The 139699-nt window shown below is 42.8% G+C and overlaps 13 protein-coding genes and 1 long non-coding RNA gene across 17 annotated transcripts in view; 10 read left to right on the forward strand and 4 right to left on the reverse strand.

The window, feature by feature from the left end:
* Positions 1 to 2865: 2865 nt before the first annotated feature.
* il21r.1 (interleukin 21 receptor, tandem duplicate 1) lies at positions 2866 to 14405 on the forward strand. The gene is made up of 10 exons (XM_069715011.1): positions 2866 to 2961; positions 4557 to 4718; positions 5056 to 5168; positions 5348 to 5456; positions 6287 to 6474; positions 6790 to 6923; positions 7016 to 7214; positions 7329 to 7413; positions 9412 to 9505; positions 13081 to 14405. The coding sequence occupies exons 3-10, from the start codon at positions 5111 to 5113 to the stop codon at positions 13774 to 13776; spliced, it is 1563 nt and encodes a 520-aa protein (XP_069571112.1). The 5' UTR covers positions 2866 to 2961; positions 4557 to 4718; positions 5056 to 5110; the 3' UTR covers positions 13777 to 14405.
* A 1949-nt stretch (positions 14406 to 16354) lies between these two features.
* On the forward strand, positions 16355 to 23617 carry LOC138630567 (interleukin-21 receptor-like). Its single transcript, XM_069714999.1, has 9 exons — positions 16355 to 16451; positions 16569 to 16654; positions 18157 to 18280; positions 19733 to 19905; positions 20623 to 20774; positions 20863 to 21040; positions 21590 to 21698; positions 21773 to 21857; positions 22436 to 23617. The coding sequence occupies exons 2-9, from the start codon at positions 16579 to 16581 to the stop codon at positions 22922 to 22924; spliced, it is 1386 nt and encodes a 461-aa protein (XP_069571100.1). The 5' UTR covers positions 16355 to 16451; positions 16569 to 16578; the 3' UTR covers positions 22925 to 23617.
* A 1218-nt stretch (positions 23618 to 24835) lies between these two features.
* LOC138630578 (uncharacterized) lies at positions 24836 to 27843 on the forward strand. The gene is made up of 4 exons (XM_069715012.1): positions 24836 to 25187; positions 25914 to 26165; positions 26398 to 26488; positions 26962 to 27843. The coding sequence occupies exons 1-4, from the start codon at positions 24836 to 24838 to the stop codon at positions 27353 to 27355; spliced, it is 1089 nt and encodes a 362-aa protein (XP_069571113.1). The 3' UTR covers positions 27356 to 27843.
* A 1422-nt stretch (positions 27844 to 29265) lies between these two features.
* Positions 29266 to 37581, reverse strand: LOC138630629 (uncharacterized). Its single transcript, XR_011311653.1, has 4 exons — positions 37365 to 37581; positions 36672 to 36762; positions 32375 to 32437; positions 29266 to 31570 (listed from the first exon to the last, which is right to left on the reverse strand). It is a non-coding gene; the product is annotated as an uncharacterized lncRNA (long non-coding RNA).
* On the forward strand, positions 33433 to 35443 carry rpz (rapunzel). The gene has a single exon (XM_069715092.1). It carries the CDS (start codon positions 33447 to 33449, stop codon positions 34125 to 34127), a length of 681 nt encoding a protein of 226 aa, XP_069571193.1. The 5' UTR covers positions 33433 to 33446; the 3' UTR covers positions 34128 to 35443.
* A 36-nt stretch (positions 37582 to 37617) lies between the features above and the next one.
* Positions 37618 to 42356, forward strand: LOC138630627 (protein rapunzel-like). Its single transcript, XM_069715090.1, has 3 exons — positions 37618 to 37802; positions 39063 to 39559; positions 39643 to 42356. The coding sequence occupies exons 2-3, from the start codon at positions 39066 to 39068 to the stop codon at positions 40331 to 40333; spliced, it is 1185 nt and encodes a 394-aa protein (XP_069571191.1). The 5' UTR covers positions 37618 to 37802; positions 39063 to 39065; the 3' UTR covers positions 40334 to 42356.
* Positions 42357 to 54205: 11849 nt separating this feature from the next.
* rpz5 (rapunzel 5) lies at positions 54206 to 57134 on the forward strand. Its single transcript, XM_069715006.1, has one exon. The coding sequence runs from the start codon at positions 54705 to 54707 to the stop codon at positions 55884 to 55886; it is 1182 nt and encodes a 393-aa protein (XP_069571107.1). The 5' UTR covers positions 54206 to 54704; the 3' UTR covers positions 55887 to 57134.
* A 226-nt stretch (positions 57135 to 57360) lies between these two features.
* Positions 57361 to 62936, forward strand: rpz4 (rapunzel 4). 3 transcript variants are annotated; one of them, XM_069715014.1, is made up of 3 exons: positions 57374 to 57433; positions 60465 to 60534; positions 60619 to 62936. In XM_069715014.1, the coding sequence occupies exon 3, from the start codon at positions 60651 to 60653 to the stop codon at positions 61818 to 61820; it is 1170 nt and encodes a 389-aa protein (XP_069571115.1). In that variant the 5' UTR covers positions 57374 to 57433; positions 60465 to 60534; positions 60619 to 60650; the 3' UTR covers positions 61821 to 62936. The 3 variants fall into 3 exon arrangements, with proteins under 3 accessions (XP_069571114.1, XP_069571115.1, XP_069571116.1); XM_069715013.1 differs by lacking the exon at positions 60465 to 60534 and having other exon boundaries at positions 57361 to 57433; positions 60601 to 62936; XM_069715015.1 differs by lacking the exon at positions 60465 to 60534.
* Positions 62937 to 76647: 13711 nt separating this feature from the next.
* On the reverse strand, positions 76648 to 80104 carry LOC138630582 (tetraspanin-13-like). Its single transcript, XM_069715018.1, has 6 exons — positions 79932 to 80104; positions 78483 to 78650; positions 78323 to 78403; positions 77708 to 77821; positions 77503 to 77622; positions 76648 to 77417 (listed from the first exon to the last, which is right to left on the reverse strand). The coding sequence occupies exons 1-6, from the start codon at positions 79992 to 79994 to the stop codon at positions 77343 to 77345; spliced, it is 621 nt and encodes a 206-aa protein (XP_069571119.1). The 5' UTR covers positions 79995 to 80104; the 3' UTR covers positions 76648 to 77342.
* Positions 80105 to 81665: 1561 nt separating this feature from the next.
* LOC138630570 (CD209 antigen-like protein E) lies at positions 81666 to 85661 on the forward strand. The gene is made up of 7 exons (XM_069715003.1): positions 81666 to 81822; positions 82140 to 82220; positions 82303 to 82401; positions 82486 to 82671; positions 82915 to 83060; positions 84121 to 84242; positions 85435 to 85661. The coding sequence occupies exons 1-7, from the start codon at positions 81744 to 81746 to the stop codon at positions 85580 to 85582; spliced, it is 861 nt and encodes a 286-aa protein (XP_069571104.1). The 5' UTR covers positions 81666 to 81743; the 3' UTR covers positions 85583 to 85661.
* A 620-nt stretch (positions 85662 to 86281) lies between these two features.
* LOC138630569 (C-type lectin domain family 12 member B-like) lies at positions 86282 to 90116 on the forward strand. Its single transcript, XM_069715001.1, has 7 exons — positions 86282 to 86362; positions 86960 to 87025; positions 87729 to 87833; positions 88229 to 88420; positions 88847 to 89001; positions 89094 to 89212; positions 89596 to 90116. Exons 1-7 carry the CDS (start codon positions 86302 to 86304, stop codon positions 89741 to 89743), a joined length of 846 nt encoding a protein of 281 aa, XP_069571102.1. The 5' UTR covers positions 86282 to 86301; the 3' UTR covers positions 89744 to 90116.
* A 1692-nt stretch (positions 90117 to 91808) lies between these two features.
* On the reverse strand, positions 91809 to 92382 carry nanos2 (nanos homolog 2). The gene has a single exon (XM_069715019.1). It carries the CDS (start codon positions 92367 to 92369, stop codon positions 91899 to 91901), a length of 471 nt encoding a protein of 156 aa, XP_069571120.1. The 5' UTR covers positions 92370 to 92382; the 3' UTR covers positions 91809 to 91898.
* Positions 92383 to 93577: 1195 nt separating this feature from the next.
* On the reverse strand, positions 93578 to 99724 carry gpatch4 (G patch domain containing 4). Its single transcript, XM_069715017.1, has 8 exons — positions 99620 to 99724; positions 98005 to 98083; positions 97835 to 97908; positions 97642 to 97734; positions 95824 to 95940; positions 95488 to 95603; positions 94693 to 94743; positions 93578 to 94565 (listed from the first exon to the last, which is right to left on the reverse strand). The coding sequence occupies exons 2-8, from the start codon at positions 98081 to 98083 to the stop codon at positions 93944 to 93946; spliced, it is 1152 nt and encodes a 383-aa protein (XP_069571118.1). The 5' UTR covers positions 99620 to 99724; the 3' UTR covers positions 93578 to 93943.
* Positions 99725 to 101940: 2216 nt separating this feature from the next.
* The window catches only part of pear1 (platelet endothelial aggregation receptor 1), a 40863-nt gene continuing 3104 nt past the window's right edge, over positions 101941 to 139699 (forward strand). The window contains exons 1-22 of one of the 2 annotated variants that reach the window (XM_069715054.1): positions 101941 to 102150; positions 120513 to 120623; positions 122138 to 122239; positions 122348 to 122448; positions 124202 to 124294; positions 128280 to 128526; positions 130458 to 130560; positions 130776 to 130912; positions 131355 to 131567; positions 132047 to 132221; positions 132299 to 132419; positions 132539 to 132702; positions 133344 to 133446; positions 134536 to 134688; positions 134780 to 134911; positions 135083 to 135214; positions 135334 to 135453; positions 135555 to 135773; positions 136110 to 136219; positions 136308 to 136434; positions 137781 to 137843; positions 139379 to 139576. In XM_069715054.1, the coding sequence (XP_069571155.1) occupies positions 120517 to 120623; positions 122138 to 122239; positions 122348 to 122448; positions 124202 to 124294; positions 128280 to 128526; positions 130458 to 130560; positions 130776 to 130912; positions 131355 to 131567; positions 132047 to 132221; positions 132299 to 132419; positions 132539 to 132702; positions 133344 to 133446; positions 134536 to 134688; positions 134780 to 134911; positions 135083 to 135214; positions 135334 to 135453; positions 135555 to 135773; positions 136110 to 136219; positions 136308 to 136434; positions 137781 to 137843; positions 139379 to 139576 (2920 nt within the window). In that variant the 5' untranslated portion in view covers positions 101941 to 102150; positions 120513 to 120516. Of the gene's footprint in view, positions 102151 to 120467; positions 120624 to 122137; positions 122240 to 122347; positions 122449 to 124201; positions 124295 to 128279; positions 128527 to 130457; positions 130561 to 130775; positions 130913 to 131354; positions 131568 to 132046; positions 132222 to 132298; positions 132420 to 132538; positions 132703 to 133343; positions 133447 to 134535; positions 134689 to 134779; positions 134912 to 135082; positions 135215 to 135333; positions 135454 to 135554; positions 135774 to 136109; positions 136220 to 136307; positions 136435 to 137780; positions 137844 to 139378; positions 139577 to 139699 lie in introns of those variants that run through there. The other variant, XM_069715053.1, reaches the window with a different exon arrangement.

Below are 139699 nucleotides of genomic sequence, written 5' to 3' on the forward strand. Positions count from 1 at the left end.
CACCACCACCACCACCACCTCCCCCTCGCTGCCCCTTCCCTCCCCTTATTCACTCAGACATGGACAAGCACACGCACAGCTGCAAGTATCTAACCCACAACAAACCAAACACCTTCCCCCCCAACACACACACACACACACATCACTTCTTCACCCCCATCACCGCCACATCCGAACATGTAGCAGCACCACCAGCGCTTCTGCCACCCTCACGGTTACAGACACCTCCACCACTTTGCTTCAGCGTGCGGGTCACTTCACAGAACAACTCGACGAGAGCCTGCAGCCCTCGAGAGGGATAAAAAAAACCTTCTCAACCTGAGGAGAGCTGCTGCAGCCACCTCCACTGGAAAGAGCAACACACACACACACACACACACACACACACACACCGTGCCCCCTGGAACAACCTCCCAGATACGACAAAACTAAGGTCACAAAAGCATGCCGGAGCTGTTTCTGAACTATTTATGATTTGTATTTGTTCTGTTTTCTTGTTGCAGCTGACAATAAGCTGTTTCTGTCTTCTATTTGACATTTCTTCCGTTTTTTCTTCTTCTTTGTTTGTGCATATTTATTGAGTCTGTAAATTGCGGAGTGCTGTGAAATCTTCTTGAAGGGCGATTAGTTCGGTTTGACCTCATTTAAAGGATAAAATAAGACCAATAAACATGACGGTTTATAGAGAAATAATTGGGACGTAGTTTTCTTTTAAATCTGTTGCATTCGAATAAACGTCTGACTTTAAGTGCTGCTCTTTGAACTTTTTCTTATTACTCATCAGAGTTAAGTAAAGGAAAGATGATTGGTATCCTGTTATCAAAGCGACATTTTTGCCCACCATTATACTCTTATGACACTTATTCACCGTAATAAATAAGCTGTGAGTCACTGGAACAGGAACAGAAAAGGACTGATTCACTGCAGAATAAAAACACAACAGACACTAATGCAACAAAAGGAACATAAAGATGTCGAAATGCATTTGACTTTACAAGAAGAAAAACTCTCTATACTGCCATCCAGTGGAGGGAGTTGAGTACTGCGCCCTGCAGTGAAGTCTCACTAAACTAAAATAAAACATGACCTTTCAGGCTGTTTAGGTGAAATGTATATGAAATATTTACAGATACTATATTCAGTATTTTAGTTTTATTAGTCGGCTAAAAATAAAACATTACTTTTGTATAAATGGCGCATGTATGAATTAAATAGCAACATATTATCTGCAGGTTTTTGAAAGTGAAACTTCAGATTTTTGTGGAGTTTCTATATTAATTTTAGATAACACCATTTTCTGAAAACACAAAGCTAACAGTGGTTTTATGATAGTTTTATTATGATGAATTCTTGATTAAACTATGAACTCTCTTCTGTATTTAACCGCTGAGAGTTCTGGGAGAGGAGGTGGACATGGTTGAGGAGTACAAGTACCTGGGTGTGTCCATCGACAACAGACTGAAATGGAAGACCAACATCAACGCTGTCTACAAGAAGGTGATGAGTCGACTCTTTTTTCTGAGGAAACTTCGATCCTTCAATGTGTGCAGCATGATGCTGGAGATGTTTTACCAGTCTGTTGTGGCCAGTGCTTTGTACTTCGCTGGGGTCTGCTGGGGGAGCAGCATTGGAGCCGGAGACACCAACAAACTCAACAAGCTGGTTAAGAAGGCCGGCTCCATCATCGGCTACAAACTAGATAGTCTGGAAAAGGTGGTGGAGAGGAGGACGCTGATCAAACTATTGTCCATCTTGGATAATCCTGTCCACCCTCTCAACCACCTGCTGCAGGGACAGCGGAGGACGTTCTCTAAAAGACTCCTCCAGCTCCGCTGTCACAAGGACAGATACAGGAGATCATTCCTGATACAGGAGATCATTCCTGCCCACTGCCATAAGACTTTACAATAACTCACCTCTGGCAAAATCCATCACAGTACAAAAACACTGTTGACTGTGTTTCTTGGTTTCTTGCTTGTATATTATATGTATATTATATATATAGATATATACTGTACCGTATGTATATATATATATATATATATATATATATTGACTGTGTTTATTGGTTTGTTGTATATAATATATATAGATATTTAATGTACTGTATATATACTGTATGTACTGTGCATTTTATATTTTATATTTATATTTTTTATTTTATTGCTTTTCTATTATATTATTCTATTCTATTATTATTTTATTCTATTGTTTCTATTATTGCTCCTGTATGTATGCTGTTGTGGCGAAAAAATTTCCCCTCGGGGATTAATAAAGTATATATATACCTACCTACCTACCTTTAGTATCATAAATGTCTTTTGAATGGAGACACACATTTTTATTTTTTATTATTATCCTAGGTGTCTTTTATTCATAGAGCCCAAGCTGGTCTCAGAGTTGTGGAGTTGTTGCTACATGAACTTTTTTGGGATATTTTTCAGGTGGGAATAACAAATAAATATCTAACAAATAAATAAATATATATATATAATTCTAAATTATTAATGAGGTTGATAAAGTACTTTCAGACCTTTATTTATGTACTTAATAGTCCAATGAATGAATCCTGCATACAGTCTGCAGCCTGTGTTCTTGTAGATTAAGTTGCATTACCGCGATCCCACCACATATTGGCGCTGTGGTGTCACAACGACTGTAAACACAGACAAAGCCCACATGAAGAAGAAGCAGTACGTCAGTCGGTGTTGTTACCTGTCGCACGAGACTGGACTTCGTTTACTTTTGATTGTTGGTGAAGAAAGTTCAATTGGTCCGAGAACAGATGTCCTCGTGCTTAAAGGAAAAGATCCGATTCAAACACGTTTCATATTAAATTACATCAGATAATCATTTTTAGAGCGAAGAAGAAGAAAGCAGCCGATTGAAGTCAACTGATTGAACCGAGTCACTCCAGAAGTGAAAACAAAAGGAGCCCAACGTCACCACGGACTTCCCCCGGTGAGCGCGTGCTCGTTTGATATCATGTTTCTATTCCCGTCACTGATAATAAATCTTTGTTGTGTCTGCCGTGAACATCAGCAACATCTGTTCTGATGGATCAACAGTAATACTGATCATCTCTGAGGAGGCCACAACACATCCTGAAGATTCAGTCTGGTCATCTCAAAAACTCTTCTTCAAACCGTATTCATGGTTTTATTATTATATAACTACCAGATTTGTGAAACATCTTCGAGGTCTCATAGTAACACGTTAAGTAACATCTTCCTTTTTTATTACGCTGCTTGAAGTTGAGTTTTTTAAAGAAAGGCTGATATATCGGTCTGAACCGACCGGTTCCTGTTTCTGTTCAGGCACCAACACTTTCTCTTTTTAACTCCCTGCACAGTTCAAAGATTTCATTTCTGCAGTCAAATATGAACGTTAACAACAGTTCTCACACATCTCCATCGCTGAGGTATTTACATCTCTTTCTATTTTCTATTTGCGTTTTCCAAACTTTAAGGGAAACCAAACCGACCGCCTTCATTTTGTCTTCATTCTCTTTACGGCCAAAAGTTTATTTCTGCAGATTCTCACGAGTCGGATTTTCCTCTCAAAACTGAAAATCTGAATTTAACGTCTGCTCTTGTTTTAATTATCTGGAGACAGAAGTGTGTTAAAAGAAGCAGAAATCATCAGTAAATTCTATTAGTTGGTAGAAAACCAAGAGAACCGGTTCATATTGAACCTTTCTACACAGCGCCCTCCGGTGGCCGTGAAGCGACACGGCAGCTGTCGTGGAGTGGTTTTGCTGCGTGTTTCCAACACCTGGATCTTCTGAGGGGCTTTTGTGCACTAAGAAATTTGGTGGTTTCATTTCGGTACATGTTCATAAATAACGCAACAGAAAAAATGAGTGCAAACTTGACCCTCTGACTCACTGCTCTAAAACAAAATTAAAAATACATATTACAGTTGCCTGTATTTAAGAGCAGCTGCAACGCTTTGTGTGTGACTGCAACAACCGGTGACGTTAAAGCTGCTGTCAGCACGCCCGCTGGTGTGAATCCCACGGAGACCGTTACCTGCAGGAAAGTCCATCTCAAGTTGTTGACACCGTTTATGATCCTCCTGCTTCAACTTTGAAATGAAACATGTCGGTTTAAAATAAAACGCGCAACTTAAAAAAAAAGCAGCATTGTTTTAGTTATGGTCTGTGAGCTGTGGGAACGTGACTCATACAGACTCACTGAAAACCCCACGAGCTGCTGCTGCTGTGTTTAAGAGTCTTTTGAAAGGTGTGAAAACCAACTGTGCTATTATCTCTCATCATTTCAGTACCGAAACAAGTCGATATGGTTTTGAGTAAATGTTAACAAGGTGATTTGCAAACAATTACCATATCTTCAGTGAAACGAACTCATTTACGGAGGAAGAAATGGAGGTGAATGTTTAGTTTGAGCTGCTTGAAAGTTAATTCGGCACTTTTTAAAAACAAAATCTATTTTGGTCTTTTTTTTGTTCGAGTCGAGTGACACGAACACTGAATTGTTTACTCAGTTTCCTGTGGACGATGTTTTTTTTCATGTATTTCTGCATATTCATGGCAGTGATGTAGATGTGGTGGGAAGGCACCACCGACTCAAAGCTCACCACTTCCTCCTCATGAAGTTGTTCCGCTCGCAGACGTCAGTGCGTCCGTGTCTCCGCTCGCTCGCGCATCCATTCGCTCGCAGAAGTTTAACTTTAAAGACATTTTACAACAAAATAAGGTAAGAAAGTCGACTTTTTATTTCTGAATGAGAACAGAACATGTTGAGAAAATGGTGCTTTTTGTTTTTTAAAGACATCAGCAGTTTTCAGAGATAAAATATGACTTTTCATTCTTTATGGTACGTTTCTGTGGGTCTTTTATGATTTAATTTTTTTTTAAATAATATTTAATATAACTATAATTATTGCTGCTTACTGCAACTTGGATCGTACGAAGATATTTGAGTCGTCCCCCTTTTTGCCCTAATTTATCATTAAATAAATCATTATTAAATCATCTTTTTTTCCCCCCTGTATACCACAGAAGACATTTATAACGGGTTGGTCTATCTTTAGTTTCAGCTGCCGTGTTTCCTCCTCTGCACGCGGCTGATAGCAGCGGGTCGCCCCCATGGCCCGTGAACCGGCCCTCTTATTGTCTCTGTGGGGCCTCGCGCTCCTTCACGGTGGTGAGTCGGATCCTTCACATTTCTACAAGTAACAAACTTAAGTTGAGCTCTTTTGGTCAAACTCTCCTTGAAAGTGTTTTTTGTATGACCTGGTTTGGTTGTTTGTGGCGCGGGAAGGTTTAGCGAGTGGATCCGACTCCTTCAAGCTGACGGCCTCTTTTTGTTCTTTTCTTCTGCAGCTGCGTGTTTCTGCAACGTCAGCTGTTCCACGGACTACCAGGAGTGGCTGGTCTGCTCGTGCTCGGCCTCGGCGCCGGGGCATCTCGTCCAGCTGGAGGTCGTCTGCTGGTACGTGTCCTGTTAATGAAGACGTTTCAGGACGGCGACGTGTTCTACAGAAACATCACTGCTGTCATTCAGAAAGTTCACCTGTTACACCGTTGATGTTCAACCTGATTAAAACAGCAGCAACAGATCCAACGTCCTCACTTTACATTTTAAGATGTTTGAGAGCTGAAAAATGGAAACCAAGAAGCCACCTGAGGCCGCAGCGACGCTGCTTCAAGACAAAGACCGGACGAAGCTGTTGGATGATTTCAGATCAAACTGTTGAAGAAGAAATCTGAACTTCCGCTGATTCTTATTTCTGATCATTTGATCATTTTCTCTCGTCAGAGATGTTTATTAGAAACTCCATGTGGTTCAGATGTTTGTTGTTCCTATCAGACCGGTAAACAAACTTCATTGAGTCTGACGATGGTGTGATGATGATGATGATGATGAGGAAGATGACGAGGAGGAGGAGGAGGAGGAGGAAGATGATGACGATGAGGAAGATGACAAGGAGGAGGAGGAGGATGATGACGATGATGAGAAAGATGATGATGATGAGGAGGAGGATGATAAGAATGATGACGATGGTGAAGATGAGGAGGAGGATGAAGATGGAGATGATGAGGAAGATGATTAGCATGGTGATGATGATAATGAGGAGGATGAAGATGATGATGGTGATTATGATGAGGATGATGTTGATGATGAGGATGAGGATGATGGTGGTGATGATGATGATGAGCATGAGGATGAGGAAGATGATGAGGATGGTGATGGTGATGGTGATGATGATGATGATGATGATGATGATGTCACTGATCCTAAACACAGTCGGTCTGTTTCAGGGATGAAGGACAGAATGTCTCCGGCCGCTGTGACATCCAACCGCCTCGATCCTGCTCGATGCATCTGGAGGAGCTCTACGACATCGCGTCCATCGGAACCGTCTGCAGGACGACGGCGACCACGGCAACCGTCTGTCCGCCAACTAGCTGCGCGGCCGAGACCTCCCGCTGGGACCTGAGTGATGTGGGTAGGTCGGACTGACGACTATCACTCAACGGGACGTTCTGATCTTCCTCATTTCTTCTGAACAGATAAACGTGAAGAGAAAACGTTATCGGTCATTAAAACGTCGACAGATATTTGATCGGTTTTTATTCTAGCGAGTGGAAGCGTTGTGTTTTCACATATTTTATTCTCCAGATGTTTTCCAACGAGCCCGTTACGGATCATCTTTATGAATTAAAGCAGATTTCTCTGTTGATGTTCGGAAAGTTCAGAAAATAATCTCTCGACCATCGACGTCACTTCGACGATGTTCATCTCTCGGACTTTATTCTCACAGTGAAGCCGCCGCCTCCTTTCAACGTGCGAGTGTCCGACACGGAGGACTTCTACAACATCTCCTGGAAGAACAACAACAGCGAGGACTGCCTGGTGTACCGGCTGCACATCAGAGCGAGCGGAGACTTTCTGAAGGTAACTCAAGAGCCCAAAACTTAACAACTGAAATATAAGATTGTGTCGACGACTCTCACGCAGAGTTGTTGTTTTCATTTCTCTCCCCACAGGACCGGGACCGGGACCGGGACCTGGTTCGATCCCCCGTCGTGACAGAAAAGTACTTTGTGCTGCAGCGTCGGGATCTGCTGCCGCACACCGGCTACGTGGTGGACGTCCAGGCCCGGATGTGTCCCACGTATCACCTGACCGGCCCGTGGAGCGATCGCAGCCCGGCGGTGGAGTGGAGGATGGCGGGACAGGACGACGGTGAGGACAGCGTTTTTATTTATTGATTTTTTTTTTTACACTCATTTGAGGAACAGGAAGCGTTTTGTTTTTTGTTTATTGTTTATTGTTTATTTAACAACGTGGTCTTTCCAGGATTGGATCGGCTGTGGTTGTACGGCGCCCTGACCGGCGCCGGCGTCGTCGCCGCCCTCCTGATGCTCGGTTACAAGAAAAGACCGTGAGTACCTCCAAACAACGGAGTTTCTCTGGTTCGGTGATTTGACCTTCTCACGGGGGCGTGTTCGAATCTTCCCCGAACACGAAACAAACAACAACAAAAACTTTTCTAAAACTGATCGTCCTTCACGTTCGATTATAAAAAAAACAAAAAACAGAGAAAGTTTAAAGTCCTGTCGCGACGCAATAAAACGTGAACGGAAATCACGATTAAAAGTTGAATTTACGCGAATGCTCATTTAGGAGGAGAAAACTTTAAGGTCACGTCGTCTTCCAGTAAAACAATTAGCAAAACCTTCACGCCGCTTCGATCTTGACTCTTTCCTGTCATCGCCTCCCACGTAGAGACAGAAACCGCTGCAGCGAACATGCAGCTCTGCACTCAGCAGCTGACGGTAGGAAGTCCTGCACATCATCTCTAGAAAAAACACTCACCAGAAACAGACGAGGAAAAGAGCCTCACTTTATCTCTTTGTTTGTTTGGTTTATCTCTTATTTGTTTGTGTCTATTTCATACGATGACGTCATCTTCCACCTGTGAGACATAATGGCACCTCGTGGTTTTGGTTCATTGCAGCGAATCTTTCGGTCTGCAGAGTTTCGTCTGCGTTTCATCATTTACGAGTTTATTAGCTTCACAAAAGTCCTTTTACCATCACGACTATTAAATATTCTGGTTTTTTGTTGAAACTCTTTCAGAGACTTTCTGGTGATTTTTTTTTTTTTAAAGGCCGATTAACAGACGGCGGTTTTTATATCCGAGAAGCTGGAACAGCGATTAATAATCTGCTTCAAGGATTTTCAACAAAAACGGACCTTTTTCATGAGGTTGGATTTATCGCAGGTTTTGTGTCATAACTGTTATTTTCTCACCAGCGGGGAAATGTTTCTGTCTCTAATTAAGACCATAAAAACAGAAAAAACAAACAAATAAACAACACAAATAAAATGAATAAAACACAACATGTTTCTCAAATTATCACCAAAACGGAGATTTTTTAAAATCCTTCATCACGTTGGTGGTTTTTGTTTGTTAAATTCAGTTTATTTACTAAACACATTTAAACACAACAACAAGAGCTGCACAACATCAGACAGAATTCAAACGCTTCGGAGAGAATTTAAATAATATAAAAAAATATATCAAAGACAAAAATGTAAATAAGTGATGTTAAGCCAAACAGCACCTGAAGTTATTAATGTCCTAAAAAATAGAGTTAAAATAATTTAAACCATCAATAAAGACAAAATATAACACATAATAAGACAAAACAACATTAACCAAACAATAAGAAATTGGGCCTGATATGGAAATACCATCAAAAATAAATGTTTTAAACTGACGGTTTACGTCCTGATCTGGACGACGAGCCGAAGTTTTGGAACTGTGACTAAAAAAAAAAATTAAAAAAATCAATTTCAGCGCTTATAAACAAGCAATAAAAATGAACATGTTTTTGTTTACTAGAGGTGTTTTATGAAAATCAGTCATATCACTGTTGTTTTATCACTCAGCTGCGTCACACGGCTGATCGGCTCTGGCGTCGCCAGGCAACCGGCAACAGAGTTTATATTTCACAGCTCACTTGGACGAGTGTTCAGGATGTTGGTTCATACACGGGCCGAGTTTCACCGTGGTTTCAGAGACTCCGGCAACTTTAAAGCGTTCCAAGTTTTTAAAGTTTTTCTGATGAAATAAAAGCCACATTTCCAAGGCTGAGAATATAATGTGTTTCTTCAGTTCATTGTGTCGCTCTTCGTACGGGAGGCGTTGACCTTTTGCCCCGAAACGTTGAGAAATGATAATCAAACGCCAACATCTGACTGAGTCACAGTTTCAGCTTCGTTCTGTGTAATAATTCACATTAAAAAAGATTTAGAAAAAAGCCGTTATCTTCCGTCACACAACCTCTTTCTGAACGTATAATATCACTTTTCATTCTCTCCTGTCTCCAGTTTGTTCTTGTTTGGTTTTGTAAATGATTCTCGTCCGTTCCAGGTGTTGGCAGAGGAAGCTGAACGTGATCACGTACATCCCCAAACCAGACTACTTCTTCAAGCCGCTGTACCACAACCACGGAGGCAACTTCAAGGTACGAGCAGGCACCACCACCTGGAGGGGGGGGCTCTGTGTGTGTGTGTGTGTGTGTGTGTGTGTGTGTGTGTGTGTGTGTGTGTGTGTGTGTGTGTGTGTGTGTGTGTGTGTGTGTGTGTGTGTGTGTGTGTGTGTGTGTGTGTGTGTGTGTGTGAGTCTCTGTGTGAGTCTCTGTGTGTGTGTGTGTCTGTGTGTCTGTGTGTGTGTGTGTGTGTGTGTCTGTGTGTCTGTGTGTGTGTGTGTGTGTGTGTGTGTGTGTGTGTGTGTGTGTGTGTGTGTGTGTGTGTGTGTGTGTGTGTGTGTGTGTGTGTGTGTGTGTGTGTGTGTGTGTGTGTGTGTGTGTGTGTGTGTGTGTGTGAGTCTCTGTGTGAGTCTCTGTGTGTGTGTGTGTGTGTGTCTGTGTGTGTGTGTGTGTGTGTGTGTGTGTGTGTGTGTGTGTGTGTGTCTGTGTGTGTGTGTGTGTGTGTGTGTGTGTGTGTGTGTGTGTGTGTGTGTGTGTGTGTGTGTGTGTGTGTGTGTGTGTGTGTGTGTGTGAGTCTCTGTGTGAGTCTCTGTGTGTGTGTGTGTGTGTCTGTGTGTGTGTGTGTGTGTGAGTCTCTGTGTGAGTCTCTGTGTGTGTGTGTGTGTGTGTGTGTGTGTGTGTGTGTGTGTGTGTGTGTGTGTGTGTGTGTGTGTGTGTGTGTGTGTGTGTGTGTGTGTGAGTCTCTGTGTGTGTGTGTGTGTGTGTGTGTGTGTGTGTGTGTGTGTGTGTGTGTGTGTGTGTGTCTGTGTGTGTGTGTGTGTGTGTGTGTGTGTGTGTGTGTGTGTGTGTGTGTGTGTGTGTGAGTCTCTGTGTGAGTCTCTGTGTGTGTGTGTGTGTGTGTGTGTGTGTGTGTGTGTGTGTGTGTGTGTGTGTGTGTGTGTGTGTGTGTGTGTGTGTGTGTGTGTGTGTGTGTGTGTGTGTGTGTGTGTGTGTGTGTGTGTGTGTCTGTGTGTGTAGTTTCCAAAGTAGTCCAGCAGATGTTGCCCTGGAGGGGACTTTCATCAGATCTGGCGCCCGTTCTCTGGGACTTCCCCTCCATGATGAGAATGAGTCAGTGTTCAGGGGCTTCATGTGTCTGACATGATGTGGGAGGATATTATTTCTGTGATCGTCAGACGTGTTCCACCCCAGTGGAAAAGTCCAAATGCCCCCGGAGCTGCCGGTTCAGAGCTAAAAGCACCTTGTTGTTCACCTGTTACACAACGAGAGACTGTTGTGGTTCATCTCCCCGGTGATTATCTTTAGCCTCCATCTTTCATCACCTTTTGTATTTTCCCCTGATGTAAATGATGCTTCCTGTCTTTCGACGGGCTGCTTGTTATTTCTGATCGAATATTCTCCCCTCTGCTTTATGTTTGCTGGTTTTACGTCGATGGCAGACGGAGCACCGGCGACATTTCTAAATAATCTGTGAAAAAAAAAACTGCTGCAAAACACATTTTATTCAAAAACATGCCTTCAAGTTTGAAACTAGTTTGGCCTAAAAACAAAAAGTACATTTAGAACGTCAGAACTTAGTTGTGTTTTTCTCCCAGTGGTCACGTGACGACTCCTCACGTCCATCTGCTGTCCACATCGTCCTCACGTCATCATCACGTCCTCTGAACTTCATGAAGATATTTAATGTCAATCACGTTAGAATATTAATCTAAGATATGGAAAGATACATTTAAAATATCCATATTTTAAAAACAACAACATTAAAACTACACGCAGTAGTCGCAGAGAAATATGGAGAGAAAATATTCTTTCAAACCTGCTGTGAGAATCAGGTTTTTTTTTTACCTCCACGTCTGAGTCAGCTGACAAAAATAAATAAATAAATAAACTGTGTGCAGTTACACTTGTTGCTCAGCAGAGGGCGCTGCGGCAGCAAATATCGTGGGCAGCAAACCATGAAAGGGGAAGTCGGAGGGAGATATAATGAAATAGAAAAAGTTCATCATGGCATTCGGTTTTTTTCTCTCTGAACCTGCAGTCATGTGACAAACTCATGTCAATACTCAATCAAAAAAATAATCCACCAAGTCGTTCATTTTATAAATCTATCATCTTCTAATTCAACACCAGGTGACAAAGTTCTTCAATCTGAAATCACAGCTCGTCAGCTGTATTTTTTTTTTTTAAATCCTTCATCTTCATCTCCCTCGATATCTCTCACAGTCTTCCTCGGAGAATCGCAGCCGTCTCTGAGACGCTGACGAGCGTCGTGCTTCAGGATGTGGTGGCAACTGATCCGAGCTTATCTGGGCATCGGTGCTGTGGGCGGCTGCACACTCGAGCTGCTGCAGAGGAGCGTTGGTGTGGGGAGAGTCGTACATGAACAGTTCAACTGAACTGGAGTTTATTATTACGTGCTCCCCTTTTTCTTTTCTTCTGTTGCGGCGTTCATCTGATAGATTGTTAAAAAAAAAAAAAAAGTCTCGATTGTTCAATCAATTGTTTTGCTGAAGTGTCCAAAATATTCTGTGTAGGTTTGAAATGTGTCATTTTTTGTCTTAGTCTTAGAAGTAATGACCTTTATGTTTCATTTCCCGCATCAGGAGATCATATTGGGTCTGAATCTGGGTATTTAGCAGATAAAGTCCAACGTCGGCGTCCATCAGGATTTCATGTGCACATTCACAGTCGTTTACAGCAGCAGCTAAACTTTGACATCCTGCTGAACATTGTGAAAGACTGATGTTATCAAAATATTTAGGTACTTGCCCGGATGTCTCATCCAAAAATAAGACAAGCAGTTATTAGTGGTTAACGTACAGTAAATAAAGATCAGATAAAGACCTGGTTTCAACCTTCCTGCACTTTTCAGTTTTCAAAATGCAAGAAATAATTTGAGTTTAGACATTTCATTGAGACTCACGGTGCAGTTTTTATGGGTCAGATTTCTTTGGTAAAGAAAGTTTGATAACTTCGTGAAGTATTCAGAGTGTCGTCTCCTGATCAACATCAACACGTGAACGTAACTCAGAAACACCTCGTCGCTTCCTCGCCGTCGACTTTCTGAAGCATTTCGAGAGTCTCTGTTCACCGTTTACAGAGTTGGACTCAAAAATCTGATGCCGATAGAAAACGTCCAGCACTGCATTAAAAACAGCCTCGATTCTGTGGTGGAAATCGCTGCATGGGCTCAGGAACACCTGTTAGAAATATTCTGTTCCTCAAACATTTGAACCCAAGATGTGACGTTTCTCTGCTCCAGTTTCAGGTCCGCGGTTGGAATCACTAATGTTCACGTTACCGGATGTCACGTTAACGTGAGCGACTCAGTGATGATGATGATGATGATGATGAAGAAGAGACGACACTCTGAATACTTCCTGGTGGAGGTCGTTGCGTCCTGCTGCTCCGGGTGCATCGCTGCGCTGCGTTCAAACACACCCGCCCCTGAACTTTTTTTGTATCCACGCTCTCGTGCCCGTATGCTAGCAGCTCGTGTCTCAGCCTCGTCAGAACAGCTGTTTGCACCTGATTCGTTCAGCCAATCGGCCGTCGCCACCTGCGTACGTCCGATACTCCAAAGTTAATGTCTTCCCTTTGCTGTGTTGCAGGAGTGGGTGAAGCCCGCGTTCAGCGAGTACGACTACCTCGAGAGCGTTTCGGCCGCTCCGACGCGGAGCGAGAAGCGTCACGACGTCCTCGGCTACACGGAGGACGGCGACGTCAGACGCGGAGGCCCGTTCCTCCGTCCGCCGCCGTTCTTCCACGACGGCTCGCCGGGCACCGCCCGCTCGGCGGGACACGTCTCCATCCACACCGTCATCCTGTCCGGGGAGGAGTTCGAGGAGGACGCGACGTCGCGGAGCTCCGTCGACGACCTCCGGGGTTGCCGTGACGACAACGGAGAGCGGGCCGCCTACGACGCGGAGGAGCCTCGCGTGTCCCGGATGGAGGTGTCGCCGCGGCACGAAAACCAGATTCACAACGACTTACTGGTGGAAGACGTGAACTTCGAGCCGCGTTTAGTCCAGTTCGACGAACCGGAGAGGATTTCGCTCGACTCGTTCGTGTCCAACGAGCAGTCGGAGGACGGCTACCCTCCCGTGGACTTGGACACCATCGACAGCGGGTTCGGAGAGTGCAGCAGCCCCGGGGCTTCGGACTCCAACACGGCGGAGCGGTTAGACGCGGACTTGTTTCACGAGCACAAAAACTGCAATTCGAACTACGTCAGGCAGTGGATGATCCACAGCACCATTCGGGAGGACTCCGGCAACTTGGAGAGCGAAATCCAGGAGACGCAGTGACGATGTGTTTTAATTCACTGCTGCAGTGGGACGTGTATTTACAACATCGGACGTTATCGCTGGCATTTTCAAAACGGAAGAATCTGGCGGTCCGGTCGTCACGTCGTCTTCTGGATTTCGTCAGTTTTTATGTTTTTATAAGTGCACATTTTAAATCGTCTTTTTCTGTTCTGACACCTTTTAATAAGCGCTTTGCTTTCAAAATAAGAGACATGGGAGATAAAGGAGATGAAGACTGCAGTGTGCTAACGTACGTCTCTTTTTTTAGATGAATAATTCGAATCTTAATTTAATGAATGAAGTTGTGTTTTTGCTCCCTAAACGTACGGATTTATGGACGTGTGATTATTACGATAAAACTCAACAGAAATGCGACGCGGCATCAAAACGCTTTGATTTCTAACTTCTGTAAAATGTGTGTTTTTATTTTCTTTCATCGTTTTGTCACTGAATGTGCAGTTTTATGTTTTCGGGGTCATGCACGCTTCATTAGCTTGTATGTGCAGCAGCATGTTTGCAGTCTTATCAAAATATCTGATAATGTCTGTTTTCCTTTTTGTTTTGTCAGTCACGTCTGCAGCCATCCGCCCTGGTTTGTGCAAAGTCAGTAAAAAATGTGATTATCTGTTCACGAGAGTGATTTTTGTTTTTCTGTGGCTTTGACCTCATTCATGAAGTCAAAGTGCAGCAACATGGCAGACAATCTGCTCTTTTCACTCTGAGTTACATGGAGACGGTTTGTGGAGTATATTTGTTATCTTGGTTTTATGTACTTGACACACAGCCTTGGGAACAACGCAGTCATTTTAATTCACAATTTGATTTGGGAAACTGAAAATACCCAAACTGTCGGGTTTTATGTGAAGTTTGTCAGGTTTTGGTGAAGCCAAGTTTTCCGTTCAGTTGGACTGTCAGACAAAAGTCGGGACTCAGATAATACGGAATGCGATGATTTGCAAATCACGTAAACCCATAATGAATTAAAAAATAGACCAAAGACAACATATCAAATGTTGAAACTGAGAAATGTTATTGTTTTATGAAAAATATATGCTCATTTTGAATTTGATGGCAGCAACACATCTCAAAAATCTGAAAAAAGTTGTGTAATAAAGAAAATAAACTGATCTCATCTATTTGGGTATAAAAAGAGCGTCCTTGAGAGGCAGAGGGAAGATGGGGAGAGGTTCACCACTGCATGGGCAAATAGTGCAACAATTTAAGAATAATGTTCCTCAATGTAAAATTGCAAAAAATGAGTGTATTTCATCATCTGCTGTTCATAATATCATTAAAAGATTCAGAGAATCTGGAGAAATCTCTGAACACAAGGGACAAGGATGGAAACCAATATTGGATGCCCGGCACTGCATTAAAAGCAGACACAAATCTGCAGTGGAAATAAACTGCATGGGCTCAGGAGCACTTGTCTGTAAGCACAGTTCATCGCTGCATTCGCAAATTCTAGTTAAAACTCTAAAGTGCAAAGAAGAAACCAGATAGAAACATGATCCAGAAACACCGCCGCCTTCTCTGGACCGAGATCATTGAAGATGGACTGAGGTGAAGTGGACAACTGTCCGTTGGTCTGATGATTCAAAATTTGAAATCCCTTTTGTAAAATATGGTCGCCGAGTCCTCTTCCTCCGCCGTGTTACCACATCGATTACTGCATCCTCAGCAAAACAGAGGACGGCGTCGTTCCTGTTTTGGTATCCAGAGAAAGTTGAGCTCCGTCTGCTGAAGACTCCGCTCAAGGTTTTCTGTTCACGTGTCGCTTCTCACCGACAAAAAAAATGCAGGTTTCGAATTGAATTCCCTACTTTTATTAATGCACATGCATGTAACTCAGTATTATTCTTTTTATGAATAAATCCATTCAAACAACACCATCGGAGGCTTTTTGCTTCGACATCCGAATGTTTGTTGATTCTCACATCAGCTTTTTATTTATGCACAATATTTTAACCTTTTAGTAAGAAATGAAAGAGACGTGAAATAACGTTGAAACCAATGAGCAGCTTTCCAGTTGTTTTACTGACTTGAGAAAGATGCTTTCAGATGTTTGCTGTCATCGTCGTCCATCTTTTAAATGTTGTATTGTTATTAATAACAGATGTTTGATGGAAACATGGGATGCATTAGTGCACATGGCATGGGTAGCTTGAACATCTGGAAGGAAGCATTAATGCTAAACGATATATATGCAGGTTTTGCAGCAACAAATGCTGGATTTGTAAATCATCGCATTCGGTTTTGCAAAACGTCCCAACTCCAACCGAGTTATACTTGAATTTTGTGACCAATTTTGCATCAAACTCTGATAATTGGTAACAGAGACTGTTGAAAGAGCAACTTTTGGACACGGTCGCCAAAAAAATGAATGTTTCTCTTCCTAAAGCCAACTCTCTGTACCAAATGTTGGAGGAACAGAATCACCTCCAGCTTCATCACTTCATCGTCACGAGGAAAAAAAAGCCCGTCCTCCAAGAACCAAACCAGAAAAAAAAACCAGATGACGTGACTTCCTGTGATGGAGCCGGTGATAAGATGAACCTCAGCTCCACGCCTCATTCACTGCCTTCAGAAACCGACGGCAGCGCAGCCAGCAAGTATCATCCGCCTCCCATCACCTCACTGAGGCTGATGGCTTTTTCTTGTCTCTTCTAAATAATGTAAAACTTAGATTATATTTGTTATTGTTCTATTGACTAAAAAGATATTAAATTCCTGTAAAGTCTTGTATTACAGAATAATAATCAGATTAAAAATGTTTTGCTTCGCATCCACAGATATGAAGTCATGAAGAGCCTCCTGTTTCTGCTCGGCTGCTCCAACATCCTCTCCAGGACCAGCTGCATCACAGGTACCACTCGTGGTGTGTGTGTGTGTGTGTGTGTGTGTGTGTGTGTGTGTGTGTGTGTGTGTGTGTGTGTGTGTGTGTGTGTGTGTGTGTGTGTGTGTGTGTGTGTGTGTGTGTGTGTGTGTGTGTGTGTGTGTGTGTGTGTGTGTGTGTGCGTGTGCGTGTGGACGCAGTTATTGATGGAAGCCCTTTCAATAAGGCAGTTCATACGGTCTATCTCGTCTCATCTTTTTACCACTGAACTGAGGAGTCACACATTCCGTCAGCGACCACAGCGGGAGATTCAGAGGAAATGATGAGCGACTGAAAGTTCGAGTTGTAACTCATCATATCTAGATTCAGTCCGGTGGTGCTTAATTGTGTGTTCAAGAGAAGGTGTTCAATTTTTCCGTTTACTCCACTGGATATCTGACAGCTGGATTTAGACATAAAAAAAACAAACCGTAAAATAACGGAAACTGTCGGCACCTCGACGAGCTGAAACGTACACATTAATGGACCAGTAGCAATCAAATGATGTTATATATTTAATGATTTCTACAACAAGTGGTTCCGACGCAGAGATCTGATTGATCAACTGTACATTCGGAACAAATCATCATGACATCATCACTAGAAATATCACTCCGCTTTCTTAAAGGGAATCTATAAATATAATTGAATTTCATATTACTTGCAATATAATGTAGTTTCTACTTGTTATAGTCTATTAAATGACCCATTTGGTGAAGTCGGGTCTCTTTTGGTCCTTTTTGGTCGCTCCGAGCACCCGTACCGTAACACCACGGATAGCCACGCACTTATAAGCTTTGTTCATCAGATATCTTTGTTCATCAGATATCTTTGTTCATCAGATATCTTTGTTCATCAGATATCTTTGTTCATCAGATATCTTTGTTCATCAGATATCTTTGTTCACCAGATATCTTTGTTCATGATATCTTTGTTCATCAGATATCTTTGTTCATCAGATATCTTTGTTCATCAGATATCTTTGTTCATCAGATATCTTTGTTCATCAGATATCTTTGTTCACCAGATATCTTTGTTCATCAGATATCTTTGTTCATCAGATATCTTTGTTCATCAGATATCTTTGTTCACCAGATATCTTTGTTCATCAGATATCTTTGTTCATCAGATATCTTTGTTCATCAGATATCTTTGTTCACCAGATATCTTTGTTCACCAGATATCTTTGTTCATCAGATATCTTTGCTCACCAGACATCTTTGTTCATCAGATATCTTTGTTCATCAGATATCTGTTCATCAGATATCTTTGTTCATCAGATATCTTTGTTCATCAGATATCTTTGTTCATCAGATATCTTTGTTCCAACCAGACTGAACTAGCTGATCAGTTTAGTGTTTCTTTGTTCTGTATTTATTCAGTTGGAGAATAGAAATCCTCTCCGTTGCTAGGTGGTTGCTAAGGGTCGCTAATAAAAGAGTGTTGCTTTAATATGACGGTAATCGTTTCTTCTTCTTCTTCTTCTTCTTCTTTTGTTTGTGTAGCTGACAAAAAATCCCCCTGTGTGAGTGACTTCTGGTACAACATTACATGTGTGTTGAACATCAGCGATTACCCCGTGGAGCCGACCAGCGCCACCTACAGCCTCAAGTTCACACACAACCAGGAGTAAGAGCACCTTTGTACGGATTTTATATATATGTATGTATATATGTATATTGATATATATATGTATATATATATCAATATACATATATACATACATATATATATATATATATATATATATATATATATATTCGTTGTGTTCTCGTTGTGTTCTCGTTGTGTTCTCGTTGTGTTCTCGTGTTCACGATGTGTTCTCGTTGTGTTCACGTTGTGTTCTCGTGTTCACGTGTTCTCGTTGTGTTCTCGTGGTGTTCTCGTTGTGTTCTCGTTGTGTTCACATTGTGTTCTCGTTGTGTTCTCGTTGTGTTCTCGTTGTGTTCTCGTTGTGTTCTCGTGTTCACGGTGTGTTCTCGTGGTGTTCTCGTGGTGTTCTCGTGGTGTTCTCGTTGTGTTCTCGTGGTGTTCTCGTGGTGTTCTCGTGGTGTTCTCGTTGTGTTCTCGTTGTGTTCTCGTGTTCACGGTGTGTTCACGGTGTTCTCGTTGTGTTCTCGTGGTGTTCATGTTGTGTTCATGTTGTGTTCTCGTTGTGTTCTCGTTGTGTTCTCGTTGTGTTCTCGTTGTGTTCACGTTGTGGTCTCGTTGTGTTCACGTTGTGTTCTCGTTGTGTTCGTTGTGTTCGTTGTGTTCTCGTTGTGTTCACGTTGTGTTCTCGTGGTGTTCTCGTTGTGTTCACGTTGTGTTCTCGTTGTGTTCTCGTTGTGTTCACGTTGTGTTCTCGTTGTGTTCTCGTTGTGTTCTCGTTGTGTTCACGTTGTGTTCTCGTTGTGTTCTCGTTGTGTTCTCGTTGTGTTCACGTTGTGTTCTCGTTGTGTTCTCGTTGTGTTCACGTTGTGTTCTCGTGGTGTTCTCGTTGTGTTCACGTTGTGTTCTCGTTGTGTTCTCGTTGTGTTCACGTTGTGTTCTCGTTGTGTTCTCGTTGTGTTCACGTTGTGTTCTCGTTGTGTTCTCGTTGTGTTCTCGTTGTGTTCACGTTGTGTTCACGTTGTGTTCTCGTTGTGTTCACGTTGTGTTCACGTTGTGTTCTCGTTGTGTTCACGTTGTGTTCTCGTGGTGTTCTCGTTGTGTTCACGTTGTGTTCTCGTTGTGTTCTCGTGGTGTTCTCGTTGTGTTCACGTTGTGTTCTCGTTGTGTTCTCGTTGTGTTCACGTTGTGTTCTCGTTGTGTTCTCGTTGTGTTCTCGTTGTGTTCACGTTGTGTTCTCGTTGTGTTCTCGTTGTGTTCACGTTGTGTTCTCGTTGTGTTCACGTTGTGTTCTCGTTGTGTTCTCGTTGTGTTCTCGTTGTGTTCTCGTGGTGTTCTCGTTGTGTTCACGTTGTGTTCTCGTTGTGTTCTCGTTGTGTTCTCGTTGTGTTCTCGTTGTGTTCTCGTTGTGTTCTCGTTGTGTTCACGTTGTGTTCTCGTTGTGTTCTCGTTGTGTTCACGTTGTGTTCTCGTTGTGTTCTCGTTCCTCAGAAATTCCAGATCGGTTTCCTGTCCGCTCGCGCTGAAGCATCGCAGTTATAGCTGTGACTGTGAAGTCAAAAACAGCCCGGACATTTTTCATAGTCCCGATCATTACAACATTGAACTCTGTGACGAATCTAACTGCCACCTGGTTGAGGAAGGATTTTTTCCAGCAGGCAACAGTAAGTATGAATTTTACTAAAAAATATTGCAATGATGCAAGTTACCAACTAAATAAAATATGTATTCATATTACGGGGCAATTCACTCTTAAAATATAAAACTTTTCGTAAGTGCGATTTCCATTGCAACACACGGGATATGGCTAAGAACTGGAAAACAATCAGTCACACCAGTAGACTATGTAACGTACGCAATGTTTACCACTCCAGGAAGTAGTCCGACCCTTAGCAACCACCCTAGCAACAGAGAGGACTTCTGGTCTCCAACTGAATGAATACAGAACATAGAAACACTAAACTGCTCAGATAGCTCAGTCTAGTTGGAACAAAGATATCTGATGAACAAAGATGTCTGATGAATAAAGCATATAAGTGCGTGACTATCCGTGGTGTTACGGTACGGGTGCTCGGAGCGACCAAAAAGGACCAAAAGAGACCCGACTTCACCAAATGGGTCATTTAATAACTATAACAAGTAGAAACTACATTATATTAATATTATAAGAAATTCAATTATATTTATATATTCTTATCAAGGAGGCGGAGTCATATTTCCAGTGATGATTTGTTCCAAATGTTCAGTTGACCAATCAGATCTCTGCGTTCGGTCTACTTGTTGTATAATAGTTTTTCTTGCATGTGTGTTGATGTTTTTGTGTTTTTTTTGTATTCGAAATATAAATATGATTTAATGAATGTTTTTTTTGTGTCGATTAGTTAAGCTCTCACCGCCGCCTGAACTTGAGGTCCAACCGACAACCGAGACCCTCAACATCACGTTTAAAAGTGCGTACGAAGAGCATCCGTACCTCAAAACTTACCTCAACTACGAGGTCCTCCTCCAAGCATCTGACAACAGCATGAGCAAAGTGAGATCTGATCCGCCGTCGTAACTTCAGTATGCCGTCATCAAATCTAACGAGTTTCATCATCATCATTTTTTTTACTCTTCCCCAGATATGGTTTTTCCCATCTCTCAAGAAGGGCCTGAGGAGGTCCGTGTCGATCGTCAGAGGATCAGAACTCAAATCAAACAGCGAGTTTTGCATCAAAGCGAGATTCATGACGGAGGGATACGAAGGAAACTGGAGTGAATGGAGCGAATCGACGTGCTGGAAAAACAATGCAGGACAAGGTTAAAAAAAGAAGCATTTTTTATCTTTATTACATGGGTTAGAGGTAGAAAAAATAAACAAAAGTAGAGCTTTTAATTCACGCTTTTTATATGCAAATAGCTTATTAAAGTATCAATGCTCAGTGCCCTCCAATTTTTTTTTTGCCCTTCTGCATTTTCTGCAATTTTATTTATGAAGCACCAAATCACAACTCAGGTTATTTCGTGGCACTTTAACACATTAAAGTCATTATAGCAGAACTTTACAATATTATACAGAGAAACCAACAATTCAACAATTCAACAACTCCCACATAAGCTAGGAGGGAAAAAACTCCAACAGTAGCAGGCTCAGAGGTGGGCGGAGCTTCTGCCTCCACCGGTTGGAGGTGAGAGGAGAGCGGAGACAGAAAAGGACAGCATAGAGATCCAAAACATGAGCTGTCGGTGGGGCCGACAATCACAGAGCATAATTAAGTTGTTGTTTATGTTATCTCTGTCGTCATATTACAGACAATCGATCGGCGTCGGCCACCTAACAAGACTCACTGATTCTCTTTATTATTTCAGAATCCGTGTCAGAAGAAGAAAACCCGTTGGTCACCCTGGCCGGGTCTCTGGTCCCGGTGTGTGCGCTCGTCGGAGTCCTGCTGTTTCTCCTCTACAGTCCCGCCGCCAGGTGATTCATCCGGACGCTCGCAAACGATCCGACAGGCGAAACGCGATCTTATCTCTTCCTGTTTGTGTCGACAGGATGAAGATAAAGACTTTGTCGCACACCCCGTCGCCTGCTCCGTTCTTCCAGCCGCTGTTTCAGCAACATAAAGGCAACCTGCAGGTGACGACGACTTTCGGCTTTTCTGCTCCCAGCTTCAATCACATGTACAGAAGCCACTGTGCGGGGATCCCACAGGTCTGGGGAGGTCAGGGGAGGTCAGGGGAGGTCAGGGGAGGTCAAGGAGGTCAAGGGAGGTCAGGGGAGGTCAAGGAAGGTCAGGGGAGGTCAAGGAAGGTCAGGGGAGGTCAGGGGAGGTCAAGGAGGTCAAGGGAGGTCAAAGAAGGTCAGGGAGGTCAGGGGAGGTCAAGGGAGGTCAGGGAGGTCTGGGGAGGTCAGGGGAGGTCAGGGGAGGTCAGGGAGGTCTGGGGAGGTCAGGGGAGGTCTGGGGAGGTCAGGGGAGGTCAAGGGAGGTCAAGGGAGGTCAGGGGAGGTCAAGGAAGGTCAGGGAGGTCAGGGGAGGTCAAGGGAGGTCAGGGGAGGTGTCTGCTTTCTGTTTCTGTTCGTGTGTGTGTGTGTGTGTGTGTGTGTGTGTGTGTGTGTGTGTGTGTGTGTGTGTGTGTGTGTGTGTGTGTGTGTGTGTGTGTGTGTGTGTGTGTGTGTGTGTGTCTAACATGCTGTTTTATTCGCCTCACATGCAGGACTGGCTTTCACCTCGAGGCCAATTCGTGCTGACGTACAAAACCGAGGAGATCTTAACGACCGACGCTGTGACCGTCGTCCCGAAACCCGTCACGACACACCCGGAGGAGAACCCGCTCCTCCAGAACCCTCCGGTGATCCAGCTGGACTTCCCCCAGTGTCAGTCCTCCTACGTGGGTTTACCCGGGACGCTTCAGGCCCCGCCTCCCGTCACTCAGGCGTGTCCGGGAGACGTTCCGTACACGCAGCTCCCCACCTCCATCTGGGGGTTCCATGTCGTCGCCGCTCCGCCTGCAGATGTCCTGGAGACGAGCCGGGCCGACTCCGGCTGTGAGGATCTGACCCCGAGCCCCGAGTGCAGTTTACCGAACACTCCTGTCGACGTCACTCCTGCTCCTCTTCCTCCGCCGTGTTACCACATCGATTACTGCATCCTCAGCAAAACAGAGGACGGCGTCGTTCCTGTTTTGGTATCCAGAGAAAGTTGAGCTCCGTCTGCTGAAGACTCCGCTCAAGGTTTTCTGTTCACGTGTCGCTTCTCACCGATAAAAAAAATGCAGGTTTCTAATTGAATTCCCTACTTTTATTAATGCACATGCATGTAACTCAGTATTATTCTTTTTATGAATAAATCCATTCAAACAACACCATCGGAGGCTTTTTGCTTCGACATCCGAATGTTTGTTGATTCTCACATCAGCTTTTTATTTATGCACAATATTTTAACCTTTTAGTAAGAAATGAAAGAGACGTGAAATAACGTTGAAACCAATGAGCAGCTTTCCAGTTGTTTTACTGACTTGAGAAAGATGCTTTCAGATGTTTGCTGTCATCGTCGTCCATCTTTTAAATGTTGTATTGTTGTTATTAATAACAGATGTTTGATGGAAACTATAGATGTTTTGCTGCTTCTAAAATATAAATATTGGTTAAAATACTTCACAATAGGAAGTAAAGTGTCTTAAAGCATTTCAACAATATACTGCTGAAGGGGAAATTCATATGTTTTGTGTAGCTGCATGTAGTTTTACTGTGTTGTCAGTAGAAATCGACAAAGATTGTTGATTTATCTTCATAATGTGTGTAACGAAGACTCATGCTGGACCAGACTGTCTCCAAATAACCATAAATACTAGTTATTATTCTCATCTAGAGGTATTCTTGTCCAGGAAATCCCACTTTCAACCTCAAGGTTCTTTCAGTAGTTTTTTTTTAATTTTTTTTTATCAGACCATCTTTTTTTTTTTTTTAAATCTTTTTCCCCTCTGATGTAAAACGTAGATAACTAAAGTTTCACATTTAAAAAAAAAAATAATTTAAGACTTTATTTCCATGTGGGCTTTAAAAGTTACACTCAATGGCTGTTCGTGGGTTTGGAAAATAGTGGAAATTTAAACCTCCACGTTTCCATGACAACTCTATTTGCTGATGAAAAATATGAAATGATTATGATTAAAAAAAAAAAAAAAAAAAATTGTAGTGGGGAAAAAACCCCTGCAGTTCCGTCTTTGTCCAATAGTTGGCGGCAGAGCGCCTCTCGGATGTTACCCACCCACTCCTTTTTCTATTCATCTACCTGTTTTTCAGATGTGGTTGCAGCATCCCCCCCGCACCCCCCCCCCCCCCCCAAGTACCGTGACAGGGAGGGGGTTTTCCCCACCAACACACTCAGACTGGCAGCCCTCTCTAGATGTGTTCACGTTTTCACTTGTTCAGTGTTATAGTTTTGCTTTTAAAGAGTAATTGTCATAAATCACAAATTTCGGACCCGTTACTTTTAAATATCGATATTTACTTTCAATAAAACATTTAATGTAGAAAAAAAAATACTTTTGATATTAAAGTACAGTAAATATCATATCTAATTGGTGATCTTAACTTTTCCCAAGGTCATTTTCTGGTAAGATATCTGTGGCTTTCAGGTACTTCATCTACCACTGTGTTGTCAGTGCGGCGAGTCGCCCCGGCCACCAGGGGGCGCTGCTGGCTGCTAAGACTGCCATTCACTGATGTCCGGTTTTGAGAGGAAGTGCCGGAAGCCGGAAGCAGTGAAGTTCCTTGTTTGTAGCGGTTGGCAGACAGGGCGTTAGCTAAACACAAGTCGCTCTTGTTTTTTTGTTTGATTTTTGTAATAATAAAGTTCGGATCCGTCTGTCGTGTCCGGCGGGTGTCTTCAGCGAGCTGCGGCGTCCCGCAGAGCCTGAAGTTAGCCTGTCCATCAGCTAACCTAGCCCGCAGTTAGCCTATCCATCAGCTAAACTAGCCCGCAGTTAGCCTAGCCTCCAGCTAACCTAGCCCGCAGTTAGCCTAGCCTCCAGCTAACCTAGCCCGCAGTTAGCCTAGCCTCCAGCTAACGTCCAGCTAGCCTCCAGCTAACGTCCACAGCTTCGACTTCGACCATGAACTCGGTCAAAAACTCGACTTTGCACGCGCTGCTGCGGGACGAGGAGGTCCACGTGGTGGAGAACTCCATCCGGCTGGCGATCGACTCGATCGTGAACGTGCTGTACGGCGTCAACAGCTCCAGGACCCGCGAGTGCCAGCGGATGGTGGCCGACAGGGACAGAGAGATCCGGCGGCTCGAGGGCCGGCTGACGGACATCGAGCGCGAGCTGCTGGCGCTGCGCCGGCACGGATGCACCTGCGGCCGGTTCGGAACCGAGCACGGCCCCGGCAGGTGTCGGAGCTCCGGGGAGCAGAGCGGGACGGAAGGACGCGTCGACCCGGAGATGAGCGCAGGGACGCCGGACCGTGAGACGAGTTTATCTCTTTATTTGTACTCTGATGTTTCGGTCCGTGTTGTTATGGTAACCAGGTCTAGATCAGAAACCAGGAAGTGAACTGACAGACAGTAGTTTTACATCTGGATCAGGTCTAATGTGGAAAAAAAGAAAACATTGAGATGTCCCTTTTTTTAAATATATTTTCACACATAATTAAGGATTATCAAGTCAGAAACTGTGTTTTAAAGAATCGTTAACATCTCTAATGTAATTTAATCCAGGGTTCATCTGTCTAAGTGTAGTTTAGTTTTATCCTGGACCAGGTCTAACGAGGTCTAGATGTGAAACTAAGTGAAATCTACCTTCTTTTCATTTAATTTTAGAAACAAATACTGGATTCACGAATCAGAAACGGCGTTTTAAAGAACCTCCGGTCTCTGTCTGTTAATCCAGTCCAGGTTTGATCTGTCTGAGGCCAGTAGTTTACATCTGGATCAGGTCTAATGAAGAGGCTCGCTGATTATAAATTATAAACGAAGAGTTATTCTGTTGTGAACTGACATGCAAGCTTTATTTTGAAAGGCTTTATTTTGAAGCAGAGCTTCTACCTTTTACTGTGAAAAACTCCTGCAGATATTTGTGGAATTGTTTGAATTCGCATGCATTGCTGTGACGTCCTGGAGGGACTGTAGATTATTTGTACATTTCTATAATGTTCGGTTCACGTGAGAAGACGCCATGTTTCTCTCCGCAGTCGGCCTCTTCGCCGGCTCCCCGTCCCACAGCTTCGAGTCGGCCCTTCTGTCCTCCCCCAGCAGGATGGGCCTGGACCAGACCTGCACCTCCGGCTCCTCCGAGGGCTCCGGTGTCACGGCGACGCCCGGGTACGCGCCCACGTCTCCCGGCGGCCTCGCCATCAAAGAGGAGCCCTGCGACATGGACGACGTCTTCATCAAGTGGGAGATGAGCGAAGAGAGCAGTCCGTGTCGGGGAGGAGAGAGTCTCGGTGGGAAAATAACGCACCATTAAATCAGACACTTAGGATTGTTTATTTAACTGCTGATCAGGTGTTTCCTCATAGAAATCATAATTCTGCTCTTTTTAAACTGTTTTTAATGAGAGAAAAGTTCTGTTTGGTTTTTTTGGTTTTTTTTTGCAGCTATGAGTCCGTTTGTTGGTCATTTTTTTTCCTTGTCTGACTTAAATAAATAAACGCTCATGATTTCTGATCCCTGCAGAAAAACTGGAGAACAGAGAGGGAAGGAAGTTCAGGGAGAAACCTCAAGCAGAGCTGGGAGGATATGGGATCAGCGAGGGAGACCACCTGATGTGAGTCATCCATTAACACCTCAGGAAAGAAACTTCAACTGAAAACTAATCAATCCTACATTTCTGTTGATACTTGTTGACGCCAGCTTGTCGTTCAGAGCCTCCTTCCCTTTAAATAACAACATGCGTATTGTTTATTAACCCTTTATTATTCCGCGTGATAGAGCTGATTAATTGATGAAAGAATTTATTTTCTCAGAGCCCAGAATGACATTAAAAACTTCTTTTATTCACAATGATGTTCACTTTACAGTCACGAGAAAGAAAAGCAGCAAATTCTTGACGTGTCATCAGAACAGTCAGAGATTATAGACGTGGAGACTTTTAAACTCACCTGTCATTGAACTCGTCTTCGAGGGATGTTTCAGGCTGGATGTCGGTCAGATAAACTCCCGAGGTGTTCTGAGAAAATCAGTTTAATTGACCTTTGAAAATGGAAGTATTTTCAGTGTGATCCTCTCTCACCTCCTCAGGCACAAGAAGCCGGGCGTGGCGATGTCGGCGATGTCGGAGGAGGCCCAGCGGGTGAAGAGGGCGGCCTGGAGAGCGGCTTCCCGGCGCTACTACGCCCGGAAAATCGCCCGCCAGCAGGCGAACCCCTCCTCGCGCTCCGCCTCCTTCCCCCACGTCTCAAACTCCCCGTACTCGCAGCTCAGCTCGTTCATGGATAAGAGACGGAGGCCGCTGATATCGGAGCTGCCGGCGGACTCTCAGACGGTGCAGAGGGAGGCGTGGAGGGCGGCGTCCAGGCGCTACTACGCTCGGAAAGTAGCGCGCCACCAGCCGGAGACGATGGCGTACGGACACCTGCTGGACGGCGTGGAGCCGTCGGGGGACCCGAACAGTGGACGCATCCTCTGCAGCTGATGGACAGCAGCCATGCCGTCACAGAGTTTTGATTGAATGTAAATGGACCGAGTTGAAGGTTTGTGTTTTCCTGAATCCTCCAGGTTGTGTTGAAGTGATGATGTCACAGGTTTGTCTCAGGTGGTCTACGAGGAGGGTGAAGCTGCTGTTTGAAGTGAAACCGTCCTCGGTGTGTTTCCTTCTCGTTCTCCGAGCTCTCTCTTCCCCGCGGCCGGATTTAACGCTCTGCATGAAGCCTGGGAAGAACAGACGCTGCAAAACCAGGACTGCAGCGTTCATCCGCCTGCTGCTGTACACTCGTCACCTGTGAGAGTGCTGCAGCGCCGCCTGCAGTCCAACATCTGTAATTGCAATCAGTGCATCTGTAAAGGTCAAATTATGAGCTGTGTTAACGGAGTTAAGAATAACCAGTTGAATTTAGTCAAAAGTGTTTTGCTCTTCTTTTTTTCTTTGACATGTTAAAGAATACAAACGTGATTTAAATACAACATGTGTCTGTTTCATCTGTTATTTGCACAACATTTATTTACTTTTTGTCAAGAGCAACGGCGTAACCATGGTATACTGTATTATGACTTTTATCACTTTTTGGTTGACATGCTATAGTCAAACAGTGTTATAAAATTATTCCTACAATGTTAGACTGTTTAATCAGAAAAATATCTGCAATATCTCTGCTCGAAGTCACCAGACTCCGTTCATAAAAACAGTCATTTTAATGTTTAACCCTGACACTGAGGGTGGGAGCTTTGAACAGACGGATGTTAATTCTGTTTTTAAATTGTTTTCCTATTTTGGACGACATATTATAATATGACTTGAGCGCTCTTTATGAAGAGAGAGATCATGTTGGTGGTTGGTGCTGTTGCCTCCCAGTCAGAAGGTTCCAGGTTTGAAACTCTCCCTGGAAAGGATGACAGTAACATCTTAGATGAAAAGCCACATCAAGTCCAGGAATTGAACCTGGATCCTTCTGATTAGGAGGCAGCACCACTAACAATGCACCACTGAGCTGTCTTCTATTAAATATTTAAAAGTCATATAAGTTAAACAAACATGCAATAAAGGCAGCACAACTTTGCAGTTGCTGGCGTTGTCATCTCACAATCAGGAAGTACTCGGTTCAATCGGGGGCTTGGAACTCTGTCTGAGGAGGACTGCATGTTCTTGCTTGGAGTGACTTCGTCACATTTATGACTACATGCATGATGTTTATACATTATGAACTACATGCATGAGTTAGTTGGCCATATTTTGGATGACATTTTTTACTTTCAGGTTATTACTTATGCAGACTTTTTTATCATCACATTTCGGACGACGTGCTACAGCGTAACTTTTTTCCACATTTTGGACGACATTAAAGTAAGACTTTTTTATGATATGCCATAAGTATGACTTCCGTTTAAGTCATGGAAGGCAACAAAATGGTGCAGTTGTCAGCGTTGTTATCTCAGTCTAAAGGTCTTGGACTTTTTATGGGGAATTTGCAGGGTGAGTCTCAAACCTGAACCTTTGATCATAACGAGCGCTCAAGTCACACTATAGTATGTTGTCTTATGACCATGTGATATTTCAGTTTTTCTTTTCTAATAAATTTGCACAAATTTCTACATTTCTGTTTTTTTCTGTCAACATGGGGTGCTGAGTGTACATTAATGAGAAATAAAATGAACTTTTTTGATTTTAGCAAATGGCTGCAATGAAACAAAGAGTGAAAAATGTAAAGGGGTCTGAATACTTTCCGTACCCACTGTATATTTACCAAAATTTCTACTCTCTCTCTCTATATATATATTTCTACCCCCCAAAAAAGGGCATAGTTAGGCCCCTGAGATGAGATGGACTGATGAGATTCGTCCCTAAATGTCAGATTTCCTCTGGAAATTATACACAATAAAAGAAAAAGATAAGATTTACATTTGTTTTGTTTATTTTAAAACATCAACGTATATTATTAAATCCCATAATAAGGAGGGTTGTCATGGGGTTACATCAGTCAAAACATACAGTTTATACAAGTGATGCAGTACAGAGCTGAACAGAAACAGATCATCTTAAGTATAAAAGAATAATAAACTCTGAATCTGAATATATTTTGGTGGGTGTGTAGCCTGTATGTGGCTCTTGTTATTTCCTGAGTGCCGTCCAGCCCCCCCCCCCCCCCCCCGCCTGAATATTCCGCTTTTCAACCGACGCACAGCTGGTGTTGCACGCGTGTGTTCACCACAGCATCGTACTGCAGACCTGTGAGTGTATTCATCAGTGGGGAATGTGAGCCGGTCGGCAGCTGCTGCAGGCAGATGATCACCGACGACAGGCGCGCGCGTCCTGCTGCAGCTCGCCGACTAAACACGCGCCTGTTTTCAGTCTTTTTTTTAAACCACCAATAAGATGTGAGTCGTCTCTGAGCAGATATAACGAAGGCTTTGTCCTTTCAAACGCACAGTGGTCCTTTTTATGTGGCCGCTGCAGCGCGCGGGGGGGGACAGCGCCGCTCTTGTCCTGCAGCTGCTGCCGCCTCGTAAGGCTTCAGAGGGGGGATGGATGTGGGGTCGGTAACCTGCTGCAGGCTCAGGTCCGGGTACGCACGGAGGCAGTCGCCCATCCTGACCAAGTGTTGTTGCAATCAGTGATGTAAACATCTCAGGATCAGCGGGGCTCAGAGGGGAACCGGATTTTTACTTCGACGCAGCTGCCGGCTTCATTTTCATCGTGTTTATTTTGGGAGAAACAACTTCAACCGTCGGCTGCAGTCGTCCCTCCCACCCCCACGTTGGATTTATCTGGGTGTTTTTCTCGTGCTGCAGGACTGATTTGAAGCTTATTGAAGCCCGAGTGAAGGACCAGGCTGCGACTCGTTTCAAGGCTTCACCGGCGCACTGACATGCTGCGTTTCTAGCTGCTTTCTGGCTGTTGTTGGTCAGATAGAAGGTCATTTAAATGTGTCGTCTTTACTACAGTGCTGTCAGTATTAATACATTTATATTTTAACACATTATATATTTAAATACGTAAAATGAATGGACTTTATTGCCTGCTGTGCCACTGCGCCATTTGGACGCACTTTGCCTTCTAGTGGATATTAAATTCGACTTTGCTTGAGTGTAACTTTACATTTTTGAGTACTATTTGTACAATTTAGACGTAATTATTATTATATTTACCTTTTAAACTGGGTAACTTCTATTTTCTTTCTCCTGGAGCTTTTGGAGAGCTCTCTATGGATTTGGATACGCCTGTGCTCTTGGAGAGGTCCGTTTGGATTCGTTGCGGACTTTTAAAGATGTTGGATTTTACGCACGAAAATATCTTTCCTTCGAGTTTTTTGTTTTGTTTAGTCCAGTAGAAAAGGGTCTCTTTTACTCATTAATCCCACCAATGGAGTGTTTGCAGCCTCTCAAAGATGCTCCAGGGGTTTGCAAACGCACAAAATGCAGCAGGAAGTCTCTGAGAGTTCAGCTGCGCACTCGCTGACAATCGTCCTCTAGTTTGAACTGTAAGACTACATGATGGACCAGAATAAGTTGAAATCATAGGGGTAGGACAGACTATATATGAGGAAGGGGCTTTGCTATTTAAGGTCATTTATAGGCTATTTTAAAATTTAATATTGGAGCTTAAGTATTTTTAGGCCTTAAATGGCCATTTTTGAGGTTTGGGGGGCTTTTTGGACCCTTTAACAATGGTTTTGTCCAATGTGATCACCCCTACATATTCAACATACATGGAAGTGTCCTTTTTGCAGGGATTGCTGGGAAGAAGAAGGACGCTGTCGAGGTTGGGACTTGGGAGAGGGAGGTGTTGGCTAAGCTACTGTAGAAAAAAGGTAAGAAATCCTCAGTTTTGATGAGACCAATGGGGCCAAACGTTGGCCGGGAGGCACATGGAGACTCTAAAGTCAACATTTAGACAGAAATATGCAGGTTTTCAGGTGTATTTTGGTGTCTTTACTGTGTAATAGAGCAGGGGAGGGCCAGGGCATTATGGTGTGCAGTAACAAGGAAACATGGAGGCACGGCTAGGGGGAGCCAGAGCAGGGCTGGGGAGGCAGCTGTGTGGCCCTGAGCTGGTTGGAGATGTGCTGCTTTGTTAAAAGTACTCACAAACATAGAAGACGTCCGGATGAGTCTTCATTGTTGTATGTTAGTCTTCATGTTGTAAACTGTAGGAGCTTCATGGGTGGACTTCCTGAGACAGGAGTCTCAACACAGGCTGTGAAGAGAGAAAGCAGAGTGACAGGAAACATGAATCAGCAGCAGAACATCCACCAAAAAAAGTCCTTCAAATGTAACTTGTGTACTTTAATAGCAATTTTAACAGAGTATTCATGTGTAAATGTGGATTAGCCGAGCATTTGCTGTGATCATAGAAAACCTTCAAGATGGCCTCTGCTCTTGCTCTGAAACCAGGTGAGCAGCCTGACACTTCCTGCTTGGACCGACAGAGCTGCTCTGCTCGCATGCAGTCAGATGCTTCTTCCTACTGAGGCACTGACTGCATTTTTAGATTTATCTCATGTCGCATGTTTCTGTATTGAAACACATTAATGCAGAAACTGAGTCACAGAGCCACAACTTTAGAGATGTGTTGTCCTCTGCTGTCTCTAAAGGTCCTGTTGTCTTCAAGCTGTGATTGGTTCATCCAGGAGCTGCAATTCATCCCATTAATGGCCCTTAAATAGTATTTTTATTAACATCGAAAAAAATATTCTGATATAATCAGTAATTATATTCCTAAAATTATTTGAACAAGTCTCGTATTGACCAGAATCACTCTGTAAAAAAATACCTGCAAAGGTCAAAAGTCAATTTAAGACTTTTTTCTGTTGCACAAAGGGTTAATTTACTGTTACAAATAAAAGTACAGCTGTCAGTGGCTGCTTGATTGACCCCAAATCACCTAATTTATAATAAATACAGATCAGATTATTTTTAAAAAATCTAAAATTTGACCGTTTTAGATTCAGAGAAGAACTCTGTGCCAAAAAAAACAAACTGCAATTAACCCTTTAATTACTGCCGTCGCCTCGTGCAGTGTCCTGCGTCGAGAAATGCAGCTTCTTCTCATGCAGATCATCATCTGTGAAAATAAAGACACGAAGCAGAGCTATGACACCCATTAATGTAATTTGTTTTTGATTTAGTTGCCGTCGAGCACCAACTTTGAAGCAAATTTATCTTTTTATCGACGATTGTAGCAGAAAAAAGACGATAAATTTACATTTACATGGAGAATTAATGACTTTCAGTTTAAAAGTTAAAGCTATTAACTAAAAGAAATGTTAAAAAAATAAGCTAAATGTAGCAGTTCAGAAACACCCAATGAGCTTTCATGTCATTTTACACGATTTTCTAAGTGCAGGTTTCACCCGTATTTGAATTAGTCTCTTATTTTCTATTTTTTGTTGATTACATTCATAAAAACACGCATCATTTAAAGTTATCCAGGAGCTAAAGGGTTAATCATCTCTGAGCCTTCAGTCCACAGTGGTGGTGCTGAAATCAGGAGAGGATGTTTGAAGGGCGTCTGTCATTGTGGGTGAATCACTGCCCCCCTGTGGTGGTCACGGGTATTCAAGACAGAAAGCAACACAAAACTCAGAAATGGTGTCAGTGTGTGTGTGTGTGTGTGCGTGCGTGTGTGTGTGCGTGTGTGCGTGTGTGTGTGTGTGTGTGTGTGTGTGTGTGTGTGTGTGTGTGTGTGTGTGTGTGTGTGTGTGTGTGTGTGTGTGTGTGTGTGTGTGTGTGTGTGTGTGTGTGTCTGCTCCGTGTCTGAATCCTCCGTCTGTTTTTTTGGTGTGTTTTCAGGAATTATCCTGATCCGGAGCAGCATCCCGTCGTTCGGAGAGCAAAAGTTTGACGTAAGAAACTTCAACAGTCGTCTCGTCTCGTCAAACAAATCTGGTGTCAGTAAAAGTAAATGTTGGTGTTGGATCAGATCTTCAGCCTTTAAAGCGTGATAATAAAGTCCATCGTTACGGTTTAAAGGCTGAACCGGACAGTTTCCCATGAGACCATCAGTTGTAAACACGAACCCGATGTCTGTCTCGCTTCCCGTCTCAGATCTCCGTCCACGTCGTCCCGCCGCGATGGAAGAGGAGATCCGGGAGGACCGGGCCAAGCTGAAGCAGGGCATGATCAAAGTGCTGCACTGCGTGGCGTCCATCTCCTCCGCCGCCGCCGTGGTCAACCCCATCTTCGGCGTGGCCGGCTCCCTGATCCGCGTGGTGCTGCACCACGTCGACGACGAGGACATCCGCACGCTGAAGCGCGAGTTCGGCTCGGTGAACGAGGCGCTGAAAGACCTGTCGCAGGAGAACCGCAACGCGCTGCTGCAGATCAATAAGGAGACGCTGGACGGGCAGTACTGCGTCGTGGAGGAGAACCTGAAGCACCAGTTCAAGAAGTTCATGGACATGGTGGAGGCGCGGCCGCAGCACAGCGACAGCAAGAAGAAGGACTTCGAGGAGAGCTACTCCAACAGCCTGGGCGACCAGAACCTGCACACGCTGTACGACGGCGTGGTGGGCAAACCCAAGCTGTTCAGCCGGCCCGTCCTGGAGGTGTACCTGAAGCACTCGCAGGGCGACCGCCGCACCATGGAGCGCCTCTGCACGCGCCTCACCTACCTCTTCTGCATCGGGCTCATCGCCCTCATGGGCTACGCCGCCGTCATCGGGGACGACGAGGAGGGCCTCGGCGAGGAGTGGGCCGAGAAGATGGAGCACGTGCAGGAGAAGATGCAGGAGGCGCTCCGCAGGTGCAAATGAAAAGGGGGAGGAGCTTCGTTTTCCCGCCCGATGCTTTCAGGACTCACGGGTTTCCGCGTTCCCTCGCCGTGACTCCCCCTCCTCTTCCTCCCGGGCTTCTTCTTCATCTCCCTACGAAGCCCTTTGTAAACGCCTCCTCTCTGTGACGGCGACACTATTCATCCGAACCTGCTGCTTACTGTACGTTTGTTTTAATCTCGCATCCCAAAATGACTCAGCTGATACTAAAAGCTGATGACTAATCCGCCACAGGATCACAACTAAAACTAAACTAAAACTATTCAAACACTGCACGTCACATAACTGACACGTAAAATGAATCACTTCATAAAACTATATATTTGCCGTATTATCGTAGATTTCTGGAACATACATGTATATTAAACTAAAAGACAGTCAGCATGATGATTTGTGCCGGGAGCCTGACTTTAAAAAAAGAAGAAGATGAATATAGCTGTTTAAAATAAGTTAAACCAAAACGTGAAAAGTTTTCAGACGACGAATGTAACCATGACGATTAATTATCATTCACATAACTATTTAACTGTCTTTTTCCACTTTATTTTATACCACTTTCTAAAAATTAAATACAAGCCTGATCATAGTTTAATACATTAAATGAAAGGAGGTCATTATTGGCTGTTGGTGTCGAATAGTAGAAGTTAAACGCCTCGAGATGACCAGCAGGTGGCGCCAATTCTCCGCTCATGGGCCTTTAAAATCAAACAGGAAGTGGGCGAGATGACGTTATTAGAACCTCAAACAGTGGAAAGGCACTCCTGTTGTGCAAATTATAAAACATATTTTATGTTTCTTCCATTAAATTTAATCTAATTTGACCCTAATATTTCTGCTGCTGCTTCGCTGAGTTCTTTTTTTTTTCATTATTTTTTAAGACTATTTTTGGTTAAAAAAAAATTGAAAACTGTATAAAATAGACATTTTGACGTCACACTACATCTGAGAAAAATAAACTCTTCACCCAAACAGGAAACACTAAATATAACTTGATATTTGACAAAGTCTAATTAGTCTAATCAGGGCTTCTATTTTCACTCCCGTCATTAAAGTCATCAAGTTTTGAAATGTGGAGATATGAGGAGGCTTCTGTCGCTCTTTTATTTTGTAGGAGCAGAGACAAGCGGGTTCCTTCACTGACGTTTTACAACCTAAAAAAAATAGGAAACTGTTTTTGTTTGAGTTCTTTTTATCTTTAAAAGTTCTTTCTTGACCAACAGTGCCTCAAGTTTTACATCATTATTTTATTTTTAAGGGGTTTTTGTCTGATTTATTTAGTCGTTATATTTTTTTAGAGCTCTGTTATGAGTCGATGGGTTTGTTTCACGGCGGCTGGAAAAGTAAACATCTGATTGTCCAGTTCCAACATCGGTTATGTTCTGCATCCTTTCAGCACACGACTGAACCGGGTCGTGGTTCTGTGCTCTCTTGTTCCAACACTACACGTCGCATCAATAAATATAGTCTGAATGCAGATCATATGGACCTCTTCATGTCATAGTATGTGAATATATTGCTTTTCTTTTTTTTGTTATGGATATTTTGATGGCTGGTTGTATTATGCACCGATATGAATAAAAAATGTGGTATAATAAGAACTGACTGGGAGTCGTAAATGAAGAAAAAAAATACAAGCCAAGGTCATTAAAATGGCAAATTTTTCTTTAGAAAATAAGATGAAATAAAAGATATAATAGTCACACATAATCCAGCATTTACCTCTTCACTGCCGTTCTGGTGCTGATGTTAAAAATAAATTATACATTAAGGAGGAGGAAAAAAAAAGCTGTGAAATTAAAGTGGAGAACATTTCATTTAAATGGTAAAAATAAATGATATTGTTTTATTTTAGATTTTGCAGTAATTTTTGCTTCATGTTATTTTTATTCATTGTAAATTTTATAATTTTAATTTCATTTTTGTTCATTATTATTTATTTTGTTTGCAGTTTTTAATTTATATTCATTTTTTGTTTGAGTACTTGAAAAAAAATTGTTTTTAATCCATTAAAATTAAAAAAATTAAAAGGATTTTTGAAAATGATGAAAACATTTATCCTGACACACTGCAGCAGGTTTAGTAGAATATAAACTTTTATAAATCAGTGTAACGTGAAAAATGTCCTCTGAAGAAGCTCAGAAATTGAAGAGACGGAAAGGTGCAGTTTACTGATTTGGCCGCCAGAGGGCGTGAGTACTTCACTTCCATCACTACTGCACCTGTTCTCTGTGAACTGCTCGAGGGCCCACAGGACATAAAGCATCTTATTTAAAACAGGAAAATAAACCGTTTCCTTTTTTTTTTAGGGCCCAAACAGATCAGCTGGAAGCCAAACTTCATGTTTAAGATCAAAAGATGGGTGAGAATTAACTCCACGTGCACGAAGGTTGACCCTCATCATCATCCTCATCCTCATCCCGCTGAACAGGTTTGACCCACAGCTCAGTTTCGGGAACCAAAAAAGGAAAATGTGCATTTCAGGCATTTGAGCTGCGGATTACTGACACCACGATGTGAGGAGCTCACCTGCACTTCCTCTGAGCCACGACGTGTGTCACGTGATATTTGCTCTCTCTCTTTTCATGACACGAGCTCGTCTCCAAGAATCCGTTTCCATCTAAACGGAAATGTTTCAAGACATTTTAATTTAAATCTTGGACACACTTTGGATATAAATCTTCACACATGATGAGTTGGAGGAGAAACGATTTGCGTAATGATTTCGGTTTTTTTGGGGGTTTTTTTTGGTGAGGGAGGTTCAGCCTCACAGGGCGCGTCGCGTGCGCACAGATGAAGAGGAGGAGGGGGGGGGGGGGGCAGACGGTTAATTTGATCATCACAAAGTCATCTAACTGATTACAAAATACTGTCTGTGTTTACTTTGATTTTAAATGGATGTTTTAAACGAGAAATATTAGTGATAAATCTGAGTGATGACGCACGTCGGAGGTGGATATAAACACTGGTTGTCAGATTCACCTCCCTGCACATTTAGAAATCTCCTTTACTGTGATTTAACATCCAGAATAATGTTGCGCATGTAAACGTCAGAGGTGTGATGTTTTAAACACCTCATGTGTGCACAACATTTCCATCATTTTATGGTTTGAGATGCAGTTGTGGTAAAAAAAAATAAAACTAAAAAACTAAAGACCGTGCTTCATTTTAAAACACCAAAAAGACCAAACTCAACAACAGTTTTAAGAGCTTAATTCTTACCTCCGAGTTTGGATCCTTTTCAAGCAGCTGCAGCACATCATGGTGAGATTATCTGCGCCAAGTGCGCGCAAAAAAAGAAGCTGCCGAGGAACAAAAGAAACGTCCAAATAATTCTGGAAAACAAGACAAATATCCAAATTAATTTCCGTTTTGTTGGAGCAACAAAATCGTTCTTCCATGAAGACACGACTGAAGAGAAAATGGACCCACCGCCTGTCTCACCCCCTCTCTCTCCTCCCTCTCTCTCCCTCTCTCTCTCTCCTTTGCAGATACTGAGTGCGCATCTCCTCTGAATCCTCTTCTGGACCCCTCGGAGCTCCACACTGGACCAGAGAAACGTGGGAATTCTCTCAAACTTAAAGGGAAAAGAAAAAGAAAAAAAAACTTTATCCGCAGCTGTTTGGAGCTCATCAGGCGTGAAGGAGTCTTTTCATTCAGGTACAGAAACCCGCTGTTAATACAGGAATGTCACGAATGTCTTTATCTCCCATCAAAGGAGGATGGGGGGAGGGGGGATTCTGTGCTGTAAGGTGTGTCCGGAGCTCGCGGAGGATTTGTGCGTAAAAGGACTGCCGTTGCGCATTTCTTTTTGGGTGCGCTTGCCCAGTTCAACTATGGCGCAGTTTCATGAACAGATTATTTAAAGATTAATTTCCCTCACACTATTTGATTATTTACGACCAAGATGATTGCGTAGCTGTTTATCTTTATTTTTTTAATCTATAAATAAATCGAATCACGAGGCATTAAACAAACATAAATAAACAAAATTGATGTTAATTTGTGGAGGAGTTTTGGTGACGCAGCATCTGGAGGTTCATCCGCAGACGGAAGTCTGAGCACAGTGATGTAGGACTGTCAGGACTGAAGGGGATTCTAAACACGGTTTGGCCTTGAGATGAGTCACAAGGACAGAAGGACACTGTGTCATTTTCTCATCTAATGCCCCCCATTTTGTTTAAATGACATCATTATCTGCATCCTTTTGGGTGGGGAGCTTATTATTTTTCTTTAAATGTATCCTACAAGGTCGAGATACAATTTCTAAAAAATTTCTACTGTCCTCCATCTCAAAACTTGATTTTTATTTATGACCAATTTCAACTGTCATTTTTTTCCCCGCAATTTGGCAAAATGTTGCAGAACGAAGAGCTGTTTCTGGTGCAAATAAAGGTGCAGTTCTCCGTGAAATATGGTCTTTTATTTTTTAATCAGGAAGAAACAGCGATTCTCTGGTGCTTTGTTTTCTATTTGGAAATGAACAGAGTTGCTGAAAACATTATTTTTCCAATTGCCTGTAAGATTTCTATAAAAACGAGGTCCAAACCCTCAGAAGAATCATAATTTGAATGGTTGTAATATATGAAGGAGTGAGATGCGACAAAAAAATGGAAAAACAAAATCTATTCTGCTTTTTAAATTTATATTCTGGTTGTGCCTTTTTATCTCGAGTCATTCAGATGAAACAATCGGAGGATTTTGAGGGAAACATCATCACATGCTGCCTATAAGAAGCTGCTGCATGTCGACACCTCGGTGTAAGACGGATTTATCAGCTCGAGAAACAGACGAACGTTCTTCAACCTTAAAAAAAAGCTCACGGATCAAAACAGAAAACATGTTTATGAGGTTAAAGACTTCCTGTTGCACACGTCTCTGTGTTGATTTGACACCATGTTTTGTCCCTCCGTGTCCCAGAACATGAGCAGCTCGTTGGAGCAGGCCGTGGCCCAGAAGAAGGAGTCCATCGAGGCGGTGATGGACATGTTCGAGAAGGGTGCCGAGGTGCTGGCCAGCGCCGTGGGCGAGCTCTTCCCGCTCTGCCAGGCCGCCGCTCCGGTACTGCGCCTCGCTTTGGACAACGTCCACAGCAAAGAGGTCTTCTACGTCAAGGAGCAGTTCCTAACGGTGAGGAACAAGCTGGACATCCTCTCCGGCCAGCTGGAGGACATCGACTGTGAGATCCGGAAGGGCCGGCTGGACACCCAGTACTTCTCCGTGGAGGAGAACATCCGGAACCAGTTCCGGAAGTACATGGACATCCTGGAGGCCAAGCAGCAGTTCAAGGAGGTGAAGACGAGGCTGTTTCTGGAGCACTTCGCCAAAACCGGAGGAGAGAAGAACCTGTTTGTGCTCTACGACGCTCTGATGGGGACCAACAGCTTCGGGGAGTCGGTTTTAGATTTGGTAGAAAGGTGCGTCTTTAGATCTCATCTTGTTTCTGGAGCTCTGCTTCTAATCGCGAATGTAAAAACGATGGTCTCCTTTTATTCTGCAGGTACGTGGCGAGGAACCGCCGCCTCCTGGAGGACTTCTGCGTCCGGATGAAGGAGCTGTTCTGCCTGGGTCTGATCGCTCTGCTGGGCCGCTGCGCCCTAACGCGAGGCCCGGGGGAAGAAGAGGACGAGATCCGAGAGTGGAGCGGAAAAATCGAAGAGGTGGAGTCCAGGATGAAGACGACCATCGAGTCGTGTACCGCCGCCTTCGCAGAGCAAGCAAAGCTGGACGCCCAGCGGCTCCTGCAAGAGAAGGAGGACGAGACCCTGCAGGACACGACCCGGCTGCTTCTGGAGTTCCTGGTGAAGAAGTACGACTGGGTGCGCTGGTCGGTGCGGCTCATCAACCATTCGGGCAGCACCTACCGCAACTGGCGGGCGGGGGAACACTTCCACCACGTGGCCGGGCGGAACTGGTTCGAGGTGCTGCAGGTGAACGACATCAACCTGGTGGTGTCGTACAGCACCGAGCCGCAGCCGGTTCCCCGAGACTTCATCCGGCAGGTGATGGAGGCTCAGGGGAAGAAGGGGAACGCCCCCGCGGTGGTGGAGCTGCTGGAGAAGCAGCTGTGCGGCTTCGTCGTTCACGCCGTCAGCCGCCACAAGGAGTCGGTGGCTCAGTGGAGCTTCCCGGAGGACTGTCACTACTGGGAGAGGCACAAGAACGTGGCCGTGTGCGTCCACTCGGAGTGAAGCAGGAAGGACGGATTTCAGCCGAGATACAGTCGAGTTCAGTTGCTGCGAGACTGAGCGGAGAAAATCCAAATAGAAATATTGAATCTCAGAGACGAGGGGTGCACTGATCTGATCGATCAGGTGGTGTTTTCATCTGCCAACATCCTCTAATACAAGCAAAAGTGCTTCAAAATCAAAAAGATCGAAACAAAAAGAAGTTTTATCTGCAGCTTAACTAAAATATTCAGAAGTAAGATATCCCCTGTGACTGATATATTATTATATATGTATGACTCCATTATTTGTGATGCTTCAAAGTGTAAACAGTAGTTTATTTTATAGTGAACCAAACCACAGACTGGATATAAAAGAGTTCGTAGCTTCAGGTCTGTAAAATGGTTCCGATGCAGAAGTGTCTTCAGCTGCAATACCAGCGAGTTCCACTAGAGGTCGGCTCCAAAAAGCCTCCGGCTCCATAGACTCCCATTCAACTTCTCTCATCAAATCCAAAGTCAAAAAGACCTGTTTTTGGGGGCGTGTCTGTTTGATTGACAGGCTTGTGGTGCAGTCAGGTTACAGCTATCGGTGGGCGGGACGTAGTGTCGTCAGGTTTCCAATCAGATCAGTCAGATCCACCTCAACCCAGCCAAGACAAATGACGTTTTTTTAGTATCTATGTATCATCAAAGCACGTTGAAGTTTGTTTTTAAAGGCGTCAATCAGGCTGAAAATAAAAGTAATGACAAAACGTACAATATTTTCATCTAAAATGTAGCTCTCAGGACAAAACTGGTAAAGTATGATTAAGTGGAAATATTTAGTGAAATGAAATGAATTTCATTAGTTACTGTGTAATACATGTTATTTACACATTCTGGACTGACCTCCATTAGATCCAAGCAGCGAAGTATAAAAGGGGGAAAAGGAGCTCTGGTACTGGATCAATACTTTGAATTTACATGACAGTAGAGTGTTTTCATTGTTTGAGCTTTTAAACATTTTTAATAGGCTCCATGTAAATGTGGCTTCAATCAGGACGGACTCGGATCAGTGCATTCCTGTCAGGAAGATTCTGCTTTACACTTTTTTTGTTTAGAGAATTTAACCACAGATGCCCTTTTATTAGCTGCTAGGGTTGTTGTGAAAATTTGAATTAAGCGTGAATTTATTTCATGTTGGAGATGTTTAAATACTAACCCCCGTGCATATAATGAACTACTGTGTGTAACATACGACTAACGTTCCTGCACGATGCTTTTACCTCAGCTGCATACAGTAATAACCCGGTCTCCCCTGAGAAACGGCCGGCGGTGGTTCTGCTGAGGCTGCAGCTCCGGCTCCGAGCTCCCGCTTTGTCTCTGCTCAGCAGGCTGGCCTACATAACTCCGACAGGGAGCCGACTCTTTCAGGCGTGAAGAACAAAGAGGCCTCGGAGTTTGGCAGCGGAGACGCGACGATGTGCCTTGTGTTTCAAACACAGTCGAACCAAAACTAGTGAAGCCCACTGCCGACCGGCGCCGTGCCCACGACACGTCGTGACTTCAGCTCATCTAGAAAACTTAAAGTTGTTTTGAACTTATTATTTATGCACGATTTTCTCTCCATGATATTCCTGCTGGCATTCAACATTAACACTTTTTGTTTTTTTCTGATTTGAAAGTAAAACAGTGATTTTTGTAGAAGCGCATTGCGTTCACGTAAGAAAAACCACTTCAGACGTTCCCTGCTCACTCGAGTCCATCACGATTCCTCCGTTTAGTTATTCAGTTATTGAATCAAGAAGTTTAATATCTTTGCCAATATCTTTCTGCCTTTACCGTAGTGGCCAACGTCCGTGCCGACGGGCTCAACCTCAACTTTTCTCATAATTAAAGATCAGTATCTCATAATTAGAAGGTCTCATAAAGATCTCGTGATTATGAGATAAGCTGTCAATTTTTCTTTTCTTACATGAATGCAGTGAGCTTCCGTCGATTTTTGCCTCATTTACTCACTATAGCATTCACGACAAACAGTCTCAATAAAATGAGCGCATGATCAATCTGTTGTGCTTTATAACAATTAATGACCGAATACCAAATTGCAAATGTGATGGATTTTTTTTCCCATCATTTGTGTACGATTTTATCTCCACGTGAGCACTTTTCTTTGTCTGTTGTGATACGCCTGCTCACACTCAACATTCACACTTGTGTTTTTCCTCATTTGAAAGAAACGAAAGAAAAGATGTTTTTCCAGGAAATACACATCGGTCATATGAAATGTATCATCAGGTAAAAAAAATGGGCATTAATGTAAATTAAAATGTATAATTTACGCACTTCAGCTTCAGCATTCAGACCAAACAATCTCAATAAAATAAGAGCATGATCAATGGGCAGCGTGGCGTTTATGCTTTCTGACAATTAATGACCGAATACAAATTGCAAATGGCTGCGTGAACACGTGTAATCTAATATGAGCCTGTCTTTTCTTGTACAAATGTGATTTACGCTGCCCTGTTAGAGCCCTCGCCCGTTAAAACCAGGCAGTGCACCCTCAGCAGCAGCCACTGCCTCTAATTTAATTGATATTTACACATAAGTCAGCATTTCCTGACCGCAGCTCTGGTTTAATAGTCTATGAATAACCTCTGGCAGCAGCTAATACGCTGCAGACGAGCAGCAAAGTGCTGGTCTTAGCAGGTCTTAGCAGGACGGAGACGCACATCATTTCATATCTCAGCAGATCTGCAGGGTTCTTTAGCTGCCGGGCCGCTCTGCCCTGAATCAAGCCTGTCAGGGTTCATCAAGTGCTCTCTGTGCTGCACAGTGCAGAGCAGGAGGACGTGGACCAATCAGCCGAGAGTTATAGTGGAAGGCATTATTTATATATACATATATACAAATATATATAAAAAAGGGGGTCCCAATATGCAAAATTCATGCAAACAAAAATCAGCTGATGACAAAAGCTGCAGAAAGTAAACATCTCCTGTAATTCAACTACTTTCAATCATGCATTTCACTAAATCTATAAGTTTGAGTGAGGAGATAAATGTGCATTTGCATGAAGCAACCAGCCCTCAAGACAAACTCTTAATAAGAAAACATTTTTGGGGAAGAGGTTGAACTGTTCCTTTTACACGCTGGGTGAAGAGAAACCCCGACTTTACCTTCTTGTACTGTCAAACCCTGTGGGAACATCTTCACCTTTCATTTAATACAGTAAATATAAACACCTAAAAATAGCCTCCTCACATCCGTCGTCATGGTTTCTTTCAGACTGCACCTGCAACCTTTTTTATAGTTAGAAAAAAACCCAGACAGGTGACTAAACACGCTTCACCAGCCTTTTGACATTTCAGTGCTTTAATCCTACACTTTAAAAAATAAAGGGAGTGTGGAGCAGACAGACGGATGGGTGCGCCGGACACACCAGAGAACCAGAAACACCAGAGAACCAGACACACCAGAGAACCAGAAACACCAGAGAACCAGACACACCAGAGAACCAGAAACACCAGAGAACCAGACACACCAGAGAACCAGAAACACCAGAGAACCAGACACACCAGAAAACCAGAAACACCAGAGAACCAGACACACCAGAGAACCAGAAACACCAGAGAACCAGACACACCAGAGAACCAGACACACCAGAAAACCAGAAACACCAGAGAACCAGACACACCAGAGAACCAGAAACACCAGAGAACCAGACACACCAGAGAACCAGAAACACCAGAGAACCAGAGACACCAGACACACCAGAGAACCAGAAACACCAGAGAGAACCAGACACCACCAGAAACACCAGAAACACCAGAGAACCAGAAACACCAGAGAACCAGACACACCAGAAAACCAGAAACACCAGAGAACCAGACACATCAGAGAACCAGAAACACCAGAAAACCAGAAACACCAGAGAACCAGACACACCAGAAAACCAGAAACACCAGAGAACCAGACACACCAGAAAACCAGAAACACCAGAGAACCAGACACATCAGAGAACCAGAAACACCAGAGAACCAGACACACCAGAAAACCAGAAACACCAGAGAACCAGAAACACCAGAGAACCAGACACACCAGAGAACCAGAAACACCAGAGAACCAGACACACCAGAGAACCAGACACACCTCTCTGGTTCTCACCAGACACACCAGAGAACCAGAAACACCAGAGAACCAGACACATCAGAGAACCAGAAACACCAGAGAACCAGACACACCAGAGAACCAGACACACCAGAGAACCAGACACACCAGAGAACCAGACACACCAGAGAACCAGACACACCAGAGAACCAGAGAACGGACCACTGAAACCTGATGTTCGACCTCTTCACTTGCCATCATTCCTATTTAAATAAAAAATTCAACTCATCATCCTAATCTCTTCTCTTCTGTTTTATTTTTTTCTGAATCCAAAACTTCAGTCGTCTCTTTGTTTTTCTGTCCAACACATTTCAGATCAGCGGCTTCCTGAACCGAAGCCGGTGGATTCATTAGTGGTTCGCCTACAGTAGGTAACGACTATCGATCCAAGAAGGCTCTTCTCCTGCGTAAAAAGGCTCTGGCTGCAGTAACCAGTCAATCCTGGCTGTCGTTAAGGGAGGGGGGGGGGGCATGGCATTTGTTTTCTTTTACTGCATCCATATCTCAGACAGCAGGAAGCCACAGTTACATAAACACACTCTGTGGTTGTTTAAAAAGAAGGTTTTCAGGAGGACAGGAGGGAAATCTGGTGAGGAAATAAACAGTACCGGAGGTGGTTAGCAGACAGAGGGCGCTGTCAGCACGCACAACCAAAACCCTGCTGCTACTTCTTTAAAACATTTTGTCTTGGTGATGATTTACAAACATGAAAAATGTTTTTAAAAAGACATTTCTCACTTTGGAGCATCTGTGGTTGACAGAAAAATGAAATGAAACAGTTTGCAGAATATTTCCCTGAAGGCAGTTTTAACAGGAAATATGGCATCATGGTGCCATTCAGGAAAACCATAAACTGATTGTTCACAACGACAACAAAAAAAGGCAGCATCCCTAAACGCTCTTCTCTCCATCATCCTGAATCTTCCTCGTCTCCGAGAGGAGATAGCAGCCAATATCAATATTTCATAAACAAATGAAAGACTGGATGGAGGCTGAGCATCAGAGGGGCCCTGGAGGGGGGGAGTCAATCAATGCTGGGAGAGCTCTGTCTGCCAATCCCGGCCAAGCGCAGGATAATCCTATTACCCATCAGTCCGAGTGGAGCATCGACCCGCCCTGCTGCTCTGACTGAGTGGACTAATCCCATAAAAAGCATTAAAACATTTGTTCAGTGACACGCTGGCTGCAGGTCCGAGTCCAGAACCGAGGACGGACGCGTGTTTGAAAGTCGCAGACTTTCACTGGTAAAGTTTCACATAAACAGTAAAAAAAAAATACAAAAAATAAAAAGATATTGTAAGCTCAACTTTCCAGTAGACAAGAATTATTTTATATATTTGTTGGCTCGTGCAGCTTTAAGGTCACATGATACAGGTGAATACGAGAACAATTTTACTTTTTGCTTACAGATATGACAGTGAAACTTCCCGAGTTGATTACTTATATTAAAACGATTATTTTTTGTATTAGAAGTTTTCTGAAATGTTATGTTTGAAATTAGGCCATTAGGCCCAGAACAGAAATCAAACTATTGGATAAAGATATGGATATCTCTTTTTTCTTTATCTCGCCATCAATCATAAAATGTCACCAAAAATTCACCTCATTTTTAGGAATAAAATGCCCCATAAAATCAGCTTATGAATGATATATGAATAACAAACTTTATGAAAACCTTCAGAATACAGATGGAAATAAAGCTGGACAGTTTGGTTAATCTAAGTGCGGCTGAAGTAAAGATTTCGGGCTCAGAGTTGAAGAAAAACAATTTTGACAAAGGGCCAATACATATTTTCAAATGCTGTTTTATCAAAAATGAGTTTTTCCTCAAACTCTGAATTAGAAATCTTCACTTCAGATAAACCAAAGCTTCCAGTTTTATTCCCATCTATACTCTGAAGGTGGTTTCATTCATATCTTGATTTATTTTATACATCTCCAGACAAATACACAAGAAGTTGTAAAATAAACACTTAAATGTTTTTCTGCTTCTCTGACAGTAAACATGTTACAGAAGGTTTAGCCTGCAGAGTCTCACTCAAAAACAAAACTATTTCAGGACATAATTAGTCCTCAATGAATAACAGGACAAAGAGGAATTAATAGTTTTACCTTTAGAAACACAGCAGGTGTGGAGGTGAGGCCTTCAAACATGGCTGCCAAAAGTGTGTCGTAGCTGCTTCACCTGCCAGCGAAGTTATTTAATGACCAAAAGAACTAAATGTGTGAAAACCAGAAAAGGTTCAACGGACACATTTCAGCTCAGGAACTTCTGTTTTTTTTGTGTGTTTTTTTTTTACAGAGTGTGAGAAACAGGAATGTTTATATAATGCTGCAAGATGGCTGCCACCTTATCAATTATCCAATGAGAGCTAGGCAACAAAAAAGGCCCCGCCTCTAGAGGATGCTGCAACTCCAAAACAAAAGATTTTCAAATTAAAAGTGTGCAAAATTTTAAATACCACAGTTGTAGATAATACGTTTTGGAAATCAGTTTTTAGACCTTAGAAAATATTGAAAAAAAAGCCCAAAGTAAGTAACTAAATAACTAATTCTATGCAGACAGAGAATAAATAAATATATAGAGGATTATGTTTTAAAAAAATATATTATTAGCTTTATTTTCAGCCATATTGCAGCCATCTTTTATTGTGAAATTTCTGCATTTGAGGATGTAGCATCCTTTAGAGGCCCTCCATCCATGTGTCACGTTTTTACTGGAAGATTTACTGTTCACACCTGTCATTAACATGTGTCTTGGCTGATCTGAACATAAGCGGTCATCTTTATACAGGTGTGAACATACCCAGAATGCATTGAGGGCTCATTGAGATGTGATCTGCTCAGAACACATTCTTTTAGCAGGTGAAGTGATTTTATTTTTACCACATTGACCTCGTCTGAAATTTCAGACACACATCAGCTGTGAAAGAGGCCCCGCCCCCTCGCACAGTTCACTGATCCACCGCAGCGCAGAGCCCGACCCTCTCAAACCCGCTGGAATGATTCGATCATCTGAATAACGATCGGGTCGAGTCTGACGGTTCAGGTTGGAAATTACAAACTCGAGTGTTCAGACATTTACAAACATGAAATATATTTTTTTATTGCTGAATGCCAAAAAGTTCTAACATTTATTTCCCACCTTTATATCACAGCATGTCGACTGGATGTAGTTTTTATAACTGGCCCTGGTTGTTAGAAAATTCCTCATCGTGTTTTGTTCACACTAAAACATGACACAGCTGTTCAGTGATGTGTTTGAAAAGTTTCCACTCGTCATCAGCAAAACGTCATCAATCCTGCAGGAAACACGAAGGTCAATATATTATTTGTAGAAGCTGTGAGAAGATAAAAATGGAGACAATAACCACCAGTTTTAAAGTTGCAAAAAAAAAACGCATCTGGAGGAACCATCAGCATTTAGGTGGAAACCCACCGGGTGGCGAACACGTGTCTCCGTCTGCCTTCCCTCTTCAAGGCCTCATCATGTTGTTTCACTCAACACCCCCCCCCCCCCCCATACACACAAACACACAAACACTCAGATTCCTGTCTGCCTCGTCTGCTGCAGGTCACCGGCCCCATCAGCGTTGAGGAATGTTAGAAAATTAATCCGAGTTCTTGTTCTCTCCGACCTTCACTTCTGAGTTTCGTTCCTCATTTGTAGTCTGCAGCTTTTTATCCGTCTCGTCTCGTCTCATCCTGTTGTTTTTCAGTGGTCTGAAACAGAAAGAAAAACTCTTGGACATGTTGAAATGACGAAATAATATATCAAAGCATTGGATTATGTTGCTGCAACTTTCCCGGTAATTAGTGGAGGAGGAGGGGGGGGGGTAAATGAGTAAAAGCCTGAGAAAGAGGAGTTGGAAGGAGAGCAGGAGGAGGAAACGCCACGTTACAGAGAGACTGCTGCCTCCAGCGGGGTTAATCCCTCCAATCCAACTCCAATGTCAACAAACAGGTTCAGATGCAGGACGGGATTTAATGGTTTAAAGACCTGAGGGAAAAACCAGCTTCGACCCCCAACAGGTTTCAACACTTCCAACAAAGAGTTTCTGAAAAAGTCCAGCGGAGGCAGAGCAGATCTGTAAAAGATGATATTCCTGGAAAAAGGCTGAAAGATGTGAAACCGTATTATCTAGAAATTCAGAGCATTTCTTGATTGCCAAATACACGTTGTAGGAAATTCCCAGATTATGTCCCGGTTGTGTAAACCGACACTTACCGAATATTTCACTTGCCATTCAACTTCTTGTTTTTTAGGTCCAGTTTACACCAATTGGCGTCCATCAGTGATGTCATCAACCATCAGTGATGTCATCAACCATCAGTGGTGAACGTTATGAATCCTCCAGTTCGGATTTTGTCCGCCACCATCTTGTTAGTTCGGAGCAGTTCGGAGCAGGAAGTGACCATATTTGGATGAGTTGGGGGAGGAGCCAGCGGTGGATCTGACCGATCTGATTGGAAACCTGACGATAGTACGTCCCGCCCACCGATAGCTGTAACCTGACTGCACCACAGGCCTGTCAATCAATTTCATTGTGATTTAAACAGAGAAAAAAAAAATCAATAAATAAAAAACAAAAAAACAAGCTGCTGCAGGTTGGACTTTAACTCGATCCTAATCTTCTGCTGCTCAGACTCCAAACACAGCTGTAAAACAACGCGTGTTCACCTGCACTATTTGTAGAAGGTGTGTTTGGTGAGCGCGCGCACACACACACACACACACACACACACACACACACACACACACACACACACACACACACACACACACACACACACACACACACACACACACACACTTAGAAGTGATTAGCCTCCGGTCTGGCCAGCTCAGCAATAAAGACTACGAGTCTTTGTTTTGCTGCTGTAGTGTGAGCACTAAATTATTCAGCCAAAAGTCTCTTTTATGAACAGAAAGATGAAGTTGTACAAAATTAAAAAGGGGGGAATCATCAGCAGTGTGTTTTTGGGTTCCTTTGAATCCGAGCGGTCATAGAAAGGCTCCGGGATTCGATCGGGGATCTTTGATGTTTCTGTATCGGTGCGTGAGCCAAAGTCCGAGCATCTGAAACGAAACGGTAACGAGCGGGAGTCAGTTTCTAAAAACGTTCATCGGAAACCCACATTTTTCCAGAACGTTCCTCGTGTACCTCGGGTTGTTTTTTTTGCCACGGAAATTTTTACACGCAAAGATACATGTGAAACCAATTTTGATGTGAAATTACATTAATAAAAAAATAATAAATATGGGTTGTTTTTAGGTATTTATCCTGTTTTGGAGGCTTTTTAGTAAATCAGGAATAAAACGATATGATTAAACAAAATGTCTGCCAGCGTGAGTAATCAGATTTCCAATTTCCCCTGGAGCTTGAAGGTGGTTTGACCCGCTGGTGTGTGTGTGTGTGTGTGTGTGTGTGTGTGTGTGTGTGTGTGTGTGTGTGTGTGTGTGTGTGTGTGTGTGTGTGTGTGTGTGTGTGTGTAAGGGCAGAGATCAATACGCCGGCCGCTGATTCTTTATCTGTTTCCTCAGATCTAAACGCGGGTTCGTATTGATCTGCGTGAGTGACTGATGAAGCTGTTGTGCATACAGATCGTTGGACCGGGGGTCAAAGTTCGGGCAAACCGTCCACAATTAAAAAAAAAAGAAGAGGGTTAGGCAGGGATAAGTGTTGGATTATAAAGTGCTGGTCTATGATAGTGCCAATTTATAGGTGATTATATTCTTAATTTATGTCTGAAATTATTGTAGTGAAGTTAATAGCTTGTAATTTCCCTTTAAAGCTCTTTCTTAACCAACTACCAAAGTTTGAAATTACTAAAAAGAGAAAAACACAGAATCATGGTGTCATTTAAACGAGGACAACCAGCATCCAAGTTACAGTACAAGATAACCGGAGAACAGGAAGTGGTCGCAGCGCCGTCGCTTCTATTTTCCATGAAGCCGCCCTCGAAGTGAACGGAGGAAGCACGTTGGCTCTCTGCCTGCCCTCCATGGACTTCTTTTTAAAACCAACCGATGCCATCAAACGGCCTTTTCTACGTGACCTGGAAACATCTGCAGATAGGGAGGGTGTGGAGGGTGGGGGTTATAGGGGGGGGGGGGGGCAGAAAGCAGAAACAACCTTCAAAACCAAAACTACAGACATTCCTGTGAAAACACAGGGTGTGCTGACTTCATAAAAAAATAAAAATATAAAAAAAGAATCCATGAAGGACGATTCAGATAGAAAACAAGAAGTTTGCATTGCAGGAATTTCAGTCTGGAGGAGGCTGACTGTCTCTCTAGCGCCACCAGCAGGTGGTCGTTCAGAGCTTGAAGCCTCAACTCTCATTTAATGGGTTGAATTTTGGTGCAGAAAGTCGTGTTGTCATTTTGACCTTCACTTTATTGTAGCTGATGGTATTAAAGCTGATTAAGTATGATTGACCCGTCGGTTTAAAGTGTCCCACCAGTTTGATGCAGATTTTGTATGTAAATTTGCAGCGTCGTCACTCTGGCAGGAAAATTCAGTCATTAAATATTCAAAAATTAAATGGAGGTCAATGACATTTGGGTTTTTTTCAGCCAGCAGGCAGTAAAATCATAAAGATCTTATTTACCTGCTGCACTTATGTGTCTCATTAGTTTACAAAATGATGTTTACACCAGAGCAAATTTTACACATCTGTTTTCATGTACATTCACGTTTCTGTTTTCATATTCATGTTTTTCACATCACCGAGAACAACGTTACACGAGTTCCTTCCTGTCGCTCAAACACAGGCGGGTTTCGAGTGAAACGTTAAAACGTGATGATTTTGGAGACATACCAACTTTCTCTCTGTTCTGGAGGTCTGTGGTAACATCCCACAATGCAACAGGCACAAGCACACCGGCAGCCGTCGGTCCCACCCACATTTATTTTCCCATGGGAGTCTCACAAATCCGGCATGACGGTTGCTAAATCCCGTTTTTCCCACGAACAGCTTTCTGTTTGAGGCAATCCTCCAACGCAGCGCTTAACATCTCCAGCTCATCTGTCTCGTTTCATCTTGACTGCTGCTTTATTTAGATAAAAGTGGAACAATTATATTTATTAAGTATAATTATTTGACTCTTTCTGCCAACATTAACTCTTGATTTCAGATTTCTTTCGTCTCTCACTGGTTTAAAAACCTCCTCTTCTGAATAATCGCTCTCTCTCCTCATAATTAGTGTTATTGAAGGTTTTTTTCTTTTTTAAATAGCAACCTTTCCCAGAAAGAAAAGGCGTCTGTGCATCTTCTGCCGTGGGACGAGCTGAAGAGACATCTGGTGGTGAGGAGGAAACACGAGCCGTTGACCAAGGTCGAAAAGATAAAAAACAAAAACACGACCGACACCTTCGTCATTTATCATTTCAGCTTCAGACGCAAAAACAACAACAACCTGCGTGACCGGATTCTGTTATTAGATTTAAAGAATCTCAACGAGCTCTTACTTTTCTGTATCGTCGAGGCAAATATTGAATAGAAGTCTCACTTAGATGCCCAACAGAGTCTTTTCGCTCCATCTTGTCTAAGCTGATAGAAAACACAGCTTTCTGCCTCTCTTCCCCTTCAGCTGGCTCTCGTTACCTCGAACGCTTCGCGACACCTGCTGAGCCTGAAACCTCACACAACAAAGGACTCAACTTTTTCTTACTGATTCAGCATTTTCCATCGACGCTGCAGCGTCTTTGACGGGTTCGTGTTATTATCAGGACGCCGTAAACAACATTCAGGCCTTTATCGGGGTGCACCACCCACCACCACCCACCACCACCCATCACCACCCATCACGCCACATACCGTTGAGTCCCTGTGAAAAGCTGCTCTGATGGCTGAAGTGTGAGATCTGACGGTGGCACGACGACGACGAGGCGGCGGACCAGCTGACCCGGCTTCGATATGCTACACGCAGCATTTCCTCCGCTTCCTGTTTCCCGCCTCTTTATCATCAGACGGCAGAGTTTAATGAAGCGCAGAGGCTGTGAGAGCTCCGACTGTCCTCAGACAACACAGAAAGTCTTTTCACCAGGCTGCGCCGTGACCGACCGATTCTCAAAGTTCAGCCGCCTGCAGGCGCAAAATGTCATCCATCGTTTTGGTTTTGTTTTTTTTAAAACGCTCGACGCCGGCGACCAACAGCCTTCCAGCGCTAATCGCCACCGAAGCAACATCAACATCATCTTTAAAAACTCGGACTGGCTTGTTGTGGGTGCAAAAACACAGGAGGCTGCGTTTGCGCCACAGAAGTTGGAGGAGTCGGTGCGGTGACCATGGCAACCACAACAAGAAGGGTTTTGTCCCGACGAGGCCCGACTGTGACCGCTCTCCTTTTTATTCTCTTTGTGTCTCTCTCTCTCTCACACACAGAAACCAGTCTTTCTTTCTTTCTTTTTTTTTTTTTTTTTCCCAGGGTGCACGGTGTCCCTGCATGGGTAAGGGAGAGGGGGGTGGTGGTGGGGAGGGGGGAGGGGGGTGTTTACTGGATGTTATCTGTGTCAGCGCCGGCCCTCTCATCCGTCTCAGTGGGTTTTGGAGGAATGCTGGGACGGGATGGAGGAGCTCCAAAGGGGGAGTGACGAGAGACAGACACCGAGCGAGCAAGAGAGAGAGAGAGAGAGAGTGTGTGTGTGTGTGTGTGTGTGTGTGTGTGTGTGTGTGTGTGTATAAATATAAATCCTGAGGAGGCTGGTGCTCACAGGCACAGCTGGACTACTGGATAACTGGACTGAAGCCCATTGGATATTTAGCACAAAAAAAAATAAAGGTTAGTTCTTTTTTATTCTTTTCTACTTTCTTCATGGAGCAGCTCCATCGTTTATCATCATTTTAACAAAGATTCTGTAAAAAGCAGAAGCACGACTCAGTATTTCAGTTTTCTTTGCTGACCTTCATTAGAAGCTTTGAAGGATTGTTTCTTAAAATGAAAGATACGAGTGTTAAACTCAGAGATGTGGTTCTTATGTTCGTGGTCTCTATTTAATATTTAATCTCTTTAAACTCTTTAACAAAGCATATAACCCTGTTTGATCAAGTCCTCTGTGGGACTCGCCTTTTTTCTTTTCCCCTTCTCATAAACATAAATTTCACTTTTCGGTGCACAAAGAAGACTTTCTTTTTTCAAAATTTGTTTTCCATTGGGAAGATATTTCCAAGCTAATTTCTCATAAAGTATTATTTTTATTTGTTTTACTCTTTTTTTTTTTTTTACTAGAATGGAATTTAAATCCTTTTGTGTAATTTTGAATTAAAATTTTGAATGGTGCACTTTTATTTTTTACTTTGGTTCACAGAAATGTAAAAAAGAAAACACACTGATGGCATGTGACTGAATAAAGTGAATCTAATTAGCACGGTGATAGGAGAGGCTGTAAAATGACACCATTGATCTCATCACTGCAGCAGTTATTGGTGAGCCTATATCTATTTGTTGTTTTTTCATGGTAAGCCCTCATAGAAAAACAACATTTGGACGTGTTTCAGGTCTAATGAGGACGGACGTGTAATTGAATTAATGAAACAAGTGCAGTGGGGGATTTTCTTCTCTCAGACTTGGGTGTGCCTCTTTCTGAACTGGATTCGGGCTCCAGGGAACATGACATGAGTTTAGATCATCTCTCCTGAGTGTTTTACATTGAAAAGCAAACTATCGAAAGTAAATCCCCCTTTTTTTTAATTTTTTTTTTTTACCCATGTTGTGAACATCTGTGTTTGCTCTGGATCTTGGCTATTGTTAGAGCCGTAAAAAAAAACTGACATCCCAGAAGGCCGATGCAGCGTTGCACAATACGTTACGTCATAATTCATAAGTACACACACAGTGTTTGATATTTATTCTGCATTACCATCCATGAGTGCCTCGACTGTGTACTTTTTATTTGTGTCAATGCCACCAAGGCTTAAAAAGAGGAGTCCCTGTCATTAACTGAGGCCGCGAGGGTGCGGCGTGAAACTTGATGCCTGCATGTGCTGACACGACCTACCGTTTGTTTTATTCTAGGGTTGGTTTGTCAGGAAAATGTCCTCTCGGAGGGAAAACTGGCTTCGTGTCGGTTGATTACATTTCCTTTACCAAAATGTAACTAAAGAAAAGTTTTCTAAAAAGTCGTTTAAATTAAACTACAATGAACTTTACGAGGGTTTCGTGTTTCTTCTTCTTTCAGGCTCCAGCAAAGTTTCTGGAAAACTCATTTTTAGTGTAGTTATATATACGTAGCGCCAAGATGAACGCTGTGGCGGACTGGCTGGTGCAGAACAGGGACAAGGTGGAGAAAGGCGTGGAGATCATGGGGCAGGCCTCGGAGGTGCTGGCGTCCACCGTGGGCCACCTGCACCCGATGCTGGAGGCCGTGTTCATGGCCTCGGCCGAGCTGCTCAACAACCCCGATGGGAAGGAGGCTCGCTACCTGACGGAGCAGTTCGAGCTGGTCAACCAGAAACTGGAGGGCATCCATGACGAGATCAATCAAATTGCCCTGGAGCTGCAGCGGACGTCCATGAACAAGCAGAACTTCGACCGGGAGGCGCAGATACTCAGTCAGTACGAAAAGTTCCAGGACTTCGTCAACGCCAAGCCGGACTACAAGAAGAAGAAGATGGAGAAGTTCCTCAGCCACTACGACAACACCGACGCCGACCTGAACCTGGACGCCCTCTACAACGCCGTCACCGGGGAGAACACCAGCGGGGACCCGATGCTGGAGACAGTGGTCGCCACGGAGGAGAGGAGCCGCAGGCCGGTGGAGGACTTCTGCGCTCGGCTGAAGAGGCTCTTCGTGGTGGGCATCATCGCCGTCATGGGCCACGCCGCCCTCCGGGAAGGAGGCGTCGACAAGGACCTGATGACGAGGTGGCAGGAGCGGATGGAGGACGTGGAGACGCGCATGAAGGAGGCCGTGGACGACTGCACGCAGAACTTCGTCGAGCAAGCCAAGCTGGACATGGAGCACCGGCTGCTGGAGAGTACCGGCACCGTAAACCAGGACTTCATCAAGTCCGTCTTGGATTCCCTCGTGAAGAAATACGACTGGGTGAACTGGTCCGTCAGGGCCTTCGGAGACCGCGAGCGCGTTTTCTTTTTCAACTGGCTGGCCGGCAAGAAGTACCACGGCAGCGGAGGCGCCAACTGGTTCAACGTCTTGACCAAGAACAAGATCAACGTGGTGTTCTCGTTCTGCATCGACCCCAAGCCCATCAACAAGGGTCAGATCCAGGAGCAGATCGAGGAGCAGAAGCTGAAGGGGAACATGATGACGGTGGCGCTGGCGCTGCACAAGAGCTTCCCCAGCTGCCTGGTCCACGCCATCAGCCACTACAAGGTGGTGGCGGAGACCAACAACTTCCGGGAGGATTGTTACTACTACGGAAAACACAAACGAGCCTACCTGTGCATCCACCCGCAGTAGGCTCGCCGAAAAAACAAACACATGACTGAATTCACGAATGTCGTCTTCACCAGAGACTTGAAAATATCGCCATTAAAAATATCAATTTATCCGTAAATAGAGTTGATGTGTAATCTGCTCAGTCTGGGTTCTGGTATGTGATCTGTAGTCTTGCAACATGTTTTTTTTATTTTTTTTATTCATCTATATGCAGTATGTATCTTCAGGTCCGTCTCACTAGATATTACTCTGTTTGGGCAATTAAACAATATCCGCTGCCAGAGACTTCGACTTTGGCCACCGAGTCGTAAACCGGTTCGCCGGTTTGGTTTTGGATTCGCCAAAACTTTGGGTAAACTTGACCGTTCTGAACAAAGGAGTGCATCCTGTAAGCTGAATGTTTCCAAAGTCAAAAAATTAAACAGGGCTCGACGTTCAAAGGAATGGTTTCAGATTTTGGGGGTAAAATGTGCTCATTTGCTTGCTTGCGCTCTCGTGGAGCCAGAAGAGCGTTAGCTCATAGCGTAGCAGGGGCAACAGCTAGCCTAGCTCTGTCTAAAACATCATAAAAACTTCCCACCGGCGACTCTAAAGCTCACAAATTTAACAACTTATGTCTTTATGTGAAGAAAACGCAGGAGTTAAATCGACATTGAAGATTAGCATTATGCCCCGCCCACCTATAACAGAAAGGTGACTGCACCCCAGGCATGTCAATCAAACAGACACGCCCTCAAACATCAAGAGGGAAGTTAATGTTTGAATGGGAGTCTATTGTAAGTTTATTGGACCCCTAGTGGCTCTCGGTGGTATTGCGCTTTTCTTTCATATACAGTCTGTGGTCTCAACACAAAGTCTCCCATAAAATAAAAAACACTGTTGAGCTTCAGAGCTGCCAGAACAAAGCTAGCTGTTCCCCCTTTGCTCCCAGTCTTTGTGCTAAGCTAACTTCTTCTTCTATGGTTTTGTGGCTCCAGGCTTGTTTCTCAGAATACAAACACCAGAGTAGAAAGTAAGAAAGCAAATAAACTCAATCTGCTGATACGGGCTGTGATACCTTCAAGAAGTTGTGTTCATTGTGTTTATCATAAACGCTTCTCAGGTGATTTGTACAACAGAGAGATAAATGACAGAGATAGAAAATCCTGTATGAAAAGAACAAAATCTAATATTTGTGCTGTGGGGCAAATCTTTTTTTTTAAATCAATCACAATCATCTTGAAGCTTTTTGTGTATATTTTACGTTAATTTGTAATAAACAGAAAAAAATCCGGATGTTTTTGTCATCATTACTCTTATTTAAACCAAACTCAGAGTCCTTTCTGACAGTTATAACGTCTTAATGAAACAGGTGAAGGCTGATCTGCACACAATATCAGCAACCACCTATTCTGCTCACAACTTCTTTTTTTTTTTTAAACTTTTTTACCCTCCTCCTCCTCCTCCTCCTCTTCCTCCACCCTTTCTTTGCCCGCGTGTGCCTCTCCTCTGTAACACGAGAGCCACACGACCAATAGGAAGACAAACAGTCTGCGAGTTTGACTTTTTCTTCCGCAAACTTTAAAAAGGTGAGTCTCTTGAAATAAACACAATTCTTCATATATTGACAGACAGGTTCCGAGTTATCTGCTCTTTCAGTGATTAGGACTCCTCAGCAGGAAAATAATCGATCGACTTCATTCCGTCTCTTATTACATAACCGCGCATTTCTTTCTCTTTGACGCATTAAAAAAAAGCAAAGTGCGCTTTTATATTTAATAACGCGGACTCGTTTATTACACTAAGAGTAGGTGATTAGCTGAATCTGCAACATTTAGTGCAGTTTAGACAGAAACTTTTATGGGCGTTGGTTCGCGTCCAGCTCTGCTGCTTCGCTTCACTTTTTCCAGGAAGTGCCGAAGTCTTTTTTTGTTGTTTTGAAATCCACTTGTGCTGCGTGGAAACTATAAACTCTGATCTGCGGTGTTAACCTGCGATGTTTGTTTGTTTCCTGCTTGGCTGTAAAATGATACAATTAGAGGCCCCGGACACGGACGGATCGATACGTTTCCCATTAAGAGGGCGCATTAACGCGCACTGAGCGGCCAGGCTGAGTGGTCCTCTGTCAGATGGAGGGTTTGGTCATCTTTGTGTGCAAACTAAAACTGACACCAAAGCTCATTTTTAAAGGGTTTTCTTGTCTAAAGCATGCTTGATGTTCACTTTATTTTCGCTTTTCTTTTGATCCCAAATGCCTTCAGAAAGCTGTATATCACTGGTGGTGGAATAAGGACTCAGATCTTCATATAAAAGTATGACAGTGGTAAAAAAAAAAATACTGCATTCAAAATGTTGTTTCAGTAAAAAGTCTAAAAGTTTCAGCAGGAAAAACAGCAATAAAAAGTATTTAAAGTAAAAGTTGAACAGAAAAGTGTCTCGTTTGACTGATATATTAAACTGAGATTGTTATTATTGGTGCATCAATGCATTTCAAGCCTTTTACTGTTGAGTCTAGTGTTTTCCAACCTAAAGGTCAAGCCCCTCCTCAGGGTCACGTGATGAACCTGAAAGGTCACCGTATGACTAATGGAGTCCAAATCAAGTTTCTATTTATTTATTTTTACTTTTCTATGATGTTTTCTTTTTTATGCGGATTATATTTCCACATCTTTGGTCCTTGAATTATTATTTAAAGGAGGGAAAATCATGTTTTAATATAATTTATAGACACCTGAAACGTTATAAAAGGGTGGAAACTGTTGGATTAATCTGGTATTTGCATTTTATTTAATAGGGTTGTCTTTTGAATGCATAAAATCCGTAGTAGTAGTAGTAGTAGTAGTATGCAGCAGAGTAAATCTGAATTAACTGGAAACACTAACAAGTAAAAGTACAACAAACTCGGCCTGTTCTACTCATATATATCTCGACCTTCATCTTTCTGTTATGAGAGCTGCAGCAGCTCTTTGTCTCCGAAAATGTGATTTCTTGAAGCACTTTTGTGTTTGTGAAGGTGCTTTTCATGCACTCAGGCTGCAGATACAAAACCCCGAGAGAGAAAGACGGAGAACATCAGTGGAAAAAACAGGAATCGCAGATTTCAGCACGGTCAAATCAAATCAGAGACAGGAAGTGTGACTGCTTGAAACATCCCGCTGGAATTTTACTGAACTCTTTACAAGGAAACGATGAGAATATGAGCAGCTTTATATCTCAGGTTGGAGACTTTTGGAGTTTTGTGGTTGACATTCAAAAGGTTGCTAATTTAAAGGAAAAGTTTGGCATCGTTGGCTAAATCTTTTTTTGTATTTAACCATTAATTATTAGCTTAGCTTAGTTTAGGACCTAAACTGGAAACAGGGGAATAAAACCAGCCTCGCTCTAATTAGACAAAAATAGCGACAGTATTGGTAAACTACAACTCGTCATCAAACGAAGATTAGACAAACAAGACGATGATGTTAATTAAGTAGCTTTATATGTAGGTGCTAGTAGCTAAATCTGGACAGACCCAGCTGTTTCCTGATTTGTGCATCCCTGCTGTGATTTCATCAGCATGATCGTTACACACCTGTCAGCTCAGACAGATCGAAGAGGTGTGCGATGCATCACGCTGAGCACCCCCCCCCCCCCCCCCCCCGGGACTTTAACAGACCTTTAGCAGAGAGACAAATGAGCTGACAGATTATTTTCCATTGTCTTGTTGCCGTGGTAACTTGCTGAGTTTCACTGGAAGAAAACGCACCCTGGCCCAGCAAGTTTAACCTCCTCACACTTAATCACTTCCCACGCCTGCTGCTCTAATATTGACTGAGGAGAGACGGCGAGGCTGCTTCTCCCTCGGCCTCGACTTCAAAAAACAACTCAAAACAACCTGAACCTAAACATGTGACGTGACATCATTTTCTCATAAAATGGGATTTTCCCCCAAATTACAACTCTCCAGATGTATAAAAAGGAACATGTCCGAACATGTCCGAACATGTCCGGTCAGGAATCGTCTGTTCGTTTCATTCCTGGTGTTTTGGAGAAGTTTTGTATTAGATTAAATTTTTCCGCTTTCCTTCTTTTTGATGAACAGATTACTTGAATCTGTGCTGCAGCTGCTGAGGTCAATCATTTACGTGTTGCGGACTTATTTACAGGCCGACAAAACAAAAAGATAACTTTTGTCCAGAGCTTTCAAAACACATCACGCAGGGGATGGCTCGGTTGTCATGGAAACAGAACTATTAAAAAGCACTCGTAAGGACTTCCTGTTTGGCGTCGAGTTAAAGCGATAGTTTCCCAGTTTTAACATTGAACGGATGAGAAACCGAAAAACATTACGAGCATATTTCTCAACGTTCCTAATTGACCTTTAAAAAATAGTGCCGACACGTCATTTTAATTTGTACTGTCTTGGCATGTGCACTCAGCCAGAGCTCCTCCATGTTTGTTTTGATCTTATAGTAAGTCGCTCTGCTGAGAAATGATGGAGGACAGCAGCTTCTTTAAAGTCCGGGAGGTGAAACGTCAGCGCAGACGGTTCAACCCGTACGCTGCTCCGTCGTGGCTGACTCAGCGCTCTCTGGGTGTGACCGGCAGCTCACTCGGCTCTTTTCTCTCTTTCCTTATCAGTTTCTCTGCCGTGTTGTAAGAGGAGCGAGGGAGCCGGCCACAGTCCAACAACACCGGCGCACAGCTGAAAGTACAATCTGAGAAAGTAAAACAAAAAAAACTAAAGCAGCTGACTTCTTTTTTTTGTGTCTTTAAGGGTTTTTACCGTCTCCAGTTTCAGAATCAGTCTGAGAGACAGCAGCTACGATGGAAAGCCAGCTCCAGAGGATGGTCTCCGAGAAAAAGGACGTGGTGGAGACGGTGATGGAGGTGTTCGAGCAGGGCACCGAGGTGTTGGCCAGCATCGTCGGCGACCTCTTCCCCATCTTCGCCATCGCCGCGCCGATCGTCAAACTGGCTCTGGACAACGTGGAGAGCAACGAGGCCGCGTTCATGAAGGAGCAGTTCCAGAAGATCCGCGACCGCCTGGAGGTCGTCTCCGAGGAGCTGCAGAGGATCAGCGAGGAGATCAAGAGGAGCTCGTTGAACACCATGTATTTCTCCGTGGAGGAAAACATCACCAACCAGTTCAGGAAGTACATGGACATCCTCAACGCCAAACCCAAGTTCAGGGAGGTCAAGAAGAAGCTTTTCCTCGAGCATTTTGCCAAAACCGGCGGCGACAAAAACCTGGACACGCTCTACAACGCCGTGACGGGAGGGACCTTCTCGGGGGAGTCGGTGCTCGAGATCGTCCTGAACTACGAGGAGAAAAGCCGGCGGGTGATGGAGGACTTCTGCGCCCGGATGAAGAAGCTCTTTTGCATCGGGCTCATCGCGCTGCTGGGCCACGCCGCTCTGAAGGGATACGACGAGGAGGAGCCGCTGCTGAAAGACTGGGGCGAGAAGATGAAGGCCGTCCAGGAAAAAATGAACGTCGTCATCGAGGACTGCATCGAAAGCTTCCCCAAACAAGCCGAGCTGGATTCCCGACGGCTGGTGAGAGACGGGCAGGGCTTCACCAACCAGCAGCTGGCCGACGCCATCGTGGAGAAGCTGAAGAAGAAGTACGACTGGGTGGGCTGGTCCGTGCGCGTGTTCAAGTCCCCGACGAGCCCGTTCGCCAACAAGAAGGACCACCACTGCCCGGCGGGGAAGAGCCGCTTCGAGGTCCCGTCGTCGGACAAGAAGCTCAACGTCTGGGTGTCGTACAGCTCGTCGGCCGAGCCGGTGGACAAGAACCACGTCCAGCAGCTGATCCAGAGTCACAAGAAGTTCGCCGGTGTGGCGGAGCTCCTGTTCGAGGATCTGCACGGCGACTGGGTGGTTCACGCCGTGAAGACCAGCAAAGACCTGGCCTGCTGCTGGAGCTTCTCCGACGAGCTGCACTACTGGGCGGAGCACAAGAACTTCTACGTGTGCGTTCACATGGCGTGAATCTTTTAGACGCGGGGAAAAAAAACTCTCAAAAGTCCCTCGTTACATGTTCGTAGGCGACTTTATATTTGTACAATTAACTGCTGCCTCTTTTCTTGGCCTTAACACTGAAATATTACACAGAATGTGCCTTCATTGAATCTTTTCTAAACTGACTTATGTTCATTTTCCAGCAGAGATCAGAGAATCCTGGAGAAACATACTACAGATACAAGTCGTCACCTCTCGGTTTGGTATTGTTTTATATTTCTGTCTCTTTTTGTGAAGTTAGACTTTTGTTTTTTGGGAGAAACTAGCTTGAGATACACGAGCGTACTTTGTCCTGTAAAGTCAGGAGGTTGTTTTGTTACGTGTTGGTTTAAATTTGTTGGAGTTCAGCTGTCGTGCAGAGATAAGGTTGATGAGCGCTGACCTCGCCAGCTCAGAGGAAACGGCTGCAGACATTCGCAGAGACTGAAGCGGAGGAACGAGCGCCTTCGTTTTAGATCGTAAATCTGCTGCAGAGAACACGAGAGCTCAAACGACGTCTGCATGAACACTTTATTTACACTCCCTGTTCGGAACGAGCCGAGGCGACGTGACGTCAGCGTTTTGTTTCCGTAGCGACGCCGAGCGAAGCTCCTCTCGGGTCACAGCTTCACCCGAGTGGTTGCGCAACACCAACTGGAAGTTTGTACCTGAACTGCCTTTTCTTTGTACTTTTATATCCGAGTGAACAGTTTAGTCTCTTTCTGGGTTTTGGATCTTTTGTTCTTCAAGAGATTTTCATCAAATTGTTTATAAATGGACTAAAAACCGACAGATATCTTAGCAGCGCTGCAGAAAAACCTTTTAAACCACTTTTAGACATTTTGTCTTTTTTTTTCTACACGACTGTAATCTGTGTTGCTTCTTTGTTTGCGTGTTGTTTATGTGTTATTACAAAAGGGCAAGAAATGACAAAACCAACCGAATGTTTACTTCTATAAAATGAATTGTGTTGCACATCTGTTTCATATTATTTGTATTTCCATGCAGATTATTTTGGGGAATCAAGTGTCTCTGATTTAAAATAATGTGATGTTACACCAAAGCAATAAATGTAATAAATCTTCCAAATAAAGTCAGTCACGCGTCTTTTGTCTAAATATCGTTTGTGATTAACTTTTTTGTCTGCTTGGTTTAAGACACAAAACTTCCGTCTTGTCTGGTTACAGAATCAAATCTGGAAAAATGAGGCAATATAATTTTCATTTTGGGATAATCGGTCATAATGGTTCACTGCAATGTTAGAATTTACTGTTCAGTTATACAGTTATTCTTTGAAACAACTCTTTTATCCAAATGTGAACCTTTAATCTTTTTCTCTCAAACATTGATTCAATCTGGACATTTGGTCCAGTTGGAGTTGATACCTCAGCAGATGTCACTATTTGCTGTCACAGAGTCTATTTAAAAAAAATTCAACCTGAAAAGCACGAGATTTAAAAAAATAAACTAAAAACTAAAAAACGTACTTTCACTTGATAAAAATTCGAAATTATAGAGTAAATAAAAGCCTTGTAACAATGAGTCTGTGACACTGGTGTTGTTGAAACTCTCAACCACAACTGGACAAAATACGATGCAACAGAAATGAAGCACAACAATGCTGCATGGATTGGGAGTCACCGTCGTACATACCAACCTTCAACGGGCTAAAAACACGAGAAGTCAGGAACCTCCGAGGTGGAAAGAGTTAAATCTGAACCACTGTTTCCTGTAACTTTGAGTAGTTTTGACCATCACAGCTGTTTAATTAGCAGGAAAGAGGAGGAGGAATAATCAGGACATCAGCTTCTGCTGCGCTGAGGCACAGCGAGGTATTTAACACAGAAAACAGAAAGAGGATACGATGGTTTTCTAGTTTGGAAACACCCATGGTGCTCTGTAATTATGTGGTTGGCGGCTTTTCTATCTTCGGCAGACAAACACTCGGCGGGACGGTACAGTCAAGTGTCCCGGCAGAAAGGAACAAGTGCAGCAATATACGAGCGGGTCAAATATTGTTGTCTAGATATATTTTTATGGATTGGATTTAAATAGAAAGAAATTCTGGGCAACGAAGACGTAATGTCACAACGTAATTTAAGGATGAGATTTTTACTCGTGTTTTGACGTCATGATCGGAGGAGACATAGTTTCACATATTCTTAAACCAAATGTGTCCTGTGGAGATTCGGTCTCCGTGGAGACCAACATCATGAACTTCAGTGATATCTTAACATGATAATCCCATTAAATTCAATAATGTAAGCAACTTACGTGAAGTACGTAACATTACTGAAGTAAAATAACTTATTTTAAACAAAAAACAAAAAAGATCTTTTCCCAAAATGTAATCACGTAGTTTTTGGTGCCAAAAACCTGCTTTTCACAACTGGACGAGGAAAAACGGGACGCTGACGCGATTGTCGTCTAGTGGGCTGATGAGGTCACTACATGTTGGGCGTGATATACATGTAAATAATGTTTCCCAACCCAACGCCGGCTCAAAGAAAACTATCTGGAAATAAAGTCAAGACAGTTACTCAAACTTTTCTTTACTCTTTTCTTATGAAATGTAATTTCACTTTTTCCAGCCTACAGACAAAACTCAACTCAACTCTGAGGAGGTAAAACTATGTGACCTTTGAAAAAGCGCTTTGCTTAGTCTGGGTTGGGAACGTGTGGTCTAGATCCACATTCCTGTCTGTGGGTGCATCTACTCTCAGTCAAGTCACGTTCAAGGTCCTTTAATTTAATTTTGACTCTAAAAGAATCAAAAATGAAATAAGGCAGGAAGAAAGAGGACAAAACAGAAAGACTAAAATACTCTGAAAGCAAATCAATAAAAGCAACAACAAACAGGATTATGTGACAGAAGAAAAGAAACCCAGAGGATTGATGGGAGTTTGGTAAGTGCCAGCGTGAGAAGATGGCGGGGAAAACATTCAGATTTCCAACTGTGGCTCAGAGCGGAGACGGAGACGCTGACGTCTGGACACCTGTTTGCCAGCAGAACAAGACGGAGACAGAAGGAATTTAAACTTTCCTTTTTGCTTTGAACTAAAATCTCTCAACAGTGCGTTCCAAATTTCCGCTGGCAAGTGACCCGGATACATCGGCGCTCAGTAAACTGCTTAGTCAGCAATACTCGAGAGAAAAAGAGCTGGAAGTGATCAGCATTGACGAGCATTTTTTGACATTTTGGGGCCAATGGAGGCAATTTGTGAACACGGACACTGACTGAAGTTAACATGGCAAATTTGTTAGCAAACAGCTGCACTGAAGAAAAAAATCTGGCTTGAAAATATCGTAAACAGACGATATAAAATCATCATTAATTTAGAGTCCCATCTTCATTCTCTTTTTGCTCTGTTTTTGGTCTCCACCATCTCCTAAATGGACGTTGTGGCTCATCAGCAGATAAATTCTCCTTTGGGTTTACAGCTAATTGTGTCGGTCTTAAGTTCGGAGCCCCGCCCACCTATACAGGAAACCTGACTGCACCCCAGGCCTGTCAATCAAACAGCCTCACCCCCAAACATCGCTGTATTTGAGGCCTAATGTCTAATGAATGCTGGAATTATTTGTTTTTCCGGGGAGACTTTAATCCTTTTTTTAAATGGGAGTCTATTGGAGTTTTTTTTTTTTTTTTATAGTCAGCCCCTAGTGGCTCTCAGTGGTATTACACTTTTAGGCACTTTAGCATTCAGATTCGGAGGCTACGTCCATTTTTATATACAGTTTATGATTTTACAGCTTGATTTTGAAGGAATGGTATTAAAGCACATCACAAAGACATAAAGCTGTACAAAGGAAATAATATGAGCGAACACGAAGACAGAAATTAGTGAAAATGTGAGTTACACTATTTACAAAATGGGAATTTTTATAGAACCCATATTAATCTAAATTTATGTTTATGATACTACATTAAGGAAATATAATAAAAAACCACACTATCAGAATTGAATGTGTTCAGGGTCGATTGTGCTCTACAGGCCAGTTCGTGTCCTGCAGGTGGTTTAAACGGGCTGCTGACACAAAAAAACGGTAGAATAGGCGAAGTGATGCTTTTAATCAGACCATAAATTACTCCTCCATGAATATGATTTGGCCACACAGCCCTGCATTGAGCGCGGCCCGTCAGGTGACCTGCAGGAACGCAGAAAAACATCCCGTGGCTAACGAAAAGATTCGCCCGCCTTGCAGGAACACATTTCTTTGCTGCCGGCCGTCAACCTCAGCGTAACCTTTCGACTCGGATTTAATTCAGTCTCAATGACAAAAAAGCAGGTTTTTTTTTTTTTTTTTTTAAATGGTCACATGTTTTCATCAGGTGGTGCAGGTCAGATGCTCCGTGGGAGGGGCTACATGTTGGACATACAGGCCTCTGAATGCAGCTCAGTTTAAAGATTTACCAAATAAATATGTTGAGTTTAAAGTCATTAGGAAGCTGAAATAGTCTTCAAAGAAAACCCCAACAAAGTTAGTCAGTTACTAACACGCTCTCATGTAGCGTCCACGTCAGACTCCTTTGAAGGACGTACTGAAGCCTCTGTCCCAACCGAGTCCATTTTAATGGCTCTAAGTTTGGTAGTCTGGTTAAAGATTTTACATATTATTTTACTTCACAGGAGGTTACTGACCTATAAACGCTGTGCCGAGGTTGCGTTTTATAATCTTGAAGTGTTTCCAGTACCATAGTGTTCAATATGAAGGACAACCTAACTTCTGTAAAACAGTGTGTGTTTGATCTGAGAGTTGTTTCTTTCTGCAGATACGACCCCTAAATTCAAATGAAGACATCATCTCAAACTTCTTTTCTTTTTTTTTTTTTTAACCCGTATGAGTTATAAAGACAAACTGAAACTGTGAAAGCTGTCGTCTTTGCAGCTGTTGAGTATTAGCGAAGTTAGCTTTTAGCTTTACTGGTGATTAACATTTTAAAAGGATTCTCCCGCTACCTAAACAGTCATAAAGCTGATTAACAATATGAATCACAACCCAAGGAGACTACACCCCGCCCACTTACAGCGGAAACTTGACTGCACCACAGACCTGTCAATCAAACACACGCCCCCAAAAACAGGTCATTTTGAATCTTCTTTTCTAATGAATGAGGGATTATTTTCAGATGGACCTCCAGAAAACTAATAAGAAGGAGTGACTTTAGCTAACAACACCGAGATAACTGATGGACACATTTTATTCACTTTGGATTTGATGAGAGAAGTTGAATGAGAGTCTATGGAGCCGGAGGCTTTTTGGAGCCGACCTCTAGTGGCACTCGCTGGTATTGCAGCTTCAGAGCCGGAAGCTTTGTCCACTTTTATATACAGTCTGTGGTTTTAAGGTGATAAAATGTCAAAGATATGTTAACAGTTTGCTGTGCTGCCCTCATGTGGCCAAAACTCTCTGATTAAGATGCTTTGCTTCTACTTTGTGGTGAAATAAAGCCTCTAACACCACAAACCTCTTGACTTTTACTCTGTAAATCGCCAAATTTCCACGCTGCATCTTTTTGGTCGCCCTACTTCACCTGCAATCACCCGTCGTTTCCTCCTTACATACCAAAGTCCGGGCAAGACCCAACAGGCGTCATGCGGCGTCGCTAGTTGACTATGTGGAGCTACAGGAGTGGTTTCACATTTAGGCCTGGTATTGTTTTCAAATTGCTGCCTTCAGAGCATTTTTTACCTCTGTGTTTTTATGAGCAACGGCTCCCATATCTGAAATAACAAACAATAACACCACGAGAAACTATGCAAACAACTCCTGGCTGGGTTCTCACCCGCTGCAGCAAAGCAGTAGTTTAGAAAAGACACACTTTCAGTCGATTTCCCAACAACAACAAAAAATCTGCTGGTATCATTTCTGACGTTCAGCGTGCTCCAGAAAGAAGAACTCCCCCCCGACTGTCACACAACGCTGTTCTGGATAGTTAATCAATTGTTTGTTTTGTTTTATCAAAGAAAAATCACTAAGATCAATTCTCTCTTTAAAAAAAACACTTCATTCATGTTTTATCATTTTTTTAAAAATGGGAATTTTTCACATATTTATCACGTTGAATTTGATTTCAGACCAAATGTGGAAAATTCACACAAGTTTCAGCATCTGATTTCTGAATATTCTATAAAAAAAATAAAAATAAAAAAAGCAATAACATAAAACAAATTTTTCACATAAAAAACAAAAAAACACAAGCATAGTGATTATTTAGACACCTCGGATGTAAAAGATGCCATTTTTCCCTGAGGATCGCCTAATTAGTAAATTACTTTCCTCTATAATTATATTTATGTACTTAATAACAAAAGAATGAAAAGTTTACAGACAACACTGATGTAAACTAATCAGAAACCATCAATACCTTTGTGTTTGGATGATACCTGTAATCCAGTGTTGTACCTTTAAATTCATGTTACGTAAATTTCCAACACGTCACCGTTCAGGACTGAAAATCCATGAAAACACAGACATGCCTGCGGCTCGGCCTTAAACCTTTCTTTGGAACTGTAACAGTAACAGATGATCGACATTAATCAACAAGAGCGTTCGAGGCACCTGCTGTGATTTTAAATACTGTAGGCGGCACGAGAACAGAGCAGGTGCCTCCGTCATGTTCAGGGATTTATAGATACTTTAATTATTTTCCTGCAGTTTCTGTCAGCTCAGTGTTTCTATATTAAAATAACATTAGTGAAGCTATGTTGTGGGGATTTGTTTGTTGAACACTGTGTAATTCTAGGTGTAATTATTGTTTGGATGATGCATCTAGAATAACTTTATGCAACTTGGTGTCTAAATACTTGTAAGCAAACTGATGTTTATCTAAAATTCAGGTGTCTGAATTTTGAGCATCAGTTTGGAATAACACCAATGTTTAAAGACTAAACATCATAAAAAATTTTAAAAAACAGTTTGCATTTCTTATTTTCTAACCTAATCATCAGTTTTCATTTTGAGGTATTAAAACATAACCTAAATATTATACAATGTCAAAAAAAAAGTGTCCAATCACTGTTTTCTCCTACTACGCTCATGGGAACGTGGAAGGAAAACCCTCCGTTCAGCAGGTGTGTGAAGTGAAGCATGATCACCACCTAGTGGCCGACAGCGTCACAACTACCCGTCCTTAACAATGAACAATGAAAAAAATCCTTTAAAGACCCAGAAAAATCTTCCATTTGTGAACGCAGGTCAGAAACTGGTGCATAAAATATAACAACAAACAAGCTAAACACAAGAAAAGTACTGAAATAAACAGATGAAGTCAGTTCATGACAAACTTTGGTTTCTCATCTATGTTCTGTGAAGGTTTTTCACTATTTGGTTGTTTTTTCTCTAAATGCTGCACAAGTTTTTCAAATTCTCTCTTTGCTTTCTTGTATTTTGTGTGTTTGGTGTATTTTGTGCGCTCTCCACTTTGGAGGGTCTTCGCTCTCAGGGTCACTGTCAAACTTTCTATTCAACTGTATTTAACTATTTAACTTACTATTTAAGTAAAAAATGTCTTTGCAATTTTCTGTTCCGATCTTGCTCCACACTGGTGTTTTCATGTGGTTGTTTTTTATTTTCTTGTTTTTGGCTGCATGCTAATTTTGCACTGGAAAACAGAATCGAATATTTCAATAATATTCTATTTTATTTGTTTATTACTGTAAATTTGTAAAAAAAAATTTTTTTAAATATTTTTATGACCTCTATTTTTATTGCCGTGTTTCTTTATATGCTGCTGCAGCAAAAAAAAAAAAAAGTCCCCTTGCGGGATCAATAAAGTCTGTCTGTCTGTCTAATTTAAGAATTGCGTCTTGGAAAAGCTTCCACCGTTTTTCCAGTCTTTATTTAACAAGTTTAAAAGATCACGCACAAAACAAAAAACCAAACAGAGTAAATACAGGCTAACCTTCAGTATGAACAGAGATCCACTGATATATGTTGAAGAATGCGTTGCATCATACAGGTGCCTCCATGTTTGGGTGAGTTTGTTTTAAGCACCAGGACTCGTCACGAGGACGTCCTTCGGCACCGGCTGGTAGATCTCAACATCTCTGACATCCTGCAGACACACAATTAAGTTGAACGTAAACCAACAGCGCTGACTGCTGTTGTACCTGGATTTTGCGCGTTTTGTTTTTTGTTCGTACTTTTTCCGTCCTCCTGTGGATCAGAGCCTCGATGCCCAGAACCGCCGAGCTGATGCTGACGCACAGCTGGAGACCAGCCAGGACGATTAGAGTGACGTCCATCGCCGTCAACAATCTCTGAGCGGACGAGAGGAGGAGGGAAAGAAGGAAAGTGAGACGGAGAGGAAGAAATGCTCAAATAAAATGTGTTAAAATGAAAGAAGAAGCTCCGCCCCCTCTTGAAACGTCGACCGTCCCTCAGCAACACCTCGGCCTCTGTTGAGGATTTCCACGGAGATGACTTTTGAAACCTTCCTCCTGCTCCGTTCACGCGCAACAGGAGCCGTCTCGGAAAGTTATCGATGCCCCCTCGAACATCGTTGCAAAAACATCATCCTTTAAAAGGATGCTTACCTGAGCAATAAGCGCCACCAGTCTGCAGTTGTCGTGGCTGATCTCGAAGTCACACAACCAGAGGACGGAGGCGTCGGCCAGGTCTCTGGAGTACAGCACCATGCCGACGACGGCCAGGATGGTTCACAAACACAGCGAAGCCCACCTGAGAGGAAAGGTTTCATTAATGTCTTAATGTCGCTTCGCTTATTTCAATTCAAGTCTTTACACTCACCAAGCAACGAGCAGCACACTGGTCAGCGAAGAGTGAAACGACTCCAGCAGCGATGAACTGAAGAGAGGAAATATTCTAATTCACGTTTTTCTGGTTTTGTAAATTACTCTTTAGCTGTTGAATGAAAACATTTCATATAAATGCCCTTTAATGTAAAAAAGGAGGCTTTTAGAAGATTTAATTCATCACAAAACAACAGTGGCACCTATAAACTTCTAAATTCACATATTTGCAGCTTAAAGGACGATGAATAAATCTGAGAGCTGAATTTGTTTGTTTCACATGTAAAGAAACAGTTCAAGAATTTGCTGTTTTATATCAATAAAAACTGAATGTTTTTGGTTTTAGGACTTTTAGGGAAACTGAGGTTTTCTTATTTCTGATCTGTTGTTACTTTTTCACATTTTACTGACTGAATTTTACTCTGAAACTATTGTGAGATTCACTGACAAGGAAAATAATAGTATCTAATATTGTTTTACTTTAATAGATGTCAAACTGTAAGACTTGTTTTTTTTTAATCACAGCTAAGACATCAAACAGAACGGCGTTGTTTCACCACGCCGCCGAGCCAGTAAGCAGCTCCCATGTTGAGCAGATCTCCGGGACGTGTGCTCGTTCGTCCGGGACCGAGTCTGATGTTGAACAGACCCACCATGATCTGCATGGTCTGTAAAAGAGACTAAATCATTTCAATCTCATCGTGTTACGAGTGGAACAATGTAAGATTTGAATGTTTCACCTCCTCTCACCCCGAGAGCTACGATGACGCGACTCTGCTTCAGGCCCGTGAACATGGAGCTGCTGGAGCCGAAGGTCTGGAGGACGCCACCCAGTGGAGGAAACATGCTCTTAATGTCACCAGCGATGGACACGTCTCACACCTGCAACGTGATGAGGAGATTTTAGATTTGATAGTTATTATGGTTTAGTAATCCCATTAGGAAACTGCATAATACTGTGACTAGAACAATATATACAATGATAGTACCTGCTAATAGTCTGTGTACTTTATATGTATTAGTATGTCATGGTACTTCATTGGCTTTGAGTAATTACTTTCTTAGAATACTGCATGCACAGTTATATAATACACATGAATAATGCCGAGATAAATACAACTTAGTCTTCAACAAAAGTTGGGATGCTGTTTTTTAAAATGTAAATAAAAACAGAAAGAGATGATTTGCAAATTACGTAAACTGCATTAGAAACAGACACTATTCTGGAGTGGAAATCACTGCATGGGCTCAGGAACACTCTGAAAACCATCGTCTGTGAACACAGTTCATCGCTGCGTCCACAAATGCAGGTTAAAACTCTCCAAAGAAGAAACCAGATAGAAACATGATCCAGAAACACCGCCGCCTTCTCTGGACCGAGATCATTGAAGATGGACTGAGGTGAAGTGGACAACTGTCCTGAGGTCTGCAAAAACTAAATTTGAACTTTTTTCTGCTGCATCCCCCGGGCTAAAGGGGAGAGGGACCACCCAGCTCGTTATCAGCGCTCAGTTCAAAAGCTAGCATCCCTGATGGTTTAGGAATGCATGAGTAGCTTTTGCACATCTAACTCAGGCAAGAATGGGACCACATTTTACTTTCAAAACTCCAGAAACTGGTCTCCTCAGTTGGTGATGCAACTGATGTTAAACATGACCCTGTCCCGACTTTTTGAAAAGCTTGGCTGTCTTCAAATTCAACATGAGCAGATATTTTTCATAAAACAAACAAAAAAATTCTGTTTCAACATCGAATATGTTGTTTTTAAGTCAACTTTCAATTAAACGTGGGTTTACGTGATTTGCAAGTCATTACATTCTTTTTTCATTCACATTTCACACAGCATCCAAACATCATCGGAGACGGGGCTGTACATCAGCCAGCATTTAACGGAGGTATTTCACTTTGTGATGAGGTGTTCTTACAAAACAGCAAGTGCAGCATTTTTATATTAAAAGTGGAAGTAACGCAGTTCAAAATGGTTTTGTCAGAATCTTCCCAGAAAGAGTTGCACTTCCTTGTGTGATATCGAACGGAATAAAGGCTTTTACAAAATGGAGAAATCAGGCTCTCAAATATCAACTTGAATGTTGACCAACACAAACTCATAAAACACACAGAAAAGGGTTCAAATTGTAATAAATAAGCAAATAAATAATATATAGATAAAACTGATGATGAAAAAGTCATGTTCATTGTATCTTTTCTCGTCCTTTTGCAGGCAGAAAAAACTTTTACAAAATAAATCCTTAACTCAGTTCAGAGCTTTTATAATAAACAATTAACAGAATGATTATTATCAATAATTATAAAGGTATGATTTGCAGAGAACTCACTTGTTTTGTTGCTGTAGACTCCCTGCGATTCACGAGGCGGCTTCGCTGATAAAAATTCAGGCAGCAGCAACAGAATCAACACTTTCTGTTGCCCGTTTCTTCAAATTAAAAGCGTTAACAGCAAAAACAAAATGTCTTAAAATTTAAATTCTTCAAAATTTCAAGTCCAAGTGGTAACGCCATACTTTAGGTATATATAATAAGTGATAGACCTGCAATCAAATTGGACTTCAGAAAAATGAAAACACATTTATATTTACTCCTGGTGTTTCATAGAAAGGTTAAGAGATCTCTAGTTTTGAACGCCAAAAATTACTTCTTTCTCAAAGACCACAATAACAAAATAGTTCACATTTCTTTCAGACTTCAATCATTTTATATTTTGAATCTATTTGTATTTAATTATATGCATCTCATTTCTTTTCTATATTTTTAAATGTTCCTTTATGTAATTCTCCTGCTGCGAAGCACTTTGAGCTTCATTTCTGTGTATGAAAGGTGCTCAACAAATAAACGTTATTATTTAAAAATGTCCGTAACAGTTCACTCAGCGTGTCGTCTCTTTTGTAAGATTCATATAATTGTGAAAAACATTCACCTGTAAATCACCGTTCAGCACCTCAGTTCATTCTGCAGCAACAACCACGTCACTTCCTGTTCAACCTTTCATAATTTTTCAGAATAAAAGCCTCATATCCACAGAATGCACACACCAGAGGTAGAAAGAGGAAAGTTGTTCATTGCACTGTTTGTTCTGGTTATAACGGAAACAATGAACTTGTGATTTAGCAGCCAAAGTGGAATAAAACATGGAAACTGTGGTGAATATTTTAGGGAGTTGAAGAGACTCTAAGGTAACAAAGCTATGAAATTTACTGGAGAATCATAAATTTATTAGAAATAGTGAACTGTAGTGAAAAAGACACAAAACAAAAATCAGGAAGGGAGGAAGAAAACTCTCGTGGAGCGTTTTGAGACGAGAAAACAACATTTTGTTTGACAAACAACCGTTTTATTGAATTTTTGATTATTTTATTCACACAAAAAAAAACCTATTTTAGATATTTACTTGTATGAACGTCTAATAGATAAAAAAAACTTTAAATTTTAAAATCTTTTTTTGAGTAGTTTTTAAAGTGTAATAAAGTTCCACCGTGGAGCTTCTCCCAACTGTCATTACACAGTTTGTCCACCAGAAGGAGCTACGAGTTTATTCTGCAGGAGCTGAAATGTGCTCTGAAGATACAAAATATAATGGATCCTAATTAAAAAAAGATATATTTAATGTCATCAAAAAATAAACTCCACAATAATTATTTATGATCACAGAAGAAGAAGAAGAAAACTGCTTTTAAATTTCTCTCAGTTTCAATCAAATCAAACAATTATAACATCTTTTATCCCACGTCCACTCACTTTTCCTCAAATGTTAAATCTTTATACTTATCTTTATATTTATATAGAAATGCACTGTAAGCGAATGTAACTTGCTGAATAAAGCAGAGCTGTTTTAAAAGGTAAAATCACTGCAGGAGCCTGAGACTTCTGTATTTTGTTATTATTTGTGATCCACTTCTCTCTTAAACATTAAAGTTTCTAACTTTTCTGACTCACCCTGATTTTCCTGCTTCGTCTGCTTCCTGTGGAGAGTTTCATCATCTCGGCGATCACTCCTAAAAATCAAGAATAAAAAAATCTGTAAATTCAGTATGAAAGGAGGAATGTGACGGACTAAAAGTACGACAGTTTTTACTTTAATGAAAGTACCAACACGAAGTAAAAATACTAATTACAAGTAAAAGTGCTGCATTAAAAGCCCCACTTTTTGCAGAAAAACATCTGAGCTGATCAACCGTTCAGTCCCGAGATGATCGATCAAAAGGATCGATGGGACATTTTTAAAATATTAAAGAGCATTAGTGCCACCTGATTTGGATTAACACTTAAAACCTGTCACATGAACATCAGAGAACCGCAATTAATGGCTTAAATTGTACCAAATGTAAAAAAAAAAAAAATAAAAAAAAAAAATCATAAAAGTATGAGACACTGACTGCACTATTTCTTTTCTGGGGGAAAAAAAAACTATTAAAAAGATTTAATCTTTTTAATGGTTTTTACTGGCAGATGTTCGCGGTTTGATTGTAAATTACTCTTTAGCTGTTGAATGAAAACATTTCATATAAATGCCCTTTAATGTAAAAAAGGAGGCTTTTAGAAGATGATTTAATTCATCACAAAACAACAGTGGCACCTATAAACTTCTAAATTCACATATTTGCAGCTTAAAGGACGATGAATAAATCTGAGAGCTGAATTTGTTTGTTTTACGTGTAAAGAACCAGTTCAAGAATTTGCTGTTTTATATCAATAAAAACTGAATGTTTTTGATTTTAGGACTTTTAGGGAAACTGAGGTTTTCTTATTTCTGATCTGTTGTTACTTTTTCACATTTTACTGACTGAATTTTACTCTGAAACTATTGTGAGATTCATTGACAAGGAAAATAATATATTATAAAGGTGAAACAAGCGTTTATTCACATCACACTGATGAACGCCACACTCACCACGTGCTGCTTTCCTTCTCCCCCACTAAATGACCTGTGACCCTGGAAGTACTTCCAGGTTTTACCTGTCCACAAATGTAAGGTTTACGTTTAAAGCAGTGCCGCTGAGTCTCTGTCGGTTTGGCTCTGGTTTTTAACTATCTGTTTGTTTGTTTTGTTTGTTTTTCAAACAAAGTATTTGCGAAAACATCGCGTTAAAAGTCGTCACTTGTATGAACACACGTAAACTTTTATAAGAAGCAGGAAGTAGAACGTTGCCATGGATACAGCGTTTTGCGCCGTGGGCCGCAGATTAATTAAGACAGTTTTGTTTGTTTGCTCGTGTTTTTTTTTACATTTTGAAAAAGTAACTAAACCGAATTAACTGTAAATAGTTTTACTTTACCCGTGAACCTTTAGATGTTCCGCCAATTATCAGTGAGCTACTCTGATATGAAAGAAATCTTAAAACCTAATGATTCTCAGGCAAGTTCCTGATCGCACCTTTATTTGTTTAGATTTTGGAAAATTAAATTCACCGAATTAGCTCTTAACTGTTAAAAGTCGTACAGACGCGATTCTGATGGGCACTTTCATTCCTAATCCGGATTATGAGGTTGTTTTTCATAATTACCAGATAAATGTACAAATACTAATGTGGGCGGGACTGTGAACGTTCAGAACTCCGATCAGAATCACCCGGTTTTTAAACTTTCTTCAGTATCAGTGATTTAGTGATTCATGTCGGTACATCCGGTGATTCACTGCTACATCCAACCGTTAACGGACAACTCGGCACATCTTCCCAAATTAAATTATTAAACGGGGGTCATGTATCCATGGCAACGTCCTACTTCTTGTTTACACAACTTTTAACGTGACATTTCCCAGAATACTTTGTAAAAACATAAATAAAAGACACTTCTGTTCAAGCACATATTTATTACAATAAGTCAGGTTGCCTTTTAACCTTTTCTTATAAATTACATCTGTTCACATTCTTTAACACATTACCAGACTTTTTATATATATATATGTGTGTGTGTATGTATACATATACATATATATATATATATATATATATATATATATATACATGCTTAGCAGGCTATTTAACTATAATTTGTTTTCTAATTTCCAGTGTACATAAGGACAGGTCAAAAGCTGCACTTCAAGACACGATCACCTGCTGCTGAGATCAATAGAGGCATCAGATAATCATACAGTGTGCACACAAGCATTAAACTGCTGCTATAAGTTGAAGGACTTCTCGTGGAACAGGTTGGACCGCCTGACGTCAGCACTTCCTGGTTGGCATCCTGTTTGGTGGAGAGGAATGTGAGTGACGGATCTGAAACAGGCTCTCTTTGTTCTGGTTGTTCAGAGAAAAGTGAGAGCTGAGAGAGAACCAGAGATGAAACGTGATTTAAACAGAGGGGGAAAAACAATAAATAAAAAACAAGCTGCTGCAGGTTGGACTTTAACTCGATCCTAATCTTCTGCTGCTCAGACTCCAAACACAGCTGTAAAACAACGCGTGTTCACCTGCACTATTTGTAGAAGGTGTGTTTGGTGAGCGCGCACACACACACACACACACACACACACACACACACACACACACACACACACACACACACACACACACACACACACACACACACACACACACACACACACACTTAGAAGTGATTAGCCTCCGGTCTGGCCAGCTCAGCAATAAAGACTACGAGTCTTTGTTTTGCTGCTGTAGTGTGAGCACTAAATTATTCAGCCAAAAGTCTCTTTTATGAACAGAAAGATGAAGTTGTACAAAATTAAAAAGGGGGGAATCATCAGCAGTGTGTTTTTGGGTTCCTTTGAATCCGAGCGGTCATAGAAAGGCTCCGGGATTCGATCGGGGATCTTTGATGTTTCTGTATCGGTGCGTGAGCCAAAGTCCGAGCATCTGAAACGAAACGGTAACGAGCGGGAGTCAGTTTCTAAAAACGTTCATCGGAAACCCACATTTTTCCAGAACGTTCCTCGTGTACCTCCGTGAAGCTGAAGAAGAGGCCGATGCCACCGACGAACCGCAGCACCTCGCTGGCGTACCGCTGGATGATGCTCGAGCAGGAGTGACACGGCGTCGGCGTCGGGTTCGTGAAGCAGCTCTAGAAGACGAGAAGGGAGTAAAACGTCAAAGATCAAGCCGAGCGGAAAATAAAGGAATATTTCCAGGTGTTTTTTTTCTCTCACAGCAGGACACGAGCTGCTGTAGTTGGCGTTAGAGAAGCCGCAGCAGTTGAGCGTCTTCTCCACGTCTCTTTGAGTCGCCTCCGATTTGTTCCATCCGACCTCCAGCAGGTGGTTCTGCAGAGGAAAAAAAAAGGAGACATTTTATTCACTTTGGATTTGATGAGAGAAGTTGAATGGGAGTCTATGGAGCCGGAGGCTTTTTGGAGCCGACCTCTAGTGGCACTCGCTGGTATTGCAGCTGAAGACACTTCTGGATCAGAACCATTTTACAGACCTGAAGCTACGAACTCTTTTATATCCAGTCTTAATCATCTTAATGTTGCAGCTGATAAAAGAAGCTCATTTAAATGATTTTATATCCACTGCTGTGTAGCTTCTACATCAGTTCTACTCTGAAGATAAATACAGTCCTACATGTTCTCAATCTGTAATATTACCTCATGGTCAGATCTGCATAATTGATCTGAATCTAAAGCTGTTAAAACAAAATGTATTGTGGTTGAATAAAAAGAAGTATTTAGAGGTGCGATGTAGCACAACGTGGAAATACTCCGGTAAAGTCATGAAGTTTACGTCCCGATAACTTCTTCAGCCGTGGAGGGAAAGCAGACGTACCTGTTGGTCAGTGTTGAGAGAGAGACAAGCGCAGGAGACGGAGAACTGCAGGACGAACACCACGAACAGGATCATCATGTACTGCGGCGAGCTGAGGAAGTTCACGTCCCGAAAGAAAACAGTAAAAAGAAGGAAAACACCTCTCTGAACAAAAGGATACGAAGAAGAGCAGGACCTGGTGGTGCTTCAGGGCGCCGCACAGCCCCACGAAGGCCACCAGGAGGAGGAAGACGCCCACGCCGATCACCCCCGCCACCACGCGGATGCTGGACACCATGTCGAACCATTTCCCCCAGGCGGCCACGCCGATCAGCAGCAGGCTCACCAGCTGAGGGGGGAGAAGGAAAAAAGATGTGTCTCTCAGGACTTTTGCTATATTTAAATAATTATGGAAAAAAAAATATATAAAGGGGAATAAATAAATGAATAAATATTTTTTGAAATATAAAGACAAATAACAAAATCTTAAATGAGTATTGCTTTTGCCATATTTTTTTTCAAGTAAAAACAAGAGCAAAAAACAAAAACAATACAGGTGAAGCAAAGGCGATGCTCATTTAAACTGTTATTTGTCTTTATATTTCCACATTTCACTATTTATTCCCGTTTATATTTCTGCATTCATTTCCAGATTTATTTTCTACATTATATTGTATTATTTTACATTCTTAAAAGAGGAAACTAAACCAAACCATTTTTTTTAAACCAAAACAATGATCTAAAAGAGGCTCAATGATCTCCAGAGCTGCAGACAGATGGCTCAAAATCAAATATAATAATTTGAGCCGTTGTTAAAGGATCATTCTGGTGTATTTTAGCCTGCAGATTTACGGGAATAAGGAAATACATGCTGCAGAAATAAACCGAAATCATCCTTTATTATGAGGATATCTCGTTTTATATTTCTGCTTTTTAAAGTTAACCGCAGACTGATCTTTTAATTCAATTCATTTTCTTACTCTAATGTCTTTCTAGGACTAATTTCTCACTAAAAACGTGTCACTTTTGATGTAAAATATTATATAACTACAAAACAACAGATAAATGCGACACATTTTCCTTGCTGATAAGTTTCTTGCATCGATCTTGTGGGCAGTTTGAACCTCAGTTGAGACTGATGTGTAGAAAAAAAAAGAGGTTTTACAAAAATATGAACCATTAATACCAACACAGCCTGCAGCAACCGGCTCCATTAACTAATCATTAACACCTGTCACGTGTCGAGCAAACGCCTTCCTGCCTGTTTTGCAGTAAATGGCTCCTGAATGGTGGAATGAGCTCCTCAACGACATCAGGACACCACAAACTAAAAACACATCTCCTCCTCCTCTTCCTCCTCTTCCTCCTCCTCCTCTTCCTCCTTCACAGTAGAACTTTAGTACCTTCAAATAGAACTTACTGATAGAACTTTGTAGTTTGACTTTCTGGAAGAAATGTGTATTTTCTTGATTCTTGTTGTTCTGGTTTTGTACCCTCATGGTTGAAATGAACTTATTGTAAGTCGCTTTGGATAAAAGCGTCAGATAAATGTAATGTAATGAAATGAAATGTGATGTAATGTGATGAACAAACATTTCTGAAATACGAAGCAGATATTAGACTCACTGACCACATAAAGGATGTTGAGTGCGCACAGAGCGTTCTTGGTGCAAACGAATCCTCCGCAAACCATCGCGGCCCTCCGGACTCTCTCTTCAGATAAAGACGTGACTTCTCCGGCTTGTTCCGCGTCGAGTCTCCCTCCTGGCTGCTTGTCGCACCTGCAGGTGGAGACCCGGCAGCGTTTCCTGGAACGTTTCCTGCGCGCTGATTGGTCAGCTGCCTCTGACTCTCTTCAGACTCGTATGGACACGCCCCCTCCCAGGGGGGTGGGGTGGGGTGGTGGGGGGGGGGGGGTGTTAGGATCGGAGGAAGTTGAGACTTCTCTCCAAACTTCTGCTTTAAACTAACCGGTTTAAATAATAAACGATGTGCCGAAGAGTTGCTGTGTTGTTAGTTGTACCAACAGTGATGTGAAAAACTCGTATCTCCGCTGTTTTTTCCTGAATGTCCTAAAACAGATGCTGATAGAAAGGCTCTGTGGGACTCTATTTAAGGCTCTATGGGACTCTATTTAAGGCTCTATGGGACTCTATTTAAGGCTCTATTTAAGGCTCTATGGGACTCTATTTAAGGCTCTATGGGACTCTATTTAAGGCTCTATGGGACTCTATTTAAGGCTCTATTTAAGGCTCTATGGGACTCTATTTAAGGCTCTATGGGACTCTATTTAAGGCTCTATGGGACTCTATTTAAGGCTCTATGGGACCACTCTGTAGAAGGAACAGGTGACGTCACGGAGGAGGAATCAAATAAAACAAATGTTCATCTATCCAGCTTATTATGGCTGTCAGGGTGTAAATATAATCCCTGGATTTAGTGTCAGTTTTAAAGTAATTTTGATCCGGATTGGTTTTCTTCCTCTATTTTACATTTGAAGTCTATGGAGAGAGTCGTTTGTTTTTCTATAAAAGGGGGCGGGGACGTTTCTGATCTTATAATTAGTCACATAACTGTAAATGACTCATATTCGATCACGCGACTGGACCAATAAAACAGAAGAGGAAAAACACAGCAGGATATCCAATCGTTTCACAGAATAAGTTAGTTCTGTGTTTACTTCCTTTAAATTACGGATTTTCAAAATTAAAGTGCACCCTCTCTGTAATCATTCTTCACAGTTGCAGTTACTATCTAGCGCCCTCTTCTGGCAACAAATAAATACTACACGTGTCCTTTTGTGTGTGGTCAGCAATTATTTTAAAAAGCTGACATATTTTTGCTTTTCCATTTCATAGTTCTGATGTCTTCAGTTTTCTTCTACATTGTAGAAAATGTAGAAGAAAAAAAAGGACCAGTCCAGATAACAACAATTAGGTTGAGAAGATTAAGAGTTTGATTAAAGTTAAATTAACCCTCCTGTTGTCCTCGGGTCAAAATGACCCGCAGTTCTATTCAACCAAGTTCTATTTTATTTCTATATTTTTGGGGATTTTTTTTTTTTGGTTTAAATAAACCCTCACAGCATCCTTGTCACCAATGATCCCCCAAAAAATGTGAAAATATAGAAATAAAATAGAACTTGGTTGAATAGAACTGCGGGTCATTTTGACCCAAGGACAACACGAGGGTTAAAGACAAGATTGTGTTTGAATTTGTTTTATTTCTATCATTTTTAACTTGTCTTATTTAGTCATTAGTGAAGCGTGACCTTTGTGACAGCTGCAGCGAGTTTCCGCCTCCGTCCCAAAACACCAGACCACAAGAATCAGCATGTGCCTGCGTCTTTAAACCTTCACAGGAAAGCAGAAGTGCATATCCTGTAACCGCTGGATGCCAGTTTCTCTGGTTTTTGGTGTTTCTGCCTTTTGAGATATTTTTCATGATTAATCTGTTAATAATGGAGGAAGAACCTCATTATGTGACGGTGATTTTCAAAACGAACGGCGGTCCCACACAAGGTGAGTCACATATCCACTTCTTCTAAATTTTAAAAGAACTCATTTCATCTCAAGTCAATTTAAGTCATTTCATCCAATTTCAAGTGAACTTAACTCGACTTGACTCAATTTATCTCATCAAGTGAGCATCAAAACAGTGTCGTAAGTGAGACCGATCTCAAGCGGCAACATTTCCAGCGTAGGCTAAGTTTAAGTAAGTTGTAAGTTGTTGAAAGGACACAGGTAGAAGTACAGAAAAAACACACTGCAGACCAGAAAGTGAAATTTCATAATCTCAGTTTTCATTTTCTTTAAGGTTTTTTGCTTTTGTTTTGCAGAGGAACCAAACAAAGAGGAAATAATCTATGACGAGGTGAAGACTGAGGAGCTGGCGCGGGACACTCAACCTCTTCAAACAGGTCGTTTTTAATTTCATTTTCCAGGACAAAAACCCCGACATATTCCCTATAAAATATCAAATAAATGTATTTGTCCTCGTAGAGAATAAAAAGAAAGGCCCACTCTGTACTCCACTCACTCTGGTCTTGGGAGTTATTTGCGTCATCTTGGTGTCGGCCGTCGTCGCCCTCATCATCCACTGTAAGTCCGACCTGGCGGTGCGTTCAAGGGCATCAGAGGCAGCCCGAGAGCAGCAGCAGTAACAGTTTCATCCCTGACTTGTAGTCAAACACCAGCAGAGCAGAGAAAACTTCAGGCGGTCGGTGCAGCTGCTGCAGCTGCAGGCGGAGAAGAAGGCCTTGTGGAGACGGACAGAGGAGCTGGCGGGACAGAGGGACCGACTCAACTGGACCATCAGAGTCATCCTGCAATACGACGACTTCCCAGTGAAGACACACTGCCCTCACAAAGGTGGAAAAAACACCGCTTCATTTTGAGCTGTTTTCCTCATTCAGATGCTTTTTTTCATGTGTTTAATGTCGTGACGACACATCGTGTTGGACTTTCTGGCTTAATAAATGTTTTTAATTTGTTAAGAATTGAGGTTTGCCCAGATAATACATTTAAGTTCTTTAATTTTATAAAATATATTTTATATATAATAAACCACAACTGAGATTATGATTATGTTGTCCTGCTCTTTGATTTGAACAGTGTGTAAACCTTGCCTGGACAACTGGTTGCTGTTTCAGTCCTACTGTTACCTGTTTCTCAAACAGTGGAAGTACTGGCAGGGAAGCCGCGATCACTGTAAAGAAAACCAGGCGGATCTGGTGGTGATCGACAGCCAGGAGGAACAGGTAAGGCTCATTTACTGCTATTGGTTGGTTTTTTTATTGTTCCAACAAAGCCAGAAAGACGGATGTGCACGGTGTCCAGAAGTGTGAGGTTAGAAAACGGTCAGTAATTTAAAAAAGACACTTCATGCTTCCATTATTGAAGGGTGTAAAAAACATGTACACAAAACTGGAACAAATAAGTAGCTAAAAACAAAACATAAATAAACCTGGCATTTACTTCAAAAATTCTTCAGAGCTCTTCGCTTGAGAGAAAGAATGAGATAAACCTACCTGGTGTCCCACCGAAGCATGTAATACACCCGTCAGTCCACTAGAGGTCAGCGTATCAGGGTCGTGTTTTTGCCTAGCCTAAGATGGAAAACATAAGGTGTCCGAGGTTTTTGGCGCCAAAATCACGTGCTCAGGTTTAAGGAAAAGATGAAGTAACTTAATGTAAGTAACGCCACGCAACTTAACGTAAGTTAAATACGTTAGATTACGTGAGCAATTTATGTTGCTTAAAAAGGAATCCACGTTTACTCAAACGCCGGACTTCATCACTCTTTGTGCTTCGTCACATGACCTCTTTCTTCGAGCCTGGTCGTATGTGCGTGTACGACAAAGCTAAACGTGACACGGACACGGTGTCCTCTAGTGGACTGTTGAGTGTATTGCATGCTTTGACGGGACACGGGGCTCCACAAATCCCGTAGAGATTTAACCTAAAAGATGGGAAGCTTCTTCAAGGTAAAATACTTTTTCGTAAAAGGGAGATTTCAGTTTCTGTGTGTAGATTGATTGATCAGGAAAATGGCAATTTCACCCATTTAAAATTAAATCTTCAATATGGTGAGGAAGTCTCGAAAATGTCTGAATTATTACGGAAGCGACTTTAAGCTCCAAAGTTTCCACATTTTGTTCACGCTTTTTATATCTCCTGTGAAGCTCAGTCCAAACATCTCGTAAGAATACATTTGTTTTACTCTCATTAGACTGTACGGCAACAGAGAGATTGTTATTATTATTATTATTATTATTATTATTATTATTCAATAATTAACACCAGTATTAAAAAATGTAGGAATTCATAAATAACCACACAGAAGAATACTATGATAGCGAGCACGGCTACTGGATCGGCTTGAAGAAGAAGAACACAGAGGAGACGTGGACATGGGTGGATGGAAGTAATTCCAATGTGACGTAAGCACACACACACACACACACACACACACACACACACACACACACACACACACACACACACACACACACACACACACACACACACACACACACACACACACACACACACACACACACACACACACACACACACACACACACACACACACACACACACACACACACACACACACACACACACACACACACACACACACACACACACACACACACACACACACACACACACACACACACACACACACACACACACACACACACACACACACACACACACACACACACACACACACACACACACACACACACACACACACACACACACACACACACACACACACACACACACACACACACACACACACACACACACACACACACACACACACACACACACACACACACACACACACACACACACACACACACACACACACACACACACACACACACACACACACACACACACACACACACACACACACACACACACACACACACACACACACACACACACACACACACACACACACACACACACACACACACACACACACACACACACACACACACACACACACACACACACACACACACACACACACACACACACACACACACACACACTCACACACACACACACACACACACACACTCACACACACACACACACACACACACACACACACACACACACACACACACACACACACACACACTCACACACACACACACACACACACACACACACACACACACACACACACACACACACACACACACACACACACACACACACACACACACACACACACACACACACACACACACACACACACACACACACGTTGCCTTCTTAACCTCTATGAATCATAACTACAGCAATTTAGAAACAATATCATCACAATGGAACAAACCAGCGGTGAAATGAGTAAAAGGAAATTAAGAAATCTCTTTCAACTCAAAAAGCAGCAGCGGCGGCTGAGAGAGAAGTTCTGCTGCTCTCCGGTTGATTCGACGTTAAATTAGCCTAAAAACGATAACATTGGTCGCTATATTAGCCAACACAAGTCAAAGTTAGCATTATCACTAAATATCACCATACAACTCCCTCAATGTTTTTTGTTTTTTTACTGTTTCTCCCAAACAGTCGAGTAGACCGATGTAACGTGGTGTTTCCCTTCTTTAGGTACTGGAAAACACAAGAAGCTAAAAACAACTTAAATTGTGCTTTGAGTTTGCCGGGAGCGGATCCTCAGGCCAACTGGCAAAAAACGGGCTGCGACTTCAGGAACCGTTGGATCTGTGAAAGAAGAGCTTTGATCAAATCAGACTAGGACTCCGTCCAGTATCGAAACAATTGATGTTGTTGTTGTTTTTTATTTGTCAAAACTGACATACACAAAAATAAAATAAAGTTGCTTTTTCTATAGTTGCAAGTGTCCTTCCCACCTTATTCTTATTATGACTAGTATTTATAGTTTTACTAGTTTATGAGTTAAAAAGTCTGATTTGTTCATTGAATCCACTGTTGCACAAGTTGACTTCCTTGATTATGAGGAACATGGACACTGAAGTTTATTTTTGAAATCATCTGTACGGTTCGGTTTTGGTCTTTGTTGACCTGAACAAAATTATAGAATTTTAACAGTCTTATTGTGTAATAGCAAAGACATTGATTCAGTCATTTCTCTTGCAGTTCATGGTCATTACGTCAAACATTGTGGTCATGCCGACTAGAAATAAACATGACAGCTCTAAAAGTGGATTCCAGCTCACGATGGGTCAACTTGTATCGCAATAGTGTGTGTTCATCTGCTCGCCACAGAAAAAAAGCCTACTTCCTGCCAAACAGAAAATTTGTCGAATAAATTACAACAAAGCCGCGCCGCCACTCCTGCATGGTTTGAAGATGGCCAGTATGCGCAATTTATTGAGCATTAAGGGGAAGAGGAACCTTTTGCTTTGTTCTGACGCTCCCTTTTGTTCAGTCACGCCAGTTTGTGTTCAAGCTTCTCGGCACTGAAGCAGCAACGACGGCGTGTGATTTATCAGGATGGAGGAAGAAGTCAATTATTCCACATTGGTTTTCAGAAATGGTAAACAACCTCCAAAAGGTACGTAACTCCTGTTTATTGAAACCAAACACGGTTTTCACTGCTATTCTAGACAATTTAACAATTTTAAGCACTTAGTCACAAAAGTAAGTTGTTTTTACTCGTTTATATCGCCATGACATCCAATACGCACGAGTTGTTTCACAGAAAACACCAAAAGGTCCATGTTTTGGTTTGTGTGTGCATGTTCCAGCAAGTGTCTTCATAATATTAACATAATTACATGCCGTAGCCAAAAACTTGACTTTAGCCGTTGTTTTTTACGCGGCGCATCAATTTATGAGCTCAAGCTTGTTGCAAATATTTACACTGCTCAGACACGTTCGGATGGAAAAACTTTGTCAAATCCAGTGAAGTCGGTGTTTCTTTGGGCACGAGATGTGAAATGTTAAAGTCGCAGTGCCACAGAAATGTTTTACTTTTGTTAAAGACTTGAAGCACTACAGTTTGATCAGAGAGTCAACACGACAGAAACACAAAAAAGACACCAGACTGAGAATATACTGCGAACACAAGAACGACTTTGCAGGCAACTCAGCCAGAAAAAGAACATCGCGATGTGAAAAAAACAAGTTGTCTCATCATTTCCCCATCCAGAGAGAAAAGAGGACCCTGCCATTTACTCTGAAGTAAAACCTAAACAGCCTGCTGCTACTGTGCCAGGTAAGCATTGTGCTATCACAGTGAAGCTGACCTTTCACATTTTTGGTATTTCAATGCCATCTCTTCATCATTTTTTCCTCTGAAGAAGTGTGTGATTGGCGTATGAATTTGTGTGAGTTATGCGAGGTCACGGTGACCTTTGACCACCAAAATGTAATCAGTCCGTCCTCGAGTCTACGTGGATATTTGTGCCAAATGTGAAGCCGTTCCCTCAAAGCGTTCTTGAGACGTCGTGTCCTCAAAAGCCGGACGGACGTCCTGAAAACATGAAGCCTCCTAATACTTAAAAACATGCAGAACAGACGTAGATACAGAAACACATTTGGAGTTTTTTACTTTTCTGCTTGTGTTGCCACATGATGGTAAATAATAAGTGTATAGATTTGTCCTGTGTGGTTAAACAAAAGTTCTGATAGTTTTATGTCAGAATCTATATTTGTCTAAATGTCTAATTTGTTTAAAGAAGAAAAGAGGAAAACAAAAAAAACTCACTCATGTGTTGGAACATTAAAATGAGAGTGACATTGTATTTTCTTGATTCCTGTTGTTCTGGTTTTGTACCCTCATGGTTGAAATTAACTCATTGTAAGTCGCTTTGGATAAAAGAGGCAGATAAATGAAATGTAATGTAATGTAAAGTGAAGCCTCGACGTGACCACAACACTGTCCATCACGACTGAGTCCGTTTTCTCATCACGAGCAGATGATGAAGCAGCTACAAACTCTCACCCCCGTCTTCTGCTGGTGTTTTTGGTGATAGCTTGTTTCCTCCTGTTGGCGAGCATCATCATCATCATCATCATCTACAGTGAGTTTTATTTCAACACAATATTTTACAGCAACTTACATGAGGTATAAAACAACCAAGTCTGTCTGGGAGGCCTTCAACCAAAAAACACAAGCAGAAAGAGATCTGTTGTTCACTGAGTCTGTCTGTATTTTACTCTCTAGTCTGGTTTTTAGTTGGTTTAATCTGTTTCATGATGCATTTTAAAAAGTATTTTACCACTTTCAATGACTTTCTATTTCACCTAAAAGTTGCTTAAATCGATCAATCGCAACGATAATTCATCACCTTTGTGTTTAAAGTTTCGTTGTCATGTGAATGTGTGTAATGTGTGTAACGTGAAAATGTAGCTTCTCCGACGCACACGTTCATTGATCGATTGGCTGACCAGTGTTTCTGTCTCCTCTCATTCACAGTCAATGTGGAAAACAAACATGAAGCAAATCTCAGCGTCCTCACGGCAGAAAACGAGCAGCTGATGGCGCAGTTGAGAACATTAGAGAATAAGAGTGAGGAGGTGAGCAGAGACAGAGACGATCTGAACCGGACGCTCGGAGTCATCCTGAGCTTCAGCAACTTCCCGGTCAACCAGTTCTGCCCAGACAAAAGTCAGTACTTCCCTTTGTTGACCTCTCAATTCAAGCTTATTATGTCACGGTTGATGCTATTTTATAGTCGTGCCACAAACTACTCTGAAAATAACCTTCTTCTTTTTTTTTTTACAATATTTGAGGGAATTTTATATTTGTGACACAGTACAAAAACTGCAGATCTAACCAAGGGTAATAATCTTAAATTCTAAAAATAAGTTGATCTGCTTTCTGTGGAAGGTCGTTTGGCCTAAATGTTAACTGTTTTCGATTGAGTTATTTTTAACCACATATGCAGAAATGTCTGTTAATCATCAACTTCAAGGCAGTTGATGCCATATTTTAAACGTCACCTCGCTAACATGCAAGAATATTTTTGTTTACTTTACAACTCGAGCTCAATTTGAATCTTTTTCTGTATCTTTTTTCAATTCATGAATACAGAGTGTCAGCCGTGTCAAAAGAGCTGGATTCAGTTCCAGGAAAAGTGCTATTTCTTTTACAACAAGCCCTCTCCTTGGATGACTTGGGAAGCTAGCCTGAAGCTTTGCCAAGAAAAAACTGCAGATCTGTTGATCATTGATAACCTGCAAGAACAGGTGAGCTCAAACAACCAACGCCGCAACACCAATGTCTGATCCAACACCCAGAAGTGTGAAAGAGTGAATGTTTCTGATGATCTGTCTCACAGGAATTCATCACAAATAACACCAAATTCTACCACGACAAGTTTCATGGATTCTGGTTCGGGTTGAACAAGACAAACAACAACAACTGGGTCTGGATTGATGGACGTAACGACACACTGATGTAAAAAAGACAGTTCTGTGTTTTTTTAAGATATTTGAATGTTCCCATTTCAGCCCAAGCATCAACCAGCAGTCTTATCATTATCATTAGTCTTATTATCAAGGGGAAACAAATTCTTGTGAAATTGTTGTTTTTACATGTGGACTATCTCACCCTAGAATACTGGCAGGAAAGATATTTTTTCTTTTAAATTTGATCTTTTTTATATTTGTGTAGAGGAGATTGTGGGTTTGTTTAATTTGTACAAAAATCTAAAGATCCAAACTTGTTCTTATCCTGTATCAGTTGTCAACTGTTTTTTTTGTTTTTTTATTACATAATTTCCTCTATGTTCAGTGGGAATGTTATTACACGTACTGAAGTTCCTGTTCTGCATTTAACAGGTACTGGGTTGACGAAACGTTGGGTGATTTGGGTCCGTGTGCGCTGATGATCCCTCAGAGGGAGCCTACGAAGAGCTGGGATCCATCAGACTGTACATTTCTTAACAGATGCATCTGTGAGGCCGACGCTCTGATTTGGCCCAGATAGTCAGCGCCGTGTTTCTTTTCTCTTTGTCTCTTTGACTGTTGTGTAACATCAGTAGTAGATAGCAGCTACAACCCCAATTCCCAAAAAAGTTGGGACACTGTGTAAAACGTAAATAAAAAACAGAGTGCAATTATTTTTCACTTCTTGTTTTCACAACACTCTGTAAATGCTCTTTTTAAACTCAATCATGTCACTGATCTGTTGCCAGGTAACCTAATTCGTTTTGAAATGTTCCACCAGGTGTTTTGTTCTTTTTTAATCTTCACACACCTTTTCCAGTCTTTCGTTGACCCTGTCCAACTTTTTGGAGACGTGTTGCTGCCTTGAAATTTTAAATAAACATATATTTGCAATTAAATATGTGTTTACAGGATTTGAAAATCATCGCATTCTGTTTTAATTTACATTTTACACAGCGTCCCAAGTATTTCAGAAACGAGGTTTTGCATATATTTTTCTTTTAAACAACAGGACATGAAGCGAGGAATACGTTTTGTGTCTGTGTTTGTATGAGCTTGTGCTGCTGGAAGTATGAAGCATCCTTCTACATCCAGTTACATTGCGTGCTTTTATTACATCATTGGTCTGTTGTGAGCTGTTGAGACAAACTGTTAGCACATCTGCTATGACCTCATGTCCTTCCTGTGGTAAACTCCAGAATTTCTCCATCTTTGTCGCTTCTATAACTTCTCAGTGGCGGCACATTTTTTTTTAGGTTTGAAGAAAGTCTGGTCATTTTTATGAGGGAAAAAAAAGGCAGAAAGAGGAGAGCGGTGAAATGGATTTGAGGTAATGAACTGATCAAATGCATTAAGGCCAAAAGCAGCTTCTCAATCAATATGTTGACACTTATCAGCTGTAGTTTAACATTACAGAACCTCTGATGACCCTTTATAGAACAAAATTGAAAAGTTTCCCATGTTTTCCACATATGATACCTCCTCCTCAGGTAGCTGCAGCATAATAATACCTGTTATTGGTAGCCTAATAATCCACTGATATGAGATCAATAATATAATTCTGTCTCTGACAGGTTCCATGAGTAAATAAACAAAAACTATATCTAAAAACAAACTGTTTATTCGTGTTTTATTTGTTTTAAATCTCTGAATAGTCCAACTTTTGGAAAAGGACCTCCCTCAATCTCAATGCAAACACCAAAAAGTCTCTGCAATTGGCCAATTAGTTACCATAGCAATGCCTTCCCAATGCACATCACTCAGCAGACAGTCAAGTTAAGGACTAAAAACCACGTCGACCCATCCAACGCTTTAATATTTTATATGAAGCCTGATTTCTATTTATGGAAACCTGTATTTTATTTTTTCATAAGTAAAAAAAAAAAAAAAAAAAAGGAACATTTCACTCTTTTTCCACATCTACACCACATTGGACCTTGTCCAGATCTAAAACCAAGATGCTTAAGACAGGTCAAAATTGGATTAAATTATCCCACACAGACAAAAGATTCTTTAAAACACTGTTTCTAATTTGTGAAACCGTTAATCTACTTGTAAGAATAAAAAAGGGGGACCGTTTACTGTTGTTTTTTTTACCACATTAAACCTGGTCCAAGCCCAAAAACTACTACACTCAGACAGGTCAGACCTGAACTAGATTATCACAAACAGGCTAAAGATGCAGTTAAACCTCTAATCTATTGGTTAAAATGCAACACTGCTATTTTCACCTTGTTGTCCTGAATCCATAATTAAGACTTAAGTCTGATAAATAGATTAGTACAAAGAGTAAAACCACCAGGCACTCTTTCCATATTCATTTTTAATAATTTTTTTAAACATTGTTCAAGGTTTGAAACGGTTATTGTTTTTTTTAAGAACAGGTTGGTGTTGAAGGTGTTTTTAAAGTGAAACTTTAAACAACTGTTGTTGTTGTTTTTAAACGGAAACAGTCTCTGGACACGTGAACACATATTTACATTTTGGTAATTAGTCTCTTGCGGTGTTTTCAATCTCTCCGTGTCCATCATCAGCTGACTTGAACGGCATCATCCGAGAGATGCTCAGAGTCAAACATCAAACTGCTCTGGAACTCCAAACAGTTTATGAAAACAACGAACACATGCCTCCCAAAAAAAAACCTTTTCTTTGGAAATTATGAACAGTCTCTGTCAGAGTGGGGACGCCTCTCCGGGCTACCAGGACTTGGACACCGGCGGCCCCCTCGCAGCCGGCTGCCGCCGGGCCTGCGGGCAGTAGCGGCGCGTGTGCGCGTCGTCGCCGGTGGCTCTGCAGATGGGGCAGGTGTAGCTCCGCAGGATGGGGCAGATCACTTTCCCGTCGTCGGATTTGAGCTTGTGAGACTGGTAGACCCGCGGGGACTCCTTGTTCTGCTTGCAGAGGCGGCAGTAGTCCGAGGTCTGACCGCTGCTGCTGCTGCCCGACAGGCTGCTGGCCGAGCCGGTCTCCCTCCCCGGGGATGAGGTCTGGCTGGAGCTGCGCGGCGCGACCCTCTCCCTCCTCGGCCACTGGGGGTCTTCGTCGTCGGGCTCCCGGAGGCCGCCGCACAGCGCCCTCAGCAGGGCGTTCAGGTCCATGTAGTCCTGCCACATGTCGAAGCAGCCGTCGGGGAGGCCCGAGCTCCGCGCTGCGGCTCGTCTCTGCATGGTGCCGGTGTGTGGACGTCCGTCCGGGCGGCTCATACTTATAGACGTCTGAAAAATGGCTTTACACGGTCTTTTTTTTAATTCTGTGATGCTCGCAGGTGTTTGGAGAAAAAGGAGCCGCTTCCTTTGCAACAAAGTTTCAGTGAGACGTCGCGCGTCGCTCACGTGCCGCGAGACAGGAGCTGTGATTTATGGAGGCTGGTCTTTTATCTCATCTTCAAATTTCATGACACCCGAGATGGAAAAAGATGGGACCTTTAATTGATAGAAAACCAGCTGCATCCACAGATCTGACCTCATGGGTCGGTTTGTTTGTTTGTTTTTTTTTGTTTGTTTGTTTCAACAAACACATTGTAACCTGAACTCATCTGACTTACTGCACAAAAAACTGAATTTTAATTTAAATGACACGATGTAAAACAGCTATTAAAATGTGATACCTGCTATTTCATTTCCAGTGTTTAACCCATTTAAAGAGAAATGTCTGGATGTGTCATCATCCTGCAGACACCTGTCCTGTTTCAGGGTCAGACGGAGTTCATGCGGCACCAGACGTCTAAAAATTACTTCAGACTGCAACAGTGTTTGGTTACGACTTCTTTCAGTTCACCTGCAGCTTCAGGGTCGCAAAGAGTGTATAACACAGACCGTATATAAAAGTGTTCGTAGCTTCAGAGTCTGAAACATGGTTCCCATCCAGAAGTGTCTTCAGCTGCAATACCAGCGAGTGCCACTAGAGGTCGGCTCCAAAAAGCCTCCGGCTCCATAGACTCCCATTCAACTTCTCTCATCAAATCCAAAGTGAATAAAATGTGTCCATCAGTTCTCTCGGTGTTGTTAGCTAAAGTCACTCCTTCTTCTTAGTTTTCTGGAGGTCCATCTGAAAATAATCCCTCATTCATTAGAAAAGAAGATTCAAGAAGACCTGTTTTTGGTGCTCGTTAGGAGCAGGATGTGACCATATTTGGACGAGCTATGGGAGGAGTTAGCAGTGGATCTGACTGATGTGATTACAAACTAGAGATAGCTGTAACCTGAGAGCACCACAGGCCTGTCAATCAAACAGACACGCATTTTCGAAAGCTACCAACACTTATTTCCAGTCTGTTTTACACCGATCGTTTTTTGGAATTTTTTTGTTTGAATAAAGATGATTTAAAAAAAAAAGAAGAAAGAAATCTTAAAGAATCCAAAAAGTGCATTTTGATGTTTCACAACATTTAATTTGCATTTCACATTTCTCTCTGTCTACTTTCACCTTTTGTATCATTAATTATAAAAACAAGAGCATTGTTCATCAAATGTTAAAATTCTTTACATTTCATATTAACTGTCCAGTAAAATGATGATGATGATATTTCATAGAAAGTTGGCAACACAAACAACATGTCCCAGCCTCCAACTGTCCGCTGGATTCTCAGTCTCGGTTTTGGAGTCTTTGGTGCGTCGGCAGAAGAGAAACAACAAAAATATATTTTCAATCAGATGAAAGCATCTCAAATTCACCTTCAGGCCGAATCAGACTCGGACCTCCTCGACCAGCTCCGATAAATCTGTTCATCAGAGTCTCCATCTTAATCTTTGGACTTCTTTTTCTTCCTCTTCGGAGGAAGCTCCGCCTCCTTGGCGCCACTGTCCGCACACTGCTTGTCCTTTTTACACTTTTTCCTTTTCTGCTTCGCGGCCGACTCGCCGACTCCCTCCAGTTTTGCATCGTTTGATTGGCCGGATTCTTTGTCGTTACTCTCGGTCGATTTCTCCTTCTTCTTCTTCTTCTCTTTAGTGTCCGTGTGCAGTTCAGCGGTTTCCTCTGCGGCCGGTGAATCTGCTCCTTCGACCTCGTTTTCCTTCTTGTGTTTCTTCTTCGCTTTGTGGCGGCGCTCCTCTTCATCGTTTTCCACATAGATCACATCATCATGATCATCATCACCACTGGCTCTCTTCTTCTTCTTCTTCTTCTTCTTTTTAGGTTGATCGTCTGTTTCAGGACTTTCATCACCATTCAGCTCCTCGGTGGATGTCTTCTTCCTCTTCTTCTTCTTAGTTTTTTTCCCGCCACATTCCTCCTCCGGTGAAGCCGTCTCCTCCGGTGAAGCCACCGCTCGGCTCTTTTTGCAGTACTTGGCCATGAACTCGGCCTCCTGCTGCTCCAGCCGGGCTAACTTGGCGCTCATGGTCAAGCCGTGCCTGGCTCCTCTAAATAAATAAAACAACAATAAGAATGAGAATGAACTTTTATTTATTATCCAACAGTTCACAGACCTTGTTGTTGTTTTCATGAAGGATTTAATGCTCAGATTTTGTTCGATTTTAATCGACTTACTTGTGAGCCGTGCGTCCTCCACAAGCCTTCATCAGGTCACTGTCGGACAGCCTGTCAGGAACCAATGAACAAGTAGTTTACGGACAAATGATAGATAGCACGTCAAATGTAAAGAAAAAAGAAAAACAGGAAGTGAAGTTCCACACGTTAACGTGACCGCTGGTAACGTGAACATTTGTGATTTGTGAGAAACATCAGATTTGGGGTCAAATTCTTTGGGGAACAAAATAATATTTAACATCCCCGCATACAGCCAAGTGTTCCTGAGCCTATGCCGTGATTTCCACTGCAGAATCACTGCTATTGTTAAAGAACCCCGTTGCCATGGCGCCACAGTTCAGGTGGTTCACAGTGAATGTTTTCCCCTCAGACTCCTCAGAAGGTCCCAGTGGAACTCTTTGTTGACAGTCTGACTCTGGGGGACGAATTCACGGTGACACAAAGAAAACCCAGCTGGTGTCTCCTGACCTGACGCTCGTTCTTCTTCGGTCTTGGACAGTGAAGCTCCGCCCCTCTTGAAACGTTGAACGTCACTCAGAAACATCTCGCCCGGCTTGTTGCTGTAAACTTTCTGAATCATTTCAAGGGTCTCTGTTGGAAATCACTGCATGGGCTCAGGAACACTTAACTGTTGAAGATTTCCTATTCCAAAATCTGATGTTTCTCTCCAGCGGGTGAAATCACAAATGTTCACGTTACCAGCGGCCACGATAACGTGCTGATGTTGATCAAGAGACGGATCCAGATGTTTCCGTTTGAATAAAGTGAAATCTTCCCACAGTTTTAAGGTCTTACTGGGTGGTGCTGGACAGATCCAGTCTCCGGTCGTCCTCCTCGTCCGAGCTGCTGCTGTCGTCCGAGTCGGAGGACTTCGGTTCTGGCTGCTCCTGACCGGACAGCAGCGTGGACGACTGAAAGGGGGAACCGGTCAGCGACATCCAGAGAAGACGGTTTCTACTTTAATTTACTGGGGCAGTGACGTAAATCTACAACATTCGTTTATCGTCCTTCGCCGTGTTCAAATTTAGTCGCTACAAATTAACTATCACGACAAAGTGGAGATCTAACGGTCCAAGAAATGTAGTCGGATATGTGACGAGAGGTAAACACATGAATGAGGAACAGATTTACCTTCACGAAGCAGCCGTAGAGTTTTGCCTTCGCCAGCGAAGCTTTACGAGGTTTCTTGTTGGAGATCATCGTGTCCTCTTCCCCGTCCTCCGCCGCCTTCGTTAACTTTGGACCGTTCTGCGTTCACAAAACCAGAATTCACTCTGATCACTTCTGTTGAAGACGGAACCGACCGATTACATGAAAAAAGGGAGTTTAAAAACTGACGTTTAAAATTGTTTCAAAACCTGAAGTTTAAACCGCCTCCTGAAACAGGAGTGTTTTTTAATAAAAAAAAATAAATAAAAAAAAATAATCTTTACTTCTCCACCTCTGAGAACAGAGACTTGACAGGAAAACTATTTTCTTTTAGCTTTACTCAGAAATGATTGCATTCGTTGCAATATTAAAATAAAAAAATAAATATACAAATTATTAATATGAACATGAATTTTATATATATACATATATATGTATATATATAATTATATATAAAAAATATATTAATATTAAAATACATTAACATTTAAAAATGTATATCAAAGAAATGAAAACCATAAATTGTTGCATAGTTGAACAGTAGAACTTTAGTATCTTAAAATAGAACTTACTGATAGAACTTTGAAGTTCGGCTTTCTTGAAGAAATTGTATTTTCTTGATTCTTGTTGTTCTGAGTTTTGTACCCTCATGGTTGAAATGAACTTATTGTAAGTAGCTTTGGATAAAAGCGTCAGATAAATGTAATGTAATGTAATGTTGCGCTGTTACTTTGAAAGGGATACAGGAAGTCACAGCATTTAGCCAACCAATCACGTTAACTTCTGAGCAGCTTTTTTCAGAATCTGGATCATGCAAACATTTAAATTTTGGAGATGTTTTAAATAAAACATGTCAAATAAAGTGATTTTGATGAAATATTTGGAGAACATGATTCATTAAAGGAGCCGCAGAAAGTTAAAAAATGAAATATGCTTGTATTTTATTTTCAGTTTCTGGCTGATAAATGAGTTGTATTTGCGGTCTTGAAACCTAGAGATATTTAGAAAGATATTTTTGTACCGTATTTTTCGGACTATAAGCCGCACCGGATAAGGCGCATTAAGCAAAACAACACAGTCCGGTAAATCAAACTCCGGGCGCGGGCTGCCCCACATGAATGCACTTTTAGTTCAGACATTACATTCCTGTTACGGGGCGATCAGGTCGTGACACAGCGTACCGTAATGCTCTGAATATCCACTGAGCGGAGCGGCTTCGTTGCTTACCAAAGTCGTACTTACACATTTCAACAGATTTTTGAGCGCATTGTACCACATAAAATCGATCAATAAGCACAACAAGTAACCATACATAAGGCGCGCTGGATTATAAGGCGCACTGTCAATTTTGGAGAAAATTTAAGGATTTTAAGTGCGCCTTATAGTCCGAAAAATACGTTAGTTTTAAGTACCGTAAACATCCCAATATACTTTGACATCTCTCTTCACCAACAACACGCTGTGTCTTTAAAGCTCAGTGACATCAATGAGCCTCTCTTCTGATTGGCTGACTCTGTTCTGAGTGACACATGCCCAGGCCAACCACATGTTTTCTTCATTCTTGTAGTTTTCCAGCTCTGCGACAAAATGACCGCTCTGTGTTTTCTTATACATAAAAGGTTTGTGACATTTCTCAGTATTTTGTTTGACTCCAATTGAAACTTTTATTCTACTGTTTTAAAAGGTGTTCGTTCGAAGCTGCAGTTTTACCTGCTGACTGATGTGTTTTAAACCCGACCGGTTGTCTCTGCGCTCCTGTGTGTGACCACAGTTCCCATGGTAACAGGGAGGGACTCCTACCTGACCTGACTCCACCTGCAGGCTGGAGGAGGCCTTGTTGAAGACGTGATCCCACCAGTGGAAGGTGAACTGCTCTCCTTCCTTGTGGCCGACCTGCCGACACGGGAAAAAAGTACAACCTCAGTTCAGGCCTGTTTCAACACGAACAGCTGGTTTGTTAACGTGAGAACAAAGAAAACGGACAAACACTCACTCCTCCTTTGCCGCACTTCACTTTGACCTTGATGGCCTCCGCGATGCCGTCCTCAGCTCGCCCGAGTCCTTTACCTGAGCAGAGAGAGAGAGAGAGAGAGGATGAGACACCGGACACGTCGCCGCTGCTGTTAAAAGATCGTTGCACGAGAGATTTGTTTGTTTTTTTACCGTGTTCCCAGCCGTGACGCAGCATCTGCTGCTCTGCAAACTTCAAGCCTCGACTTTTCTCTGGCGCAACTTCTGCCATCTGCAGGAAAAAAGATGAGTTGTCAGACAAAACCACTCAAAAAACACTTAATTATAACCTCTTGTTTTGTTCTTTGTCTAGTTTTAACTTTAAATATGCAGCAAACAGGGATGTTTTCTGTTGGCTTTAATAATAATATTTACTGGTAGATGATACTTTGATAAATTTTTAGGGATTTAGCCTTACTGGGAAAATTTATTTCTGTAACATTTGAAATGCATTATGGAGATTTATTTGTACTATATTCTAATCGTGATAGTCAAATAATAATTGGCAAATTAAATCAAATGGAGCTACGAGCTCTCAAAAGAGAAATAAAACACGTGTTTTTTTTATGTGATCAACAACTTCTGATTTGGCATTTAAGGGGAAAGTTAAAGGGAAACCTGCATCTCTGATTTTTGGGCACTTCTTAATGCTGTAAAAGCTGCACAGACATTTTAAATAAAGCCTTGACATTGTCTGAAACCCACTTTAAAATGTGAAATCTTACTTTTATTTGGGGATAAAAAGGGACATTTCACTGCTTTTGGTTTTGATCTAAAACTGTTCTATTTAAAAAGGTCAAACGTGGACTAGATTGTTCCAAAGAGGCCCGCAAATATTTTTTAACAGTTTCTTATCTGTTAAATCTTTATTCCATTTGTGGAAATATAGAAAAGGGACATTTCACTACTTTTTTTTCACATCTAACCCACATCAGACCTGGTCCAGACCTAAAACTGATCAACTTAAGACAGATCAGACCTGTATTCTATTATTTTATAGACTATTTAAAACAGTTTCTGATCTTGGAAAACAAACATTTCTCGGGTGAAAAGTTTCAAACAGGTCCATCGTAGGTCCGGATGTGAAAAGAAATGCAGCAAAGTCTCATTTTATTCATTTTCACAAATAGAATAAAAGTTTCACAAATCAGAAAGTGTGTTTCAGAGATTTGTTAGTGTCCTGTAATAATTGAATGCAGGTGTCAAACCTTAAACCGAACCTGTGCGAGTTCTGTAGTTGTGGACCCGAGCAGGTCTAATGTGGTCCAGAGGGGAAACAAAGTCAGTTAAATATCCCTTTATTTATATTTACAAATAGAATAAAGGTTTCCTCAAATAGAAAATGTGTTTCAGGCTTCATCTGAAGTGTCTTAAGACGCTTTAACGACGTTAAAAGATGAAAAAACCGACAATAAGTTTCTGAAAGTTTCTGAACGCTGTCAGTAAAGTTTCAGAAACTTTACTCTGAAGTACCGAACCGGAAGCCAACTTCAACGTCGTCATTGAACTCTGAAGTTAAATGTTTATTAACAATTGTTGCTGCCGTGTTGAAGTATATCTGTTGAGTCAGTTTTGTTTTTTCTAATTATAATATAATATATAATATAATATAATATAATATAATATAATATAATGTCTTTTCTTTGTCCGACGCTGTTGATGCTAACAGCTAAACACAACAAACATTTCTTTGCTTCTAACAGCCTCTTTCCGGTTTAATATTTTACAACACGACGCAAACACAACACAAAATAAAAGCTCCGTGTACCTCTGGACGTCTTGTTTCACTAAATATTCTTCACTGAGGACGCCAGAACTGGAAAAACGCCGCTGTGTTGCCGGTTAGCCATGCGGTTTTACCACCGAGCGGACATGACGCCGGAAATACGTCACCGCGTGCCACGCTGAACGGAAACTGTCAGAATAAAAGGAGCTAAAGGCTCTGAAATAAATACAGCGTTCAAAAAAAAATCGCTCTTAAACGTCTCTAATTGCACTGAGAATATAAATACATACACTGGGTCATTTGATTTGTGTTTTCGGTTGACTTCAAGGTGGAATTTGTGGTATTATTTTTGTTTTAAAGGAAATTATTCCCACTAAACTTTATTAAACTTGAATGCTGTAGGCCACAATGATTCTAATAAAAAAAAAAAAATTAAAAAAGTACTTTAATATGTCATATACAGAGTGATTATCAAGCAATAATATATTTGTCAATATCAGTTTCTTTTGATGTCTAGATGTCCAACTTCCTCCCATTAATACTTTGAAGCAGCTTTAAGGTTTGAAAAAAGAAATCACCTAAATTTAGTTTTATCAGCCTGTTCCAGCTCTAGATTCAATCTACACCGAGATGTTCAAACATTAAAATATTCAGTATTACTTGATTTCACACACATTTTCCCCAAAATTCAACCTGACATATTTGATATATCTTTGAAAACATTTGAACCTTCACTAAGGTTACAAAATAAAAGTTATGCAAAACAATATTAAATAAAATATGTAAAAAAAGAGGAGAGTTTTACTGTTTCAGACCTGAGGAAAGAAAATAACCCTCAAACTGAGATTTCTGGTCAAAACATCTAAAGACAGTTATCACACATTATTATTTTTCATTTCATATCTCCTGTTTTTCTCTGAAATGGCTTCAGAACAACAAATAAACTTTTTCTTTCTTTTTTCTATACAATATTTTCCCTCCATCGCTCAGTTATTGGTGATCTAATATTTTCAACCAGCAGGCGCCAACTGCTGCTATTGCCATTTTTTTTACCCATAAAACTCACAGAGCTCCGCAAATAAAGATGCTGACGGCTTGTTGTTTCCAGCATGAAGAAATCCAACTGATGTGAATGTTAGGAATGATGTTTGCTGGGTGGGACGGACGGCTACACCCCGGATCAGCAGATGTTTGTGCTCCTCAAACACCTTCTCTGAGTTTACAGGACAACTACCAGCGACACTACAATGATGCACCACCCCTCCTCCCTCCCCCCTCCTCCCCCAGTGTCCTCAGAGTGGGAATACTCTTCGTCCCTGCAGGAAACACTTTTATTTCCCCCCTTCAGTGGTTTCCGTGCAGTGAGGATGTTTGCTCCACCAGGCTTCCATATCTGTGTCAGCGCTCAACGGACGGACGGGGGGACGGAGGGAGTGGTGGATCTGACCGATCTGATCGGAAACCTGACGATACTACGTCCCGCCCACCGATAGCTGTAACCTGACTGCACCACAGGCCTGTCAATCAAACAGACACGCCCCCAAAAACAGGTCTTCTTGAATCTTCTTTTCTAATGAATGAGGGATTATTTTCAGATGGACCTCCAGAAAACTAAGAAGAAGGAGTGACTTTAGCTAACAACACCAAGATAACTGATGGACACATTTTATTCACTTTGGATTTGATGAGAGAAGTTGAATGGGAGTCTATGGAGCCGGAGGCTTTTTGGAGCCGACCTCTAGTGGCACTCGCTGGTATTGCAGCTTTAAGACGCCTCCTTTTTCAGACCTGGAATCTACAAACACTTTTTTATAGTCTTTTGTTTTAATAATCTTAACGTTGTAGCAATTAGCTCATTTCAATAACTTTATATAAACTGCTGTGCAGCTTCTACGTAAGTTCACCTTAGGATAACAGAGAAGATTGAAAACGTAAATTTTTCAGGCATTATTAAAACCACTAAAATTACAAACTATTAGCACATATTGAATATTAATCGACTCCAGGAAGTCACTGATATAGTCCCCCATCTATCTATAAATCTATCTAGCTGTGATGTTTATTTTTCCACCTGCACGCTCGGATCAAACCTCTTGTTTTCTGCCAGATTTTTTTCTCCCACTGGATCATTTATTCCCTCAAAATGTTCCGAAACACTCAGTCACACTTCGACATTAAGGTCTGGAGGGCTGAAGACAAAAACAACACTGGATCCCCCCCACTCCCACCCCACCTCCCCCCCCCCACACACACACACACACACAACCTCCCTAAACCTCCTCTCCGCCTCCTCCCTCCTCCTCCTCCTCCCCCCTCCTCCTCCTCCAGTCCCCTCGCTGTCACAGTTTTTCCAGCTCCTCTGGCCCTGCTTCAGGACCCTCCCCCGCTCCGATGCGCGGCTGCTCTCTTTCTCCTTTTTCACTCTTCTGAATGTTTACACGGCTTCAAGGTTTTTTTCTAAGAGCCCCTTTAAAATAAAGCGACATATTTACTTCTTCTCGGTTTCGCCCGCGGACCTCGGTGATTAAGAGAAATCTCACGGCGACGCGGAGCCCGGGAGTTCTTCAAGGTGAGTAAAAAAAACAAATACTGCCAGTGACATTTAAAGAAGGAAAAAACTGTCTGTGTTGCTGGACGGACTGTGTGCATTTGAACCTTGTGGTTACATGTGTGCTGTATGTGCAGCACAGCAGCCTTAAAACCTGGATAAAGATGTGAATGATTCACTGGTAACAATTACAGAGTTAAGAAATGGGCAAAAACAGCAGTAAAATGCTGCAAATACATTAATGCATGAATATAATAATAAGGTTTAATATTATACTCCTCCCAGGGAAGCTTTTTCTTTTTCATATTCTGAGTACTTTTATTTTGGTAAGCTACTTTTATTTTGCGACATACTTTAACTTTTTATATTTGTATTTTCGTGTACCCTTATTGGCAATCAAGTGTTTTTCTACTGCAGTATTTCTACTCAGTAAAATAATCCAAACGTTTGATCAGGAAAAGAAATAAGTATTAACAAGAAAAGCTCTCTCATACTGTTATATTACAGTTTGATGCATATTTATAATATTGTTTCATACTGATTCTATCCTGTGTTCAATGTTTTATCTGCAAAAGCAAAAAAAAAAATCTGTCCAATAAATGTAGCATGAAACAGAAATACTGGAGAACAAGCAGCTGAAAATTAGGTTCATTTATTTTTGTTGTTTTTGGCCGATTTGTGAACAATCAGTTTGTTTTATTGCTTCATTCGTCTGATGTTCTTCACGTTTTTTGACCCATTTTATGCTGTTTTATTTGTTCATCTGAAGCTTCATCAGTGAACTTCATGCTCTCGCTGTACTTTTCCTGGGGTCTGTTTTTTTGTTTTTTGTCTTTTGGCATCTTTGTCTCTGCTTTGAAAACGTGTCCAGCTTCTGTTTATAACTCCTCCATCGATTCACCGCAGAGGAAGTTTCTGGGAGTCGATCTGCTGTTTTTCTTCTTCTTCTTCTTCTTCTTCTGCCTGATTTCCCTGAAGTCGTTCAGATTTAACGTGAAGCTCCTCCAGGTCACTGAAACGTGGCGGCGAGGCGACTGAGTGACATCCTGTTAAAACTGCAGCTTTCACGTCCTCGTCGGTGGATTTGAAGCAGATGAAGTGTTTTATCTCTGCAGATGTGAGCGGCCAGAGTCGACTGTTTGTTTTGGACATGAGCTGCATGAAGGCTGTTTACAGCGCGGTGATGAGAAAAGAGACTGATTACAGCGTGACTTCATGCAGCGAGCGCGTCCTCATTCTGACTGATGGGATGGATTGTTTTCCTGAGAGGGTTGGAGGCAGTTCAAACAGCAAATTAGAGGCAAAACCACTGCAAATAGGTTGTTTACTTGTTGACAAATAGACACTTTTAAAGTTTGAACCATCAGTGACGTCACCAGTTGGTTTGTGAACGTTATAAAGCCTCCATTTCAGATTCTGTCCGTCACCATCTTTGTTAGTTCGGAGCGGTTCGGAGCAGGAAGTGACCATATTTGGATGAGCTGGGGGAGGAGCCAGCGGTGGATCTGACCGATCTGATCGGAAACCTGACGATACTACGTCCCGCCCACCGATAGCTGTAACCTGACTGCACCACAGGCCTGTCAATCAAACAGACACGCCCCCAAAAACAGGTCTTCTTGAATCTTCTTTTCTAATGAATGAGGGATTATTTTCAGATGGACCTCCAGAAAACTAATAAGAAGGAGTGACTTTAGCTAACAACACCGAGATAACTGATGGACACATTTTATTCACTTTGGATTTGATGAGAGAAGTTGAATGGGAGTCTATGGAGCCGGAGGCTTTTTGGAGCCGACCTCTAGTGGCACTCGCTGGTATTGCAGCTGAAGGAACTTCTGCATCGGCCTCATTTTTCCGAGCCGGGAGCTACGAACACTTTTTATATACAGTCTGTGATTTAGAGCCATGAAGTGAATAACTCCTCTACATGGAGGCGTACTGTTTTGGAAACAGAAACCCTCACTTCTTCTTTTCCACAGCAGAGCAGTAAATCACCGTAAATCCACCACCGTTGCACTTATTGCTTTTGACTTGTGAATGAAGAGCTCTTTGATTAAGGAGCACATTTTTGAGCTCATATCTGCAAGGAAGGCGAAGTGTGACTGACTATCGGAGTAAATCTCGGCCACCTGGTTGGACTCGTGACCTCGCATCTGCCCTGGCAACCGAAAAACTCCCGGAAGTGTCTGAACTTTTCCTTTGTGTTCCTCCAAGTATTCCTCACAGCTCCGTGCCACTATTTACAGATTCCATGATTCAAAGTCTTTTCATCAGCGTCCTCATCTGGAGATCATCATTAGTCGAACTCTTCCCTCCATCCAGACAGTAGTACAACGGTGACCCTATTTTTTTCCGGTCTGGTCGAGCATCAGAAGTCCGTCTCCCGTCCGACAGCCGGCTGACTGAGTGTCTGTTTGTCCAGGAGGCTTCATTTCAAACAGGCTACTGGATATGTTTGGGTTGGAGATGGCACTGGGTGGAGAGACGAGCTAGAGATAGAAAAAGAAAAAGTACTGCCATTAACTTTCATCTGATCCCCCTCCTACCCTCCTTACCCCTCCCCCCCCACCCCCACCCCACTTGACTTCTCTGAAATTTATTGTCTCACCACCACACAGGGCAGCGCCAGTGTCTGCACGTTGTCTTTAGAAAACCACAACTTCTCTTGACGAGGTTGTACCCGACGACCACACACACACACACACACACACACACACACACACACACACACACACACACACACACACACACACACACACACACACACACACACACACTCTCTCTGTGTTATTGAAGTGAGATCACCGACTATAAGTCTGTTTGTTTAATCCATCGAAGCACGAACGGCGACGTACAGAATTACCTGAACGCTTAAAAACAATAATCTGTTCGTTCACGCTTTCGGTCACGCTAGCAGTGCGTTTGATTTCGGTGATTATTCTTACAACTGTTTTTTTTAACGTGTCTCTACGTTTTTTTTTGATAGACCGGCACAAAACTTGGTACAAAGGTGCGACTCTTTGTTTCCCCAATATAACGCCACTGCGTGTAATACACCCGTCAGTCCACTAGAGGACAGCGTGTCAGCGACACAAAAAGTACACGAAGGTCGGAGAAGGTCGTGTGGCGGAGGTCATTTCACAGAGTGAAGCAGCAAAACTACTTGGTTAGAGTTGGAAAAAAAATCTCTGTGAAAGTCGCGGGTTTGATCCTTTCAAACATCTCTCTTTACCGCCGTCACACATGATGCTACGTTTCCCGTCAAACAATGCGAGTTACTTTTTTTTTTTTCTGCAATTGTCTGTAAAATATGTTTTACACGTAGAAATACGAGTATTAACGTCTAGTTTTATGTAACATGTTGCATATATTGTCACTGTGAACATGTTTGGCTTCGTCAGCGGCAAAGTTTTCCTCAGATTGACCTTCAATCGGCTGCACAAATTTTTGGATGGAGCCTAAAAATAGTCCCGATGAAAAAAGACAAAGAGCTCGGGGGAATTCAAAAGAAGGTGACGCGTATTCCTACCGCAGGCTTATATAATAAAGGCTTTCAACCCCATGTGCTCTGCAGCCGCGCAAATGATTCAGAGCAGATTGGACTGCGGCCCTCCGGCTCATGTGTGTGTGTGTGTGTGTGTGTGTGTGTGTGGGAGGGGGTCACTGTACAGTTTCACTGGGCTCCAGCTCAAATAACCAATCATAAAAATCAGAGGTCGGGGGGTTTTTGGGGGCTGGAGATGGAGGCGGAGCCAGCAGCGGGCCGATGGAGTCACCACAGACTACTTGTACTGTGGTGAGGGTCTTTCCTGAAGTTGCTTATGTTGGTGGTCGGCGGGTGGTGTTCTGGGCGGTGGGCGGAGCAGCAGTGGAGACATTGTTCATTAAAGATTTCGGGCCCCACTCGCTGTGGCGTCTTTGCAGGACGACTGAAACCGAGTGAAACCTGAGATGTAGAATTATATGAAATGAAGCGCCGAAGTCGAGGCTTCTTGTTTCTCCCCCTCTGATGGAAAAAAAAAAAAAAAAAAAAACGGGGCTCTGCTGTTGTTTGTTTTTAATTCTCGTAAACATGGTGCACAGAATGTTTATTTTGTACGTTTTGAGATGGCATATCATGAGTTTACCAGTTCGAGACGAGAGGTTTGCATGTGAAAAACAAATGACCCTTTATGTCATGCTTGGCACCACGCGGACATGAACTGCAAGAACTCTTGATGTTTTTCTTGAGCTCAAAAACCCAGATCCACTCCACCAGCTGTGTGGAGCTCGCAGTCGTCCATCTTGCATTTTATGAGCGACTTATTTTCCTTTTTTTCGAGTCCATTTTCCAGAGGCCATTCTCAAAGACAAACCTCGGCTCAGGAAAGGCAGGATGACAGATTATCAGTATTTGTCAGCGTCCCCATCGCTCAAAACAACACATGCTCTGCCTGGAAAAATGTGTTTTTTTCTGTGGAATCAAGAAACAAAAAGGAGTTTTTACTTTTGGAAAATGTGGCCGTTGCAGGTCTGATGGCGTCGTTCACGACTCCTAACTCACTCTGTGTTTACATGTCAGAGGAAGAGAGCGTTGAGATGGAGGCCTGGATGTACAGGCAAGATGTTTCCTATCGGCTTCCTATTGTTGGTCCTAGTTTTCATTCCCCTGAGAGTGGACAAAAAAACCAAAAAAACAAAAAACCTCTTTGTCTTTTTGTTCAAAGACCCAAAGAGATGAAATCCGGTTGGAGAGAGATGAAAATAACAAAAGTGGAAGTCATTTAAAGAGAAAGGCAAACGGCCCCCTGCTGATTTGGTTAATTGAATTTGTGTGTCATCTGCATAAAAACACATTTTGTTGTTTTTCTCGAAAAAGTCCTCGAAGCAGGAAGTTGGAAAAAAAAAAAAACTTTTGTGAATCTTCTACAATAAACTATTATGGAAAAAAACACGTAGAGAAATTGGTAAATTAATAGATTTACAAGATTTTTAAGATGACTTCAGGCTTCGGTTTTGTCTCATCTGGATTATTATTCAGAAAACTGGAACTGGTCCTGAATAAAGCAGCTTTTTCTCGTTTGTTTGAGAAGTAACGTTAGATCAATGTATTCATTGACAGTTTTTATGACAACGAGGAATCCAATTATTTTATGTTTTAGTGCACAAGTATTTAACTCAGCAGGCTGCAGGAGATTGTTTTTACAGTAATTCCCTGTATTTGAATATAATCTGAAGAATATCTGCTGCCGTGCGAAGGACTGATGGTGATCCTCATAAACAAACAAATAATAACAAGAAAAAGAAAAAAGCAGGATATCTTCGAAGGCTCTTCTGCAGACGAACAGATTCATGTTGGCGACAGTTGAAACTAATTTGTGTGAAGAAGCTTCGCTGTGATAAAACAACAAGGAATAAATAAATAATCCTCTGTGACTCAGCGACGCCCCGCTGGGTCTCCTGCTGCTTCTGTTTGTCTCTGACCGTTCACAAAAAGAAAGAGTGCGAACAGTTTCCCCGCTCGGTCTCCTCGAGTCCTGAACATCTGCCTCCCGGACCCCCCTTCGCTCCTTCCATCCCCCCGTCCTCCCCCCCGCCGTGCCGTTTACCCAGGACGTCCTGCGTGGTGGCTCCTATCTGGCTTCCTGTTGTGTTGGACAGACATGCAAAAGGTGTCACAGACCAAAAAGTCCCCAGAGACAAAATGTGTTGCGGGAAAAAAAACAAAAAACAAGCGAAGGTTTTCAATTAACTCGACTGCCCTCTTTCATGAACGGCGCCTCCTGCAGGGGGTTCGAGACAGTTTGGAAGCGACTCCAAACTTCCAAACTGCTCCAGTCTGCAAAGTCTCCAAACGCGACTCAAACCGAGTAAAAAAAAGAAATAAAGAAGGAGCATCTCATCGAAGGGTTCACCTTCAGGGTAGCACACGTGGCTCCGGCCTCTGAGTGAAAAATAAAGGCTTCAACTTCCAGATGCTTGCAGGATGAGGCCCATCTGGAGACAGAGAGAGGAGTTAGACGCAGCTTTTTGGGGCTATGAAAAAAAAAAAAAAAAAGCAGCACTAAAATGATGACTTTAATAAGTTGCAGGTTTCCACGTCGTCCTCCAGAAAGGCAGCACACACCATGTGGCCGAGGGCCCGTAAATCAACGGGGTCTAACTTTTACTGGACTTCCTGGAAACACGGATAGAGAAGGAAAGCCGGGAGAGATAATAACCGATAACGACCCAGGTGAACTCTCACCTGTCTCCGTCTGCAGCTGCACATGTTAATGTTGATCTGAGATCTCTTCAGTTATCCAGGTACCTCCGTTAAAGCTCCGCCACATGGAAGTGGTTGAGATGCGTAGCGGTCGTACCACCCGGCAGACTCGTGTGTTCGCTGCATCACCGGCTGTCACGTTCATTACGAGGGTGTTTTGGTGATTTGTTGCGATCAAATTTTTTTTTAATTTTGCGGTGGATTTTCCTCAAAATTGCGATGTAATTTGTTTTAAGTGAGTTTTTTGCATTGAAAAATAAAAATGCAATTTCTTTTAAGATCCACCTGATTAAGGAAGAAATATGTAATCACTTCCTGTGATAATAATCATGCTGCACATCACAGAATATTTTAGCTCTAATCTTTTATTTATTTATTTATTCAACTTAGAGAACTACGTGGCTAAAAGTTACCAAAATAAAATCATAAAAGTGTCACAGCTTTCCAGAACCGACAGTCTGTGACTGTCAAAATAAGAGCTTTAGATGCTGTTTAATTCATGTTCATTCAACACATAGACCTGCTGGATGAAACAAACAAAGAGACGTCTCTGACAACTGGATGTGTGGAGAAAACTCATTTAACATCCAGTAATATGGAATCACTTCCTCTGATCACAAACATTTCAGACAGAGCCTATCTGATTGTAAATGAGTTTTTTGTTTTTTTTATCAATAAAGTGAGTTTTATTTGAAAAGACGTACTTTATGTCATTAATACTTTAAGAAAAGATTCTGCTGACGAAATTTTTTGCAAAAAAAAAATCGGGAATTTAAGAAAATTTTAAAGCTCTTGCAAATATTACATAGTTTGTTTGAATTTGCATTAATTATTGTGATCGCAAGATTTCCCGGAGGGACCGATTGTGAGTCTTTGCGGAGAGAATCGAACTGAAGGTAAATCCATAAAAAACATCAACAACACCAGAAAAGCACGGTCACACCAACTCAAATGGTTTCCAGCTTGCAGCAGCTGCAAAGAGAGAGAGAGAGAGAGAAAAAAAAAGCTGCCATCCAGCCACATACGAAGTGTTGTAATAATCAGAACCAGATGCTGGAAGTCTGCGCCTGTAAGCCGCTCTCTGTTTCTTGCAGCCGTGACATAAAGCTGCTGCATGAGGATGAAATACGTCTGAAAGCCGGTGACACAGCGAAGCACGCTGCTTCCTGTGATGCGACTCAGACGCTCAGAGGGATCAGTCGGTCGCCATCGACCTCCCAGGACGTCCCATATCTGACCCAAAGGGCTGTAAATCAACAACAAACAGAAGTGAGACAACTGTTTTCATACAGAAAAGTGCAGCTTCTGCACACTTGACATCATTCTCTGATTTCTCAACTCTCCAACGCGGACCGCAACTCGCCAACCACGAAGGGTCGAAGGCCGCAAAGAGATCTGATCGCTCGGCTGACGAAACACGGCCGGTAACGGAAAAGAGAAAGAACGGCCTTGTGCCTGTGTGCGCTGAGGCCAGGTCTCTGAGTGCACATCTGTGTTTATGACCGTGTTCAACGCAGCGTTTTGTGATGACTTGGCAGTTTTGGCTGCCTGCGAGCGGTTCAGCGTTTCCCTCCGGCGGCTGCAGTGTGATCGCCTGTTTCCCTTCGTAACAACACGACAAGTCAAACAAGCGATCGGAGCGCGACACGGGTTGTTTCTGCACACGTCACCGCACTCGAAGAACGTCCAGATGTGCGCGATGCTCAGACAGAGACTCGTCAGCTGATATAGACAAGCATCGACTGTAAATATAAAAGTGTTTGTAGCTTCCGGGTCTGAAAAGATGAGGCCTTAAGCTGCAATACCAGCGAGTGCCACTAGAGGTCGGCTCCAAAAAGCCTCCGGCTCCATAGACTCCCATTCAACTTCTCTCATCAAATCCAAAGTGAATAAAATGTGTCCATCAGTTATCTCGGTGTTGTTAGCTAAAGTCACTCCTTCTTATTAGTTTTCTGGAGGTCTATCTGAAAATAATCCCTCATTCATTAGAAAAGAAGATTCAAGAAGACCTGTTTTTGGGGGCGTGTCTGTTTGATTGACAGGCTGTGGTGCAGTCAGGTTACAGCTATCGGTGGGCTTTCAGGTGTCATCTTTCTGCTGCAATGAATTACAGTTTATTACCGACTTCTTTCTCTTCATTCCTCATTCGACAACATCAACAGCTTGTGATTGTTGCTCGAGTTCACGGGAGGTTTCTCTGTTTTCATAAGCTCTTCTGAAGATTCCGTGCACGTGCTCCGTGCACGTTGGGAGGAACTCTGCGTACTAATAAATATGGATGAAGACGTGTTGGTCTTTGCATAGTTTTATCATGGGAAGATCAGCGAGAGACGCAGCGGCTAAATCTGTTCTTTAACCGTTTCCCACAACTTCATGACCCTGAAAGAGGAGGACGGGAATAATTTGTTTCTGAGGCACGAAGAGAAAACAGTTTATGATGAAAGAAATCAACTTTACATGGTGGGAAAATGACGATGGGGACGAAGCTCTGATGATTAAAAAGAATAAGGACCAAAACATCAGAGGGTGAATTAAATGAGTCTGACTCGTGGAGGGATTCCTGCTGCTGCTGCAGCTGTCCGAGTAGCGAAGTATTCGACATGCAAGAGACGTGTTTTATGCAGAGCATTGTTGAAAATAAAGAAGAATAAACATCTCGAGCAAAAGCAAATAATTGTTAAATAGAAGCTTTAGTAGAAGTTTTACATTTTTGGCGGCGCAATCACCTGATTTTTGATCAATAACTCAAGCTTGGATTGAAAATTGAAAATTAATAATCCAACTTTATTTATTGATAGATATTGTTTGGATTTAAAGCATAAATTAAAATAATTGGATAATAAAGTTTCAAATATGAGAATTTACGTGAGTTTGTTCATGTTAACTACTAGTTATTAAGGCCTTAACCGAGGTTAATTAATCTACCGTTATTGTAAAGTGTGACCAAATCATTCTATAGTTTGAGTCATTTAGTTGTCGGTCGGTGAAAGTGAGACACTTCAAGGATGTTGTGAAGATATTTTTCACCGTTTTTTTTTTTTTAATGTTTTATAGATTAAAAAAAACCCAAATAGCACAACAGGCATTTTTCTTTTTTTTCACTTTCATGAGAGTTATCTAATTTTGTAGGAAAAGTCTCATTACAGGCATCGTGGCCTGATTATTAAGTAATACAATGTGAGGTTCATTTACAGAGGAGAGAGCGTTTCCTGTCAGGAAGAGATGTGGAGGAAGTGTGTGTCTGTGATTCACTCTGAAACAATGGCTGAAAAGGACGTTGCAGCAGATCAATCAGGAGCCGCGGCCGTTACAAACGCTCGCTGACTCATTACGGCGAGAAGTTTTCAAATAGTTGCAGCATGTTTCATCCGGTAATGTCTGAAATGATTGTGCTATTTTGTGGTCAAAGGAAAAATTCAGTTCATTAAAACTTGGACCTTTTTTTCCTCCAAAGACTTGAGCTGTGGTCACAGGGCCCTTTACGTGCAATACCACCGAGGGCCACTAGGGGCTGGCTCATAGGCTGTATATAAAAGTGAACGTAGCTTCCGGAGTGCCACTAGAAGTCGGCTCCAAAAAGTCAAATTAGAAAAGAAGATTCAAAAAGACCTGTTTTTGGGGGCGTGTCTGTTTGATTGACAGGCCTGTGGTGCAGTCAGGTTACAGCTATCGGTGGGCGGGACGTAGTATCGTCAGGTTTCCGATCAGATCGGTCAGATCCACCGCTGGCTCCTCCCCCAGCTCGTCCAAATATGGTCACTTCCTGCTCCGAACCGCTCCGAACTAGCAAAGATGTTGACGGACAGAATCTGAACTGGAGGATTCATAACGTTCACAAACCAACGATGACATCACTGATGGTTGATGACATCACTGATGGATGGTGCTTACCCATAATCCCCTTGTGTTCCTCGCTACGGCAACGCTGTTAGTCCACAATATACAACACTATGGTTGTGGAAGAGACTTTTAACCTCTAGAAGGATTTTCAAACACGTACATTTTTCTTTTAAATCCCCCAAAAACCACATTTCTACATTTATATCGGGAGAAAAGTGAAGCGTCGACTTTTTTCCGCTCCGCTTCGACCAAAGTGTCAAAAGCTCATCGGGGACATTAACACGTTTAAAGTTGTGATGAAGCCACGCTGCGGACGGACAGATGCAGCAAACATCTGTAACGTCACACAGAAAACAAAGGGGAACCATTTTCTGGCGAGTCCTCGTAACGTTGAGGGTTTGTTTTTTTGGCTTTCAGAGAGTTTACAACGCAGAACCTGTGTTTTCTGGTCGTAGCTTGCGGAGAGGCCTCTGTTTTCTTTAACAAGCGCTCCGTGTGTCGTCGCGCCAGCGTGGATCCACAGAGCATTAGAGGACATATAATTATGGCGCCGCACGGTCATGTCCTTCTGGAAAACCTCAACCAGGGCCTCCATTTTGGGTTGTTCCACCATTTTCACTCACTAAAATGTTTGGATTAAAAAACACTCCAGACGCGAGTCCGGTCCGAGGTGGGTGTTGGTGTTTGTTCGGCTCCTTGGAGGTGAGTTGGAGTATTTACGGCGCTGTGGTTGGGTTTCTCCGGTCTCTCCGGGCCGCCCTCTGCTCCCTCTGACCAGCGAAGCCGCAGCCGTGCTGCCTGCGGTTTTTATGGACGGCCGGGCTGCCGTTCGCACCGCGAGGGCGCACGAGCCTCCGACGTGTCGGGAGAAATGCGACGGGCAGGAAAAAAAAAAAGGAGTTTCAGTGTGAACCACATCAGAACGACACACATCTGTGAGAAGTAAACAGTTTGTGAATGTTGAAAACAAAAAGGATTATTTATTTGTTTTCTTCTCACCGTCCCTCAAAGAGCCAAGAAGTCACAACGTTGGTTTTAAATCTCCTCGTGTACACGTATCACTTCATCATCATCATCATCATCACCTTCATCTTCATCATCATCATCATCATCGGTGCACTGGAGAATTCAAACGTAGTTCTGGTCGTTCTTCAGCAGCACAAGAGTCGGCCTGTGTTTTTTGACGGTGATGTCGTCTCTTCATGTTCATAATGCTGAAGCTGAATATCGTCTCTCGTTTCTGTGAAACTCGGTGATTAAAAACGACATCGCTTCAATTCAGAAAGTGCGACGAGGTGCTCTGAGTGACGTTCAACGCTTCAAGAGGGGGCGGAGCTTCACTGGAAAACATTCACTGCAAACCACCTGAACTCTGGTGCCATGGCAACCCCGCCCCCCCGCCCCGCCCCCTGACCCCCCTCAGCGGATCGGTCTCCCTGCTGCTTCTGTCTGTTTCCCCCAAAACATTTCACACATACTTCGACGTGCGCTTTTCTTCTCAAGTTTCAAATCCACGGTGAAATTGCGAATGAAGCAGCGACTCAGCTGCTGATGTTGATCAAGAGAGAAATTCGGAGTCCGTCTTCTTTCCTCTGCGTCCGTACGACATCACGGTGAAGTCCGGAGGCCTTTCTGATCCAACTAACCTTAAAACTACGTCTTCTTGTTTCAACTTTCACCAACCACGTCAGCGCACCGTCGCGTGTCTGCGCTGTGTCGACTCTCGCGTCGACGTCTCCGAGTGGGCCAAAACAACAGCGTTACCACGGCGACCTTATCACTCCGACCGCTGATATCCACAGGCTCTGCTCTCCGTCGCCGTGGGGACGGAGGCTGTGACATCAGCGTAAACACACACACACACAGCTTATCTAACCAGAGAGACGGCTGCCTCTCAGGTAGAAGAACTCCAGACCACGACGGCAGTTGGAGACGTGATGTCATTTGATTTTATTTTTTTTCATCATCGCAGCTCCTTAAACTTTTAACAGACTCTAACTGGGCGTCTGTCCTCGTGTTCACGAAGCATCCAGATGATTTATTTCCGTGTTTTTTTAGATCTGCTGACAGGATTACAAGATAACGGTTGCAGAGAAAAGACGAAGCAGCCGTCGGGGACAAAAGAGGCAACAAGTTTTCTAAAAGGTGAAGAGTTCGAGCGCTCGCCGCTCCCGCAAATCAATCTTGCAGACAGCAAACGGCGCAGCGCTCACTCATCGAAATTCAGACTCCTTCCTCCTCCTCCTCCTCTTCCTCCTTGGAGGGGGGGGGGGGGGGGCCTAACACCTTTTTCCCAAAGTCAGTGCAGTAAACAGAGTGAATGTTTTGGGTGTGCCATGTCACAGTTTGTCTTCAGTGTGTTGTTGAGGGTCCCCCCCCTCCTCCCCCCTCCTCCCCCCTCCTCCCATCCAACATGAAGTATGGCAGCAACTGCAGCGTGTGTGCCAGTCTTGCTGCGGTCGAACCCCACCCCCTCCCCCCACCCCACCCCTCCTCCCGCGCGCGCCAACACGATAACCCAGATGCAAAGGATTATGGGTTTTATATTCAGTTTACAGTAACTGGGGTTTTAATGTGAGGGTGGGATGGGGAGGAGTAGGAGGGTTGGTGGGTGGGGGGTGGGGGGCTGCGGCTGTGGTCGGTGTGTCACATGGAGGCTGATTTATTCCCGTTTCTGTCAGTTTTTCTGCCCTCGAGCAGTTTTCTGGATTTTCGTTACTCTAAGAGTTGAGCTGTAAACGTGTGAAACCTTTCTGCCTCTTTCGGAGGATTTCTTTTTTTTTTCTTTTCTGATAACCCGGATGATCACAATCAGAGGAGCGATCATTTAAATCTCCTTAACACACCGCAGCTTTACGGGCCCAACTTTTAAGTGTAATGGTGCACAGCGAGGCTTTAATCATGTGCAGCGTGAGCGACGCGTTGCCAGGAAACATTTCAGTTGATTCTGCTCGAGTGTTTTTTGGTTTTTTTGCAGGCAGTCGTAAGACTGAAGCTGCTTTCTGCTTCACTCTCTCATGTCCAGGAACTCTCGACGGGCCTGGACATGAAGTCACAGAGCCTTACTGTAAATACGATTTTGTCTCATTTTACTGAACGCTGGGGGAGCAGAGTCTGATAATAGACCAATAATTGTTCATTTCTGCTCTCTGGTTTGTTTTAAGGGCATTTTAATAGAGTCGAAAACATCCCTCCCTCTGGGAACCAAGCGGCGGATTAAATCACTCCCTGAAGTTCAGAATACGCTGATTCAGCAGGCTGCTTTTACTTCAAAAACTGTGCTCCGCCGCATCGATTAAAACGACAAAAAAAAACTCAAGAAACATTCGGATTGCTGTCATTTAATTAAGCAATATTAGCGTATTACACTAGAGGGCGCGCTTTAACGTCCTGATTGACACGATCGTGATGTGGTCACGATTGCGATGACACAACAAGTTACCAACGAAACAACATTTCTTATCTTAAATGTATTCATATTTTGGGGCAATTTGCTCGTGTTAGTGCAATCCCCATTTCCATGGCAACACAATAAGAGCTGGAAAACAATCAGTCGTGTCAATGGACTCTTAAGTAACGTACGCAATGTTCACTACTCCAGGAAGTAGTCCGGCCCTTAGCAACCACCCTAGCAACAGAGAGGATTTCTAGTGTCCAACTGAATAACTACAGCTTATAGAAACACTAAACTGCTCAGCTAGCTCAGTCTGGTTGGAACAAAGATATCTGATGAACAAAGATATCTGATGAACAAAGACATCTGATGAACAAAGACATCTGATGAACAAAGATATCTGATGAACAAAGATATCTGATGAACAAAGATATCCATGGACTCATGTGTTTTTAACATTTTAGCTCCGTGTCATGTGTTCAAACCAAACCGGTCCAGCTAGCCGCCGCTAGGATTGTAAGTGCGTGACTATCCGCTTGTTGTAGAAATCATAATTTTGGACGTCTTCATTCAGGAAATCATGTTTATATAAAACACTTGCCTCCATTAAGCAGCCTTCCAAGTTTCTTGATTTTATTTTGAAAAACATCCTCTCTTTCTAATCCAGTGTGTCTTATTTTTGAACATGTTACAACAATATCTAGTTGGAGTTTTTGTTTTCTATTAAAGTTCTCTGGATAGAAAACAGTCTCGTCACATCGGGCCGTTTCATCAGCGACCTTGTTAAGAGCACGTTTACGTCCGACATGATTCTGATAACTGAGTCACTGATTAACAGGGCAGCTTGAAACACGACTTCAATCACCAGCGGTTGGATTCATACCATAAGAACGCGTTGCACCTGCACGATAACTCTGCAGCAGAAAGTCTGCAGGACAGCCGGCAGTATTTCACCACGCCGCCTTTTTCTTTTGTAGTTTTTAAATAGAATTAAAGCTTAATGCTGCTGGAAGTAAAAGGGAGAAAAGGAGGCAGAAAGATGACGACGAGACACTTCAGTGTAAAACCAAACCCTCGACGCGTTCTTCCATCGATATTATTTTTCTTTCCCTTCCAGCGGGTGACTAATATTTTCTACCTCAATTAGCGTCGGCACAGAAATAAATAAAGACAGAAATCTGAGGTCAGAGCGAACGGAAACAGGGAAGCAAACAGTTTGATCGGAGCCATGTGCTTTAACGTCCCCAGAGTTAAAAAAACAAAAAGAAAGGGAACCTGTTACTGGTTTTAATTCGACTGGAGGATGAAATCAAAAAAAAGAAATTAAACAAATCGAGATCCTTCTGTTACAATCAGAAACAGTCCCACATAACATCCAATAATAATTCAGAATAAAAGTTTCTAATTCAATTCTTATTATCAAAAGAAGTGATTCCATATTACTGCATGCTAAAATAATTTTCTCCACACGTCCAGTCGTAAGAGACGTCTCTCTGTTTGTTTCATCCAGCAGGTCTGTGTTGAATTATCATGAATTAAACAGCATCTAATGCTCTTATTTTGAAAGGCTGATGTATTGGCTTGTTTTTCCAACAAATCAATTTGAAACAAAATATTAAAAAAGATTAAAAATGTAAATATTTCTGTGATGTGTGTGAATATTATCACAGGAAGTGATTACATATTTATTCCTTTATAAGGAGAAGCTTTAAAACAAAAACAAAACAAAAATTCTTTCTGCAAAAAATTAAATCATAATTTGAGAAAATCTGTCGCAAAATCAAACATTTCTGAGGTTGAGAATCTGTCCCGACTGTTAAATATGAATATGCAGATTAAAATACTTTGTCAGTTGTCAGCACTTCTGCATCCCGTGATTGAAACGGTATTAACACGAGAACAAGTGTCTGCTGAGATGAATATAAAAGCGGTGCATCTGGTTCCATTCTGTTTTTTTGTTTGTTTTCACTCAGGCCCCTGAGCGGTTCTGGAAAGAGCGTCGCAGGACCCCTTTTTATTTTTTTTAACGGCTCCCGGCATTCCTCGGTCGGTACGACTGCGCGTTTGTTTGCGTGGGCCCAACGAGCCGCTCCCGAGAGTCGAGAGAGAGTCGAGAGAGAGTCGAGAGAGAGTCGAGCGAATTAAGATAAATGTCCTCAGATACTAAAAATAGTTTCTCTGAACTGGTCTCGGTGTATATGGGACTCATTTGATGTCTCAGGAACATGAAAGCACACGACCGGTCCGTGAAGGAGTTACAGGGTGTGTGTGTGTGTGTGTGTGTGTGTGTGTGTGTGTGTGTGTGTGTGTGTGTGTGTGTGTGTGTGTGTGTGTGTGTGTGTGTGTGTGTGTGTGTGTGGTATTTTTGCCTATTGGTTTATGGAGCCACATGAAAGTTTCTCAGCGCCGAATAAGATTGTCTGTTTTTTACATCACAAATAAAAATAAAAATAAATAATAATATGTCAGCACAACCTCTGCTCTCACTGATCCAGACGTCTTGACGTGCGACCGGTGTGAAACTGGAGGTGTGCTGGGAGCTGAAGATGCATCCAAGAAGAAACTTTTTTTTTTTTTGCGGAGGAGAGAGGAAGAAGAGTACCTGCCTTCTGTTTCCAGATGATGACACCAGCACCTGGAGCTCTAGACGTCTACCCCCCACCCCCCCACCGCCCCTCCAGTCCAAACATGGCCGGCTCACTTCAAAACAAACTCCGTCTCTCGTTTCTCAGCGTTTAAGAATTCCCATGCGGTTTGAAGCTTCGCTCTAATGAAGCACAATTAAAACCAAAAAGAAGGTAATGAAAAATATTTGCCCCCGGTCCAATGAAGTGGCTGGTGGAGTTGATGAGTCCCCCACACCCCACCCCACTACTCCCCGCTCTAATAAAAGCCACATGCCTGTTCTTATAAAACTCTGTTTTTGTGGTGCAGATTTTCAGCCTGTGTGCCAGCAAGTGAATTAACTCCTGACGGAGGGGGGTGGGGGGGGGGGGGGGCGTTTATCAGGAGCAGGATTTATGCTGCCGTCGTCATCGTGCCAAATCCTCCACTGGACAGGCTGGACGTCGATGTAAATCTGCTCGATGAGCCTCTGATGGATCGCAGATGTGTTTACGGGGAACAGCTTCCACCGGCACATCGAACGCTCCGTTTTTACTCCGACGTGAACTTTTTCTCTATAAAGAACCAGTTTTGTAAACACACTTGCTGAAGTGTTCTCTGATGGGAATTGGACCGACGACCTTGGCAAGTATTAGAGGAATGTATTATTCATCGAGCCACAGGCCAAAAATCTTTTCCACAAAAAACTTTTCCCCGAGCGCAGTGACTCAAAATGCAAATATGTGCATTAAAAAGTGAGGAAATATATGTTTCTGCACCACAGATGGATGACACGCAGGGGGGGCATCAGATCCGTCAGATCCACCGCTGGCTCCTCCCCCAGCTCGTCCAAATATGGTCACTTCCTGCTCCAAACCGCTCCGAACTAGCAAAGATGGTGAGGGACAGAATCTGAACTGGAGGATTCATAACGTTCATGAACCAACGATGACGTTACCGCTGGCGTTATGTGTGTACTTTGATTTTTGAGTTTGGCTCATGTCCCATTCGCTAACATGAAGGGGGCGGGGCTTATTACCTATATTTCAACCTGCCACCAGGGGCTGATGGAGGTATTTTGACTCTACTTCCTATGTATGCATTTAGCATGTTGATGTCAGCATGTAGCTCGAAGCACAAACAGCACAGCCAGCTGCAGATTTCAATTAGTTTATTGAACTTGGCCTGAATTTATAATTTATTTATTTTTGCTTTCATAAAACGTGTTTCTGGCTAAACTTTCCCATAAAGTGACGACAGTCGTTCTAGAAACATTTGATGATTAAAGATCTGAGAAGGATGTTTAAACGGCGAAAGAGAGATTTGTCTTTCTTCCATCTGTCGCTCGACTTCAGATAAATCGTCCCCCCAAAAAAACATGACCAGAGATCATCCCGAGGCCACAGAAGCCACGCCACCGTGTTCCTGTCGGAGGGGAACGAGACCGATGCGGTGTCAACATGACGACTCTCGAAATGCCGTTTCATTCCCACGACACTTTCACCAGAGGGCCTGTTGAACTTCTGTTCATTCCAGCGAGATATTTTTAGGGGTATAAAAAAAAAAAAAAGAGGAGCGTCTCCCTGCTGCTCCTTGAGAGCCGGACAGCGTCTCTCTGATGGGATCCAGATGCTGCTGCAGGGTGGAAGCGGCCAGCGGAGGATGACTTGATTGATCGGGGTCAAGGATGGAGTCGGGAGTCACGTTTCTCGTCTCCGATATCTCTGTAATGCTCTCGCTCCGTTGTCATGGCGACCCCTGACGATCCGGAGCGTTAAACGCTGAGCGGCGTGGAGCCGACGCAGCGTTACGCTGGAGTCTGGCGCTTCGCCTTCACCTCCGTCAAGCGTTTAATGAACTCTTTTACAGTCTGAGGGTGAAAAAAAAAATCTCAGCTGCAATTTTACAGGCTCTAACCAGCTCGCGGTGAATCTTTCCATCTGCCACGTTAATTAGAGTAAATCAAAAACAACAACGAATGTTAATCTGCAGCTGTGCAATATTTTCCACTAGTGTTGTTTTAAGGCCCGAATTACAGAAATGTGTTACTTTAATGTGGATTTTCTGCTTTTTAAAAACAGCAGATAGAAACTACAGGAGGTGGACGTGATACCGTTGATGTATTCTCGTCCAATCAAACGGCCTCAGAGCTGATGACAGTTAGAACCGCTCATCTCTGTCAAACAAAACGTTGCAAGCTTACAGATGGATTGTGTCCGTCTGTGTTTTTAACAATAGGAACGTGTTTTGGCTCCGTCCCGAAACCCTCCGTAAGCGTCTGTCCGTCTGTTTTCCCCTCCAGGACGATGCTGACTCTGCAGAGCTTCGCCGTGCTGCTGCTTCTCGGCTTCCCGATCGGTCCGAGCTGCTCGCTTAACCCGAGAGACCCCAACGTCTGCAGCCTGTGGGAGAGGTGAGGCCTGTTGTCACTGATACCCTGCATGCAAACCACAGACTGGATATAAACCTGTTCGTAGCTTCCAGGTCTGAAAAATGGTTCTGATGCAGAAGTGTCTTCAGCTGCAATACCAGCGAGTGCCACTAGAGGTCGGCTCCAAAAAGCCTCCGGCTCCATAGACTCCCATTCAACTTCTCTTATCAAATCCAAAGTGAATAAAATGTGTCCATCAGTTCTCTCGGTGTTGTTAGCTAAAGTCACTCCTTCTTAGTTTTCTGGAGGTCCATCTGAAAATAATCCCTCATTCATTAGAAAAGAAGATTCAAGAAGACCTGTTTTTGGGGGCGTGTCTGTTTGATTGACAGGCCTGTGGTGCAGTCAGGTTACAACTATCGGTCGGTGGGACAATATGCATGCAGCTTTATGTGCGTACTTTGATTTTTGAGTTTGGCTCATGTCCCTTCTGCTGACACTAAGGGGGCGGGGCTTATAACCTATATTTCAACCTGCCACCAGGGGGTGATGGAGGTATTTTGGCTCTACTTTCTTACTGGTTATAGTTATAGTTCGCTGAACTATATTTAGGGAATTTATATTAAGCAAGTGCTAACACGCTCACCCCTGACCATGCTTACATCACTCATGATTAATAGGTATAAAATTCACCATCTTTGTTTTGCATATTAAAACGGTTAAAATTTGCTAAATTTGCACGAAAAACAAAGCTGATGTCATTTGTTTTGTTTGAATCTGATAACCTGAAGAGTCGGGCAAACCAGCGATCTGATGATAACTGAGGTCCCACATTTCATGACAATCCATCCAATAATTGTTGAAGCATTTCACTCCAAACCACAAAACGTGAATCATCCCAGAGACATTAGGCTTCATCCTCTGGGAACCGTGTATGTCTCCACTTTTTATTTTTTTCTTCCCAAACTATCCAACAGATGTTGCAGCAGGACAAGTGAAAACCTGCTGGTGAAAAACAAATCAATGCACGATACTAAAGTTACAATTACAAGTCCGTCTGTTGGGAATCTGGGATATCTACACCGCACTCGACAATTAATCCGAGAGTTCAAACATTTCACACAAAAAATGATTTTAAAAGAACAAACAGGCTTCAAGAAACTCAAAGAAGTCCAGTTGCCTTTCGATTCGAGATTTTATTCTGGACAAAAACGGTGAACTGAACAACATCGTCATCCCTAAAATATCCTAAACGTCCCTTCAAGAAGTTGAAGTACTCTTTGTTTGAAAGTGTAACTCCTTCGTTAGCTGGTTGTTAATGTTGTTAGTTGTTTTGTTAACTTGAGTATAGCTGGCTTTTAGTGAAATTTGCTGTTTGTTAGATTTGTTAGCTGTTTGTTAGCTGGTTGTCGGACTGTCACCACCGGGTTCTACCGGGACGTCCCGAGGGGGAAAACATTTGCTGCAAACCTCCCTGGACTGTGTTGCCATGGTAACAGCGTTATCCTCTTCCAGCAGTCCTCGTTTAAAAATGTCTCGTTTTTCTACTTTTTCAGCTTCACCACCTCGGTGAAGGAGTCGTACTCACATCCTTACGACCACGTGAGCGAGGAGCCGTGCTCGGACCCGCGGACCTCCTACCGATGCTCGCGACACAGGTAGCGGCGGCGGCGGCGGGACGACTCCATTCCCGTGCTTGTTTGGGTTTTTTTGACGGTCGGAGAGTCGAAGCGACGCGTTTTGACTCGTTTGTTCTTTTCTTTCAGGATCACCTACAAAACAGCGTACAGGCAGGCGGTGAAGACGGACTACCGCAAGAGGTACCAGTGCTGCCCGGGCTACTACGAGAGCGCAGACAAATGTGTTCGTAAGTAACTTTTATATATAAAATTATCCATCAATCATCAGCGACAATTCACGAGCTAACGTGAACAGAAACAAAGCAACGTGACGCTATCAGTAATAAAACCGATGTAAAAAGCTGCGTTATTGCATCACATTTATATTCTCTCAGAAAACTCGTTCTGATTTATCACACAAAGATGTTTTCTTCGTTTTTTTGTCCACTCAGTCAATATAAGCAGCACGTGGCGCACGGATAACCAAAATTAGGGGGTACGATTCCCACGGGAGCGTCTCATGCTCCCGGCAGCATCTGCTGCAACTATGAAGAAAAATATATCACATTTTATTTTCTGTTCAGGATTATTTTTTATTTCATTTTCAAGCTACTTTTATTTCAACAGCGAAGCATCTGTTGAGTTCAGATGTGCAGCTGCAGAATAAACCGGCATCATGTGAATTTTATTATCATTCAGAAACATAACAGGACTTGAGGGTTTGATTTTAAAGTAAATTGACAGATAAGTAATTCTGCTTTTGGTTGTATTTGAGGTGTTTTAATCTGAATACATAATTTTCTTTTGGTTTAGTTTTTACTCACAGACTTTTACCGTTTTGTGGTTTGGGTCTGTTTTTTTTCATATTCCTCTTCTCACTTTATTAGTTATTCTAATGGATTCAGTGGGTTTTACACATCTACATATAAAAACTTTCCTACATGTGGATTTTACGGGGTGCAATAAACACAATGATAGTGAAGCAACGACCTTCATGAGGAAGTATTTAGAGTGTAGTTTTTTTTTGCAAAATTAGCTCTTTGTTAGCTTATGTTAACATACATAAATAAAGTGAAACCATACGAGGCGTCGCGTGGCTTCAGAAAATTCAACCTTTTCTCTACAAATGTTTCTTCTTTTGTTGGCAAACACAAAAGCCTCAGATTTTACCAACTGATCGCTGCTGAGAGTTTTATGATTGAAATATCTCTCATCTGTGAGTTTAAAACCTCTTTCTGTGCAACGTCGTGTGTTTTCTTTACTTTCTAAACATGTATAATTACATATAATCACGCGAACCTCTTTCATTTGATCCCCATGAATCTCTGTCCATTTAAGAAAAAAAAAAGGAGAAAACCATCAGTTTCAATAGAAAGAAAAGAACAATAATTTGTCTCCAGTCGTAAATGTATGTTTGAATTAACTTAATTAATAGCGAAAGCAGTTACGAGGTTTCACACAAACACACACAGACAAAGTCAGAGTGTTTTTTGTCTTTTTCTCTGCAGTCTGAAAGGCATTTTAACACTGCAGCTTTTTCATTTGCACGGTCGAGGCCAGCTGTCGGCCGGCAGCTCAAACACTGCAGACGAAGGGCGGAATAAATTCAGAGGAAAAGAATTCAGATGAATCGATTTTTCTTTTGACTGAATAAACAGCTCATAAGTGCACCTTTCAAAATGCATTTAAAATGTATAAACCTGAATGCTGCTTTCAGGTCTAAAAAACAAAAAACAAAAATGAGGCCGATGCAGAAGTCACTTTTTTTTTTTTTTTGCATTGGCTTCACTTTTGCGGAAGGAAATAAAAAAATAAATCAAAAAATAAATCCAAGTCCACTGAATGATCAACAATGATTCAATGATGGAACCTGTTAAACAAACAAATAAAACACGTCTCTCCGTGTACGTTTGTGATGCTACTTCTCTGTTTTTCTGCATCGAACTCATTTTTCAGAAGCCGACTGTTAAACCGTCACTAAATTGTGTTTCTGTTCAACAGCTCGCTGCACGAAGGAGTGTGTCCACGGCAGGTGTGTCGCACCGGACCGCTGCCAGTGTGAAGGAGGCTGGCGAGGCGACGACTGCTCCAGCGGTACGAATTTTACAGACGTTTCCTCACTCGCTCTGTATACTTAACACACACGTACACAACAGGAAATGACAACTGGTCTTTAGTCAAAAGGCCTGATCCTCACACACACACACGCACACGCACACGCACACACACACACACACACACACACAACACACACACACACACACACACACACACACACACACACACACACACACACACACACACACACACACACACACACACACACACACACACACACACACACACACACACACACACACACACACACACACACACACACACACACACACACACACACACACACACAGAGAGCGCTCCATCACGCAGGGAGGCCGTTCCAATGGAAACGGCGAGGGAGCATTACTGCATGCACGGCGTTGAGTCATTCACATCAGCCTCGGTCCAGGAACCAGTTTTATTATTCGTCCGGGGAGGACAGCTCCACCTCTAGACTCATTCAATCACTCAGAATAATAACCCTTTAATAACAGCTTTTCTCCTGAAGATGAAGAACGTTATGAATCCTCCACTTCAGATTCTGTCCGTCACCATCTTTGCTAGTTTGGAGCAGGATGTGACCATATTTGGACGAGTTGGGGGAGGAGCCAGCGGTGGATCTGACCGATCTGATCGGAAACCTGACGATACTACGTCCCGCCCACCGATAGCTGTAACCTGACTGCACCGCAGGCCTGTCAATCAAACAGACACGCCCCCAAAACCAGGTCTTCTTGAATCTTCTTTTCTAATGAATGAGGGATTATTTTCAGATGGACCTCCAGAAAACTAAGAAGAAGGAGTGACTTTAGCTAACAACACCGAGATAACTGATGGACACATTTTATTCACTTTGGATTTGATGAGAGAAGTTGAATGGGAGTCTATGGAGCCGGAGGCTTTTTGGAGCCGACCTCTAGTGGCACTCGCTGGTATTGCAGCTGAAGACACTTCTGGATCGGAACCATTTCACAGACCTGAAGCTACGAACACTTTTATATCCAGTCTGTGATTAAGACGGAGACGTTAAACCTTCGACTCTTACATAAGTGACGTCACCAGGTTATATAATACTTTTTGTCTGTGAGTCTGACCCCGTTTGTCTCGTCTGAAATCTCGTCCCCCCCCGTTGAAGTGAAGTTTTCCACCACCTGAAGCCCCGCTTCATCACGTTCAGCTGGGTCAATAGTCCACAGCGCTCCTCCTCCTCTGCAGAGAGGGAATGAGCTCTAACGGGTAGCGGTTGATGCCTTGACAGCGGGATGACGGGAAGGGGAAGTGGAAAATGTTACCCTCCTCTCCTCCTCTTGCGTGCCCCCGACTTCTTTCCGTCTCCTGTTACACTTCTCTTCCACCCGAAACCCTCACTTAAATTTTCTGTTGTTTTCGCTTGCTTTTTTTTTTTTTTTTTTTTTTGCTTTTCTCTGCATCGTCCTATTATGAAGTCTTTTTTTTTTGGGGGGGGGGGGGGTAGAACGAGAGCCGACACACTTCCTGGATGCCTGTGTGCTGAGCTATGTAACTGTGGGAAAGAGGAGATGGGCCTGATGTTTTCATACTGAGCACCAATAGGACTGTTTTTCCTCATGAATATGGAGAATGAAAGAGAGGAGGATGAACAATAACTCTTCGCTTTGTACATGAAAAGGTGACAAATAATGACTTGAGTTAAGAGAGATTTTGCGGAAACATCACCTCTAAGTGTTTTTTTGTGCTGCTGGTTCGACGTCCAGGAGATTATGTGGACTTTAGACGCAGGCGAAACCCAAACCAGCACTTTTGGACGATCCACCCGGGGAAAGGACGAATGTTCTCGCCGTGTCAGCGAGGCGATGCCATCTCTGCAGCGTGCATCAGTTAGTGGCTTTTACAGTGATGCAGATTCTGGTTTGGATCGCTGCAGAGGTCATATTAATGATACGTGTTCATATTTCCATCACAGAAGTGAGAAGTTAAGCTTCGTTTATTCAGGAAGTCTCGCTGAGACCATCAAAACAAACCTGAGAGCAACGCTGCGTTCAAATGGTGATAATATCAAAGTGACGTCACCCGTTGATTTGTTATTAGTTTTCTGGAGGTCCATCTGAAAAGCCAACGATGACCTCACTGCTGTGGTGTTGACTTGCACAATCAAAGCTGTAGAAATCTTGAAATACAGTTTCTACGAGTAAGAATATTATTGTGCATCTTCGATCCAGAGAAATGCTGTTACAGAACAACCTGCCGTGTCGTCCAGCCTGGTGTCTTTCACCCGTTCACTGAGTTCGTGTGCGTGAGCTCTCTCCACCCTGGAGAACGTCTGCGTAAACACAATCTCTGCTCAGCTAAGTTTCTCATTACTCAACGTGACACCCTCCTCCGATGCCCACGCAGAGAACAAGCGAAGTTAGGATTTCTTTAAACAAAGAGGGCTGCGAGTTAGTGGAGTAAACACCGCAGTGTGTGGCAGCGCCGTTCACGCCGAGCCAAATTTGGCTCTACGTTCAGAGTAGCTGTCAGTGCAGCACCTTGTGTTTTTCAAAGCTGTGGCAACAAGCGGTGACGTCATTGTCGGTTTGTGAACGTTATGAATCCTCCAGTTCACATTCTGTCCGTCAACATCTTTGCTAGTTCGGAGCGGTTTGGAGCAGGAAGTGACCATATTTGGACGAGCTGGGGGAGGAGCCAGCGGTGGATCTGACAGATCTGATTGGAAACCTGACGATACTACGTCCCGCCCACCGATAGCTGTAACCTGACTGCACCGCAGGCCTGTCAATCAAACAGACACGCCCCCAAAAACAGGTCTTCTTGAATCTTCTTTTCTAATGAATGAGGGATTATTTTCAGATGGACCTCCAGAAAACTAATAAGAAGGAGTGACTTTAGCTAACAACACCGAGAGAACTGATGGACACATTTTATTCACTTTGGATTTGATGAGAGAAGTTGAATGGGAGTCTATGGAGCCGGAGGCTTTTTGGAGCCAACCTCTAGTGGCACTCGCTGGTACTGCAGCTGAAGACACTTCTGCATCAGCCTCATTTTTTGGAGCCAGAAGCTGCGTCCACTTCTATATACAGTCTGTGCATATAGTCAGCAGAGGTAAAGGTTGGACGACAATTGACGTGTATCTCAGCCACACAGATGACTCACAGCAGGAAGGCATGAAATCGTTGGCATAATTTTTTTGCCCCGGGAGGAGATAACCGACGGCCATCCATCAGTCACGTCAGTGTTATCGGATATCCCGTCTCCTCTGCGACGTCCGACTCAGTCCGAGTAATTGATGAGTAATCTGAAGAATGCACCCCGTGACCGATCCGGGTTTTTCTCTCTGAGACGTCTTCATCGCGGATTGAAATCCAAACCGTGTGTGAATCTGCGCTGCACGCTAACTGTAATATTAACCATTAAAAAAAAAAAAAACTACCCGTCCCGTGAGCTCCGTGCAAATCTCCCCTGCCAGCACGACATTATTTGTTGGTAATATAACACTCCCGAGCTAAAAAGGGCATATTTGGATGTTGAGGCATGAGGAAGACCATGACTCTCGTCTCTGGTTTCTTGCTTTAATCAGATTTGAGTCTTGTTTTTCATGACATCATATGTTCGAAAACAGAATTAAGGAAAAAAAAAAACACTTGCAGAGTTACAGTAATGATGATGCGTAATCTTATTTTGCTTCAGCGTTTTTTTGGTTTCCAGCTACGGAGCCGGTTTGAGTCACTGTTTAGAGAAGAAATCGTTGGAAAATGTGGGCAATGAAAGTGAAAACCTCCACAGTGTGAGTGTGTGTAGTTTGTGTGAAAAAACTTCTCCAGATAAAAAACATTGTCTAAACTCAGGTTGAGTTTGAGAAATGTATTTTTCTCCTGGTTGTTTCAGGGAATTCAGTCCCGTTTTTCTTTGCTTGATCCAACAGAATCATTACAAATCGATCATTTGAGATGTCTGACGTGTTTCAGTGTCCTCAGACAGTTTTTGTCCTCTTACCTTCCAGCCTGTGACGACCAACGCTGGGGTCCCGGCTGCAGCCAGCAGTGCAAGTGCGAGAACAGAGCCGTGTGCGACCCGGCGAAGGGGGCGTGCCAGTGTCCCGCGGGCTTCATCGGAAGCTACTGCAAGGACTCGTGTCCGGCCGGCACCTTCGGGAGGGGCTGCCTGCAGAGGTGCAAGTGTGGGACCGGAGGATCCTGCGACAGAGCGACGGGAGAGTGTTTGTGTCGGGACGGATTCACCGGGACTTTGTGAGTGCACAACAAACATAGTTAAATAAGAGTTTATGACAGCATATCTAAAGTTAGGCCCTCAAACTTATTCTCCTTCTTCTTAAAGGGCTGTAAAAATCCCAAATGTAAAATTTTGTGCAGCTAAAAAGTTCATATGAATTTTACGTCTGTACAACAGAGTGCTGTTAAGTTTCCACTGGTTTACTTTACTTTATCAGATTTATTTACAACAGGGATATTTTGCAAAATACCTTGATGTACGTAAACACACATCCATACAACAAAGACGCACTTAACGGGATTAAACAGATTAAACAATTATCAAAATATTACATTCAACCCCATTTCTCAAAAAGTTGGGACACTGTAAAATGTAAATAAATTAAAAAAAATCATGTAAGCCCATATTTAATTGCAAATAGACCAAAGACAACATATCAATTGTTGAAACTGAGAAATTGTATAGTTTTATGAAAAACACATGCTTATTGTGAATTTGATGCCAGCAACACGTCTCCAAAAAATTGGGACATTTGTGGCATGTTTACCCCTCAAACAAATCGCTCTTCATTCAAAAATGTAGGCTAAAAATGGCCGCCACGGGCACACAGTTCAAGAAAACAAATAGTTTTTGTAAATTTTCATTCCAAAGTTCTTTAGACTGCACCGACCAAATTTCAAGTCAGTCCGATAAAATCAGTAGGAGACGGTCGTCAAAGTACAACACGTGCAAATCGCCAAAATGGCCACTAAATTCAAAATGGCGGACTTCCTGTTGCGTTTAGGTCATGGTGCTGATAGACTTTTCCGTAGATCTCGGTGTGATACACATGTCCACCAAATTTCGCTCATGTAGGTGAAAGCAGCCTTGAGATCTGACTATAGGGGGCGCTTGTGACCCATTTTGTGACTCCAATGACCAAAATATATAAAATACTTAAAGTTTCATAGGGGCTGAATTTCTGTTCAAAGAGTTTTTGAGCATGTTAAAGCCGCCAAAAAGGCGATCCATTTTCAGAATGACAATAATAATTCCAATAACAATGGGCCCAAATAATAATAATAATAATAATAATAATAATAATAATAATAATGTTTCCTTTCCTAGAATTACCATCGTAGCTAAAAATTCACATTTCTAGTTTGAGATATTTTTAGAGTACTTCACTTAGTTAATTACGTCTTTCGGGAGCCACTTCATTACACGTCGCATCATTATCTGAGTTTTTCTCCAGAGGTTTTGTCCGACGCAGATCTCTCATCGCCGACTCTGATTTGTTTCCACAACTTAATTTGAAGACGGTAAAAGAGACCCCGACGGTCGACTCCGTGAGTCATCCGTTACACCCTGGTTTTTTTCAGATGCCCCCTGAGGATGAGCGAAGTGCTGAAAACTCTTCCTCCACCACACATCAGTGGAAACTCTCACGCTGCCAATGCGAAATGCACAAAACTCCACTTTGAGTTTAATAAAAGAAGAGGGCTTGGCAGCCGGGATTACAGGATAAATCTCCGTGAGGAACTTGTATATTTGTGGCCACTCCGTTTTATTCCACCTCCGGGAGTGCATTAGAAAACATAATATCCCGGTACTGAACGTACACCAGGTAGTTCAAGCCAAAGAAATCTCTTCCGTGATTGGTCGAAGGCACGTTTCCCCACAGAAAGCTGTTGAAATGAGGGATTCAGACTTCTTTTAGACGCCATGATCATATTTAAAGTTGTCAGTTCTTGTCTGAAGGCTCATTTGTTTTGATCTTTAAAAGTGCTGACATCAGTACCTCAACATTCCCGCTGATGCGCCAATATCCAAATTCACCGAGACGCTTTTATTTTATACCGAAGAGCGAAACATTTACTGGACTCCTCGGGAATGTCCCGGGACACATGAAAGTTTATTTTTTTTACTTTTAAAGCTTCAATTCTCTTCCGTCCTTCTTTCCCCGCAGCTGTGAGAAGTCGTGTACGAGTAGGTGCCAGGCAAGATGCACCTGCCAGAACGGTGGCATCTGCCGGGGCAAAGGGATCTGTGCCTGCCCCCCCGGATGGACGGTACATTATTTTATTTTTTTTATTTAATCTCGCACTTGTAGTTAACCATGAAGGTTTCCAAATGTTAAATTAGCTAGCATGTCATATTCTTTTGTAACTTATTTCAACGTGAAAAATCCAACATGAGGCTTCTTTTGTTTCGAAGAAATTAGCGGCGTCTCATTCCAGTTTTTTTCCCCTGCTGCCTCTGATGATCTCGCCATGTCGCTCCGCAGGGTGCCGTCTGCACAGAGCGATGTCCAGAAGGACGGTTTGGGCCGAACTGTGCCGAGGAGTGTGTCTGCCACAACAGGGGAAAATGTGACCCGGAAACCGGACAGTGTCAGTGTGCTAAAGGTTTCACTGGTAACAGGTGTGTACGCGAGAGTGTCTCTTCGATTATGTGCTTTTTCTTGCGCTTGAGGAAGTATTCAGAGTGTCGTCTCTTCATCATCATCATCACTGAGTTCCTCACGTTAACGGGACCGCTGGTAATGTGAACATTTGTGATTTCAACTGCGTACTTGAAACTGGAGCAGAGAAACGTCAGATTTTTGGGTCCAATTTTTTGGAAAACCCAAATACAGCCAAGTGTTCCTGAGCCCATGCAGTGATTTCCAATTCGGAAACATGGCTGTTTTTGAAGCAGGACAAAACGTGTGGAACTCAGGTGCTGATGTCGATCTCAGTACGACACTTGGAATACTTCCTCATGAAAGTTATTGCTTCCTCTTGCTTTGTGTGCATCACTCACCAGTGACAGAATAAAGCCTGCTGGCTCACATTGCCGTGTCTCCATATGTCGCCCCCTGCAGGTGCAATGAGCAGTGCGCTGCGGGCACGTACGGTCAGGACTGTAAAGGCGTGTGCGACTGCGCTAACGGAGCGCGCTGCTACAACATCGACGGAGGCTGCCTGTGCGAGCCGGGCTTCAGCGGGCCGCACTGCCGAGACCGGATGTGTTCGCCCGGCAAATACGGCATGCACTGTGAACGCACGTGTTTCTGCCAGGACAAACACACACTCAGGTGAGCGGGCGATGCCAGAAGAAGGTAGCCCCATGTGGACCATATTTGGACGAGCTCAGGGGGGATCTGACTAGTACGTCCCGCCCACCGATAGCTGTAACCTGACTGCACCACAGGCCTGTCAATCAAATAGACACGCCCCCAAAACCAGGTCTTCTTGAATCTTCTTTTCTAATGAATGAGGGATTATTTTCAGATGGACCTCCAGAAAACTAAGAAGAAGGAGTGACTTTAGCTAACAACACCGAGATAACTGATGGACACATTTTATTCACTTTGGATTTGATGAGAGAAGTTGAATGGGAGTCTATGGAGCCGGAGGCTTTTTGGAGCCGACCTCTAGTGGCACTCGCTGGTATTGCAGCTGAAGACACTTCTGCATCGGCCTAATTTTTCACAGCCAGAAGCTACGAACTCTTCTTATAAATAGTCTGTGGTTGTGATTTAATCATATTTATGTTTATGATTATTTTGTCCAGCTGCCACCCAATGAAAGGAGAGTGCACATGCCAGCCGGGGTGGGCGGGGCTATACTGCAACGAGACGTGCGCTCACGGTTTCTACGGTCACGGCTGCCTGGAGCCGTGTCTTTGCGTGAACGGAGGCGTGTGTGACGGCGCCACGGGGCGGTGCCAGTGTGCCCCCGGGTTCACGGTGAGTTGGAACGAACTGTTTGTCGTCCTCATGTCGCCTCACCTCTGATCCCTGGGGTTTCCTTCCCACGACTGCAGGGGCTCCACTGCGAGAATCCCTGTAAGAGTGGCGCCTACGGGAAGAACTGCTCCCTGGAGTGCTCCTGTGAAAACTTTGTCGACTGCTCGCCGATCGACGGGACGTGTTTCTGCAAAGAAGGTTAAAAATACAGACAGAAGAGAATTCATTGAAATCTAATTAGCAGTTGTCCAAAAGTTAAAATATGATCAGCTGACAAGTTGAACTTACGAAAGGATTTTTTTTTTGTGTCTCTGCAGGCTGGCGCGGGACGCACTGCTCCACCCCCTGCTCCGAGGGAACCTGGGGTCCCGGCTGCAACGCCACCTGTCGCTGCGCCAACGGGGCCAAATGCAACCCAGCGGACGGATCCTGCAGCTGCATGGCCGGCTGGCAGGGGGCGCACTGCGACCTGCCGTGCCCGGTGAGTCGTCCCCCCACCCCCGATGTCAGCTAGTGATGTTAGCGAGGCTGTGAAGAGCCTGGAAAAAAATGAGGGATTCAAAGTTTTGTTGGATGCTGGAAAAAGTTTACCTGACGAGTTTAAATGTTGAGACACGTTTGCTCTTCATGCAGTTATATTTAAATTTTATACTTTTGGAGCCGAACTTAAAATCAGATACAAAAATAAAAAATATTGCTAAATATTGCCAAAAACTGTGATGCGATAGGAGCACCATAACAGAATAAATCTGTAAGGAATGTGGAAATATAAAGGGCGATAAATACATGAATAATTATCTTTTAAACTTTGTTACTTGTCTTTATATTTCCACATTTTTTCATTAATAATTTAGCTATCTTTCATAATACACTAATCATAAGAGCGGTAATAGCCATGAGGACATGTCAGCTCTGATTGGACGGTCAGTGTCCATCCTTTCACCCCCCCCCCCTCCCGTGAGCTTTAATCTGCCTGTTGGACATGTACACGTCTTGTCGTTGCCGTGCCAACCCGCCGGGCTGTCAACAGAACCAGAACACTGGCAGTGTGTCAGTGTGACTCTGAGGAGATTCCCCCTGACGGTTTTCTTTGCCCCGCTTGGCGTTTGTTGTCTTGTGCAGATGGGCTCGTTCGGGCCCGGCTGCCTGAAGAGGTGCGACTGTGTCCACGCCGACGGTTGCCAAGCGGCCAGCGGGGAGTGCCACTGTCTGCCAGGCTGGTCGGGTAAGTGATGCCAGCTCGGCTTCGGCTACCACAGATAAGTCCGGTAGGAGTAAGGGAGCCACGAGTTTGAAACCACCCTCCCCCCACTGTTGTCCATCGCTGTGGTGGCGACATAGACGGGATATAAAAGAGTTCGTAGCTTCCGGGTCTGTAAAATGGTTCTGATCCAGAAGTGTCTTCAGCTGCAATACCAGCGAGTGCCACTAGAGGTCGGCTCCAAAAAGCCTCCGGCTCCATAGACTCCCATTCAACTTCTCTCATCAAATCCAAAGTGAATAAAATGTGTCCATCAGTTATCTCGGTGTTGTTAGCTAAAGTCACTCCTTCTTATTAGTTTTCTGGAGGTCCATCTGAAAATAATCCCTCATTCATTAGAAAAGAAGATTCAAGAAGACCTGTGTTTGGGGGCGTGTCTGTTTGATTGACAGACAGTCTGTTCTTTCGCCCATATTCAATATATCTATCATTGTTTTATAAACTTTACATTCAGCTTTTCCGTCGTCTATCTTTGAAATTTTTATTTTGTAGGCAAAGCTCTTGAAATTTATATTTTCCAGCGTATTTGCCTTCCTAAGCAGCTACAAGAAAACAAACATCTTTACTGAAGTGCTGCCACCGGTTGACAAACAGAAAGGACATGAAAACCTCTGAAATAACGCAATAAAAAAGACTACTTGGAAACTATTATATTTTAATTTAAACATTTAAACAATGACTTGGCCCAAAAATTATGAAACCTCCTGACTTTCCCTGTCCATTAAAAATTCCCAGACCTTCGGTAACCCTGGTTACAGGATTTATTACATTTTTAACGAGAAATCTGCAACCTATTAGTTTTATAAAGTAACCTTCTCAACACTTCAAGGACACCAAATTACACTAATCTTATAGAGCATTAGAACATCCGTCTCTCTTTGTCTGCCTGCTTATCTTTTGTGTTTTTGCCGGTATTTATATGAATCTGCATCCATATTTAATCCCTCTGAAAACTTGAGCAGCTTTCTCAATACATTCTGCTGCTCGAGGTGAAACTGTGAATGCGGGACTTTAACGTGGGGGATGAGACTCACCCGGTTGTCGCCCCTTCAGGGCCGCGCTGCAGCGAGCCGTGTTCGGAGGGGCTCTGGGGCCGCCGCTGCAACCAAACCTGCTTCAAGCACTGCCCCAACAGCGACACGTGCCTGAGGGAAACCGGGGCGTGCGTGTGCCGTCCGGGATACTGGGGCGTCACCTGTCAGAACAGTAAGTGGGGAATAAAAAAAACTCAAACCAGATCGGAATCGCGGAGTCTGCCGGGTTCACGGCGAGTGATGTGGGCCTCTCTGTCTCCCAGAATGCAGAGCTGGGATGTACGGGGACCAGTGCAGCATGTCCTGCCCGTCCTGTGGCCAGTCCTACCGCTGCCATCACATCACGGGAGACTGCGACTGCCTGCACGGATACACCGGACCCAACTGTGACCAGGGTTGGTACCGATAATCATACTCATCTTGTTTCATTTACGTTCGGTGCACTGGAACGTGGCTCAGTGTGTGTGTGTGTGTGTGTGTGTGTGTGTGTGTGTGTGTGTGTGTGTGTGTGTGTGTGTGTGTGTGTGTGTGTGTGTGTGTGTGTGTGTGTGTGTGTGTGTTTACAGTTTGCCCAGCCGGCTACTACGGCAAACACTGCTCCGAAGTGTGCGTCACCTGCGCCAACAACTCCAGCTGCGACCACCGGGACGGTCACTGTGAATGTCTCCCCGGCTGGACCGCGACCGACTGCTCCATACGTGAGTGTCCCGTCGGAGACGTGACGGTGGAGCGTACGATGTGTGATCCATAAGTTCAGAGTGTTGGTGTTGAACGCAGCGCAGGGATGCACACGTGACGTGTACCTTGTGTTCTGCAGCCTGCGGTCCCGGCCGGTTCGGTCCGTTCTGCTCTCAGACCTGTTCCTGTCCGGCCGGCCTGCTCTGCGACCGGTTTAGCGGAGACTGCGTGTGCGACGCAGGAGACGAGTGCAAGCAAGGCGAGGACTTTAACACGGATATTTTACAGCAGTAACCCCACCACCACCACCACCACCACCACGTGTATCTGTTAATAAAAGGTTTCTGTACCTGCCGACAGACTCGTTGGTGCAGTCAGGGAGCGTGATGGTCCCTCTCCCCCCAGGCGAGAGGGAGTCGTGGGGGGCCATCAGCGGCATCGTGGTGCTCGTCCTGCTGGTGGTGCTGCTGCTGGCGCTGCTGCTGCTTTACCGCCGCCGGCAGAAAGACAAGCAGAACAACACGCCGACCGTGTCCTTCTCCACCAGCCGCACCGTCAACTCCGAGTACGCCGTCCCAGGTACGGTAAAAGCATAGAAACACAGTTAGGAAAAAAAAAAAAGGTTCACACAATAAGAAAAATTACAAATACGTATAAAATAAAAAAGAAGATAGTTAAAAGTAATTCTTTTAGAAAAAGTAAGACCAATGAAGAGGCTGAAGAAGGTTTTTTTTTTAAAGCAGAGAGAGTTCAGAGAAATATTCTTCAAACAATTTGTCTTTGCGTTCAACATTCTCAAATAAAACCAGCATCATGTGTTGATGTTTTCACAGCTGTTTCCACGTGATTTTTATTGCCCACAGAGATCATTTTACCAGCAGCAGACACAATGTTGTTTTATTTTTGGTTGTGCAGATGTTCCCCACAGCTACCACCACTACTACTCCAACCCCAGTTACCACACGCTGAGCCAGAACCGGCCTCCGCTGCCGCACCTGCCCAACAACCACGACCGCACCATCAAGGTGAGCGTCGCACCTCCTCGTCGTCGTCGCAGCTCCTTTTAGTTTGGTGGATGATTGACGGGTTCTCCGCTCCGTCTGTTTTACGCAGAACACCAACAACCAGCTGTTCTGCAGCGTGAAGAACGCGGAGCGGGAGCGCCGAGGTCTGTTCGGGGTCGAGACCAACGCGACTCTGCCAGCAGACTGGAAACACCACGAGCCTCGCAAAGACTCAGGTCCGTCTGGGCTGCTGCTACTCCTCCTCCTCCTCCTCCTCCTCCTCCTCCTCCTCCACAGTTTGATTCACATCAGGAGCTCCACGTTTGATCCGTTCAGAGGAAACACGTGCAGCTGCGTGAAGTTAAATGAGTGCATTAACATTTACAAGCTAATAAAACTAAGGAGCCAACATTAGGAATAACCACCTCATGCAACCTTCTGCTGAAACACCTTCATGCATTTCATCAGTGGAAAGTTTCAGTAATCCATAACAGTATAATAATAATAATAATAATAATAATAATAATAATAATAATAATAAAGGCAGATGTCTCCAACCCTTGAGAACTTTGCCGCATCATCATGGCAACACCCTTTGAGGAAAACAGACGGGCTTCTCAATATATCATCACCAACGTTTTAAGGCTATTCTCACCTGATTTAATGTCGATGTGATCAACCAGCGGGAAGAAGCATGTGAAAGTATGAAAAATGTAATTTCCTGTTGCCAGTAGGTGGCGCTATGATGAGGACTGAGTATTATCATGCAGGTGTCTTCACGGCAGGACTTTTTAATCAAACGTGTAAAGTTTGAGCAAGGTCGGACTATGTGCATCCAAATTACAGCAACTTTAATGTCATGGCGAAACGCTCAAAATGTCCGCCATGGCCACACCATTCGACGAAATCCAAATCTTTTAGTAACTGTTCATCTCAAAGGTCTTAAGACTGGACACACCAAATTTCAAATCGGTCCGATAAAATCTTGAGTTTGTTCAAGTATAACACATGTGAATTACCAAAACGGCCACTAAATTCAAAATGGCGGACTTCCTGTTGAGTTTAGGTCGTGGTGCCGACAGACTTTTTCGTAGATCTCGGTGTGATACACGTGTCCACCAAATTTCATTCATGTAGGTGAAAGCAGCCTTGAGATCTGACTATAGGGGGCACTAGCGGGCCATTTTTACGACGCCCACGGCCAAAACCGATAAAACAAAAACGTCCGGAAACAGGTGACGAGCTCCTGGTAGCTACAGGTTGGAGACCTCTGCTTTAAGAAGAAAAAACACTATTAGACTTTAACTGGTTGTTTGACATGAAAATAATTCATAATTCTTGAAAAAAAAAAAAAAAAGCACTAAATCTCAACACAAACTTTCAGATTTCCTCTCCGGCGATTTGATCCAAGACTATAAACATAATAAAGACTTCATAAAATGTGATCGCTTTGCCGCCAGCAACGATCTCGCTCACCTGTTATTGATTTTTTTGCTCGTTTCCCATCAGCTTCTTCTGCTTTTGATTATCGCTCCATGAATGAAAATGAAGACGGACGATTTGTGTTTTTATTGTTTTACAGGAGCTTTTGGCATCGACAGGAGCTACAGCTACAGCGCCAGCCTCGGGAAGTATTACAACAAAGGTACGTTGTCGCCTCATTTTCTCCCTTTTTACTCTCCTACTGCCTTTTAAAGGAATATTAACACGACATGCATGAATATTTGTAACATTACAAGCTGCATAATTGGAGGATATTTGAGTTTTTGAAAGATTTTCTTTTTAGTTTTCTGGAGGTCCATCTGAAAATAATCCCTCATTCATTAGAAAAGAAGATTCAAGAAGACCTGTTTTTGGGGGCGTGTCTGTTTGATTGACAGGCCTGCGGTGCAGTCAGGTTACAGCTATCGGTGGGCGGGACGTAGTATCGTCAGGTTTCCAATCAGATCGGTCAGATCTGAACTGGAGGTTTCATAACGTTCACAAACCAAGGAGGTGACGTCACTGCTGGTTGCTGATTGATCAAATCATTTAAAAACATCCTCTTGAGACAGTAATGTGGAGTGACGGTTTTTGAGTGTCAAAAAAAAGAAGTTTGGAACCTAAAATCCATTTTTAACCACTTGAAACATGAAATAAAAAATATTAACTCGTGGACATGTAGGTCCTCTATTATCCGCCAGAGGGTGCTATCACATCTTCTATCTCCACGCAACTCATTTTGAGAAAACAGAATTGAAAACACGAGATAATTCAGGAAAACAGCCTCACTTGTTTGACATCTCAAGAGTCAGAAATTAAAACAAAGTGACACAAATACAACAAAAAAAATCACCGACTAACAACGGAAACGGGGGGACATTAAACAGTGACGGACCAGGTGGCTTGTTACGATAGTTCGTGACTCATGAAGTTAATGTCAAAACAAACGAACGGAAAACTTCCGTGTTGGTGGATTTCCTTCATCACCGCTGACGGAGCGTTGACTTTAGTAACTTCACGAACTTTTGCGATAAGAAGCTCGTCGTAGCCGAGTCCGTCACTTGTTAGTGTTCCCCAGAAACATTTCTGTTGCGGCCCTTTTGATAACTTTACGTGATCGAATTAAAAAAAAATCACAATAAAATGATTTACTTTAAACCACCTCGCTCTATAAAATAAAGGACTCTGTGGTTTTCCTCGTGAATTTATAATGTTTTGGAGAAAAATATAAACTTTTTTTTTTTTTTAATGCTTCAACTGCAAGTAAAAGATCAAAGACTTATTTTTTTATGCAGACACAAAAGTTTTATTTCTCTCAGGTTTTGTTCTGTGTTGCACTTCACCTTTGCGGAGATTATCCGTCCACCTGAAACATAATGTAATTAATCAATAAGCAATAATTAATAATGAGGAGGAGACGGGTCGAACTACATGAGGCAGACGGTCACGTCAGATACTGTGTTTTAATATTGTAGGACAATAATTCAAGATCAAACTACTATATTTTTACTACACTGCATTAAAAACATACATGAATCTGAAGTGGAAATCACTGCATTGGCTCAGGAACACTTCTGAAAATCTGTTTCCTGAGAGCACAGTTCGTCTCTGCATCCACGTTACATTTTACATTCGGTGGTTGTCGTAGACCTCAGATCTGTTTTTTAAACGTCTTTCTCTTTCGTGTTTTGGCGACAGAGCTGAAGGACTCGGTCGCGGTGAGCAGCAGCTCTCTGAACAGCGAGAACCCGTATGCCACCATCAAAGACCTGCCGGGCCTCCTGCCCTTCGGCCCGCCGGAGAGCAGCTACATGGAGATGAAGTCGGCGGTGCCCAGAGAGCGAGCGTACACCGAGATCAGCCCGCCGCCGTTCAACACCGCCACCTTACGCAGAGGTGAGCCGCCGCACGTACGACCTCCTGCAGCCGCAACGTGTCATAACCCCCAAAATATTAAATATTAGAAAATGTTATAATTTAGACATTTGGCCTTCTTATCAATAATCACGTGGCATCGAT

Source organism: Brachyistius frenatus, unplaced genomic scaffold, assembly GCF_029030835.1.
Source record: "Brachyistius frenatus isolate BFR_SWC_R1_liver_20210118 unplaced genomic scaffold, ASM2903083v1 Contig_137, whole genome shotgun sequence".
Taxonomy (NCBI): Eukaryota; Metazoa; Chordata; class Actinopteri; family Embiotocidae; genus Brachyistius; species Brachyistius frenatus.

What these genes read in the sequence shown, in the direction of transcription:
- rpz4 (XM_069715013.1), top strand. Translation starts at nt 60,651, where the DNA reads ATGGAAAGCCAGCTCCAGAGGATGGTCTCCGAGAAAAAGGACGTGGTG.
- LOC138630570 (XM_069715003.1), top strand. Translation starts at nt 81,744, where the DNA reads ATGATTAATCTGTTAATAATGGAGGAAGAACCTCATTATGTGACGGTG. An exon ending in CACTCAACCTCTTCAAACAG is followed by an intron (nt 82,221 to 82,302) that starts GTCGTTTTTAAT and finishes TTGTCCTCGTAG; the next exon opens with AGAATAAAAAGAAAGGCCCA. An exon ending in TCGACAGCCAGGAGGAACAG is followed by an intron (nt 83,061 to 84,120) that starts GTAAGGCTCATT and finishes TAAAAAATGTAG; the next exon opens with GAATTCATAAATAACCACAC.
- LOC138630567 (XM_069714999.1), top strand. Translation starts at nt 16,579, where the DNA reads ATGAAGAGCCTCCTGTTTCTGCTCGGCTGCTCCAACATCCTCTCCAGG. An exon ending in CATCACAGGTACCACTCGTG is followed by an intron (nt 16,655 to 18,156) that starts GTGTGTGTGTGT and finishes TTGTTTGTGTAG; the next exon opens with CTGACAAAAAATCCCCCTGT. An exon ending in ATTTTTTCCAGCAGGCAACA is followed by an intron (nt 19,906 to 20,622) that starts GTAAGTATGAAT and finishes TGTGTCGATTAG; the next exon opens with TTAAGCTCTCACCGCCGCCT.
- LOC138630627 (XM_069715090.1), top strand. Translation starts at nt 39,066, where the DNA reads ATGAGCAGCTCGTTGGAGCAGGCCGTGGCCCAGAAGAAGGAGTCCATC. An exon ending in GTTTTAGATTTGGTAGAAAG is followed by an intron (nt 39,560 to 39,642) that starts GTGCGTCTTTAG and finishes TTTATTCTGCAG; the next exon opens with GTACGTGGCGAGGAACCGCC.
- il21r.1 (XM_069715011.1), top strand. Translation starts at nt 5,111, where the DNA reads ATGGCCCGTGAACCGGCCCTCTTATTGTCTCTGTGGGGCCTCGCGCTC. An exon ending in CAGCTGGAGGTCGTCTGCTG is followed by an intron (nt 5,457 to 6,286) that starts GTACGTGTCCTG and finishes GGTCTGTTTCAG; the next exon opens with GGATGAAGGACAGAATGTCT. An exon ending in GATGGCGGGACAGGACGACG is followed by an intron (nt 7,215 to 7,328) that starts GTGAGGACAGCG and finishes TGGTCTTTCCAG; the next exon opens with GATTGGATCGGCTGTGGTTG.
- rpz (XM_069715092.1), top strand. Translation starts at nt 33,447, where the DNA reads ATGGAAGAGGAGATCCGGGAGGACCGGGCCAAGCTGAAGCAGGGCATG.
- rpz5 (XM_069715006.1), top strand. Translation starts at nt 54,705, where the DNA reads ATGAACGCTGTGGCGGACTGGCTGGTGCAGAACAGGGACAAGGTGGAG.
- nanos2 (XM_069715019.1), bottom strand. Translation starts at nt 92,369, where the DNA reads ATGCAGAGACGAGCCGCAGCGCGGAGCTCGGGCCTCCCCGACGGCTGC.
- LOC138630582 (XM_069715018.1), bottom strand. Translation starts at nt 79,994, where the DNA reads ATGGTTTGCGGAGGATTCGTTTGCACCAAGAACGCTCTGTGCGCACTC. An exon ending in CACTCAACATCCTTTATGTG is followed by an intron (nt 78,651 to 79,931) that starts GTCAGTGAGTCT and finishes CTCCCCCCTCAG; the next exon opens with CTGGTGAGCCTGCTGCTGAT. An exon ending in CTCTCAACACTGACCAACAG is followed by an intron (nt 77,822 to 78,322) that starts GTACGTCTGCTT and finishes TTTCCTCTGCAG; the next exon opens with AACCACCTGCTGGAGGTCGG.
- gpatch4 (XM_069715017.1), bottom strand. Translation starts at nt 98,083, where the DNA reads ATGGCAGAAGTTGCGCCAGAGAAAAGTCGAGGCTTGAAGTTTGCAGAG. An exon ending in TGAAGTGCGGCAAAGGAGGA is followed by an intron (nt 97,735 to 97,834) that starts GTGAGTGTTTGT and finishes CCGTGTCGGCAG; the next exon opens with GTCGGCCACAAGGAAGGAGA. An exon ending in TCTACGGCTGCTTCGTGAAG is followed by an intron (nt 95,604 to 95,823) that starts GTAAATCTGTTC and finishes TCCCCCTTTCAG; the next exon opens with TCGTCCACGCTGCTGTCCGG.
- LOC138630569 (XM_069715001.1), top strand. Translation starts at nt 86,302, where the DNA reads ATGGAGGAAGAAGTCAATTATTCCACATTGGTTTTCAGAAATGGTAAA. An exon ending in GCCTGCTGCTACTGTGCCAG is followed by an intron (nt 87,026 to 87,728) that starts GTAAGCATTGTG and finishes CATCACGAGCAG; the next exon opens with ATGATGAAGCAGCTACAAAC. An exon ending in TTGATAACCTGCAAGAACAG is followed by an intron (nt 89,002 to 89,093) that starts GTGAGCTCAAAC and finishes TCTGTCTCACAG; the next exon opens with GAATTCATCACAAATAACAC.
- LOC138630578 (XM_069715012.1), top strand. Translation starts at nt 24,836, where the DNA reads ATGAACTCGGTCAAAAACTCGACTTTGCACGCGCTGCTGCGGGACGAG. An exon ending in TCGGGGAGGAGAGAGTCTCG is followed by an intron (nt 26,166 to 26,397) that starts GTGGGAAAATAA and finishes TGATCCCTGCAG; the next exon opens with AAAAACTGGAGAACAGAGAG. An exon ending in AGCGAGGGAGACCACCTGAT is followed by an intron (nt 26,489 to 26,961) that starts GTGAGTCATCCA and finishes TCACCTCCTCAG; the next exon opens with GCACAAGAAGCCGGGCGTGG.